The sequence below is a fragment of the Lissotriton vulgaris genome, chromosome 1_1 (genome assembly GCF_964263255.1).
Source record: "Lissotriton vulgaris chromosome 1_1, aLisVul1.2, whole genome shotgun sequence".
In the NCBI taxonomy this organism is placed as follows: Eukaryota; Metazoa; Chordata; class Amphibia; order Caudata; family Salamandridae; genus Lissotriton; species Lissotriton vulgaris.
This window is the reverse complement of record NC_141685.1, coordinates 368,006,475-368,150,653: the sequence shown is the minus strand read 5'-3', so window position 1 is coordinate 368,150,653 and position 144,179 is coordinate 368,006,475.

The window sequence follows — 144,179 nt, the reverse complement described above, 5'->3', positions numbered from 1 at the left end:
AGGCACTTGAGGGAAGGAGCCTTCCGCCCTATTAGAACAAGCCGCCTGAACCACAAGACTTTCCGGAGACGGATGCGTAGAAAGAAATGCAGGGTCATCAGGAGCCACCCTATAGCGCCTTGCAATAACCCTTGAAACTGCAGGAGCAGACAACGGCCTCTTCCAAATTTCCTTAATAGGATCTGACAAGGCATCAGTAAACGGCAAAGTTGGCTCCACAATTGAAGATGGAGAATGCAGGACTTCCGTGAGAATGTTGGGCTTGTACTCCACTGTGGGCAGCTTTAAGTTAAGAAGCTCAGCAGCCTTCCTAATAACCACGTGATAAGGAGCCACGTCCCTTGATGGTGCATCAGAAGTCGAAGGCAGACCCCACTCGGGAGAGAGTTCCAGACCACTAGCATCCCGAAGCTCTTCGAAGTCATCACCATGATCAGGAAGCTCGCCTTCTTCCACATCTGAACTCTCATCATCCTTTTGCTCGAGAAGACGCTGAGCTCTTCGCCTCGACCACTCCATTCGAATCGAAGTCGACGGATCCGGTAACGTCTCCGACGGAGCCGGTTCCGACGTCGCTCGAGGAACCGAAGCAGGAGGACGAGAGTCAAGAACAGGTGTGGCACCTCAATCTCGACTGCGAGGTCGATCCGGAGTCGGCGAAGCCGCATGCGGAGTCGAGGACCTCGGTGGAGCCGTACCGAGCCAAGGTGAAAGAGGCGCCGGCATGAAAGGCATAAATGGAGCAGGGGCATACGACTGAGGAATACCCAGGTTGTACGATAACGGACCCATGGGGCCACCAGGCGCTCCAGCGGGGTACATCGCCCTAGAATAAACTCCAAACATCGCATTGAGAAAATGCGAGGGATCCTGTCCAGGACCAGGAAAGGAAGGGTACGGACCTACCGGTTGTTGCAATGGAGGCCGCCCCGACACATCCTCACCCTGACCTTCTGGGTTCACAGGAGTCTCCGCTGAAGCCGGTTCTTGAGGAGTCACCTCTTCCTCTTCTTCATGCTCCGAGGAAACCGGCTCCGGGTCCGGCTCCGGCTCCGGCGCCGGAGAACCTTCTCTTGACAAAGCAGGCGAAGGAGAGACAAAGTCTTTACGATGTTTGTGAGACCTTCTCTTCGAGTCAGAGGATTCCTTCTCCGAATGATGTTTCGAACTGTGCTTCCTCCTCTTATGCTTTCTCCTCGAGGAGCTCGAAGCATGTCCGGAAGCCGACTTAGATCTAGACCTAGATCTTTCTCTGGACTTCGACTTCGCTTTAGACCTCGACTCCTCTCCAGACCTCGAACCCGCTCTGGATCTCGACGCCGATCCCGACTTCGACCGAGACCTTTGCTTCGACTTCGATCTTCGTGACGTCGATTTCGAATGCCGTCCAGAGTCCTGTTTCACTTTCGCCAAAAGCAATTTTGCTTCACGCTCTCGAAGCGCCTTTGGATTCATCTTAAAACAGGAATCGCAGTTCTTGACGTCGTGACTTGATCCAAGACACCACAAACAATCCTTATGTGGGTCAGTGATGGACATCATGCGGGCACAAGACCTACATGGCTTAAAGCCTGTTTTCCTCGACGACATCTCCGGAGAAGAACCAAGTCGTAAGAGAGAAACAGTGACAAATATCAAACAGAAAGATACTAGGTATCGCTGAAGATCCCGAAAACCGTTAGCGTCGGAGACGCGGAAAAAAGGGAACAGACGTCATCACGCCGGCGTGGGCCTGATATGGGGTCGGTGACGTCAGACGGAGTCGCGCGCGATGCCGTGCTCCTGTGACGTCGCCCACGTCGGCGTGCTACGAAGAAAATTTCCGAACGTTGCTGACGCAAGGGGGATATTCACAAGGTGGGGAATCCACACGGCAGATGTATCTATCAGAAAGTGGATTATGCCAAACCTCAAGTATCGGTTCCGTCAGGGCATCATTGAAGGACAAAAGAGGCTCAACCACGGAGGAAGGAGAATGAAGCACCTCTGTAAACAGATTTGGCCTATTATTCAGCCGTAGGGAGCTGTAAATCCAAAATTTCAGCTGCCTTCTTGATAACAACATGTTAAGGTGCGACATCCTTAGAAAGAGAAGCTTTCTGTGAAGCAAAATCCCCTTCCGGAGAAGTGTCCAGTCCACTTGCCTCACACAAGTCCTTGTCACCTTCCTCCATGTCACCAGCCTGGTATTGCTCTTCTTCAAGTAACCTCTGCGCTTCTCTCCTAGAGCGCATCTTCGGCTGCGACGTCAGTGACGCCATACGTTGCGTCAACAGCTCCGGTAGCGGTGTCAAAGGTGGATCCGTAACATCAACCTGCCTCAAATGAATCTGTGAAGAAGGCACGCCAGATGGAGCCTGGGACTGCCCATACGGCATCAACATCCTCGGCGCCAAAATATGCCATGACGGCGCCATTGGCATATATGGCATAAAGGGGGCCTGAGGGTAATGTTGAGGCACACCCAAATTAAACACCAATGGACCCATGAGACCTAAGGTGCACCAGAGGGGCATGAGGCTCTGGTGAAGGTTGGACCGAATAGGATTTACATGGAACATTGACGAAACATGCTTACAATACTTAGATGTAGAGATCACCAAACAAGCAAATACATTTTCCACCAATCTGTACCGCAAAAGCACGGATAGAAACAATTTATTACAATACAACAGTCACCATCCTCCAGCCCTCAAGAAACATCTGCCATATTCTCAAATGTTATGGGTCAAGAGAGTGGTTTCAGAGGCAACACAATGCACAGAACAACTAAACAACATGGCAAAGAGATTCAGTGAGAGAGGATACCCACAGGAGGTCACTCAAATGGCACTAACCCGAGCTCAATCAAAACCGAGGCAAGACCTCCTTAAAAGGAGCGAGAAAAAACCCAGTAACCGCATCACATGCGTGAGTAAATTCTCCACAGTTAGCACACAATTTAAACACATCATCAAAAAACACTGGCCGATGTTAAAGCTGGAACCTGATTTCAAAGGCATATTCGCACAGGAACCCATTTTTGCACACACTCGTGCAAAAAACGTCGCAGATTTCCTTAAACCAAGAAGCGAAGAAACCAGCAAAATCACCTTTCGAGGCACAGTGCCTTGTTATAACTGCAATACATGCAACAACATTATAAAAGGATCCACCATAACACATCCTCAAAAGGGGTATCCCATATCATTAAAAGTGAATGCGACATGTGACTCTACTAACTTAATCTACATGATAAAGTGCCCATGTGGAGATGTCTATGTAGGACACACCGAAAGAAAACTGAAAACACGTATAAATGAGCACAAAAGCAACATAAGGTTGAAATCCTTAAAGACCAGTATTGCAGAACATTTCACCCAGAAGCAGCATAACGTCAGCCAACTAAGAGTGTACGTTTTGGGAAAATTGCCCAAAAAAGAAGGAATTTCCAATAAAACCAGTCTACTAAAACAGGAAAATTATTGGATATATAATCTCTGCAGCCTGAAACCAGGCGGACTCAATGAACGGACTGAGTTTCTATGTTACTTATAAATACACATGTTCCAGTTTAAACTATTTATTTAAAAGTTTAATTTAACCATTGTGAATTGGGTACCTGCTTTAGGCAGTACCAATCATAGGTGGTAGCGGGCGCCAGGGGGGATCGAACAGGCAACCATTGCATTAACTTAGTGAACAATAAAGTTACATTGTAAGCAAAAAATTGCGGAGGCGATATCAGTGCGCAGGCGTGAACTTCTCTCAACGCTTACCGGAAGAGATGAGAGGTAGCGGGTCGTTTGAACTATCAAGCAGGGCATAACTCACGCCGAGGTGAGCGAATTGTATCTTAAAGACCAGGGGGCTCTAAATAGAGAGCGCGTAAGCCGCTTTGCAACCAAGATGCCAATATTGTTTGTAGATACGACGTTTGAGCAGTATCTCACCAGTTGTTTAATCAGAAAGGGCAGCGCGTACGAGCGAGGTTGAAATGCCATTATTAGATACGAGGGTAGAACATCAGCGGCGACTTAGTAGTAAGCATAGAGACGGCGGACACCCGCCAGAGAAGTTAATAGCAAAATTCCCGTGAAGTAAACGCTCAGTGAAAGCCATTCAATGTTATCTTTGATAGTCCAATTGTTTACACGGTTCAGTTATACACTTTTCAATGAGAGATGAACAACATGTAACGCGCACCAAATGAATTTAGAGCTTTATATAACCAAGCACTAATATAAATGAGTTAAGATGATTAATAACAGTATATGCAATGAGTTTGATGACATCACTGATGATGATTTTTTTGATTTTTTGATTATTGTAGAACTCATTTCCCTCATGAAGGCACTGCCGAAATGCATTGGATTTCATGAGGAATAAATGAAATTATGGATAACAAAACATGTTTTGAAGAAGCATCATTGTAATTAATTTGAACTTTCATTTCGGATTGAACATTCAGAGCTGGTTGCTCAGCACGAATCGGTGCCCAGGGTGACAGTAATACCCAGCTAGGTATCACTGCTACTTGTGGCTCTGGTGAAGACGCCATACATCGCATTAAAAAAATGCGATGGATCCGAACCTGGAGCCGGGAATGAAGGATAACTGCGTTGGTTCGACTTCCGTACGAGGAACCTCCGGAGTTGGAACCACCGGGGTCACAGGTGGAGCCACAGGAGCAGCAGGCGTCTCATCATCAACCGGATTCGATGTACCATCCGGAGCCGGAGAGGCTTCCTACGCTGGACACTGCGCCGGAGTACCCATATAAGGAGAACAGTCCGGAGTCGCCTGCGGAGATTCAGATGGTGAAGGTGAGACAAAGTCCTTTACACGACGCCGAGGAGCCAGAGAAGGCAACTCCGAAGCTCGAGGCTTCGTCAAGACCCATGTCTCTTCTTCTTCTTGTGTCTTCTCTTCAAGCCATGCGATGTCGACGACCTTTAGACATATAAAGTTTGGCTTCTCTTTCCTTCAAAGCTTTAAGGTTCATTTTCCTGCCAGAAGAACATCCCTCGACGTCATGATCTGATAATAGACACCAAAGACAGTCATCATGCGGGCCCGTGATTGACACATGACCTCCGCATTTCTTGCAGGGCTTGAATCCCAACTTCCTCTGAACAGACATGATAAAATCAGAAACAATGAAACACTCAAAACAAAGTATGAGGTAGAAAGATAGGAGAGCCTCAGAAAATCTGTTAGCGTCAACAGCGCAGAAAAAAGGGAACTGAGGTCATCACGCCGACGTGGTCTTCTTCTTATGGCTTCGGTGACGTCATGCGGAGAAGTGTGGCTCAGGGGTTAGAGGCGGCAGACCCGGAAGCTGAGATCAGCCCTGGACCAGGGTTCAATTCCCCGCCCCGACGGGGGTTGGGCTCAATAATTCCACGGACTCAATAATTCTCGCTCCGGTGCCTACTCGACTCACGGGTTCACACTCTGCGACTCTGGGCAATAGCTTGCTTAATCTCCACAACGGCCCCTCGCGGCGGGATGCCTGGCTTTCACCTTGTGGATACCCTGCTGGGGTATCTCACAGGGGAATACCAGGACGGGTCCCCTAAGCAAGCGCATAGATGCCTGCGATGTGGGTGATTTGCGCTATATAAATACATGTACATTTACATTTACATGCGGAGCCATGACGCTATGACAATCTCGTTGGCCCGGAGTGGTAGGAAAAATTTCCACGGAATGCTGGTGCAGAGGATATTCATAAGATGAGGAATCATAAGGTGACGAATAAGGGTGGGTGTTCCGCCCATGGAATGTGCAGAGATTTGCCCCTTCCGGCTTTCGCAAAGAAGGCGAGATACGAGGCAAATCTCCGCACACTCTGAGGCGGAACGGAAGTTGGCCGCCCGCCTCCCGCCGGGAATATTAATTAACATTAAAACCTAAAATAAGATTTAAATAACACTTACCTTATCGCCGGGTCATCTTCCTTGTCTATCAAGCCCTCTTTTTTAAACTGCGCATGCGCGGGAGCCCGTGCATGCGCATTCCTGGCAAGGAATGCGCATGCACAGGCTCCCGCGCATGCACAGTTCCAAGAAGACGGCTAGATGGACAAGGAAGATGACTCAGCGATAAGGTAAGTTTTTTAAATCTTATTTTAGGCTTTAATGTTGTTTAATATTGCGGGTGTGAGGCGTGCGGGCGGCGGGGGTACTCCGCAGTTGATCTGTGTGGGTTCGAAGACGAATGAAGAAAGTCTGATCCTCTGGGTTCTACCGGCGAGAAATGATTGGATCCAGGAGAGAACGGTTTCTCATATCCCAGCGTTGTGGAGTCTGGCTGCGAGAGTGCGAAGTGAGAAGTGTCGAAGGCCGCGGAGTGGTCCAGTAGGATGAGGGCCGTGGTTTGCCCCTGGTCTAGTAGCATGCGGATGTCGTTGGTGGCCACGAGGAGGACCGTCTCCGTGCTGTGGTTGCTGCAGAATCCGGACTGGGAGGCATCTTGGATGGAGTTCTCTTCGATGAAGGCGGTCAGCTGGGTGTTTATGAGTCTCTCTGTGACTTTGGGTGCAAAGGGTAGGAGAAATGGGCCGGTAGTTTTTCAGATCCATCAGGTCGGCCTTGGGCTTCTTGAGGAGAGCTTTGACCTCCGCCCGGTTCCCGTCTCCCGAAAAGATGCTGCATTTGAAAGAGGCATTCATGGTACATTCTGATGCGGGTGCGATGGCAGCAGCGGCCTTGTGGTAGATGTGCGGAGGGCAAGGGTCTGTGGGGACTACTGAGTGGGTGTTATTCATGGTCGCGGTGGTGTGCTCGACAGTGGCCGGATTCCAGCTCTGAGTTGGTGGTGGTGGCAAGAGGGGGGTGTCAGCGGTCTGTTCACTGAAATAGTCATAGAGGGCCTTGATCTTCAGATGGAAGTAGGAGCTGAGCTGGTTGCCGAGTTCCTAGGATGGTGTGATGTCCGTGGCTTCGCTGTATGATGTTGAAGAGTTCTTTAGAGTTGGTCGCATTGGTATGGATCTTGTTCTTGATGAAATTCCACTTGGTGTTTCTTAGGCGTTGTTGATATTCTTTCAGGGCATCCCGGTAGCTGTTTAGGTCTTCGGTGTGTTTCCGGTTTCGCCAGTTTTCTGCAGGAGCGCCTGGCTACTTGGAGTTCGGTGGTGAACCAGGCGACTTTCAGGGGTCGTTGTTTGCCAGGGCGGCAGAGGGGTGCAAGCTTGTCGGCGTAGCTGGACCTCCAGCAGTGAAATTCCTTTGCTGCAGAGTTGGAGTCGGTTATGGCGCAGGGTGGGTCCAGGAGGAGGGTGGTGTAAAGGTGCTCCTCTGTGATCTTGCTCCAGCTCCTAGAAGGCGGGAGTGGGGGGTTTGGGTCCGGTGGAAGTGATGAAGGTGAATTGCACGCAGTGGTGTTCCGTTCAGGGGGGCTGTGATGTATGGCTGAACTGGATGTTTGTCCCGCCTGGAAAGATGGGGTCAAGGGTGTGTCCTGCTCTGTGCATGGGGGTGGTGATGAACTACTTCAGTCCGAGGTTGGAGAGGTTGTCGAGGAGGGTGATGGAATTGGGGTTGCGGCGGGTGTTGAGGTGGAAATTGAGGTCTCCGAGTAGAATATAGTCCGTGGATGTGATGGCCTGGGGTGCAACCAGGTTGGCGATGGTGGTTGCAGACTAGGTGTGCGGTCCGGGGGGTCTGTAGGCGAGGGTGCCCCGTAGCGTACTCTTGGTCTGGATATGGAAGTGGAGGTGTTCTGTGTTGGAGTTGGGGATCGCTCATGTTGGAGGTGGAGAGTCGAAGGGGGGTCTTGTGCCCACAAGATGGAGAGTCATCCTCTATGGCGGTGGGGGCAGTCCCTTCTCTGGATCTTGTATCCCTCAGGGATGGCGGTGGCGATGTCGGGGCCAGAGGTGGCGCTTGTCCAGGTTTCAGTGAGGCAGGCGATGTCTGGCGAGAGGGTGTCGAGCAGGTCCCAGATCTCTAAGGCGTGTTTGTGTAGGGAGCATAAGCTGGGGAGAATGCATGTCAGGGCTCCGGCGGTGCAGGCGTTTGGTGACTTTTTGGCAGTGTTGGGGGCTCAGTCAATGGTGAAGGATCGTCAGCAGTGTATGCAGGAGAACTGTCCTTGGGTGGTGTTCGTTGTTGCATTGTGGCAGTCGTTGTGTCTTCCGAGGTTGAGTGTATGGAGGGCGGCAGAGATGTATCGGTGGGGTTCTGGAGATCCAGGGTTCCTCTAGCTGGCCATAGCTGGGTCACGGACAGGCGCAGACAGGCTTGCCTTAGGCATGCCTTCGGCATGCCAGCGGCACAGCTGCGCAGCGGTTGCCATTATGTGGGGGAGTGGGCGGGACTGGAGGTGGGAGTGGGATGTTTGTCCCTCCTGGAAAGATGGGGTCGAGGGTGTGTCCTGCTCTGTGCATGGGGGTGGTGATGAGCTACTTCAGTCCGAAGTTGGAGAGGATGTCGAGGAGGGTGATGGAGTAGGGGTCGGTGCGGTTGTCGAGGTGGAAATTGAGGTCTCCGAGTAGAGTATAGTCCGTGGATGTGATGGCGTGGGTGCAACACGGTTGGCGATGGTGCCCCGTAGCGTGGTCCTGGAGTTGGTCTGGATCTGGAAGGGGAGGGGTTCTGTGTTGGAGTGGGGGTCCCTCATGTTGGAGGTGGAGAGTCGAATGGGGGTCTTGTGCCCACAAAATGGCAAATCCTCCTCCAGGGTTGTGGGGGCGGTCCCTTCTCTGGATCTGTCGGGGATGGCAGTGGTGATGTCGGGGCTGGACGTGGCATTTGTCCAGGTTTCAGTGAGGAAGGCGACATCCAGCGAGAGGATGTTGAGCAGGTCCCAGATCTCCACGGCGTGTCTGTGTAGGGAGCAAACATTGAGGAGGATGCATGTCAGGCCTACGGCGGTGCGGATGTCTGGTGAGTTTTTGGCAGTCTTGGGGGCACAGTCGATGGTGAAGTATCGTTGGCAGTGTATTCAGGAGAATTGTCCTTGGGTGGGGTTCGGTGTTGCTCTGTGGCAGTCGTTGTGTCTTCCAGGGTTGAGTGCATGGAGGGCGGCGGAGATGTATCGGTGGGGTTCCGGAGATCCAGGGTTCCTGGAGCTGGCCATGGTCCGGTCGCGGATGTGTGCAAAAGGGCTTGCCTTAGGCATGCCTTCAATGCGCCAGAAGTACTGAAAAAGGTGTGAGAGAGGTGCAGAAACAGGCAGGAAAGGTACAGAAAGAGGGAACAGTGGTGTAGAAAGAGGCAAGACGAGTGCAGAAAGAAGCGAGTGAGGTGCAGAAAGAGACAGCAGAGGTGCAGAAACAAGCAAGAGAAGTGAAAAAAGAGGCAAGAGAATTGCTGAAAGAATTAACAGAAGTGTAAAAAGAAGCAATAGAACTGCAGACATAGCCAAGTGAAGTGTAGAAAGATGGAATAGAGGTGCAGGAAATGACAAGAGAACTGCAGAAAAAGGTAAGAGGGATGCAAAAAAAGGGAAAAAGGGTGCACAAAAAAGGAAGAGAGGTGCAGAGGGAAGATGAGTGTAAAAAGAAGCAACAGAGGTACAGAAGGAGGCAAGAGAACTGTAGAAAGAGGCAAAAAGTTGCAGAAACATGGAAAAAGAGATGCAAAAACAGGGAACAGGGGTGCAGACAGAGGTGAGAGTGGTGCAGAAAGTGGAAGAGGGGTGCAGATAAAGTCAAGAGGGGTTCAGAAAGAAGCAAGAGAAGTGCAGACAGATGCAAGAGAAGTATAGAAAGAAGTAACAGAGGAGCAGAAAGAGGCAGGAGGGGTTCAGAAAGAGGAAGGAGGGATGCAGAAAGAGGCAACAGAAGTGCAGAAAGAAGCAAGAGAGGTTGAGGAAATATAAATTTTTGGTCATGTTATGTTCCCTAGCGCGTACCCCACCGACTCCATGTACCAGCTTAAAGTGCATGTAACTTCCCTCCTGTGTCAGCTATGAAGACGCAAATACATTTGCGTCCAACGTTAACTTGTCCTCTTTTAGATCCACCCTGAATGGATTATATAGTCCGTTCCTAAGTATGCTATGCCACCGTCTTTTTGTAGTGTACTTTACATGTTTTCCTGCTCTGACAGAGTAGGCCCTGAATTTCTGCCATCGAGCCTCTTTTGGCTCCTGACTCTGACAGCCTCTGCCCAGGCTACCTCTGTACCCGTGAACTCTGACTTACTTCCAGCGCGGCCCCTCGCGCTCAGCTCAGCCTGCTTTCTGCCAAGACTGACTATAACCTTCGAGTTATCTGTTCCGCTCCTCGAGAATGCATTCCTGCCTACTAGCTTCAGTAAACATCCTCCCCAGCTGCAGAGCCAAAGGGCCGACCTGTCTCAGTGCAAGTAATTCATAGCCTCTGTTACCATGCTCCCATGGAAGGCCCCGTGCCCCACGCTTCTCATACAGACACTTAGGCGCTTATACACGCATCCACAGTTAGCATAGAATAGCTTCTGCCCTAGAGACCTTTCCGCCCAGATAGTATGGTTCCTAAACATCAGATATCAGATATGATAGAAGTACAAGTTGATCTGACATGCCAGACTTCTGTCTCTTTCCGTCAGTGTAAATGTCAAGTCCCCTGCACCCCTTCAATCACACGTCATGCAGCTGCGCGCGCATCCAAGCTTCCGATTTCTGCTGACATTGCAACAATTCTGTTAGCACCACCCCTTGGTGCCACCCACTTGCGTCACCTATCAGTGACGTTTCTAGCACACACCTCCAGTTCACGCCTCTTGATTACGTACTAGTAACACGTGTATACTGTTATCTTGTCTTCTCTCAGCTGTTACGCCTACTACACTACTTCCTATGGTATAAATCAAGTATATAAGCTATGTAATGTCAATAAAGTTTGCTCTATCCCTTCTGACACCCCTGTGGTGGTCAGAACATGATATCCTGGTCTTGACCATTCCTTTTATGAGGAATAAAACCCTTAGAAACTCTAACACCACGGACTCTGTCTTTTTTCATCCGATCTGAGTTATTATTGATTAAGTACTTACCTGCATAGAAATTAAGAGAGTAAATTAATTATTTACGTCATTTTGGCGCCCGAACAGGGACCCCTCCCCCACCTCACGCGCCGGTTGGCGCATTGCAAGCTCTGTCCCCTGCCGTCAGTTAGACGGAACCTACGCGTACCGGCAGGATTTCCGGCATCTCCCTCTGACCCAAGGAGGTGACGAAGACTGCGATCAGTGCCCAGACGAGGCGGTGAGGAGTGCGGAGGATCCCGACCAGAGCCTAGCCGAAAGAAGCAAGGTCCGAGGTGTCAAGAGGCCCACCAGGTTTCCGAAGTTTTCCGAGGTTTTCCGAAGTTTTCCGAAGTTTCCCGAAGTACCGAGTCGAGTCCAGTCGAGTTTTCCGAGGCCTTCTGTTTCCGTGCTTCCCGGTGAGTACCATTGCTGGGTCGTATCTAGACGGGTTTGGGTACACAAGTCCGGTCTGCACTGTTTTTAGGCAGTGTATCTGTACTGTTTAGCAGTATATCTAGTATTCCGAATTTCTGCACTGTTACACCAGTGTATCTGTACTGTTGAGCAGTACATCCAGTATAGGGGGGTAGTCATCTATGTCTTAAATGTCTTCTTATGTGATTAATGTCGTGGTATGAATGTGACCGTTTAATGTGCATTATTTTTTGTTGTTTCTTGTCAGTATTAAGTAGTAAGGATTGCGTATTCAGTAATAAGTAAACAAAATGCCGTTTTTCAACAAGTTAAAGCAGATAGGAACTAGGAAAGGGATACTGGAGGAAGAAATTCCTATTCCCCCTAGGGACACTCCAGGTAACTTTATGTACCACAAACATGGCATAGATGCCATATTATATCTAGATTTATGGGCCGATTACACCAAGCACCTAGACGAAAGACACAGATGGCCTGTTACCGGGACATGGGATGCCGAGTGCATCATGAAGGTAGAAGAAGCATTATGGAAAAAGAAAGCTAGACAATCCCAGAAAGACGCCATAGAATTCTGGCGTAAGGAATCACATAAGCGTGCTGAGAAAGCACTCCGTAGAGAGGACAGACTTAAAGAATCAGAAAAAGCCCAAGAAAATGAATTAGTTATTGAAGGGATCCGAGTAAAAACAGAACAAATAGACCGTGCCCGAAACAATCTTGTAAACGGAATGTATCTCGCGGCCGAAGGTACACCTGAGGCCCTATCAGAAATACCGAAAAACTTACCGCCACCATTAGTTCCAACTAAAGTAATGCATAAAACTACTAAAGACATATTCCTAAATTCATATTTAGAGGATGTAGCACCAGCTTACGCCAATCTGCCTGTTCGTGCCCTGCCCACTGACAGGGATGGGGGTGGCACTACACCCCCAGATCATGTTCCGCTGGTACCGCGACAGACCTCCCCTGTTCCGCCAGCTCCGCCACTTCCCGCACCCAAGATTGACCTACCGAAACAAGTCCTACCTGATCCTACTAAACGACAAATTCAAGTTCAGATCCAGACTCAGCAGGGAGATAATGCCCAAGCATCCGCTTCAGGAGGTGCGACTGCGGGTCTTCGGACTCCGCCATTGACACGCAGATTCAATTTTAGGGACACGCAGAGTCTCCCCACGTTCCAGTCTCCCCGCCTTGACGCATTAAAGGAAAACATTTCCGTTTGTAGATATGATCCAGTACCCGGAAAAAACGATCTAATGATATTGGCATCACTACGGTTAAGATCTGCCACTGATATCTTGTTATGCTATGTAGGAATGAAGGAACGGCTAGACAGAATATATGAGTTTGTTCAGACAGGGAAAGACCCTGACAGTATCAAGGATGCAATGGATAAACAGAAGGTTGATATTCAAGCACAAATACTACGATTTTTCATAAATTGTTTAATAAGAGAACGAGACAGGCCTGAGACAGATCAAAGTGAATTAGATGCACTAAACAAGTGGGGTCAAAATATAGCCGAAGGAAAACATGACAGGGGGGCTTGCATAGCCAGTATGTACCAGAAAATTAGAAAGGCAGTGATAACGGCACATCAGAAAGGGAATGAAAAGGTTTCCTCCGAGGAGGAAGAAGAACTTGCAGAACCAGGAAGGACTACAGATACTATAGCGTATGTAGGTAAGGGAAACTACCTTAGGAAAGGCATCCGCCCGGAAAACAAGAGAGTTTTTCTCTCTGCTTTAACAAACCCGAATTCTTCTGAACATCAGTTCCAGGAAACTGATAAAAGGCTTCGAGACCGAATGGGGTACCATGTACTCAATTCTATGGATGAACAGGAACTAGCCCGGTCAGCCGTGTTATGGGCCGAAAACCCAGACATATATCATGATGATACGTTAGCGCAGACATTCTTGAACCTTTCCCCAGACGAGCAGAAATTAGCAGGTGTATACATGATTCAGCACCTCCTCATCAAGTACAGAAACCACCATTCCGATCCAGGTCCCTTACACGAAACATTAGAAGCACTACTCATGGATAGATGGAGAGGTTTCAGTACCAAGTTAATACAAATAATTCTAGAACAACGACATAAATATAACACCTTCATAAGCTCTGAATATGTTCCCGCCCCGCCTCCAGAAAGAAAAATGTACCACATGCAATGCGGTAGTGGCATTGAAAGTCAGAACCCCTTACGAGAAGTACACCCAGTTATGGGTACGGATCACACCTTGAAACGTGTATATGTACACACGCCATTGACTAAGTTAGAACTATTAGAAATGAAGAAACTAGTCCCGTGTCATGATAAAGACCCTGCAGGTTTTCACAGAGAGCTTAAAGACATGTTACTCATGGGGGATTACACGTATGATGATATCATGAAAATGTTGAAGGTACTGTTGCCCACGGGCATTTACGAGAAATTAAAAGAAAAAGAATGGGAGGTGGGGGACACAAAGATTGCATGGGCAGAGATAGAAGACGAAGAAAGTAAACGGGTCCCAGGGTTAGGCCTTGGGGATAAGACTAAAGCATTACCCGGATTAATAGTACAGGTTCTGCCAAGATTATTGACAACTAGAAAGGAAGATTGGGACGCCATCTCGTCCTGTAAACAGAAACATGATGAGGATACTAGTGACTTCTATTCAAGATTCGAGAAATGTTTCATTATAAATAGTGGCCTACAACCAAGCAGCGAGTCATATCCACACCTTTTCGTATCAAAATTAGTCGAGAATTCCCTACCATTAGTTAAAAATAGAGTGTACAAAGTTGAAAGTACTTGGCAGGCAAATACGCCATCCCAGATGTTACAAATGTTACAATATCATCAGAACAGAATTAGAGAAGAACAAGATCAGGAACAGAAACGTATGAAAGACATGAAAATGAAAATGTTAGTAGCTCAGACGGTCCCAGCCGACGGTCAAAGGAGGGGTGGGACCCAGACAAATCACACTACAGCTCCCGTTAAAGGGACATGTAATTATTGTAAACAGCCAGGTCATTATGTACATGAATGCCCAGTTCTGAAACATAACATCTCAACAGGTAAAACTAAAGAAAGACCGCATCCGCCTAGACACGATCAGGTCCAGCAACAGACCTCACAAAATGTACAGCCAATGCAGAGTACACAGCCTATGCATGCTCCATCCCACACAGCGCAGACAGTAGCAGTACAACAGCCACAGCCCATTGCCGCGACTCAGCAAGTTTCACAACAGATGTACCAGTATGCCCAATCTGCATATCCAGATTACCCCCGATACACATGAAACAGCCTAGAGAGGGAAGGTGGTTTGCCTCTTATTGAAATTCCTCTAGATCAAGAAGGTCCTTATGTACACAGTCACGTATTGGGAAAAGACAGAAAGTTTTTAATTGACACAGGGGCAAGCCGCACTACAATCAGTCATAATGAAGTCCCAGGGGCACCCCTCTCAGGCTCACAGAATGTTTCCCTTGGTTTTTCAGGACAGCCTATTGTAAATGAAGTATCGGAACCGGTACCGTTGGCTGTGGGTCCATTATCCCGAGTTACAGATTTGTTACTTACGAAATCATGCCCAGAGAATCTGTTAGGAATTAAAACACTGAAGGCTCTAGGAGCTATAATATGCTGTTCCCCGGAGGGAGTTAGACTCTTTCTACGGGATTTCAAGGGTCATTATGTCTTACGAGAATTTGATGTCAGATTGAAAAATGTACCAAATCACCTATGGGCAAAAGGCCCAGCTGACGTAGGTTGTATGCATATCACTCCATATCGTGTTACACTCAAGACAGGAGTTGTTCTACCCAGAATCAGACAATACAAGTTACCACCCGATGCTGTAGTGGCTTTACTGAAAATCATTGAAGAGCTTATTGCCCAGGGAGTGGTCGTAGAGACTGACTCCAATATCTGTAATTCACCTATCATTCCAATTCTTAAACGTACCGACCCCAATGCACCGCCAGTATATCGGCTGGTGATTGATCTTCGAGAACTGAACAAATGCATTGTACCGCAGTACCCTGTGGTCCCCGATATCTCTTCCCTATTGACTGCTATTGATTCAGAAGCAACGTTCTTTACTGTAATTGATCTCAAGAACGCTTTCTTCAGTGTACCTATTGATCCGGAGAGCCAATATCTCTTCGGATTCAGTTTAAATGGACGAAGTTTCAAATTTTCCCGCGCACCTCAAGGATTCACAGAAAGCCCCAGCATCTATAGTCAAGCACTGAAAAGACAACTAGATTGTATTCAAATGCCAGTTAACACCGCTTTACTGCAATACGTCGATGATCTACTGATCACCGCACGAAGTGAGCCCGAATGTGAACAAGCATCATTGACAGTTTTACATTTCCTGGCCGACAAGGGACACAAGGTGTCTCCTTCGAAGCTACAATTCTGTGTTCAGCAAGTTGTATACTTGGGTCACTTGCTGTCCAAAGTGGGGAGACAGCTCACTCCCGATCGCATTCAGTTAATTGTAAACATGCCACGACCCCAGACACAAAAGGAAGTGCGGGCCTTTATAGGCCTCACCTCGTACTGCAGACAATGGATTCCTCAATATGCATTTCTAGCTAAACCACTCATCCAGTTAACGACGCAGGAGGCAGCAACTTCGATTGCCCTCCCTTGGACTCAGGAACATACACAAGCCTTTGAGGAATTAAAGAAAGCATTATGCCAAGCACCAGTTTTAGCGACACCATGTTACAGTAAACCGTTCACACTTTTTGTTACAGAACGTGACGGTACAGCATTGTCTGTCCTCACTCAAGACCAAGCAGGTTCACATAAGCCTTGTGCTTATTTTTCAAGTACATTGGACTCAGTAGCCCAGGCACTCCCTGCGTGCTTAAAGTCAGTAGCAGCAACAGCGCTAGCAATCAGACAGAGCGACTCAATTGTTCTAGGTCATCAGTTAACAGTACAAGTTCCACATTCCGTAGAGGTTCTTTTAAACAGAACCCAAACTCAACACTTGACTATAGCACTACTGACAGGTTACGAATTGACACTATTCCAGCCACACATAGAAATCAGACGCTGCAGTATCCTGAACCCAGCAACACTGTTACCTACAATTATGACAGATCCAGTTCCGCATGATTGCATAGAGATCATTAATGCAGTAACAAAGCCCCGACGAGACTTAACAGATGTTCCATTGACAAATCCAGACCTGACACTTTATGTGGATGGTTCATGTATGAGAACAAGTACAGGAGAATTAGTGGCCGCATATGCCGTGACCACTGAAACTGAAGTTAAAGAAACACATCGTATTGATACATTATCTGCACAAGCGGCAGAGCTCATCGCTCTGACCCGAGCCTGTATTCTAGCCAAGAACAGAAATGTCAACATATACACTGATTCCCGTTATGCGTTCGGAGTTGTACACGACTTCGGCATGCTATGGCAAGAACGAGGTTTCCTGACCTCTCATGGTGCCAAGATCCAACATCGTCCCCTCATTCAAGCATTGTTAGAAGCAATACATCTGCCTTCAGCCATATCCGTCATGAAGTGTAAAGCACATACTAAAGTCACAGATTCTGTTTCCCAGGGTAACGACCTGGCAGACCAGACAGCAAAACATACAGCACTGACTCACACTCAGACAACTGATACGACAAAGACAACAGAACCGACAAACTGTATGACAGTCAGGGATCCCACACTAGATGTTATCGACATTCAGACACATGCTACTCCAGAAGAAATAAAGAAATGGATTGAACAAGGAGGGATCCAAACAGATCAAGGTTGGGTGACGAAGGGAAAATCTACATGGTTTCTCCCTGACTCTATGGTTCAAGTCATGATAAATACAGCACATAGCCCAGCACACCTAGGAGAGAAAGCGATGTTAGACAGTTTACAAAATCTTTGGAACAATAAACACTTACGAGCAGCCGCAAAACAGAAAGTGCGTACTTGCATGATCTGTTGTCAGTTCAATCCAGGTAAAAGCGTCCCTGTAGAGCAAGGTGGATTTCATCCTCCCGATCACCCTTTTGAAGTCCTCCAGATGGATTATATCCAGATGGACCGTTGTCGAGGATTTAAATATGTTCTCGTAATTGTTTGTGCTCTGTCCCGCTGGACCGAAGCATACCCAGTCCCAGATTACACTGCTCCGACCACTGCCAAGCAGCTGGTTCGTGAATTCTTCCCACGATACGGCCTGCCTCGTGTCGTGTACTCAGATAACGGTCAGCCATTCTCATCTGCATTAATGAAAGAAGTTTCTTTATTACTGGGATACCAGTGGAAGTTCCATTGTGTCCGACATCCCGAAGCCGCAGGCCTTGTAGAAAGGCATAACCAGACACTAAAGATCCGCCTTGCCAAAATATGTCAGGAGAAAGGGGTCGACTGGATAGTCGCCCTGCCAGTGGCACTATTCTACATGAGAATGGTCGCCCATTCGAGATCAGGGCTATCCCCGTACGAGGTGGTCTTTGGCAGACCACCGAATATGTGGGGGACGCCCATTCCGAGAAAGATTACTGATGTTGATTGTAATATGTTGACAGATTACCTTGCCTCCTTGATGTCTGCACTCCAATCATGTCGTTCACAGGTTGCCGCAGCCTTCCCTGACAACACTGATGTAAAGCCGCACGACGTCCGTCCTGGCGACATTGTACTGGTGCGCAATTTTGATAGAAAGAGTCCGCTGGAGCCCCGCTGGAAGTCCCCGAAGACCGTCCTTCTCACCACGAGGACCGCCGTGAAGATCGAGGGGAGAAAGGGGTGGGTTCATACGAGTCATGTGAAAAAATTTTTTGGACTGAAACCTGATCGAGACTCGTCCACCCCCACCAAAGACTGTGTCGAGCCAAAAGACTTTACAGAATCTGAACGAGAAAAAACTCCCCAAGAAGAATATCGCATGAAACTCCGATCTAGCAAGTCAGACAGTTTAATTGTTTAAGTCCTCCCCTAGGTGAATCGGTTAAATAGTTTCTGACATGTGTCCCCTAGATCGAGATAGAGAGAGAGAGAGAGAAGCCAAGAAACGTACATATTGTAAATCACTTCGTAGTCACTGTATAGTGACCCTATTAATCATGTTTATTCTGAGTATTTTAATTATTATTACTAGCATCGTTTTACCCATCTATTACCCTATTTTCAAGCGTGAACAATCTACCTATAATGTATCTGCTGAACACACTTTTAGTGAGTTACCTCCACATGAACTTTCCTACAGACTTGCGCTGCGCAACAACACATTCATTAGTATGCTACACCATTCTCATCAAACTAACAATGCTACCGACTGCTGGATATGTGGCCGACTCCCTCCCTACCAGAATTACAAGGGAGCTCTGCCCCTCTTTCCGTACCCGTTCACCCACAATGGCTCCTGCGGTGCATGGTTTAAAATAATTAATTCCTTAGATCCTGATATTGCTGTTTTCGATGGGGGTTGGGTCTGGGGAAACCTGAACTTAGTCCTGCTAGACGTCTGTTACCCTGATAAGGAGGGACTCCCCACTAGAATAGGAACCGATCTAGAAAATGAAGTATATGGATTAGGTAATTATACAATTAGCCTTATGATTCTTACTGTCGAGTCCGAAGCTGCACCAGTTCTACCCATTATGTCAGAAAGAGGAAGGAGGGATGCAGAAAGAGGCAACAGAAGTGCAGAAAGAAGCAAGAGAGGTTGAGGAAATATAAATTTTTGGTCATGTTATGTTCCCTAGCGCGTACCCCACCGACTCCATGTACCAGCTTAAAGTGCATGTAACTTCCCTCCTGTGTCAGCTATGAAGACGCAAATACATTTGCGTCCAACGTTAACTTGTCCTCTTTTAGATCCACCCTGAATGGATTATATAGTCCGTTCCTAAGTATGCTATGCCACCGTCTTTTTGTAGTGTACTTGACATGTTTTCCTGCTCTGACAGAGTAGGCCCTGAATTTCTGCCATCGAGCCTCTTTTGGCTCCTGACTCTGACAGCCTCTGCCCAGGCTACCTCTGTACCCGTGAACTCTGACTTACTTCCAGCGCGGCCCCTCGCGCTCAGCTCAGCCTGCTTTCTGCCAAGACTGACTATAACCTTCGAGTTATCTGTTCCGCTCCTCGAGAATGCATTCCTGCCTACTAGCTTCAGTAAACATCCTCCCCAGCTGCAGAGCCAAAGGGCCGACCTGTCTCAGTGCAAGTAATTCATAGCCTCTGTTACCATGCTCCCATGGAAGGCCCCGTGCCCCACGCTTCTCATACAGACACTTAGGCGCTTATACACGCATCCACAGTTAGCATAGAATAGCTTCTGCCCTAGAGACCTTTCCGCCCAGATAGTATGGTTCCTAAACATCAGATATCAGATATGATAGAAGTACAAGTTGATCTGACATGCCAGACTTCTGTCTCTTTCCGTCAGTGTAAATGTCAAGTCCCCTGCACCCCTTCAATCACACGTCATGCAGCTGCGCGCGCATCCAAGCTTCCGATTTCTGCTGACATTGCAACAATTCTGTTAGCACCACCCCTTGGTGCCACCCACTTGCGTCACCTATCAGTGACGTTTCTAGCACACACCTCCAGTTCACGCCTCTTGATTACGTACTAGTAACACGTGTATACTGTTATCTTGTCTTCTCTCAGCTGTTACGCCTACTACACTACTTCCTATGGTATAAATCAAGTATATAAGCTATGTAATGTCAATAAAGTTTGCTCTATCCCTTCTGACACCCCTGTGGTGGTCAGAACATGATATCCTGGTCTTGACCATTCCTTTTATGAGGAATAAAACCCTTAGAAACTCTAACACCACGGACTCTGTCTTTTTTCATCCGATCTGAGTTATTATTGATTAAGTACTTACCTGCATAGAAATTAAGAGAGTAAATTAATTATTTACGTCAAGGTGCAGAAACAAGCAAGAGAAATGCTAAAAGAAGCAACAGAGGTGTGGAAAGAAGCAAGACAAATGCAGAAAGAGGCAAGTGAGGTACAGAAGATGGCAAGAGAATAGCAGAAAGAGGCAAGAGGGATACAAAAAAGGAAAAAGGGTGCAGAAAGAAGCAAGAGAGGTGCAGAAAGAAGCAAGAGAAGGACAGAAAGAAGCAAGACAGGTGCAGAAATCGGGAAACACAAGATGATGGACGGAATGTTGCACAATGGCAAAACACTCATCCCCAGTCACAGAGATGGGTTTAATCCATCGTTATTTTGCTCACCAAGCCACCCCAGTTCAGACATGACCATATGCAAATCAGTCTTGACCCTGTGCCTCATGGGAACATTCCAGCCAGAACTACCAAGCCATGTCTTCCCTGGACCGGAATCAAGAATCATAGGACCGGTTTCTGTCTGGCAGCTGTTTTCAACCACGATAGCTTGACTCCAGTGGCGTAGTGAGCACGGGGCCCACATCTGGGCATACCCTTCCCACATAGGGTGAACAGCAAAACATACAAGATGATGGACAGAATGTTGCACAATGGGAAAAGACTCACCCCCAGTCACAGATCTGGGTTTAATCCATCGTTATTTTGCTCGCCAAGCCACCCCAGTTCAGACATGGCCATATGCAAATCAGTCTTGACCCTGTGCCTCATGGGAACAGTCCAGCCCGATCTGCCAAGCCATGTCTTCCCTGGATCGGAATCAAGCATCCTAGGACCGGTTTCTGGCTATCAGCCATCTTCAGCCAGGATAGCTTGACTCCAATGGCGTAGTGAGCACAGGACCCACGTCTGGGCATACCCTTCCTACATAGGGTGAACAGCAAAACACACAAGATGATGGACGGAATGTTGCACAATGGCAAAACACTCACCCCCAGTCACAGATCTGGGTTTAATCCATCGTTATGTAGCTCAGCAAGCCAACCCAGTTCAGACATGGCCATATGCAAATCAGTCTTGACCCTGTGCCTCATGGGAACAATCCAGCCAGCACTGCCAAGCCATGTCTTCCCTGGACCGGAATCAAGATTCATAGGACCGGTTTCTGGCTATCAGCGGTCTTCAGCCAGGATAGCTCGACTCCAGTGGCGTAGTGAGCACGGGAACCACATCAGGGCATACCCTTCCCACATAGGGTGATCAGCAAAACACACAAGATGATGGACAGAATGTTGCACAATGGGAAATCACTCACCCCCAGTGACAGATCTGGGTTTAATCCATTGTTATTTTGCTCACCAAGCCACCCCAGTTCAGACATGGCCATATGCAAATCAGTCTTGACCCTGTGCCTCATGGGAACAGTCCAACCCGAACTGCTAAGCCATGTCTTCCCTGGACCGGAATCTAGCATCCTAGGGCCGGTTTTTGGCTATCAGCCGTCTTCAGCCAGGATAGCTTGACTCCTGAAATAGGGTGGCTTGGTGAGCAAAATAATAATGGATTAAACCCAGATCTGTGACTGGGGGTGAATGTTTTGCCATTGTGCAACATTCCGTCCATCATCTTGTGTGTTTTGCAGAAAGAGGGAAGACAAATGCAGAAAGAGACAACAGAGGTGCAGAAAGAGACAATAGGGGCTCAGAAAAAAGCAAGAGGGGTACAGAAAGAGGCAAGACAAGTACAGAAAGAAGCAAAAGAGGTGCAGAAAGAGGCAAGAGAACTTCCGGAAAAGGCAAGAGAGGTGCAGAAAGAGCAGGACAGGTACAAAACGGAGATAAAACCGGTGCAAAAAGAGGTGGAGAACGAAGCAAGAGAAGTGCAGAAAGAAGCGACAGAGGTGCTTAAAGCGTCAAGAGGGGTGTAGAAAGAGGCAAGAGAAGTGCAGAAAGAAGCAACAGAGGTGCGGAAGAGGCAAGAGAGGTGCCGAAACAGGCAAGAAAGGTACAGAAAGAGGGAACAGGGATGCAAAAAGAGGTAAGAGGGATACAAAAATGTACAAGAGAGGTGCTGAAAAAAGCATGAGCAGTGCAGAAAGAGGCAAGGGAAGTGCAGAAAGAAGCAAGAGGGGTGGAGAAAAAGGGAAGAGGGATACAGAAAGATGCATGAGACATCAGACATTTGAAAAAGAGGTGCTAAAAGAAGCAAAAGCAGTACAAAGAGAACCAACAGAGGAGCAAAAAGAGGCAAGAGGGGAGCAGAAAGAGGTAGAAGAGGTACACAAATAGGCAAGAGGGGTACAGAAAGAGGCAGGAGGGCTGCAGAAAGATGGAAGACAAGTGCAGAAAGAACTAACAGATACTGAAAGAGGCAAGGGAGGTACAGAAACAGGCAGGAAAGGTAAAAAAGGAGGGAACAGGGGTACAGAAAGAGGCAAGAGAGGTACAGAAAGAGGGGTGCAGAAAGAGGCAAGAGGGGTGCAGAAAGAAGCAAGTGAGGTGCAAAAAGAGGGAACAGAGGTACAGAAAGACGCAAAAGAGGTGCAGAAGCAAGCAAGGGAAGTATAGGAAGAGGCAAGAGAATTGCTGAAAGAAGCAACAGAGGTGTAGAAAGAAGAAAGAGAAGTGCAGAAATAGACAAGTGAGGTGAAGAAAGAAGCAAGAGCCGTGCAAAAACAGGTACAAAAAGAGGCAAGAGGGGTGCGGAAAGGGGTGGGAAAGGTGCAGAAAGAAGGAACAGTGGTGCAGAAAGAGGCAAGAGAGGTGCAGGAAGAAGAAAAAAGGGGGTAGAAAGAGGCCAGAGGGGTGCTGAAATGTGCAACAGATCTGCAAAAAGAAGCAAGAGCAGTGCAGAAAGAACCAACAGAGGTGCAGCAAGAGGGTTACAGAAAGAGGCAAGAAAAGTACAGAAAGAAGCAAAAGAGGTGCAGTAAGAGGCAAGAGAACTGCAGAAAAAAGCAAGAGAGGTACAGCAAGAGCAGGAGGGATGCATAAAAAGGCAAAAGGGATACAGAAAGAGGCGTGCAGAAAGAAGCAAGAGAAGTACCGAAAGAAGTGACAGAGGTACTTAAAGAGTCAAGAGGGGTGCAGAAAGAGGCAAGAGAAGAGCAGAAAGAAGCAACAGAGGTGAAGAAACAGGCAAGAGAGGTGCAGAAACAGGCAAGAAAGATACAGAAAGAGGGAACAGGGGTGCAGAAAGAGGTAAGAGTGATACAAGAGGTACAGAAAGAAGCAAGAGCAGTGCAGAAGGAAGCAAGAGAAGTGCAAAAAGAAGCAAGAGGGATGGAGAAATAGGGAAGAGGGATACAGAAAGATGCAGGAGGTATGCGGAAATTTGAAAAAAGAGGTGCAGAAAAAAGCAACAGAGGAGCAAAAAGAGGCAAGAGGGGTGCAGAGGAGGTAGAAGAGGTTCACAAAGAGGAAGAGGGGTACAGAAAGAAGCAGGAGGGGTGCATAAAGAAGGAGAAGTGCAGAAGGAGGCAACAGAGGTGGTGAAAGGTGCGAAGGGTGAAGAAAGAGGCAAGACAAGTGCAGAAAGAAGCAACAGAGATACTGAAAGAGGCAAGAGAGGTGCAGAAACAGGCAGGAAAGGTACAGAAAGAGGCAAGAGAGTTGCAGAAAGAGGGGTACAGAAAGAGGCAAGAGGGGTGCAGAAACAAGCAAGGGAAGTGCAAAAAATGGCAAGAGAATTGTTGAAAGAAGAAACAGAGGTGTAGAAAGAAGAAAGAGAAGAGCATAAAGAAGCAACATAGGTGCAAAAAGAGGCAAGAGTGGTGCAAAAAGTGGTAGGAGAGGTGCGCAAAGAGGCTAGATGGGTACAGAAAGAGGTAGGAAGGGTGCAGAAGGAAGGAAAAGAAGTGCAGAAAGAAGCAACACAGGTGCTGAAAGAGGCACTGAGAGTGCAGAAAGAGGCAAGAGAACTGCAGAAAAAGAGCACGAAAGGTACAAAAAGAGCAGGGGAGGTGCACAAATAGGTAAAAGGGATACAGAGAGAGGGGCGAGGGGTGCAGAAAGAATCAAGAGAAGTGCAGAAAGAAGTGACAGATGTGCTGAAAGAGTCAAGAGGGGTGCAGAAGAAGGCAAGAGAATTGCAGAGGAGCAACAGAGGTGCTTAAAGAGGCAAACAAAAGGTACAGAAACAGGCAAGAAAGGTACATAAAGATGGAACAGGGGTGCAGAAAGAGGTATGAGGCTAAACACATTTACAAGAGAGGTACAGAAAGAAGCAAAAGAAGTGCAGAAAGAAGCCAGAGAAGTGCAGAAATAAGCAAGAGGGGAGGATAAATAGGGAAGAGGTATGCAGAAAGAGGCATGAGGGATGCAGAAAAAGCAAGTGAGGTGCAGAAAGAGGCAACAGAGATGCAGAAATACACAGGAGAGGTACATAAAGAAGCAAGATAGGTGCATAAGGAGGCAGTGGAGGTACAGAAAGACGCAAGAGAGGTGTAGAAACAACCAAGGGAAGTGCAGAAAGAAGCAACAGCGGTGTAGAAAGAAGAAAGAGAAGTGCAGAAGGAGACAGGTGAGGTGCAGAAAGAAGCAAGAGCAATGCGGAAAGAACCAACAAAGGTGCAAAAAGAGGCACAAAGGGTACAGAAAGAGGCGAGAGAAGTGCAGAAACAGGCAGGAAGGGTAGAGAAAGAGGGAACAGTGGTGCAAAAAAAGGCAAGAGAGGTGCAGAAATAAGACAGAAGGGTGTAAAAAGAGGTAAGAGGGGTGCAGAAAGAAGCAAGTGAGGTGTAGAAAGAGACAACAGAGGTGCAGAAACAAGCAAGAGAAGTGAAGAAAGTGGCAAGAGAATTGCTGAAAGAATTCACAGAGGTGTACAAAGAAGCAAGGGAAGTGCAGAAAGAGGCAAGTGAGATGCAGAAAGAAGCAAGTGCAGTGTAGAAAGAACGAACAGAGGTGCAAAAAGAGGCAAGAGGAGTGCAGAAAGAGGTAGGAGAGGTTCACAAAGAGGCAAGAGCGGTACAGCAAGAGGTAGGAGGGATGCCGAAAAAATGAAGAGAAGTGTAGAAAGAAGCAATAGAGGTGCTAAAAGAGGCTCTAAGGGTGCAGAAAGAGGCAATAGAAGTGCAGAAAGAAGCAACAAGGTACAGAATGAGGCAAGAGAGGTACAGGACGATGCAAAAGAGATGCAGAAATAAGCAAGAGAAGTGCACCAAGAGGCAAGAGATTTGCTGAAAGAAGTAACAGAGGTAGAAAAAGAAGCAAGAGAAGTGCAGACAATGACAAGAGAACTGCAGAAAGAGGCAAGAGGGATGCAAAAAAGGAGGAAGGGTGCAGAAAGAAGCAAGAGAGGTGCATAAAGTTGGAAGACGAGTGCAGAAAGGAGCAACAGAGGTGCAGAAAGAGGCAAGAGGATGCAGAAAGAGGCAACAGAAGTGCAGAAAGAAGCAATAGAGGTGCAGAAAGAGGCAAGAGAAGTGCAGAAAAAATAAAGAGGTGCAGACACAGGCAGTAAATGTGCAGAAAGAGGGAACAGGGGTACAGAAAGAGGCAAAAGAGGTGTAGAAAGAAGGAAGAAGGGTGCAGAAAGAGGCAAGAGGGGTACAGAAGGAAGTAAATGAGGTGCAGAAGGAGGCAACAGGGATGCAGAAAAAGGCAATAGAGGTATATACAGTGGAAGAGATGAGCAGAAAGGGGAAAAAGAGGTGCAATCAATCAATCAATCAATCAATGACACTTATAGAGCGCGCTACATACCCGTAGGGTCTCAAGGCGCTGGGGGAGGGGGGGTGCCGCTACTGCTCGAACAGCCAGGTCTTCAGCTTCTTCCTGAAGGAGAGGTGGTCTTGGGTCAGGCGCAGGTCGGTCGGTCGGGAGTTCCAGGTCTTGGCGGCCAGGTAGGAGAAGGACCTTCCTCCTGTAGTCGCTCTTCGGATGCGGGGGACTGCGGCGAGGGCGTGGTTGGCTGATCGGAGGTGGCGTTTGGGAGCGTAGAAGTTGATCCGGCTGTTGAGGTAGCTCGGGCCTTGGTCGTGTAGGGCTTTGTGTGCGTGGGTGAGGAGGCGGAAGGTGATTCTTTTCTTGACGGGGAGCCAGTGAAGGTCTCTCAGATGTCCGGAGATGTGGCTGGTTCGTGGGATGTCGAGGATGAGTCTGGCTGAGGCGTTCTGGATCCGCTGGAGTCTCTTCTGGAGCTTGGCGGTAGTACCGGCGTAGAGGGCGTTGCCGTAGTCCAGTCGGCTAGTGACGAGGGCCTGGGTGATGGTCTTCCTGGTCTCGGTGGGGATCCACCAGAAGATCTTCCGTAGCATGCCTAGGATGTTGAAGCACGCCGAGGAGACGTTGTTGACTTGCCTGGTCATGGAGAGGGAGGAGTCCAGGATGAAGCCCAGGTTGCATGCATGGTCTGTCGGTTTGGGTGCGGTGCCCAGGGCGGGAGGCCACCAGGAGTCGTCCCAGGCGGAGGGTGAAGAGCCCAGGATGAGGACCTCCGTCTTGTCAGAGTTCAGTTTCAGGCGGCTGGTCGTCATCCACTCGGCTACCTCTTTCATCCCTTCGTGCAGGTTGGCTCTGGCGGTGGCGGGGTCGTTGGTCAGGGAGAGGATCAGCTGGGTGTCATCGGCGTAGGAGATTATGCTGAGGTTGTGTTGGCGTGCGATGGCCGCGAGGGGGCTCATGTAGACGTTGAAGAGGGTGGGGCTCAGAGAGGATCCTTGAGGGACGCCGCAGATGACTTCGGAGGCCTCTGACTTGTACGGTGGTAGGGGGACTCTCTGTGTTCTTCCGTCGAGGAAGGAGATGATCCATTCCAGCGCCTTGTCCTGGATTCCGACGTTGCTGAGGCGCTGTACTAGGGTGCGGTGGCAGACAGTGTTGAATGCCGCGGAGAGGTCTAGGAGGATGAGGGCCGCTGTTTCTCCGTTGTCCATCAGGGCTCGGATGTCATCGGTGGCGGCGATGAGGGTGGTCTCGGTGCTGTGATTGGCTCGGAAGCCGGACTGTGAGGGGTCGAGGGATCCATTCGTCTCGAGGAAGGCGGCCATCTGCTTGTTGACGGTCTTCTCGATGACTTTGGCTGGAAACGGGAGGAGCGAGATGGGGCGGTAGTTCTTGAGTTCGGTGGGGTCCGCTGTTGGTTTCTTGAGTAGAGCGCTGAGTTCGGCGTGCTTCCAGCTCTCAGGGAAGGTGGCGGTGTCGAAGGATGTGTTGATGATGTCTCGCAGGTGGGGTGCGATGACAGCGTCGGCCTTGTTGAAGACGTGGTGAGGGCAGGGGTCGGTCGGTGATCCGGAGTGGATGGAGTTCATCGTGCGGATGGTGTCTTCGGTGCTGATCGGGGTCCAGGCGTGGAGGGTGGTGGTGGGGGGTGGTTGTTCGGTCATGGTGTGTGAAAAAGAAAGGTCCAAAAAGAAGCAATAGAAATACAAAAAGAGGCAAGAGTGGTGCAGAAAGAAGCACGAGTGGTTTACACACCATTAGTATCAATTTAATATCCACATTTAGCAATAAGTAACAGGTGACCATTCTAGGTTTGCACAGGCCCTTCCACCACGCTGTAACACTTGCCCCTGCATTTGTGGTAACGTTTTAACCGTTTGAGCTAGAAATACGTTTTTTTTGTTCAAATCTGTAGATTGCGCAGCAGATGATGGATTATATGTGGCAAATGCAGAAAATTTATAATTGTGCAAAAGTCGGTGCAGCCAAACAGTCACATAATTCCAGTGGCTCTGCTCATACCACTGACTAGGTCCAGAGGTGCTCCTCAGTGGTTCCTTCTTTTTTGTCTCATTGAGTTTATAGTTTAGCTTCTATGGAAACGAGGAAGACTAAACCTGACATTACAACTTCACAACACAGACTATCATACCACATAATTACTCTCCATAACACATACTCCCACTCTACATTTTATGGGTATCAACATATACACCGGTTACCAATACTGTACAGAATTGCCACATCCTTGACCATGGGGAGAAACCTTGGGAACCCCCATTGTTTGCTTTCAAAAGAAGCAAGAACCTACGGAACGAGTTTGTACGTGCAAAAGACCCTCCTGCTAGAGGGGAGAATCAAGTAACCATCTGGAACACCCAAAGACCAACAGGACATTACGCCTGTGGTGGCTGTGTCGCATGTCCCCTGACTCTAACTACAAAAGAAGTTGACATTGGTACCATGCGCCTGTGGATATTGAACAACTTTAGCAATTGCAACACGGAAAACGTGATATATCTTCTAACATGCCCATGTAACCTCAAATATATGGGTATGACTACTAGAAAAGTTAAGATCCACATCAACGAACACCACAGCACTATACAACGTAAAAAAAACAATATAAAACTCACCAGACATTTCCTGGTACACAACCATAAAGACATTGATCTTAAGTGGGTGGTCTTGGAAGTCATGAAGAAACAAATGACCGACTTGACCAGGCCATTCCATATTAGGGAACAAAGATGGGTATACCGTCTTCGTACATGGAAAGAAGGTCTAAACGACAACATCCCTTGGCTACAACTAGTTCAAGTTCAAGTTCAGAAACTTGTATAGCGCACTACTCACCCAGAGGGTCTCAAGGTGCTTGAGGGAGGGTGGGTGCATTACTTATCAAATAGCCAGGTTTTTAGCTGCTTTCTGAAGGAGAGGTGGTTCTGTGTGAGGCGGAGGTGAGTGGGGAGAGAATTCCAGGTTTTGGCCGCTAAGTAGGAGAAGGATCTTCCTCCCATGGTGGATCTATGGATGCGCGGAATTGTGATGATCGTAGTTGGCGGGTGGGCGTGTAGAAGGACAGTCATGTGTTGAGGCATTCGGGTCCTAGGTTGTAGAGGGCCTTGTGCGCGTGGGTGAGGAGACGGAACGTTATTCTCTTGTTGACGGGGAGCCAGTGTAGGTCTTTCAGGTGACCGGAAATGTGAGCTTGACGGGTGATGTCCAGTATGAGTCTGGCTGAGGCGTTTTGGATGCGTTGGAGTTTTTTCTGTAGTTTGGCTGTGGTTCCGGCGTAAAGGGTATTTCCATAATCGAGTTGGCTAGTGACCAGTGCGTGGGTGACTGTCTTTCTTGTTTTGGTGGGGATCCAACTGAAGATTTTTTTGAGCATGTGTAGGATGTTGAAGCATGAAGATGAGACGGCGTTGACTTGTCTGATCATCGAGAGGGAGGAGTCTAGGATGAAGCCCAGGATACGTGCGTGGTCTGTGGGTATGGGTGCTGTACCCAGGGCCGATGGCCACCATGAGTCGTCCCAGGCAGAGGGGGATGATCCTAAGATGAGGACTTCCGTTTTGTCCGAGTTTAGTTTTAAACGGCTGTTCTTCATCCATTCGGCTACTTCTTTCATTCCTTGGTGTAGATTCGTTTTGGCGGTGTTTGGGTCTTTGGTGAGGGAGAGGATCAGCTGGGTGTCGTCTGCGTAGGAGATGATGTTGAGGTTGTGTTGTCGCGCGATGGATGCGAGGGGACTCATGTAAATGTTGAAGAGGGTGGGACTGAGTGATTATCCTTGTGGTACGCCGCAGATGACTTCGGTGGCCTCTGATTTGAATGGGGGGAGGCGGACTCTCTGGGTTCTTCCGGCGAGGAACGAGATGATCCAGTCCAAAGCTTTTCCTTGTATTCCGACGTTGCTGAGGCGTTGTATGAGGGTGCTATGACGGGGCGTGGTTTGGACGCTGATGGCGGTGGTCACCTGAAAGCTCGGCTCCGAGACCGAGCCCGCAATTATCCTGAATTCCGAGGGTCTTGAGTGCCCAAACCCCCCAAATTAAAGAGCGCGGGGGGGCCGACTCGAGGGGCACCTGAAGAACCCCGGAAAACAACTGGCCGAGAGAGAAATTGGAGCTGCGAAGTGAGCGGAGCGGAGCTCAAGATGGCGCCCGCTCCATCTCCATAGGCCCAGAGAGAACCTTGGAACCTGGGGAAATCGCCGTCTCCGAGCTCACCTTCTCTACTTTCGGAGGAGCGGCGCTGTGTCCGACTGCCCGGGGGGCTACAGACACCAGAGACCCCCCCGGACGATCGCTGGTCACTCTGTCGGCGCTGCGTAGGCCCTCGGTGCCGGAGGGCGTGGTTGAAGGCGCCGAGCTGCCCGAAGCGGAGTGGACTTACTCCATCTAGATCTTGAAGCTAACAGCGGGCGTGCTCGGCGCCATTGAGTCTGGACCCCCTCGGGTCCTGAGGACCATAGCGAGCAGCTGAACAGCAATCGGATAGTCTGCCGGAGGTTCGGCGAGATCGGTGATTGAGGAACGAGGCCTAACCCGAGTTCGGCGGGACAACATTACCTGGCGGTGATCGCTCCTTCTTCCCCCCCTCTGCTTGCTCCCGGAGACGAGGTCGCGGCTAACCCCTAGACGGCCGACTGGTGGGTGACACAGACCCACATCCGGCACCTAAAGACATTTTTGCTGAAACCCCTTCCTGACTGGACGCCTGTTGAGTTCCCCACCGCAGAGCACGACCGCCATGGGGAAACCAAAGGGAGCTAAAGGTGGCACACAAGCCGTCTCGGACACGGAGGCTCCTGACAAAGACGACCGGCAGGACCCTGAGAGATCCGAGGGCCCTTACCTACAACAACAATTTGATAGGATCCTGGAGGCGATCGCGGATACACGATCGCCTTACAACAAGACATTGCTCAGGTCGCGACAAGTTTGTGCCTGCTCAGAGCGGACCATGGTAAGCTCTTAGACAGGGTCAAGGAAGTGGAGAGCTCAGTCGGAATCCTGGAACCCGCGCAAAAGACCCTGGCCGCTACTATAAAAGATGCCCTAACCCGGATTGGGGACTTGGAGAGGCGAGCGGAGGACACGGAAGGGCGTAACAGGAGGAATAACATCCGTGTGGTGGGCCTACCGGAGAAGATTGAAAATGGCGACATGGTGGCCTATCTAGAGAATTGGCTCCGGACTGTGGTGGCGCCTGAGGGGCTCTCCTCCTTTTACACCTTGGAGCGGGCACACAGGGTGCCGGCCAGGCCTCCACAACAGGGCCGATCCCCGCGCCCAGTGGTGGCGCGACTACTGCACTTCCGGGACAGAGATCTCCTCCTCAACGCCACCAGGCACAATGGCCCGTACCAGGTGGAGAACAGTCAAGTGACCATTTTTCCAGATTACACCTACGAGACCCAGCGTAAGCGGGCCTCCTTCCTGGCGATCAAACGCAAGTTGCGGAGCAAGAGCATTCAGTACTCCCTGCTGTTTCCGGCGAAACTCCGCATCATCCTGGATGGCACGACCAAATTTTTCGAAAACCCGGAGGATGTCTGCAGTTGGCTTGAACAATACAGAGCTGGCAAAGATGGCTTTGGTTCTTCCTTCCAAACCACATCGGAGGCTGGGCGACAGCGGAGGTCTAAGAGACTTCGGAGCCGCCGTGGTAAGCCAGGCAGACCCTCGACGGTGGAGACTGCGGCCGAGCGACGAGGGGTGTTGGAGATGGTTTCCAACTTGTCTAGCTCCCAAGGCGGACCCATCACGGAAGAATCGGAACATGGCGGAGGTGGAGGCCAATCGGACACGGAGGACTCGGAAACTGACAGTGTGAACTTACCTGTGGTTACCCCTGACTCGGCGGAAGGCCTACTAGATGGGCAGGGATGAACTCGGGTGAGATGGTTTCATTTGGGTGAGGGGGCGCGGCGGAGGATGGGGGGACCTTGGAGGGAGTTGCTAGACCACTGATTACCGGGTGGGTTGGGGTAGCTCTATATTCCCGATCCCCATGATCTGGAGCTCGGTCATGTCTCGGCAGCACTGAGACACGGTGATCCCCTATCGGCGCTCGACCCCCACTCAGCCCTTAAGGCACACCCGCGGTGGCTACCGTCGGGTTAGTTGGGGGGGGGCGTTCTCTGAGGGTACGGTTTGGATGGGAACTGGATGGCACTATTTGGGACCTGTTCTGGGGAGGGTGGGGGGGAGTTTGAGACAGGGGGAAGTTCTGTTGTTATTGGGGGGGGAGACCGACATTGATGTGGAGCTAACTGTAAAACTGTTTGTAACTGAGCATTGCTGGGGGAAACTAGATGAGACACCATGGGACAATGGCTGATATCACTAATTTGAAATGTATCACTTGGAATGTGCGAGGTCTTCACACCATGTCCAGACGGCATAAGATCCATGCTTACCTAGTGCGCAGAGGGGTGGAGATTGCGCTGCTACAGGAGACATACCTTACTAAATCAGAAGGATCAGCGCTACAGCATAGGTGGAGAGGACAGGTATTCTGCACCACATACTCAGCTTATGCGAGAGGGGTGTTGATCTGGGTGTGAGCTGGGGTACCCCTACAGGTTACTAAATCCGTGGTGGATCCAGAGGGACGATACGTGGCAATCTCCGGCACATTGGGGGGTAGACCACTGAACATTTGCTGCATTTATGCGCCTAACGTGGACCAACTCGCTTTCTTGACCGCGCTATCGGGCTCCCCGGCCCATTTCCTATCGGGGTCCCTCTTGATGGGAGGAGACTTTAATTCAGTGGTGGACGTTGATCTCGACCGATCGCATCCCCCCCTCCCGGACTCACCAGTCCGATGGGTGGCTAAAGGTAGGAGGGAGTGGCAAGTCCAATGGGGGCTGACGGACATTTGGCGTGTGCAGCACCCATGTACCCGGGACTACTCCCACTTCTCTGGTATGCATGAGCTGCATGTGAGACTGGACGGGCTATTAGGATCGGCAGAACTAGTGTCCGCGACCGTGCGGTCTGAATACTTGACTAGGACCATCTCCGACCACAACCCCTTAATAGCAGATTTCCAATGGTTTCCGGGTGTCCCTAGTGTGCCCACTTGGAAGTTGTGCCCCGAGATATTGGAGGATCTGGTGTTCAGGACAGACCTAGAGGACAAAATCGCTGAGTACTTCGCGGTGAATGAGGGCACGGCTGGGACGAGGGCCTCAGAGTGGGATGCATTTAAAGTGGTCGTTAGAGGTTACTGCATAACCAAGAAGGTGGGAATGAGACGGGTCATCCTAGACGACCTGGCCAACGCTGACCGGAAACTCCGTGAAATGGAGCTTCTCCGTCCCGGCCACCCGGAACGTCAGGAACAAACCTCAGCAGCGAGGGAAGCGGTGGCTGTTGAAGTCGAACGACTGCGTAGCTTCGACTATAAGGCTTATGTAACCAGGTCACTGATGGAGGGGGATAAATCAGGGACACTCCTGGCTTAGCTGGCCAACCCTATGAGACGAACCACCCCAACGATGACAATGCGTACCGCGGAGGGCACCGACGTATGCACTCAACCAGAGATACTTGATTGATATCTGCGTTACTATGAAAAGTTGTACCGCTGTAGGCTAGCACAGGACACTGCCCAGATTGATGAATACTTGCAGGGCTTGCAGATCCCTGCACTGGAGCCTGAAGTAGCGAAAAAATTGGGTAAAGACGTAGAGCTAGGGGAAATCCGCAGTGCCATAAAGGGGATGGCGAGAAACAAGACTCCGGGCCTAGACGGTCTCCCGGTGGAGTTTTACGCCACCTACGTGGACCTCCTGGCTCCCCGATTATTGGTGGTGTACAGGGAAGCGAAGCGCCTGGGACGTCTCCCCGGCTCGATGTGCGAGGCCCTGGTGGTCCCTCTACTCAAGCCTGGCAGGGAGGCCGGTGACCCGGCGTCTTACCGACCGCTTTCGATGGTAACGGTAGATTACAAAATCCTGAGCAGCATACTAGCGTCGAGACTGCTGGGTCACATGAGCTCCTTGGTGCATGACGATCAGGCGGGATTCATCCCCAAACGCAATACGACAATGAATATTCGCCGCCTATTCCGCATACTAGAGGAACCTCACGTGGAGGCCCCATGCCCCTTAATCCTTTCGATTGACCTAGAAAAGGCCTTCGACAGCCTGGAGTGGGAGTACCTACGTAGAGTGCTGGTACACTTCGGTCTGGGAGAGGGGTTCATCCGGTGGACCATGGTACTATATACTTCGGCAATGGCCAGAGTGAGAGCGGGCCCCTTGATCTCCCAACAATACCCAGTGGAACGAGGCACGAGACAGGGATGCCGTTGTCCCCCCTACTCTTCGCGCTCGCGGTGGAACCACTGGCACTGTCGATTTGGACTGGGGCCTACTTCGGAGGGTTACGGACCTCGATGGGGCGGCAATACATCTCCCTTTATGCTGATGATCTGCTGCTCTTCCTTGAGGATTCGGGCGGAGCCCTGACCGGGGCTGATACGGCCCTCACGACCTTCGGAGAGCTCTCGGGCCTTAAAGTGAACTGGGCCAAAACTTGTTTGTTCCCGGTCCGAAAGGGGGAGCCCAGACCTGACACCACCAGAGAGATTAGATGGGAACCTAGCTGCCTCAAATACCTGGGAGTATATGTGTATCATGACCCCGCCGATATCCTAGACGGCAATATAGCCCGGTGTGTTCATGCACTACGGGGCAGTATGGGCTTTTGGGCCACTTTGCCACTTTGCCACTTTGCCACTATCGGTGGCTGGACGCATTGCACTGCTGAAAATGGTGGCGCTCCCTCGGCTGCTGTATTACTTTCGGACGCTCCCGGTCTGGATCCCGTCGGCCACCTTCCGGTCCCTGAACTCCATGTTGGTGGCGTTCCTTTGGGGATCGGGCCGCCGTAAAGTAGCACTCAAGACCCTGGTGAGGCCGAAATCGGAGGGGGGTCTAGCGGTGCCGGACTTCGAAAAGTATATTTGGCAGCCCAACTGCAGACTTTTACCCAGGAGGTAGTGAGTCCGAGGCCCAGAGGAGAGGAGGGGAAGTGGTATGCCCAGACATGTTATATCCTATATTGCACTGCGACAACGGTTGGCCCTGAGGGACCTCACGCACGAAGAACGCACCATACGTTTGTGCTGGAACCGTGTCCATGGCCGAGCGGAGCTGAAGAACAAGTTACTTACCTTCGGTAACGCTTTTTCTGGTAGATACTATATCTGCCTGTGGATTCCTCACCTTGTGAATATCCCCCTTGCGTCAGCAACGTTCGGAAATTTTCTTCGTAGCACGCCAACGTGGGCGACGTCACAGGAGCACGGCATCGCGCGCGACTCCGTCTTACGTCACCGACCCCATATCAGGCCCACGCCGGCGTGATGACGTCAGTTCCGCCCTTTTTTCCGTGCCTTCGAGGCACACGGACGAACCAACGATAGCAAACATGCAAATATACAATGTACACAGTACATAAAGAACTAAATCAATACAATAGTATTATAACCATATATACAGAAAGACCAGGTATAGCAGAGTGGACAACGGGGAGGCGGGTGGGTCAGTGAGGAATCCACAGGCAGATATAGTATCTACCAGAAAAAGCGTTACCGAAGGTAAGTAACTTGTTCTTCTGATAGATACTTCTGCCGTGTGGATTCCTCACCTTGTGAATAGATTCCCACAGCAGTCCCCACTCCCGGAGGAGGGTGTCCACTCTGCTACACCAGGAAGTCTTGGAGGACAGAGCGCGCGAAGTGGCCATCCCTCCTCACCTCGGTATCCAAGCAGTAATGCTTCGCGAAAGTGTGGAGGAAGGCCCAAGTCGCGGCCCTGCAAATATCCTCAACAGGTACACCCCTAGACAAAGCAGATGTTGCAGACTTTGCTCTAGTTGAATGAGCTCTAATACCCTCAGGAGGGTCCTTACCCGCAAGGGAGTAGCAGATCTTGATGCACAGGATTATCCACCTGGAAAGAGTGCGCTTGTGCACCGCTCTGCCCTTCTTGCAGCCAGCAAAGCCAACAAACAGCTGGTCGTCCATCCGGAAGTCCTTAGTCCTGTCCAGATAGAAAGACACCGCCCTCTTAGGGTCCAGGCGATGCAGCCTCTCTTCCTCCTTAGACGGGTGAGGGGGAGGATAGAAGGTAGGAAGGGTAATGGACTGCCCAAGATGGAAAGGAGTCACCACCTTAGGCAGAAAAGCAGCCCTGGTCCTAAGAACCATCCTTTCAGCATGAATGGTCAGGAATGGGGGTTTGGAACTTAGAGCTTGAAGCTCACTTACCCTCCTTGCCGAGGTGATTGCAACGAGGAAGATAGTTTTAAAAGAGAGAAGCCTCAATGGACACTTGTGCAAGGGTTCGAAGGGAGAACCCATTAAAAAGGTCAGCACAAGATTCAAATCCCAATGAGGGACAATAAAAGGAGTAGGAGGAAACATATTCATGAGACCCCTCAAGAATCTCAAAACCACCGGAGATTTAAAGAGAGAAGGCTGATCCGGCAAACATAGAAACGCCAATAAGGCCGAAAGATAACCCTTGACCGTGGCCACAGCCAAACCTTGCTGTGCCAGATAAAGGGCAAATTGTAAAATATTAGACAAATGAGCCTTCAAAGGGTCAATATCCCTCTCCCTGCACCAAGAAACAAATTTTGTCCACCTATAGGAGTAAATGGACTTAGTGGTGTCACGCCTGGCAGAGAGAATGACATCCACCACCTCGTGAGGGAGAGAAAAAGAACTCAAGTTGCCCCGTTCAATCTCCAGGCATGAAGGTGTAATGTCTGGAGGTGGGGGTGTAGAACCTGCCCCTCCATCTGAGAGAGGAGGTCTGCCCTGTGAGGGAGACGGAGCGGCGGGTGAGAGGATAGGTGGAGTAGGTCCGAATACCACACCCTTCTTGGCCAATCCGGAGCAACCAATATGACTTGGGCCCGGTCTTGACGAATCTTCCTCAGAACCCGAGGAATCAAAGGTATGGGAGGAAACGCGTAAAGGAGTCGATCTCCCCAACTCAACTGAAACGCGTCCCCCAATGCTCCTTGCATAGGATACTGGAGACTGCAGAATGAAGGGCAGTGAGCATTCTCGCGAGTGGCAAACAGATCCACCCGAGGAGTCCCCCACATCTGAAAGATGTCGTGAACAACCTCCGGGTGAAGCCTCCACTCGTGGTCGGCAGAGAACTGCCGACTGAGACTGTCTGCACGCACGTTCAGAACTCCGGCCAGATGATTTGCCACCAGACAAATCTGATGGTCCTGAACCCAGGACCAGAGATGCAGAGCCTCTCTGCAGAGACACTGCGACCCTACTCCTCCCTGCTTGTTGATGTACCACATCGCAGTCGTGTTGTCCGTTAGGACCTGTACCGAACGACCGCGTAGGGAAGGGAGGAAGGCCTTGAGCGCCAAACGTATCGCCCTTAATTCCAGAAGGTTGATGTGAAACAACCTTTCTTCCGGAGACCAAAGACCTTTGACCTCCAGGTCTCCAGGATGAGCACCCCACCCGAGAGTGGATGCATCCGTTATCACTGTGGCCACTGATGGAGGCAGTTGAAAAGGCTTTCCTTGCGACAGATTGCCTTCCACGCCCCACCAAGACAGATCCGCTGCAGCTTCCCTGGAGATCTTCACTGACTCCCTGAGATCTCCGTTGTGCTGATACCACTGCCTGCGGAGGCACCACTGGAGCGCCCTCATGTGCCAGCGTGCATGACTGACCAACAGAATGCAAGAAGCCATCAGACCGAGCAGGCGAAGGACCTTCAGGACTGGAACAACCTCTCCATTGTAGAATAAAGGAATCATTTCCTGAATGTCGTGAATCCTTTGAGGTGGAGGGAATGCACGACATACAGAAGTGTCCAGTACCGCACCTATGAACAGGTTGCGCTGGGAGGGCACCAGGTGAGATTTGGGTACGTTTATCGAAAAACCCAACCTGTGTAACAACTGAGTTGTCTCCTGCAGATGATGGAGCACCATCTCCGGTGACTCTGCTTTGATCAGCCAGTCGTCTAGATAAGGGAATACAGGAATCCCTGACCTTCTGAGATGCGCAGCCACCACTGACATACAATAGCCTAGGGAATAAGAACAAGATTAAGGTGTAAGTGTAAAGGGGACTAGTTCAGACTACCTCACCTATTAGAAGGAGGATTTCTCTCTGCCTCTGGTGGGATTAGGGCTCTCTCTGTCTCTCCCTCCTTCACCACATCACCACGCCTCTGGTTCAATTGCTCCAGCTGACAGCCTTCTTTGATGCTCTCTGCACTGCTCTCTCTCCTCATCTTCAGCAATCGTCTGCCTTCTTTCTCCATTCAAGAACTGCACTCTATTCTGCAGCTCCAGCAGACATCCTGTTCTCTCTCCAAGCTGAACTGAGCTCCAAGCTGAACTGAGCTCCAGGCTGAACTGCACACAAGCTGGAATGAACACTCCTCCTCTCCTGTAGCTCGCTAATATGGATTCCTCTCCCCTCATGGACATTTCCACCAGAGGGCTGCCTCCTACCGAATTCCTGTGCCAGCTCCCAGGCTTCCACGCAACCGCAGTGGCCATCTGCTTGTTACGTCTGGGCCCAAGAGAAAAACACATTCCTCGGATAAGAAGCAGTCCTAACCGGTCTTCCTCTAGCACACAAACAGCCTTACTGTAAACTTTACCTTTCCCCCTGAAGCCTCTCAGCTCAATCAAGATGGAGTCCCTCTAGTTCTAGGCCTGTAGGCCTGAAAGGGATGCAACACCCCTTAGCTCTGTCAGAATACCTACATAAACCATACCAATGTGTCTACTATAAGCAAGTATGTCAAAGCCAATAGGCAATAGACAGGTTAGAGTCAAGAATAAGGGATCTATCATCATATTAAGCAGCTATCCTCTTCTAGGTCTGGAAGAAAGGGCTTAAAAGGGCCAACACAAGCTAAGAATACCTATCCTAGATGTGAGCAAGATTAAAGTCTATATCACTGCTAAATAGAGCCATAAACCCTGCCATTACACCCACTAGGAACACAAAGTGCTTGTATGTGGTCACAGTTGACATGCATATCCTCGGACATACTCATGGACATGCTCAGTGTAGTATGCCGCTCTAGACATACTGCCATGTGTTTTTATGTGCCAAGCGTGTGCGCACAATTGTAATCTGTGCTGTAATGTAAACACAGGTGTGGTATCGCCATCAGCTGGCTGGTCATTGCTGGAGGCGTTAAGTATATTGCATGCATATATCTTGTTAACATACCCAGTGGTTTTGAGGTTGAAGACACAGTTATATCAATAAAATAAAGACATTACAGCCGTTGTGCTCGTGGCATTCCGAAGCCTTATCAAGTGTGAGTTGAGACTTTAACGGGTATCCCTGTATTTTGCCAGTAGTGGTGACGGTGGGAAGGAACGCTGTATCACATAAACACAGCACATCACACACAACACACGTAAGCACAATCTCTAGCATACCCTTCTTTTCAGAATGGTTGGCCTCGCTGGAGCTCACAGCGGTTATGAGGATGAGTCTAATCACTCTCCCCTGTGGTCACCAAATATCAGCCCATCCGCTCGTGAGTTGCCGGTGGTTAGAGAAGAGCCGGTATGCTACCTTTATGGATGCGGAATGGAGGTGGGTGGACAGGACGTCCCCGGGGGATGTGGTAGGTCAGGGGTCTGTGATTATAACCTGTAACTGCAGTGTGCACAACATTGGCGGCCATATTGGAGTAGCATAGGGCTGATGGAAACAGCGTGGTGACAAATGGTGTAGTTCCTAAAGAGTGTGTGGTACAAGATTTGGAGTACCACACTCTGTGCCATGCAAATGTCCATGTAATTATCAACTTAAGGTTGTAATGTTGTAGTTTCACCCCACAATGAGGACAAGGAGACGTTGAGTGCATGAACAGGTTTCTTTATTAAGTTCTAGAAACCGCTATTACAAAAGAGCGCCGAGCGTCTAACTAGGACCAGCTCCGGTCGCTTCTGCCTAAATCTAGCTTCGCGCGCATTTGCTGCTGTGTCTGCGCATGCGTGAGTGTTCCGCTTGGCTCCGGCTTACCGCGTCATCACGCTGGCCCGTCGGAGACTAGAGCGCAACACTACATATCTCCTCTTTTTTCCAACAAAATAAACAACATTTCAAGTCCCAAGTTCAACAGTCATTCACTTCATAGTCTTTGAATCGAGAGGGCCAGATCACAGCCCTCCCCACGCGGGTGCGTCTTACAGGGGTGAACTCTTCCCTGGTTCTTTCACGTGCAGGACTCTTTGCCATCCTCGGTGTTTCCGGCCGCCCTTCCTTCTGCACTGACTTCCTCGCACCCTTCATTATCTATTTGAACTTGTCCTTCCTCCTGACTCTCTCTTCCTACGGTCGTCTCTTCTGCCCCGCTGGCTTGTCTCTGATCCTTGGTGTTTTCTTCCTTGCTGGCGGGACATTGCATGATCCGGTTGATTTTTGCCATGCGGTCTTGGGACCACACTCTACCATCACTAAGTAACGCCGCTCTTCCATGCACTTCCTCCACCTGCAAGGGTTTGCTGTACTTGCTTTCACCTTTTCTTTTGAGTGTGGCAAGTTTGACTCTAACCCATTCCCCTTTTTCCAGATCATTGTCTTTTGTGTTGTGCCTCCTGTTGTAATGATCAGTGTACACCTTTTGAGCTCTTTCCAGGTTGTGCTGTACCACAGTAGGCAACCACTTGCTCGTTACTGTTTTCTCTCTCCAGACAACATTGTCCCTCGTAAAGGGGAGTCTGCCCCTCAAAATCTGGAAGGGGCTATAGCCTAGCCCAGTCGGGGTGATCCTGTAGGCCCATAGCATGCTCTGAATCTCTGTTTCCCAATCTTTTCCTTGCATTATTGCGGCTTGTATGGATCCCATCAGGACGCGGTTGAACCGTTCCACTTGTCCGCTGCATGCGGGATGGTATACTGCTGTGTGCTTGGACTTGATCCCGTTTCTCTCCATGTACTTAGTCCATTTCTCCGAAGTAAATTGTGGCCCGTTATCACTTAGGATCATCCTCGGTATTCCTTCACGTAGAAACACTGAGGTGAGAAATTTCAACACTGTGTCAGAGTCCATGACTTCCTGCACATCTACCTCTGGCCATTTTGAATATTTGTCTACAACGATGCACAGGTATTTGGCCGTTCCTCTGGAGTCGAGCACAGGACCCAATATGTCCACTGCTATGTCTTCCCATGGGTTGTGGGGTTGCTCAAACGTACCCAAGGCGGGCCTTAGTGGTCTCAAGATCTTGTCCGCTCCCTGGCACTGGACACATTCTCTCACTTATCTCTCTATCTGATTGTCCATGCCAGGCCACCAGTATATTTGTTTCACACGCATCTTCGTCTTTACGATGCCTAGGTGCCCTTCATGAAGTTGTTTCAACAGTAGTGGGATCAATGTCGCTGGGGGGACTTCCTTATCTCCTCAGTACATGAAGATCCCTGAATCACTCATTGATAACTCCTCGCGCACTTCGTAGTATTTCCTCAGGGTTTCTTTGAGATGTTTTTTTTCTGGCCACCCTGTAATCAGAAAGTGTTTGACTTCCTTCATTTCGCAGTCTCCTTCATAGGCTTGGGCCCATTCTTGCCTGCTGATAGTCTTTTCCGAGTCAGCCATTTCTGCTACCATTTCACCTGTGCCCGGCGGGACTACCGGTGCTTCCACCATGGCTGAGGGCCGGCTCAAATAGTCTGCTACTTTATTGCGCGTCCCTGGCAAGTACTCAACATCATAGGTGTAGTCTAGCAACTTGAGTGTCATTTTTGCAATGCGAGGAGTTGCTGTGTCATGCCCGCTGGAGGTTAGCACCTTGACCAGTGGTTTGTGGTCCGTTTGCAGTTTGAAGCAGGTAGCCCATAGGAACTGTCTGAATTTACCCATGGCCCATGTGACCGCCAGCATCTCCTTCTCAATGACACTATATTTCTGTTCGTTGGGGGACAGAGCCCGGGAGGCGAAGCTAAGTGTTTCCACTGTGTTATCATCTCTCTCTAGCACTGCTCCTAAACCTCTTTCACTGGCATCAGTTGTCAAGATTGTGTGACCCAAAGGATCGTATCCATGCAGGGGCACTGCCTGGCTTATGTTGCTTTTCAGTTCTTCGAATTCACTCTGGGCTTCCCCGTCCCATTGGAACGTCGTCTTGTCTCTGATCAGTTGTCTCAGCCTATGAGTCTTGGTGGCAAAATGTCTAACAAATTTGCTATAATACTTGCCATTCCTAGAAATGACCTCACCTCTTCTTTGTTGACTGGGGCTCTAGCGTCACAAATGGCTTTCACATTTTGCCTCTTGGGAGTGATCCCTTGACTCCCTATCTCATGTCCAAGATAGGTGACTGCTGACATGCCCAGCTTACACTTGCTCCACTCGGCGGTGAGGCCCCTCTATTGGAGCACTGTCAAAACCTTGGTCAGTTTCTTATCGTGGTCTTTTCGGCTTGTCCCCATTATCAGGATGTCGTCCTGAAAGTACTGGACGCCTTGTATGTCTTTGAACAGGCGGTGCATCAGCTTTTGGAACACTGCAGCCGCAGATGCCAATCCGAACGGCATTCGGCGAAACTGATAACACCCGAAGGGCGTGAGGAAGGAGGTGAGCCTTCTGCTCGCAGGGTGCAAGTCTATTTGGTGGTACGCTGAGGTGAGGTCGATGGTGGAAAACCATGTCACCCCTCTCGTTTTTGCCAACATTTCCTCAATTCTTGGTAATAGAAACTTTTCAACTATCAGGCATTTGTTGAGTTCGCGCAGGTCCATGCATAGTCGTACCTTGCCATTTGGTTTCCTGGCCACGACTAAGGGGGCCAACCATTCCGACCTGTCGATTGGTTCGATTATACCTTTCTCCTCCAGTCTTTGTAGTTCCTGTTGGACAGCATCCTTAACGGCAATTGGAATGTTCCTGACTTTGTGGGACACAGTGCGAGCATCCTCTTTGAGAAGTATTTTGTGCACGAATTTGTCTAGTTTTCCGACCGTGCCTCCAAACACCTTGGGGAAGACTTGCTTCAATTTCTCCAGGTCTGGCCAACGGCTATCTTCCGTCAGAAGTATTTGTTCTTGCCTCCTGGGTCTAATTTTATCCCAAGGTCACCTTGGTCTCTCCGGCCCAGCACAGAGGGCCCTCATTCCGCTACATATAGCTTGCATAGCGCTGACCTTCCTCTGAATTCGAATTTCAGGATGGGGAACCCTACCATGGGGATTGCGTTGCTGGTGTACGAAATCGGTCGTATGTCAGGCGGGTTTAACTGCGGGCCGAGGGTGGGCACAAAGTCCTCCTCCCATACTGATCTTTGCACAATGGAGTACGGTGACCCCGAGTCTATCGCTATGTGAATTTTCACCCCTCCGATCAGCACGTCTGTTCGCGGTTTGTCTGAACGTTTACCCGTTACCTCCAGCACCTGTTCCTCGACACATAAGACCATGTCATCTTCTTCTAGGTCGTCTTCTGTTTGGTCCGCTGACTGAGGCTGCTCAATGCATTTCACTATGGATTTCTTCCCCTTCTTGCGTCACACTTTCTCATAATGGCCAACCAACCCGCAGAACGAGCATCTGGCGCAAAATGCTGGGCACCGCTTATCCTGCGCTGTGTGTGCTGTGCTCCCGCACCTGTAGCATGAGAACCTGTTGTCCGTGGACTGTTTTCCTGATAGTCCAGGTTTCCCTGCCCACCTGGACTCGTGTCTACCCTCTCCTGTGGGCCTCCTTTGCCTGTTTGAGTATTGAGCTTCGTCTATTTTGTTGACCATCTGTCTCTGGGGGTTCTCCTTTATCGCCGCTTCTGCGCAGCGTTTTGAAAGTTCAGCCTTCTTGACCATTGCAATCACGTCCCTTAGGGTCGCTTCTCCTTGTGCCCACAACTTGTCCTGGACAGACTTGTTTGTGGTGTGCATGACTATCTGGTCCTTGATGTACTCATCCTGGAGCTGTCCATATTTGCACATGATAGCTAGTCGTCTCAGTGCTGCTACATAATCGTCTATGGATTCACCTTATTCCTGCTTCCTTTGTTGGAAGTTGTACCTGTCAATAGATACACATACAGCCGGGCGATAGTGATTGTCTAGGTCCTCAAGGGCATGTTTGAAGACGTTGTCGTCCGCAGCTTGTCTCGTCGCTGGTACAATGTTTGCAAATACTCTTACGCCTTCCAGACCCAGGTTATGCAGTAGTAATTGTTTCTTCCTGGCACTAGGAAATGGCTCCCCATTTTCATCTTCCAAGGCCTCCAGATAGTTTTTGAAGTATTCCCTCCAGTCCTCCCACTTCATCAGGGGCTCTCCTGGTCTGGGTAGAAAGGGTACGGGTGCGGTGAGGGATGTCATTTGGTTACTCATCCTGGGCACTATTCCTGGTCCTTGGCCTCGGTTCCCGGGGCTGCCTGGTGTGCTGAGGTTTGAGTCGTCTCCCTGGCTTTTAGGGCTGCCGGGTGCACCGGTGTTCCCGCCTCGTGAGTTGCTGGGGCGGCATTCCTTTTCGTCCCCCGTGTCACTATCTCTGTTTTCTGCCAGGGTCTCAGCTGCGTGCTCCCGCCGCTCTCTAATCGTCTTGGGGATGTGGGCGTTTGGCCTCGGGCCATGTGGCTCCTAGGCTTGTGAGGTCATGCGCTGCTGCCACGCTCTCTTGTGAATAGTGTGCTTGCTCCTAGATGTGCTCTCTTTATTGGTGCCCCCACAACGATTTCTGACCTTCTCGCGTCGCTGGTGTCGCCGTGCCGCCGATCCGATCGTTGTTCTGCTGGGGTGGAGTTGGTGGGGAGATCCCACTCCTCGTCGCCACTGTAATGTTGTAGTTTCATCCCACAATGAGGACAAGGAGACGTTGAGTGCATGAGCAGGTTTCTTTATTAAGTTCTAGAAACCGCTATTACAAAAGAGCACGGAGCGTCTAACTAGGACCAGCTCCGGTCGCTTCTGCCTAAATCTAGCTTCGCGCGCATTTGCCGCTGTGTCTGCGCATGCGTGAGTGTTCCGCTCTGGCTCCGGCGTACCGCGTCATCACGGTGGCCTGTCGGAGACTAGAGCGCAACACTACAAAGGTCTACTCGGGGATCGATGATGGTAGGATCGGGGTATTAATGTGAGTGGTTCTGTAATTATCTATTGCAGTGGGCAGGATGGTGGAAGTATTATCATCACTTTTAGGATGATATAGTCACTGATTATTTGGATTCTGTGGTAAATATTGTACTAGGGGAGATCATAGGCTGTGTAGGGTGCTCTGTGTCGCAGGTCCCTTGTTTTTTGATAGCCCTTATGTGCTGGATTACCCTCTTGTGGCCTTGGAGCTTGGTACTTCCCGAATACCATAGCCCACAAGGGCACTCCAGCACATAGATGACATGATCTGTCTTACATGTTAAGGCTTTGCTGATGACTCGTTCCTGGTTGCCAAATGGTGTCATATATGATGTTTTGCTTATGCCATATTTGCATGCATTGCATAAATTGCATCTGTAGAATCCTTTTCGCTGTGCTAGCCACGTGACCCCAGTCTGACTGCCAGGGTTGTTCTTAACAAGGATATCTTTCATTAAGGGTGTTCTGCTGTAGGTTATGGCACATTTGTTTGTTAGCATGTGGACTATAACAGGATCGTTGAGGACTAACGGCCAGTTTCTTCTGATAATTTTCTTAATGGCTTTTTCCTGCTTGCTGTAACTTAAAATCATTCTAAAGGCATCCCCTCTCTCTCCTGGTGCCATACCTGTGCTAATGGCTGCTTGTTTGAGTTTTGAGGGTTTAGGGTTCCTGAGTAGGTCCTGCCTTGCTCTTATTTATGGCTGCATTGATACATTTGATGGAGTACCCTCTCGCTAGGAACCTAGTTTTACTTGATAGTTGTGCTGCCTTTAGATCATTCACATTGCTGCAGATCCTTTCGAGCCTGAGCATTTCCCCATAGGGAATGCTTTGAATTGAATGTTGTGGATGGGAGCTGGTTGCGTTGAAACACTAAATTACCGGCAATCAGCTGCCGATGTAATTTTGTTTCTATCTTGCACTCATTGATGTATATATCTGGACGTCCAGGAAATGGACTGATTCGGCACTGATGGTTGCCATAAACTGCAGAATTAAATCATTTTTGTTGAGACCCTCAATAAAGATTTCAGCTTCTGCTCCCAGCCACATTATAAAAAGGGCATCTATAAACCACAGCCACAATTTGACATTATTGTAAAAATATACCTCATTTGCTTTTTGTAGAACCATCTCCTCCTACCATACCATATGAAGACAGGCATAACTGGGGGAGAAGTTGGTTCCCATTGCTACACCTTGTAGCTGCTGAAAGAGTGCACTCTCGAACATAAAGACGTTATTGTGTAGAAAAAACTCAACCATGCTGACTAGCATCTTACTGTGTTGTATACACTGGGTTGGTCTTCTTTCTAGATAAAAGTGTAAGTCCCTCAAACCATCCTGGTGATTAATACTCATATAGATTGATGTCACATCTAAGGTTATTAGTAGGAAATTCTCCTGCCACCCAAAATCATGTATTTTAGACAAAAAGTCCCCAGTGTCCCTGATGTAAGAAGGGAGCTATTGCACATGTTCTTGCAGAAAATAGTCCACATACTGGGATGACTTTTCCGGTAGACTGTTGGGAACAGATATTATGGGTCGTCCTGGGTGCTTCAATGGGTTTTTGTGAATCTTTGGGATGAAGTAAATAATGGGTGTCGTGGGGTTATCATTTCTCAAAAATGTATATTCTTGCATCGTTATTAGTCCTGCACTTTTTCACGCTAATAGTTTTGTGTAGTAATCATTATACGCAGCTTTGAGAGATAGTATGTAACTTTTCCTATCAGATAACTGACCCATTGCTTCTTCAACATAGGAGGTGCGGCCTTAGGCATGTGCAAGCTGTGCACCTGCACAGGACCACCAAACCCCAGGGGCCACCACGCTAATATATATCCTTAATATAACAATCCTCTGAGGGTGGATACATATTTGCATGGTGGTCCCTGGCAGGGATTTGGCGGCCTCCAGCTCTGTTCCACTTCCAAACACCCTGACCCCCCCCCCCCCCCCCCTCTTCACTGGCCTTCCTGCTCCGCCCCGCCTGGACCCCCTCTTCCGGGGCCCCCTACCTACGCTCCCGGGGCCGCCATGAGCCTAGAGCTGCCCCTGAACATAGCTCTCTTTTCCCCAGATTACTAAATTGCCACCTTTATCCTAATTACGTAGGACAATCTGGGTGTTGTTCCTTAGTTACATTAGAAGATGGTACTGAAGCTCTTGTTTATTGATTTTATCTCTTTTGGTTCTTTGCACTCTGCGGTTCAGTTGTTTGATACCAGCCACTGTTTGCTCGTGGAATATATCAATGGCATCCCTAGGTGTTATAGGGTTAAAGGTTGACCGGGGTTTGAAGGCTGCGATGATGACCAAGCCCTGCTTGATACTCATAGAAGTAGGCTCAATTTTCTGGTTGCTGTGTGTATATTGTATTTTCTTCCATTAATTCCTGTAAGTCCCGCAATATTGGTTGGTCAGATGCTGTGAAATTGAGCGGAGGGGATGTTTGTTCACTATACTGGCTGGTCTGAGAGCTGCTCGTTGTTTGATTTTGTAAAAGATGATATTTTATCAATTTGAGCTTGCTCACACTTTTAAAGATATCCATTCTTGTTGAGGCATAATTGATGGTGCTCTGCGGGCAATATGACAGGCCGAGGAATATAAGTTGTTCCTCAGCTTTGTTTAAGTCCACATTTGCCAGATTTATTATGGTGCGGTTAGTGATTTGGTTGGTGTTTTGCTTGCATTTCCACTTGAGCACTATTTTTCTCCTGGGTTCTCCTTCGTTTCACTTTTCGCCTCTCCCAGCGCCTGATGTATCTGTTTTTCCCTGTTTGTTTGCCTGAGTTCTTGGACGTAAAGTCTGTCTCCGCTCTAGACATAAAAAATCTAATTCTTCTGTTAGCGAATGTTTAGATGGTATGTGCATTGCTTTGGGATTGCGCAGGTCCAATTTAGTCTCTCTCTTAATCGCTGAGTTCAGGTCCAAGTTCGATGTATTTGCTGGTCTTGCCCTATTGCATGCTGAGCTAGATTTTGAAGCGTTTGGTCTTCTAAATTTAGAAACCTTGAGCGAGTCGTATTTTTGGCAAATGTGAATATCAGTCCACACTCATAGTCCACCTTGTCTCAGTGGAATTTGAAAGTCTTTCGCTCTCTGATTTTTTCCTCCTCCTTGCGGAGTCTCTTAGTCATTTCCTCTCTTAATTTAGCCAATTCCTCATTTTGCTCCACCTGGCTCAACTCTTTGTTAATTGACTCTATTTGTTCTTGCAGCTTCGTTCTGTCTTTTCCAGCATATTTAACCAACATGGTGACCAGTTTCCTTGATGAGTCTAAATTCGTTTTGGCCCACTCTTCCATCATCTTTGGGTCTGTATTTTAATAGCTGGGAGCTATAAGTATTCTCTGTCCCCATGGGATTCTTCCCATATCTAGATATCTTTGTAGGGATTCGCCTTCCCACCATTTACTTTGGTCTTGTTTCATAAGCTTCTCCAAAGGCTTGAGTTTATCTTTCAGGCTGATTTTTTTTTCACCTGATGCAGGATTATAGGTAAGTGGGTTCACTTTTGGCACATGTGTATCATCAAACATTTCAGCCGCCGCCACCTCCAAGTCTCTCAGCGCGTCAGCTGACATTTTGTTTACTTGTGCGGAAATATTTGCTGATACTTCTGGACGTAGAATTGCCAAATGCAGTCACTCCATGCGCATCCAAGCACGCCTCTCTACCCAGTTAAACAAAAGCAGCCCTCCTTCCACTTGTCGTAGGCGTTCCTCCCGTCCTCCAACCTGTGTTCGCCTACCTTGAGATGGATGAGGATCGCAGATGTCGCTCCTGGAGGGCTTGTGTACCGATAATCCTACCAGATTTTGAGTATATATATATATATATATATATATATATATATATATATATATATATATATATATATATATATATATATATATAATATATATGTATATATATAGAGGTGCTGCTCAAGCATATCCTGCCCGCTCCAGAACGAAAGTTGCGTCGTCGTGGGAGGACTCCTTGGGCCAAGTCCTGTATATTAAATAAAGAATTTACGACGCTTGTGGGATTATAAAAGTTTCTTTAATCCGCCGCCGCCAAATGCGTTTCGACTGCCAAGCAGTCTTGCTCTCTGGACTCCAGTGAGCAAGACTGCTTGGCAGTCGAAACGCGTTTGGCGGCGGCGGATTAAAGAAACTTTTATAATCCCACAAGCGTCGTAAATTGTTTATTTTATATATATATATATTCACTGAAAAAACCATAGGTTATAGACCATATATAGTTAGGGATTAGCATTTAAAAAAACCTTATTTTATTTGCACAAAACCATTGAAATTCCATATATAGTTAGTTGCACTAACTATATATCGCGGACCCGCAATCCACTGCTAATGATGTCACATATTACATCATTCATGACATGGTCAGTGACATCACTGATGACATCACTGATGACATCTCAAATGACATCACTGATGACATCACTGATGACAACACCCAGTGACTGTATGTTTCTGTAAAGTTAAAATATGTCTTACATATTGAAGAATGAGTGGATGTATAAGTGTCTGGATGAAGGATTTAGTAGGTGCATGACTGACTGTATGAGAGAATGATTAAATGTGTCTCACTGAGTGCATGGGTTAGTGATTAAAGTGTCTTAATTTGGCAATCATTATTTATGTTCTTCTGTAAACTGCTGCATGTTTAAATCAGTAGCTATATCAGTAACTATGTGGGTTATTGAATGGTTGCCCAAGTATTTGTATGGGAGACTGAGTATGTGTGTGGGTGGCTGGGAGGTGTATAACTCTGTGCATAGATGTGTGAGCAGTTGATTCCCTAGGTGTATGGCTTCAAAAGTGCATGTAGAAACAGCTGTATGGACAGTTGACTGTGTGCATGAGTATATTGGTGAGTGAATGGATATCTCAGTTCTACATGTCAAAGTAAGTACATATGTAAAACACACTCCATGTGAGAGTTGACATATATAAATAACTGAACATAAGAGCCAGTGAATGTGAGAGTGGCTGTATGAATCATTGTGAACTTGTATCAGTGATTGTATAGGAGAGTAAATATGTGTTAGTATATGTTTGAATAAGTAAGGTGTGTATAACTGTATAGTTGAGGAAATGGAGGTGTGATTGATTCTTTGCATGACTGACTAGGTGTGTGAGTAACTCCATGGATGTGTGACAGTCTGTGAGTGCCTGTTTACACTGAGTGTATCTAAGGTTATATTAGAGTCTGAAGATGTATTATCACATAAATGATATCATCAGTGATGTAATCAGTAATGTCAAATGAGATGTCAGTGATGTCATCAGTGATGTCATTTGAGATCTCATCAGTGATGTCATCAGTGATGTCATTTGAGATGTCATCAGTGATGTCACTGACCATGTCATGAATGATGTAATATGTGACATCATTAGCAGTGGATTGCGGGTCCGCGATATATAGTTAGTGCAACTAACTATATATGGAATTTCAATGGTTTTGTGCAAATAAAATAAGGTTTTTTAAATGCTAATCCCTAACTATATATGGTCTATAACCTATGGTTTTTTCAGTGAATTTTCAAGGTTTTGTAAATGCAAATTCCTAACTATATATGGCCTATAACCTATGGTTTTTTCTGTGAATTTCATTGGTTTTTTAAAAGCTAATATCTATAGCTGTAAAATATATTCTTTATTAAGTGACGTATCACGTAGCCCGTGAGACGCCTCATGATGCATCGCATAACCGTGACGTATCGTCTCTGCAGCGCAAACCAAACCCAAAACGTAAGCGCGCCAAAACACGCTTAAAGATATATATATATTTTTTTAACCTTAATTAGGCAAAATCCACACGTGCACATATCACAAACGTTCAAAAAACACAATATGTCGGACTCCCGTTACGCTGCCGGTTAGCTGCCCGGTTAACGTACCAGGAAGCACCTTTACCGCGAAAAATCACATTTTTTTTTTCACCCCCCAGGGAACTTTAATAGCCCCCTCATCAATCCTAGGGGTTCAGGAGGGGTCTGCCTTACCCCTTTCATTCATTTACACCTTTTTTCCACCTCTTGTCTCTCGATCCCACAGAGAGACAAGATGGCGGCCGCTCCAGACTGTTTACAAAGATAACAGCCAATCAGCTTCTCCTCAGACTCCCGTTACACTGCCGGTTAGCTGCCCGGTTCGCGTACCAAGACGCGTCTCTACGGCGAAAAAATCGGAATTTTTTTTTTTTTTTTTTTTTTGGGCCCAGCGTGGCTCTATAATATCCCCTCATCAATCCTAGGGGGTCAGAAGGGGTCTACCTTGCCCCTTTCCTTTATTTCCCCCTTTGTTTTGGCCTCCTCTTGTCTCTCGATCCTACCGAGAGACAAGATGGCGGCCGCTCCGAACTGTTTACAATGTTGACAGCCAATCAGCTACTCGTCAGACTCCCGTTACACTGCCGGTTAGCTTCCCGGTTAGCTGCCCGGTTCGCGTACCAAGACGCATCTCTACGGCGAAAAAAACGGAATTTTTTTTTTTTTTTTTTGGGCCCAGCGTGGCTCTATAATATCCCCTCATCAATCCTAGGGGGTCAGAAGGGGTCTACCTTGCCCCCTTTCCTTCATTTCCTCCTTTGTTTTGGCCTCCTCTTGTCTCTCGATCCTACCGAGAGACAAGATGGCGGCCGCACCGGACTGTTTAGAATGTTGACAGACACCGGAGAGCCAATCAGCTTCGCTTCGCAAAGTTCCGATAAGCGAAAAGTACGCGAACCGGATCGCTGCCCGGAGCGCTGTTACAGATATATATCTTGATTTAAACGTTAATTTCTCAAAATCCACTGAAGCACATATATTGAGACCTAGCAAAGGCACATCGGGCTAACAGTCCCTACAATTTTGCCACGTTTCGTGCAAATCCATTCAGCCGTTCGAGCTAAAAGTGAGTCCAACCGCCCTATGGAAAACTCAATGTTAAAAACGCGTTTTGGGACCCCCCTTTTTTCTCAGCCCTCCCTTGACGAAACCCCCCCAAATTTCCAGGAGCTGCTCAGAAACAAAATGTGCCATTTTCCTGAAAATTTCAGCCGATTCCGTCCACAAACGCCAAAGTTATTAGACATAGAATTTTCAGAAATCCCATAGGGAAAAAATCCTAACTATATATACCTACTGGCGACCGCCAGTAGGTAATATATATATATATATATATATATATATATATATATATATATATATATATATATATAAAATATATATATATATATATATATATATATATATATATATATATATATATATTACCTACTGGCGATAGTTAGGATTTTTTTCAATGCAAAATCTCAAAATTCTATTGTGAATAACTTTGGCGTCGGTTGACGAATCTGCCTCGCGGAGCTCCGGTCCTTCCCTGAAAAGTTTGGGGGAGATTTGTCAAGCGGGGGCCGAGATAAAAGGGGGGTCCCAAAACATGTTTTCCCAATGTTAATTTCCATAGGGCGGTCAAACTCACTTTTAGCCCGAACGGCTGAATGGATTTGCACCAAACTTGGCAAAATTGTAGGGACTGGTAGCCCGATGTGCCTTTGCTATGTCTCAAGATATGTGCTCCAGTGGTTTTTACGAAAATTAACTTTGAAAAAATATATATTGGCCTACATTGGACTATATATATGTTAGAGCCCAAATGTAGCCCAATGTAGCCCAAAGATGGCCACCAGAGACAAAAAAAAACAAATGTAGCCCAAATGTCAGCCTGATGTAGCCCAACTATAGCCCAATGACAGAATGTCCCAGAGTGTTCTAAAGAACAACTAGAGCGCTAACAGTCTTACTTATGACAAATGTATGGCACACCTGAAGTCATCTTGATTGGAATAAAGTGTTAACACTTAAAACATTTAATTTGCAAAGGAACAAAATGAGGGGTTTCATTTTGCCATAGATTTTGTATATATATATATATATTCAATGAAAAAACCATTGGTTTTAGGCCATATATAGTTAGGGATTTGCATTTACAAAACCTTATTTTACTCGCATAAAACCATTGAAATTCCATATATAGTTATAAGCGCTAACTATATATCGCGCACCCGCAATCCACTGCTGATGATGTCACATATTACATCATTCATGACATGGTTAGTGACATCACTGATGACATCACTGATGACATCTCAAATGACATCACTGATGACATCACTGAAAACATCTCATTTGACATGACTGATAACATCACTGATGATATCATTCATGTGATAATACCATGAACCTCTTCAGACTCTAATATAACCTTAGATACAATCAGTGTAAACAGACAGTCACAGACTGTCACTCATCCATGGAGTTACTCACACACCTAGTCAGTTATGCCAAAAATCAATCACACCTCCATTTTCTCAACTATACAGTTATACACACCTTACTTATTCAAACATATACTAACACATATTTACTTTACTCGCTTATACAATCTCTGATACATGTTCACAATGATCCATACAGCCACTCACACATTCACTGGCTCTTATGCACAGTTATTTATAGATGTCAACTCTCACATGTACTGTGTTTTACATATGTACTTAATTTGACATGTAGCACTGAGATATCCATTCACTCACTAATACACTCATGCACAGTCAACCGCCCATACAGCTGTTTGCACATGCACTTTTGAATCTATACATATAGTGAATCAACTACTCACACATCTATGTACAGAGTCACACACCTTCCAGCCACCCATACACACACACTCAGTTTCCCATACAAATACTTGGACAACCAATCAATAACCCATACAGTTACTCATATAGCTACTGATCAACATATGCAGCAGTTTGTAGAACAACAGATATAATGATGCACAAATTAAAACAGTTTAGTCACTAACCCATGCACTCAGTGAGACACATTTAATCACTCACTCAATCAGTCAGTCATGCACCTAGTAAATCCTTCATCCAGACACTTATATATCCACTCATTCTTCAATATGTAAAACATATTTTAACTTTACAGAAACATACAGTCACTGGATGTTGTAATCAGTGATGTCATCAGTGATGTCATTTGAGATGTCATCAGTGATGTCATCAGTGATGTCACTAACCATGTCATGAATGATGTAATATGTGACATCATCAGCAGTGGATTGCGGGTGCGCGATATATAGTTAGCGCTTATAACTATATATGGAATTTCAATGGTTTTATGCGAGTAAAATAAGGTTTTGTAAATGCAAATCCCTAACTATATATGGCCTAAAACCAATGGTTTTTTCATTGAATTTTCAAGGTTTTGTAAATGCAAATTCCTAACTATATATCCACTATAACCTATGGTTTTTTCTGTGAATTTCATTGGTTTTTTAATAGCAAATATGAAAAGCTTTAAAATGTCAAGTACGTGATAGATAAAAACATTTTCGTATTTATGCACGCTGATGTGCTTTGAACGCTGCCCCCCTCCCCTCTTTTCTCTTAGTAGTACTCTCTCTTTGCAGATAGTGAAGAGTAGTTAACGCAGGCCTTTACCCCCGTTGTAATCCGTCCTGCCTGCTTGTCTCTCCATTTGATTGATTATTATCCAAGCATTTACTGTTTTTCAATTGATTCTCTTTGGTTCATTCTCTATTTACAAACAAGCACAAAGTCGCAATACTCTGTTTATTCTTTGCAGATCGTGAAAAATCGTGTAAAAAAATAAAAGTAATCGAGCAAAATCAGTAGGCCACTAATCGGATCTCTTTTTGACCTCGCTAAAATAGAAATATTATAAACAACCCTTCATGAGAAATACGAAAATAGTGAGATGAACTGAGCTCCACACCATGAGGGCTGCAAGACAGCTCGGCTCCGTCACCCACCCCGCCCAAAATAACGACAAACCCTATGCAAATATTAAAAATATAGACAACACACCAGCAAAGAAACAGGGTAAAACATTTTATTAAATAACTATTTACATAACGTTGGTTTATAAGATGATGTCAGTAGTGGACCGATGTGTGAATAGGTCGGAAGCAGCACAAGGCGCCAAGATCCGGATGGAAAGTCCTGGATGTTGGGTGCCATAGTTCAGAGTTCTGAGTTTGAGCCTTTTTCAATGCCTGTGCTTTGTTGTTTCCCCTCCATCAAAAACAAAAAAAAAATATAAAACTGTGCAAAAATACAAAAAAATCAAAAAATGTTTACAAAAGCAGTGCTTGTAAGACTGTCTGAAGCTTATTTCCACCTACTGCAGCTTCACTATTCTCAAAGTAAGTGAGGGTCGTTTGTGGACCTGACTGCATTTGAAAACAATGTTATATGGTACCTCCCTAAACCGCTTGACGGAGGCCCCCGAGGGGCGGTGTGATGGCACGGACTCGGAGAAGACGCTTGGCTCCGACCCCCTCCCTAAGTCTTATAGCACTGGTGTAGCCTGAGATCGCCCCCGACATAGGCGGCCGGCTCCCGGGGTCCGGCGGAACTTTTTGCCTTTTGATGACTCTTCTATTCTGGACTTTGTCCCACAATCCGTTTGACCTGAAGACACGCTGTAGTGGGGCGCCCCTTTACCGTTTTAGTTGCCATTCCGCCCACTTTTGCTACACTGTGCCTCTTCCGCCATTCAGCTGTTTACCGCCCGCTCTTGCGACTACAGCGTCTCGCTCACCATGTAGTTAAGTTGCTCCCGCTCTTGCGGTGCAGCGATAGGCGGCTGCCACAGGACTCTCAAAATGGCGGCCGGCTCTTCGGTTTTGGGCCTGGTCCACTAAAATGGCCCTGGGACACCTTGGAACTCGGACGCTTCCCTGATAGGGCTTGGGTCCCATTCTCGAAAGCGTCCCCTCAGCCGTGAAGATTCTACAAAAGTCTTGGGGGCCCCCGACTCCCGCAGGCTTCTGGTGGGGAGCGGCTGCCATGTCTGCTCGTGGAATGGCCACGACGGAGCTACGAGATGGTAGTGCTCTCATGATGACGCCAGCTTTAGTCTGAAACATCCAGAAACACTGTAGACTACCAATTCGATCAGTTCCGGTAGCGCCCCAACATGACCCGGAAGAGAAGAACTTGCCCTCCCCTCTTTGACTGATGGTTCTTGTTGCCTGTCCCCTCTGTTGTCATTTAACAGAACTTTTTGGACTGCTGAAAGGGGTTGTGTTCCGAACGCTGGTTGGTGGAGACATTTTGACTATATTCTTGACCTACTTTGTCGCGTAATGCGTTATATGACACGCCGCGTTAGCGCACCCGGAAGTGATCCGGGGCGCGGCGCGCAGCGCGTAACGTAAGCATAACAGGTCATGTGACTTGTTAATAAAACTTTTCATTGGTTCATTTTACTTTTGTTATTTTAATGATGAAAAGCTTGGTCATATGACCTAAAAATTACGCTTTTTATTGTTTTCGAACATTATTTTTTCTAAAACATATATGTTATAATATTCCAGGCTAATGTACTTTCCCGGAAAATTTACAACTGTCCTGCAAGTAAAATATATTCCTTTTTCGAGAAAAAGGGCGTTTCTTCGTTCCATGACGGAGCCGTTGAGTAAAAGAGACTCGGCCTGCTGTCTTAGTCGCCGATACGCCTGATTATCAGATTCTTATCGATCACTTTATGTTGCAGGAGTGGAAAACACAACTGCCCTTGACCATTTATCTTTACTACGTTCCTACATATTATACCTTTTATCCGTCATGTAATTGGACTGCTTTATTTCACTTGCCTTTTACTGATTCGAAAACAGTGACTAAAAGTAAAAACTTTACCAATGTAAATACTACTACCGTGTTTTGTTTTAAAAACCTTTATTGTGAAAATGTCAGTATACAAATACGGGCCTATAACCACCTGGGCCGGCCACGGAGCAAACTGAAATCGTATATGATGAGGAGACATTTACACTGTAGAGGAACGTAACGAGCGGGCCATTAGGTTGCAAGAACTAAGGTGTCTAACAGTTGCGGAATCGGTGGACGTACATTTTGTAATTAAAATAAGACAGGGCCACTTACAATAAAATTTTCTAGATATACATTTGCGGGCAAGGAGTTACGAGTCCCATTTATACCGGCGCCATTTTGGGCGAGGCCGGGCAAGTCCAAGATATAGTCAAAATGTCTCCACCAACAATCGGCCAGACCAGAACCCCTTTCGGCCCTTTATGCTACAAGATGGTGTCTTCCATTCAGAAAATATTGTTGGCAGCATTTTGAAAGGAAAGATAAACAGCCGTTCTCCTAGTGAGTCTCACATTGTTACATTTAGGAAGAATGTTGAAGAGTAATATGTGGAAAATCTGAAGCCATTTTTCTACAAACTCTCAATCAGCCTAAGTCATGGGCGATCTTTGTCCACACCAGGGCAATAGTGAAGCTGCAGCAGGTGCAAAAGAGCTTCAGACAGTCTTACAAGCACTGCTTTTCTAAACATTTTTTTGTATTTTTGCACAGTTTTATATATTTTTTTGTTTTTGATGGAGGGGAAACAACAAAAAACAGGCATTGAAAAAAGCTCAACAGTGCAGGGCGCCTTGTGCTGGTTCCGACCTATTCACACATCGGTCCACTACTGACATCACCTCATAAGCCAACGGGGCACCCCACACTGACTTTCGGCGCAGCATTGTAGGATGGCCACACCAGTGCGGCAACTTGCTGGACACCACCTCAGTGCCATCCGGATCTCGGAGCGTTCGAGTCACTGTACCGCAAGAGTGACCGGAACTCAGCTGGTCACGCCGTCTTTCGGCGCAGCATTGTAGGATGGCCATACCAGTGCGCCAACTTGCTGGACACCACCTCGGTGCCATCCGGATCTCGGCGCGTTCGAGTCACTGTACCGCAAGAGTGACCGGAACTCAGCTGAACACGCCGTCTTTCGGCGCAGCATTGTAGGATGGCCACACCAGTAGAGCAATTTGCTGGACACCACCTTGGGCAACAGTGAAGCTGCAGCAGGTGCAAATAAGCTTCAGATAGTCTTACAAGCACTGCTCAGAACTCTCAACTATGGCACTCAACATCCAGGACTTGCCATTCGGATCTTGGCGCCTTGTGCTGGTTCCGACCTATTCACACATCGGTCCACTACTGACATCACCTCATAAGCCAACGGGGCACCCCACGCCGACTTTCGGCACAGCATTGTAGGATGGCCACACCAGTGCGGCAACTTGCTGGACACAACCTCGGTGCCATCCGGATCTCGGCGCGTTCGAGTCACTGTACCGCAAGAGTGACCGGAACTCAGCTGGACACGCCGTCTTTCGGCGCAGCATTGTAGGATGGCCACACCAGTGCGGCAATTTGCTGGACACCACCTCGGTGCCATCCGGATCTCGACGCGTTGTGCTGCCTTCGGCCTATTCGCACATCGGTCCGCTACTGACGCCGCCTCACGTGCCAACGGATTTTCTACGCTTTTTGTAGCCCTATGCCGCATAACAGGTCATGTGACTTGTTTATAAAACTTTTCATTGGATCATTTTACTTTTGGTTTCCTAAAGATGGAAGGCTTGGTCATATGACCTAAAAATAACACTTTTCATTGGTTTAGAACATTTTTTTTTCCCAAACGATGAAAGCCCCACCTTGTTTCTGGATCATTCAGACTGAAGCTGGCGTCAGCATGAGAGCACCACCATCTCGTGGCTCCGTCGTGGTCATTCCGCGAGCAATCATGGCAGCCGCTCCCCACCGGAAGCCTGCGGGAGTCGGGGGCCCCCAAGACTTTTGTAGAATCTTCACGGCTGAGGGGACGCTTTTCAAGAATGGAGCCCAAGCCCTAGCAGGCAAGCGTCCGAGTTCCAAGGTGTCCCAGGGCCATTTCAGTGGACCAGGCCCAAAACCGAAGAGCCGTCCGCCATTTTAAGAGTCATGTTGCAGGCGCCTATCGCTGCACTGCAAGAGTGGGAGCAACTCAACAACATGGTGAGCGAGACGCTGTAGCCGCAAGAGCGGGCGCAACTCAGCTGGATGGCCGCCACCTGGGGAGGCCCGTTCACGCCGCCTCCCCCACGCCCCCCCCCCCCCCCCGGGCCGCCGCACGCAAATTTTCGGAGCAGCATTGTAGGATACCAAAACCAGTGCAGCAGTTTACTGGACATCACCTGGGTGCCATCAACATCTCAGCGCGTTCTGCTGCCTTGGGACTATTCGCACAACAGACCGCTACTGACGAGGCCTCCCCCCGCCCCACCCGGGACGCCCCACGCCAATTTTCGGAGCAGCATTGTAGGATCCCAAAACCAGTGCGGCACCCAGGCGACATCACCTGGGTGCCGTCCAGAACTCTGCACGTTGTGCTGCCTTGGGACTATTCGCACAAAAGACAGCTTCTGACCATTGTTGCTTTTTTGGGTGAAAAATGTTTAAATGTTTTTACAGTTTTTGTTCCGTTCATTATAGTTAAAAGTTAATAAAGTTTTAAAATCTAACTTTGTTGGAGTGCTATATATGTTTAAAAAATCGGGTGAATGGGGCCTTGAATCGGGTTATTGTCATGTGTGGGCTTTGCAAGTGTACTGCTACAAGATCGGACATTTCAAACTCAAATGCACGTTCTTTTTCTTACCTTTCCGAAGCATGGAGCGCAATAGCAGGCAGAGAAAGGGTGATGCACGTGTTGAACACTGCCTGGCCTGGCAAGTTGCTGGCAGTGCCCCCCCGCCCGCTCCTGAAAGAGGGCACACACACACCGCCGCCCCGAGTACTTCACAAATCTTTAAAAGACCATGCGCTTGTTCATGAGGCTTAAATGGTTTATCACCCCTTCTAGAACCCCTGCATCGACCCTCTGACGTTTCCTGGAAGAATTAGCACGTAACACAATACCAAGCCCTGTCAGCTGAAACCCCCGAGAAATCATGGGGCATATTATCAAGGGGGTTTATTTCCGCTTTTTTGGCTTTAAAAGCCAAAAAAAAAAGAGATACAATTATCTCCCTATTACCAAGCTGTCGCTAACACCAGTTAGTGACAGCTAAAAGGAGATAGCGACCATCTTGGGCCCCGCTTTGCATATCAGTGATATTTATCACTAATGACATGCAAAGTGGGCGTGCCAAGATTTTAGCGACTGGAAACAGTCCCTAACCATCGCTATCTCCTATTACCAACTTTTGGAGATATTCGCGCTAAGCGCGAATATCTCCAAAACCTAACACCTGCCCTGAGCAGTTTTAGCCATGTTATCCAATGGGAAGTGGATAACATGGCTAAGAGCATTTGCTGGATAATGCATGAATATCGCTGACTTTTCAACGATATTCATGCATTGCGGCCGTTTTTTATCGCATTTGCGATAAACCTTGCTAATAGCAAGGTTTATGTGCGATAAAATTCGCCGATGTGCGGCAATAATTTTTGTCTCTAAACAAGTTAGAGACAAAAATTATCGCTAGTTGTTGGTAATATGCCCCCGGGTTTTTGCTTGCAGGAATCGGGAGGCGGGAGACTAGCACTGAAATCAGTAGTCTCACGCCTGAATCGGGAGGGTTGGCATGTCTGGATACTCTACAGCTGGGGCCATAAACTACATCCGCAGGGCTAGGTGATAGCCTAGGTCCGGCCTGGACAATCGGACACAGAGGAAGAGGAGTGTCAGAGGGTGCGGTAGTGAATAGGGTGAAAGGGAGGTGTCGGGCGGGCACAGGGTGTGATTCTCAGAGAAGAGCAGCGCAGATGGGGGGAAGTATATGGCCCATGCATGAGAGAAAGAGCGGGGGTGACCAGTGCGTGGGGGAGATGCTTGCGAGGGTGGGGAGCCATGCTGAGGATCGGCGGCGTGCAGAGAGTGGCCCTGGTCAAGGCATCTAAAATGGCTGCCGTGCACGACAAAATTGTGGCATTGGACAAAAACGCAAGATGGCGCAGACAATGTTTATCAATAAGGATTCATTTATAACAAAATATTTACTCGCAGTGACAAAATGGTGGTCAACACTTCCTGATTTCCATCGAATCGAACGTTAACAAACGTCACGCAGCAAAAAAAAAACAAAAAAAAGCTCACGCACAGAGCAGTTTTTAGCCATGTTATCCAATGGAAGGTGGATAACATGGCTAAGAGCATTTGCTGGATAATGCATGAATATCGCTGACTTTTCAGCGATATTCATGCATTGTGGCCGATGTGCGGCGATAATTTTTGTCTCTAAACAATTAAAACGAAGCACAAAATGGCGAATTCCCGTTTCGCTACCAGTTTGCGGCCCAGTTCGCGGCCCGTGAAGCGCTTCTACCGTGAAAAATCATTTTTTTTTTTTTTCCCCACGGGACCCTTTAATAACCCCAACAACATTCCTAGGGGGTCAAGAGGGGTATACCTTGCCCCCTTTCAATAAATTCCCCCTTCGTTTTTCACCTCTTCTTCTCTCTCGATCCTACCGAGAGATAAGATGGCGGCCGCTCCGGACTGTTTAGAATGTTGACAGACACCGGAGAGCCAATCAGCTTTCTGCGCGCAAAGTTCCGTTTCGCGAAAAGTAAGCGGACCGGATCGCTGCCCGGAGCGCTGTTACAGATATATATCTTGTTTTGAACGTTAATTTCTCAAAAACTACTGGAGCACATATATTGAGACCTAGCAAAGGCACATCGGGCTAACAGTCCCTACAATTTTGCCAAGTTTCGTGCAAATCCATTCAGCCGTTCGAGCTAAAAGTGAGTCCAACCGCCCTATGGAAATTAACATGGGAAAAACGCGTTTTGGGACCCCCCTTTTTTCTCGGCCCCCCCTCGACAAAACCCAGCCAAAGGGCTGCTCAGAAACAAAATGTGCCATTTTCCTGAAAATTTCAGCCGATTCCGTCCACAAACGCCAAAGTTATTAGACATAGAATTTTCAAAAATCCCATAGGGAAAAAATCCTAACTATATATACCGTATTTTCCGGCGTATAAGACGACCCGGCGTATAAGACGACCCCCTACTTTGCTTAATAAAATGTAGGTTTCATGCTATACTCGCCGTATAAGACTACCCCCACTTCCAGTGCAGTCCAACACAGTCCTGCATAGCCATTTTGAGAATGTATTATTTTGGCTCGTACTTTGTATGCTTTGTATGCTTTTGTAACCTGCACACTTATCACTTTTTCTCCAGGAATGTACCGATTGCTACCTCATGTATTTTGGCTGCTCGCTATTGTCACTTTTGATCCATGTAACTTAATGTTTGCTTTTGTAATTTGTCCATTGTTATTGTTGCTCACATCAGCCCATTTTTATATAATGCAGAAGCAGTCTGACACCTTCGGGTGTAGTCCGCGCTATGTAAAAACGCATGAAAACATTACTTCAAATTTAGTATCCGGCGTATAAGACAACCCCTGACTTTCCAGAACATTTTAAGGGGTTAAAAAGTCGTCTTATACGCCGGAAAATACGGTACCTACTGGCGATAGCCAGTAGGTAATATATATATATATATATATATTCACTGAAAAACCATAGATTTCACACCAGTTATAGTTAGGAATTAGCATTTAAAAAAACCTATTAAATTCACTGAAAAAAGCATAGGTTTCACACCAGTTATAGTTAGGTGGAAAGTTTACTCGCATAAAACCATTGAAATTCCCACGTTATAGTTAGTTGGACTCACTATAAATTGCGCGTGCAATGCACTGCTGATGATGTCACATATTACATCATGACATGGTCAGTGACATCACTCATGACATCACTGATGACATCTCACATGAGATCACTGATGACATCATCCAGTGAATGTGTACCTTTCTGAAAAATAAATATTTTTTATATATGTATATCTAAAGGTTGATGGAAGAATAAATGGGTAAATAAATGTCTAAATGGATGTTTTTTTGTGTAAAATCGATTGGTTAACTGACTTATTAAATCTATCTTAGTGAATACATATATTAGCGAGTAATGTTTAAATATTTAAATATCTGTGTCTGTGTCTCACTTTGTGTATAAGTGTCTGCATGGGTTGGTGAGTAGCTACATGAGTGTGTATATGGGTTATTAGTTGTTTTTTTGAGTATCAGTATCAGTGTCTGTATGGTTCGGTGGGGGATATTACTTAGAGCACAGATGCATGAATGAGTGACTCACTATTTGTATGTATTTTGAAGACAGCATGTGTGCAAGACTGTATGGGTGGATGATTGTGTGTATGGGTGGGTTAGTGAGTATGTGTTTTTATAATTGATTGTTTAAGAGAGTAAATATGTTTCCGTTTCTGTAGAGTAGTGGTGTGTATATAGCAGTATAATCAAGTAAATGGTTTTTTGATAGTTTATTTGCATGTGTGAATTTGTGTGTGAGTAACTATATGGATGAGTATTAGTATGTTACAGGATGTATAGGTGTATGAGTACATATGATGAGTAAGTACATGCATGAGTGACTATATAGAACTGTTGGTGAATGAGTGGATGTGTATGTAGATGTAGATGTTGGAATTACCTAATAAGTTGTTGTAATTGGTATTGGTTTCTCCTTTTTTAAGAAAATGTTAGTTTCTATTTTTGAATGTGTGAGTCAAAGGTTATTTTATGCTGATAGGAGGTCTGCCACTTTGTCACAAGGATGTTGTCATCAGTGATGTCATTTGAGATGTCATCAGTGATGTCATGAGTGATGTCACTGACCATGTCATGAGTGATGTAATATGTGACGTCATCAGCAGTGCATTGCACGCGCAAGTTATAGTGAGTCCAACTAACTATAACGTAGGAATTGCAATGGTTTTATGTGAGTAAAATTTCCACCTAACTATAACTGGTGTGAAACCTATGGTTTTTTCAGTGAATATATATATATATATATATATATATATATATATATATATATATATATATATATATATATATATATATATATATATATATATATTCACTATAAAACCATAGGTTTCAGGGACGTTATAGTTAGTTGGACATTTAACTCATATAAAACCAGAGAAATTTGCCCGTTATATTTAGCTGAGCTAACTATAACTCGTGCGCCCGCAATGCACTGCTGATGACATCATATATTACATCACTCATGACATGGTCAGCGACATCACTGATGACATTATCCAGTGAATGTGTGCTTCTGTAAAGTTTAAATATTTTTCACATATATCTATGCCAAGGTGTATTGAAGAACGAGTGAATTTAAAAGTGCCTGAACAGATTATTTAGTAGGCGCATGACTGACTGTATAAGTGAGTGATTTAATGTGTCTTACTGAATGCATGGGTTAGTGACTAAACTGTGTGAATGTCTGTATTAGTCTCTCAATTGATTTGTAAGTGGCTGCATGGGTTGGTGAGTAGCTACATGAGTGTCAATATGGGTTATTGATTTATTGTCTAAGTTTCTGCATGGGTGCCTGAGTGTCTGTGTAGGTGGGTGGGGGGATGTGACTCTGTGCATAGATGTCTGAGTGAGTGATTCACTGGTTTTATGGATTCAAAAGTGCATCTGAGAAGGGCTGTATGAGTGAGTTAGTGTGTGTATGGGTGTGTTGGTGAGTGAATGAATGTCTCAGTGGTATACGTGTGAGTAACTACATATGTTTAAAGGCAGTATATGTGAGTGTTGGAGAATATAAATGACTATACATGAGAGTAAGTTTTTTAAAGAGTGGGTGTCTAAATGAGGGTCTACTTGTATCAGTGATTGTATAAGACAGTAAGTATGTGTTAGTATCTGCATAAATAAGTGATGTGTGTGTATAAATAACTGAGTTAGTGTATATAACTGTATACATGAGTAAATGGATATGTGGAGGAGTTCTGTTCATAAATTCAGCGTTTGTCAGGGACGCTCTACAGAGGCCTCCACTTCCCAAAAAGACTCGGAGAAAAAACTGACACGGCTGTGCCTTCGTCTTACTTCCATGGTAATGGAATTTCCGAGTCTGCCTTGAAGCACGGAACTAAAGAGGGCAGGAGTGCTGAGGTATTCAGACCTCATCCAGGACGGTGCGCAACGGCAAGCTGTCCCCTCTACACATGTCCGGACTGAAAGGTTGAAGTGGCAAACGGGGACCGGAGGAAGCGCATTCCAAAAGAACTTTGTAGCGGGACATTGGTTCTTTTGTGCGGATATTTAGACCGTGCACCTCCGTGCAATACCAAGATTCAAATTGCAACATAACCCTCACGTCACCTACCTGGTAACAAGATGTTGGATTCTGGGTAATGCAGTCCACAAGGATACCGGAATCACACCAGGTGAGCTGACACTCAAAGGGGCGGAGTGAACCTGTGACTATAACTAAGGAGGCAGGACTTACCAGCAGCTTGCCAAGAACCTCCTGCTATTGGGCGCTGAGGAAGGCTGTTTCAGCAGCCGAAATGCATTCGCCATTTGAAGAGAAAAAGAGAAAATAAAGCTGCTTCCAAAGGTTTTCCCTGTTGTGGCCTCTGCTCTCTGCTCAGGAGGGGTTCTGTTCATAAATTCAGCGTTTGTCAGGGACGCTCTACAGAGGCCTCCACTTCCCAAAAAGACTCGGAGAAAAAACTGACACGGCTGTGCCTTCGTCTTACTTCCATGGTAATGGAATTTCCGAGTCTGCCTTGAAGCACGGAACTAAAGAGGGCAGGAGTGCTGAGGTATTCAGACCTCATCCAGGACGGTGCGCAACGGCAAGCTGTCCCCTCTACACATGTCCGGACTGAAAGGTTGAAGTGGCAAACGGGGACCGGAGGAAGCGCATTCCAAAAGAACTTTGTAGCGGGACATTGGTTCTTTTGTGCGGATATTTAGACCGTGCACCTCCGTGCAATACCAAGATTCAAATTGCGACATAACCCTCACGTCACCTACCTGGTAACAAGATGTTGGATTCTGGGTAATGCAGTCCACAAGGATACCGGAATCACACCAGGTGATGTTGTCATCAGTGATGTCATTTGAGATGTCATCAGTGATGTCATGAGTGATGTCACTGACCATGTCATGAGTGATGTAATATGTGACGTCATCAGCAGTGCATTGCACGCGCAAGTTATAGTGAGTCCAACTAACTATAACGTAGGAATTGCAATGGTTTTATGTGAGTAAAATTTCCACCTAACTATAACTGGTGTGAAACCTATGGTTTTTTCAGTGAATATATATATATATATATATATATATATATATATATATATATATATATATATATATATATATATATATATATATATATATTCACTATAAAACCATAGGTTTCAGGGACGTTATAGTTAGTTGGACATTTAACTCATATAAAACCAGAGAAATTTGCCCGTTATATTTAGCTGAGCTAACTATAACTCGTGCGCCCGCAATGCACTGCTGATGACATCATATATTACATCACTCATGACATGGTCAGCGACATCACTGATGACATTATCCAGTGAATGTGTGCTTCTGTAAAGTTTAAATATTTTTCACATATATCTATGCCAAGGTGTATTGAAGAACGAGTGAATTTAAAAGTGCCTGAACAGATTATTTAGTAGGCGCATGACTGACTGTATAAGTGAGTGATTTAATGTGTCTTACTGAATGCATGGGTTAGTGACTAAACTGTGTGAATGTCTGTATTAGTCTCTCAATTGATTTGTAAGTGGCTGCATGGGTTGGTGAGTAGCTACATGAGTGTCAATATGGGTTATTGATTTATTGTCTAAGTTTCTGCATGGGTGCCTGAGTGTCTGTGTAGGTGGGTGGGGGGATGTGACTCTGTGCATAGATGTCTGAGTGAGTGATTCACTGGTTTTATGGATTCAAAAGTGCATCTGAGAAGGGCTGTATGAGTGAGTTAGTGTGTGTATGGGTGTGTTGGTGAGTGAATGAATGTCTCAGTGGTATATGTGTGAGTAACTACATATGTTTAAAGGCAGTATATGTGAGTGTTGGAGAATATAAATGACTATACATGAGAGTAAGTTTTTTAAAGAGTGGGTGTCTAAATGAGTGTCTACTTGTATCAGTGATTGTATAAGACAGTAAGTATGTGTTAGTATCTGCATAAATAAGTGATGTGTGTGTATAAATAACTGAGTTAGTGTATATAACTGTATACATGAGTAAATGGATATGTGATTGATTCTTTGCATGATTGACTAGGTGTGTGAGTAACCATATGGATGAATGGCGGAGTGTGACTGTATGTATAGGTGTATGACTGCATGTTATAGTACGGTATTGATGAGTAACTGCATGTATAAGAGACTGGATTTGTGTGTTGAATTGGAAATAGTGGGTGGTATGTAGTATCTGGCATTGTTGGGTGTATGGTTTCAAAAATAGTAGTCTGTATTTTAGAGTGGGTGTATCAAACTTTATATTAGGGCATCAGTATGTGCATCAGATTATCACGTGCATGATGTCATCAGTGATGTCATCAGTGATGTCACTGACAATGTCATGAGTGATGTAATATGTGACGTCATCAGCAGTGCATTGCGGGTGTATGAGTTATAGTTAGCTCAACTAACTATAACAGGCAAATTTCTCTGGTTTTATATGAGTCAAATGGCCAACTAATTATAACGTCCCTCAAACCTATGGTTTTTTAGTGAATTTCAAAGGTTTTTTTGAATGCTAATTCCTAACTATAATGTCTGTAAAACCTATGTTTTTTATAGTGAATTTCGAAAGTTTTTTAAATGTTAATTTAATTTTGTAATATTTATTAAACCTATATTTTTTCTATTTTTTTTTATATTTTGGAACTCTATTATCCTTTTCATTAACTTTCAAAATGATGTAATGTTTTATATCTAAAAAAAATGTATATATAAATATATATTTTTTTTTTAGTAAACTGGAGTCCCGTACCGGTAGTGTACCAAGCTCCATCAGTACGCAAATCCTATCCGCCATATTGCTAAACTCGTAAATGATGCGCATTTCATATCCAACAGGTTTGTGGCACTGCGTCCCGCATAACATCATATACGTATGTGGTTGTGGTAGCTGCTACTTTGGTATGCGACGGATACGCAGTACCAAGCCGTGCGCCACATCATGTACGTATGGGGTCGCACCCGCTGTGCATTGCGTATGTGACAAGTGCACGCTGCGAGGCCCTGTGTTACATCATAGATGTATAGTGTTGCGCCGGGTACGCAATTCCCTCTTTTTTTTGTCTCAAAACTACATCTAAATAATTTTAAAATGTATATGAGAGCAAGAGATATTCTAAAATATTTTAAATATTTATATATTTCTAACTGTGATAAACTTATATTTTAGTAAATATATTTTCTCAAAATCGCGTTGTGTGCGGTCTCCTTGCGTGCTGGGTGCGCGATTGCCATGTGACCTTAAAAAAACATTTGATTAGTTCATAACATTTCTCATTGTAGCAGTTGGAGAACGCCACCCATTTTAGTCATTCTCTCTACAGCATTTTATTAGACACACCTCTTCTGCTTAGAGAGCTTTTTTGAAAACGTTTTGCTATGTACACATATCCTACACTACACGCAACATGCAGCCATCATCTTCATCAATATTCATGGTCTGTAAAGTAGCCATCCACCTGTGAGAACCATGCACCTAAAAGTTACATAACCGAAGTTTTCCCCACTGCCAGAGGTAACATGATTGCATACGCTGTCCACAGCACAATGTAATGTGGTACAGCCCAGGGGCAGTATCATGCATAGATAATGAACACACGGACACAGATAGATAGTGGAAGTGGGTACGGACATGTGCGCTTCACTCCTTTTTATTACCACGGTCACATATCCAGTGAGGTCTGTGCTGGATGCGTGTGGGATGAGTGTAAACTAGCCCTCAGGGAATAGTTGCTGGTAGCATCAACTATAACAGTAATCATTGGATCACACACAGATATTCAATAATAAAAGGGTCATTAGTTTGTGCTGCAGTAAGGTGGGGACAGTAGATGTAAAATAATACACTAAACATTCTATCGTAAAAAAAAAACATGACTTGTGGTATACTGAGACACAGGCAGTAGATCTGAAATAATACACAAAAAGATTGTATCATAAAGGGTCCATTAGTTCTAGTGAACTCAGATAGTCACATCAAAAGCATTCAGCATGTGCACAGCCAACGGTCATGCATGCTGCAGGCGGGCCGTACTAGGACCAATGTCTGTTGCCTACAGGACTGTCTCATCTGCAATAACGACTCAATTTAAATGGTGAACACTGCTGCCTGCAGTGTAGGCCAGAGAGAGCGGTCAGCAAGGGCTCACAGTCACGTGACATTGACTTGAGCTGCCCAGTTTGTAATACAAGAAGCAACAAAAAGTGTGTGTGGAGCCTGCGATGATGCGTATGCGTGGTGAGGACAGAGCACACTGGAGCAATGTCTTTTGTCTACAGGACTGCGTCACCACAGACATCCATGAATACTTATTCTCACTTCCTCTTCACAAAATACAACGCCATAAATTACCAAAAAATCTGCAATAAATAAATCGAAACAATTCGAATTGCGATCTCTGCTGTCCACAGTGTAGACTGTTACTCAGAGTTCTTTTCCACTAACAAGAAGAATTTGGTCATTGTACTAAACCTATAACTCATCTATAAAAGTTCTTCAAGCAAGTATACTAAAAGGATATTGTGTATATTTCAATAGACATTGTAGTTAGTAGCCTACTGGATTCTGTAATTAAACAATTACCACTCCATGTGAATTGTGAGCCCTGCTGACCGCAGTGTAGACCACAGGCAGTGGTCATTAACGTCTCACAGCCACGTGCAATTGGATTCAGAAGCACAGAGTTGGTTGCACCTGATCAGAGGGGGTACACAGAAATCATCACAGACTTAAACTTCTGACATCCTCAATCATAGAATCAAGACCCTGTTTCACTGTTCGGACCAGCTGTACCGCGGTGTAGTCCAGCCACTGAAGTCGGCCAAGCCCAATAATCATGTGCAACAGTTAGCTACGGAAGCACAGAGTGTGATGCAACTCAACAGAGGGACTTGTATGAAAACCAAGCAGCAGGTAACATCGGACATTGTCCATTGTGGGATCAAGACATAGTTCCACTGTTCGGACCTAGAGTTGGTTGCACCTGGTCGAAGGGAGTACCTTCATCTCCACTCTCAGATGCAGTTCTAACATCATCCATTGTGGGATCAAAACACTGTTCCACTGTTGGGACCTAGAGTTGGTTGACCTGGTCGAAGGGAGTACCTTCATCTCCACCCTCAGGTGCAGTTCTAACATCGTCCATTCTGGGATCAAGACACCGTTCCACTGTGGGTACCTGTTGGACTACGTTGTTAGTAGTATACAGAGCACTCCATGGTGCTGGGCCTCAGGCTGTGCGCTATGTGCCTTTGTCGTGGTAGCAGCGTTGATCTCAGGAGCCTTCCGAGCTCGCAGACTTCGGCCCGGGGCTTTCCGCCGGCACGGGTGGGCCCTCTTTCACATACGGCGCTGTCTAAAGGTGAACAGTGGGGCATATGTGAGGCTGACAGCATTGTTCACGCAGCCACCTTCGCTCACGGCGTCAGCCTCATGGCAGACCTGCGCAGACCTGGCAGACCTGGCAGACACGTTCGCCATTCTGGAAGAGAACCACACCCAGAGAAACTGGCCTTTTATTCATACTCCTACGCTAGCCTTGAGTACGCCAAGCCAGCCCATAATGGTAAAGATTTTGGGGAAAGGGGGCACGTATGCACTATGTTTTCTGACTGTACTATCATGGTTGCGTCCACTGTCCACTTCACCCAATAAATCTTCAGCGTATGTTGACATGTACATGTCTGTGCTCTGCATACTCAAGTCTGTCCGGCACATCCCCTCAACACTTTGCATTGTATACTTTTATAATCGAGGATAACTTGCCACGTTCGCACATACTTTGCTCCTCCCATCTCCCCATATTCTGCACTGTGTGGCAGTGGTGCCATGCCATGTTTGGTTTGTGCACATGGCTAGCCACGGTTCCCAAAGTACGTAGTGTTGTTGTGTCTGCTAGGTGTACATGTTATTTGTCAAGTTGTATGTGATTATATAAGGTAGCACATTTATTCACGAGCATTGGTTTCAACCATTTACATACCGTAGTCTTAAAGAGGATACAGAAGTTTTTCTCACAGGTGAAAAGTGCAACCACAATGGCAGTCATTCATTACTATGCAAGAATGTCCAACTGCACCACGCTTCTAAGCTTACAGACCCCAATCGTGCGTGCTTTCTTAAAAGCATGCCAACTCCCACAATCAGACCAACATTCACACAGCTTTTCAACGGCAGTTATCTGCTTCTTAATAACATGAACTGCTACGGAATGTGAGCTGGCATACCGTATGTCTTTACTGTTTCAAACCGAGTAACTTCCTATGGCAATGTCTATTCCCACCAAAACAAAGTAACTCCCAAAGTTCAACTTGGCCTTCTTCACCTACTTTAAAAACAGATTTCATTAAACTGAGCAAACTAAAAGCGCTTTTGTTTGAAACAGAATTGTCCCTCACTTCTGCAAAATAAATTTATTGACTGCAGATACCATGAACTTCAAGTAAAATGCTGTCCCTTTTAAATACAAACCTCCCATTACACTTTGTGAATTGTTACGCAATTTTCAACACATCTGACACTGAGGCTCTGGCACAATTTTTTAACACTGTCTCCTCCGACCTTGTCACAGGCTTTCAAACTGTTTTTTGTATAATACCAGATTTCATTCATTCGATCATCTCTGGAATACCAGGAACAGTGCCCATAATTCTCGCTCTCTTTGCGGCCATCCTACTACTATTTTTGTTTGTAAAAAATGGCTGTGCTCCCTGTTGTAACAAGCATTTCCCACTGAATACACCTCTACCCGAAGCTAGATTAATACTGTGAAAACATAAAACAACTTTTTGGCTGCCTGCCTCTATCTATTATCAGAGCCAGCTACAACATAACATTTATTTACACATATGCAATCTGCGTGCAACCATCTTTTTATTGCAAAACTTGCCCATTCAACTGGCGAATGGATCTATGCCCTGTCGACATCACAATAATCGCTCCCGATATCCAGCAGGTAATGGAGTATCTTGAAAACCATGAACTCGATTGTTTGGGCAGTGGAGAAATGGCAGATGCAATGCAATAAGCTATTGTGGCGGAATGGGATTCCTGCGCAGCCACGAAAGATCTCCTGCAACATGCAACCTTTGACAACATTGCAGATTGTCTGCTTATTCAAAGTGCCGCTCCAACATTCGTGGAGCATTACAGTCCCTTCGAGGATATGAATTGGTTCGCTTCGATTTTCTCATACAATGGCAACAATCGCCTCTTGGAAAATTACGCATCTCAGGCCGATGAAGAACTTCCGGACAGCAAACTCCAAGACTTGTAAGAAATTCACGTTATTCTTGGATTGATTTTTTTCCAACTTTTGTGACTTTTTCCTATAAAATGTTTTAATACACTTCAATGGATCTATTTTCATACAATAACTTTCTAAGTATGCTCAGGCATTTGAACTCTGTTTTCATTATTGCCCCTTACGTCTCCAGCCTAACCAGGCATGGGTCATGTATGGCCTATGCAAACACGCTATTTACTTGCTAAATTAGCCTAAACCCGACATCCGTTTTGAAACCATGTCTATTCTTTGTGCACACATCTCGCTGCCTGCCTGATATCCACGAAGCCCTTTCACACAAATTAGCTCATCCTGAGCCTCTGCTCACAAGCTGGTGATCAAGATAAAAAACATGACATTGTTTAAGAACTGGTTGGCACAGTGTGGTAATCGTATCCTACCTTTATTTTCATTATAGAATTTAGTCATTCATGTATAATAGCTATTGTTTAAGTCACATGGAACTGTAACATGTAATGTGGAATTCACTGATGCAGTAGCTTAGGTTTGAATATAGCAGAAGCGGTTGGACTTGGCCTCAGCTCGATGCCTTAGCTCTTGCACAATAATGTTTTTTTTGAAAGGGCTGAAGACAATAATGTATGGTTTGACGAGAAGGGTACCGAATGTGCTTCTGAGAAGCGCAATGTTTGTGTTCCTCCTCAAAGTTCCAATGTGGGTAAAACTATTACCAATTCTAATACGCACCAGATTGAATCTACTGTAGAGGAGATTGCTGACTGTTCTACTGTTGATAATTTTGTGTTTCAAAAAAGAAGTACCAGGGTACCTAAGATGTTTGATGGGTATGCAACCGTTACAACGCAACTTTTACAACGCATACTGTTACAACGCACACCATTACAACGCAGGATCCTTTACAACGCATGCCTTTACAACGCATGTCATTACATAGCAGATGCTATTACAACGCATGCCATTACAACGTTAGTATAGGTAAGTATATCATTTTATTTAACCTTTTTTTTAATTACCAAAATATTTAAAAAAAAATAATTTAATTAATTCAAATAATTTTATATATAGTTTGGGTTTTGGGGTACAGGGGTATTTTTAGGGTTCAGGGCTTGGTTTGAGTTTTGGGGTAGAGGGGTATTTTTAGGGTTCAGGGCTGGGTTTGGGTTTTGGGATACAGGGGTATTTTTAGGGTTCAGGGCTGGGTTTGGGTTATGGGGTACAGGGGTATTTTAAGGGTTCAGTTTTATAAAAATACATTAATTAAATTAAATACATTTATTTTAGTAATTTTAATATTTATTAAAACAGTATATATATATAATTTTAAAATTACAATGACATTAATAAAAAATTAATTTAATAAATAAAATTAATTAAATATTTATTAATTACATTTTTAAAAAAAATAATATACTTACCTATACTTACGTTGTAATGGCATGCGTTGTAATAGTATCTGCGATGTAATGTCATGCGTTGTAAAGGCATTCGTTGTAAAGGATCCTGCGTTGTAAAAATTGCCTTGTAATGGTATGCGTTGTTAAAGTATGCGTTGTAACGTCATACATCCGTTTTATGATTACATTTTGCAATATATATATATATATTTTTTTTTTTTAAAGGCTACTTGTGGTAATCATATCCTACCTTTATTTTCATTATAGAATTTAAAGTCATTCATATCTAATACGTATTGTTTATGTCACATGGAACTGTAACATATAATGTGGAATTCACTGATGCAGGAGCTTACGTTAAAAAACAGCAGAAGCGGTTGGAGTTTGCCTCAGCTTGATGTCTTAGCCCTTACACCAGTGGGTCCATTTATGGCACTTAAATAAAGACACTTTCTATATAACTTGCAGTCTCCATCGCTTTATTACACACAGCCACTTTCTTAGACACACCTGATTTCACCATTTGTCTTCTGTGGCATTGCAACATTCTGCATTATATTCTTCATGATTATTTCTTTATTCGTTCTTGCTAAAACACTGCATTCAAGTCTTCAGACCGGTAGGGGTGAGTAGTTCGCTTCCCACTCCCTGTATAGTATAAACGCATACTAACACTACTTACACAGGTATGCTACAGCGGCCAGTATCTTACAGCGCCCACAGCACATCACTTTACAGCAATCAGCTCACAGCTTAGGCTCACAGTTTCATCCCCGAGTCTTCGGACCAGTAGTAGTGAGTAGTTTGCTTCCCAAACCAACTATAGTCTAAACGCATACTAACACCACCTGCACAGCTATGTAACATCGTCCAATATGCTACAGAGCCCAGAGCACATCAGTTTACAGCACTCAGCTCATGGTTTAGGCACACAGATTCATCCCAGAGTGTTCCGGCACCTCACCAGGGCCGGACTGGGAACTGAAAGCAGCCCTGGCAAATTTTCCCAGACCAGCCCCCATCCAGCGCGTAGCGAGCGAAAGCAACGTGCGAACCTGACGACTACAAGGGGGTTTGAGGGTTTTCTCCTCCCAAGAAAATTTTGGAAAAAGACAGACCAAAATGGCCAATTTTACAGCACATTTTCCATTACATATTCAATTGTATGAACTTTCAAAGCACAGTAAATAGTAGAGGATGACCTTAAAGAGCACCAGGTTATACATCCAGTCACATTATCCACCTGAAGCACCCATGCTGTTTCCAAGAGTTTTCACATTAAAGCTAGGCCTGCTGACTTTATCAATGCTTGTTGTCAAAAATGTGTTGTAAAGGAATTGAGAAAACTCATCTTAACTGTATATTTTCATACCTTGCTGCCAGAACCAGAATACCACCAGAAATAACAGTTTGATTCCACAAGCTAGCTGACAGACAAGCCAATATGAAAGTGTTCTCCTTTTCCAAGCTCTTTAAAGAGACAAATGATTTCTAAAGAAATGTACATAAAGATGGTTCTGAAAAAAGGATAGACATAGGCAGTGCAGCTCCTAAAAGATAAGTGGTTGGAGGTGGGAGTAGAATAGAAATGCTTTGAAGAAACCAGGGATTCCAACTGTGCCCTCTGCACATCTGACTGTCTCTTGCTTGATCCATGTGACCTGTCTGCACACCTCTTTCCTGTGCAGTCCTAAAATCTTTAGATGTCTCTGTTGACAACACAGCTCTTTCTCAGGGGTGGTTCGGGGCAGGTGTCTTGAAAGTGGCATTGTCTTGCCAATAAACGTGTGTGGTGTGACCTGAGGATCCAGTTGGGGTGAACCAAGGTATCACGGCAGCTGGGACAGTGCACAGTGATGAAAGGCACAGTTTCTTCTGATCCTGCTGTTTTCCAGTATAACAATGTGTGTGTGTTTTGAACAAACCTGAGACCGGCAGGTAAAGGGGAACACAGACAGAGACACAGATAACAGACAAAGATGGCAGACTGACATAGAGGAACGACCAAAAGACAAATATACAGGACAGATACAGAGGAATACTGACACAATCTCAGATTATAGACAGGTCACAAAGGTTAGACCAATCTTTTATTCACAACCTAGGGGGAGGTGACACTTCAGCATAGAGACAGGCGACTCATTGAGGAAGCGGCAATTTACTTTAATACACATCATATGTCTTTGAAGTTTAAACAGATCTTGATCCCAGCCATCCACATCCAGGTGGCAGCTAGGCAAGAAGGGGCGCTGTGCTAACCGCTGTGGGGTAAGTGACTGCCCTAACCCTGCCTTTTGTGTTTATGACATGAAGCGGGGTTAGGACTAGTATAGGCGGGCTCTTGGAGTGGCTTAATCATTCTGTGCTTGTCTGTGTGTGTCACTGTCTCGGCTCCGGGAGTCAGGGCCGGCAAGACCCAGGCAACGCGCCATATACAACTAGTCAAGCCCAGACCATCCCACTCCAATCTACCCTAACCCTCTCCACCTCAAACTAACCTACTCCAATCTATATTGAGAGGAGTTTACAATAATAACATATAATTGACAAACACTGCCGTCATCTCCTTATTGGGCATGTGGATCTGGATATGGCACTGCCATGGATACCTTGCGTTATCTGTATTGCCTTATTATGCCTTGATTTCGTACCAATTGCAATAAAAACATGCTTTAAAAAAACCTACTCCACAGTCCAGTCTACTGCATCTAATTCCACCCACTTCAATCTACACCACTCCAATTTACACAAATGTACTCCACTCCAATATACTCCTTCCCAATCTACCCCACCCTAACCCAATCTTATCAACTTCACTCCAATCTACCCCATTCCCATCTACCTCACCCCATCCACCACACGCCTCTCTATCCAACTCCACTGCAATACAATCTACCCCACTCCATCCCAATCTATCCTACAATATACCCGACTCCAATCTACCCCCTCCACTTTACTCCAGTTGACCCAACTCCACTCCAGTATACCCCACTCCACTCCCATCTACCCCAAACGACCCCAATCTACCCCAGTCTTCCCAATCCACCCCACTCTTCCCAATCTACCCTACTTCATCCCAATCCAATCTACCCCACTCCAATCTACCAAGCAGATCTTCCTAACTACCTAATGCCTCCCCATTACAATCTACCCCAATCCACCCCACTCCCTTCTACCTCACTCTACCCTCACTACACTCGACGCCAATCTTTCCCACTCCACTCTACCACAATCCACCCTATTCCACCACCCCAATTTACCCCACTCCAATCTACCTTACGCTACTCCACACCACTAACTTAGCGTAGTGTGGCCGGTGAACTTGCAGCACAGTGGCTACAAAACTGGAATTGGATCAGTTGGATATTAAAGCTAGAGTTATTTTATGAGACTCTATTTTAGCGGTACCTATTCCCTTTAAATTGGTACACATCTGTCAATGTTACTAAGACAGCCAGGTGTTAACTGAATCTGGTATTTGTAGGTAAGTTGGGCTTCCTTTTTAACTGTTGAGCTTAACAAACATCTGAAAGAATAGGGAAAACCTATCCCAATTAACTGCCAGCTGGACGTTGCCTTTTTTTATTTTGAAAATAGGGTGACAGAGCTCAGTTTGAAAGGGTATAGTGGTCCTAGGCTGAATCTGGAGCCTCACTTATGCATGCCAAGGTTTTGGCCACACCAGGAACAACTCTCTTGGACCCTTAGGGCCTGTGTTTAGGGTCTATCGAGCCTGCAGTGAGGATACCGCAGACCTCATCAAAGGCCCTGCCATGGTCAGTAAGGAAACATGGAATAACACCTGCCGAAGACCCAACAAGGAATCTGTAGGTACGGTTCCATTTGTCAATCCCCAAGTCAGTATACACATAAAGGCCTGAATCTATAGTTATTTATTATGCACAAGCCTGGCGAAAAAAATATGCAGCATGACTATAGCAACAGTATTTCAACTTCTATGTGGTGGACAGCCCCTTTATAGTAGCCACCCAGTAGTGATTGTTGGTGAAACATAAGCTCATTGCCTTGACTTTCTCAAACTGTCACCTCTTGTACAGTATTTTCTTTACGTTATGGCTAAAAATATCCCAGAACACACTATTCCAAAAAGACAAAGGGGAGGTTCGAGCCTCTCTGTGCTAGGTAATTTTAAACAAGTTTGTAAATAATAATCTGGTCCTACCATCTGATCATGACAGAGAAGAGAACCCCTCTCAAACTGTCCTTTTATCTGCTGTCCCACTGCTACGAGCAACAAGTCAGCATGTCTATGGGAAGGCTTGCATCATAGGCCTTTCACAGCCGTGTGTTATTTGAAATGTCAGTGAGGAGGCCAAGTGTTTCTAAATTCCTTTTTGTGAGGGTGCTTTCGCAAGATTTCCCTCTTCCCCCAACGACTACCTGATAAATACAGCACTGAGCTCCTGCGATCATGGGGGCATATTATCAAGGACAGGCAATACATTATCGCCGCTTTTATCGGCAGGAAACTGCCGATAAAGCGGCGATAATGGCCTTGATAATATTATCTATGAATTCCAATCGAAGCCCATGTTAGATGTGTTCACATTTAACATGGGATTCGATTGGAATTCATAGAGCATATTATCAATTCCATTATCGCCGCTTTATCGGCAGTTTCCTGCCGATAAAAGCGGCGATAATGTATCGCCTGTCCTTGATAATATGCCCCATATTTCCTTATCTTAGCCCATAGCAGAGACTGCTGCACCAAAAAGCCGGGCCTGGCGTCGCCATTTATCCAGCATTCCCAGGCACACGCTGGGCGTGCTCAGAGATGTGTGTGTGGGGGGGGGAGGGGGGGGTCCGTATTTAGCTCACATCTCTATTCACGATTATTCACTTGGTATGCAATTAAGATTCAGAAAAGAAAAGAACACATAAGATACGGAATCAGAAAAAAGGGCCTGCACCCGTTCGTACTCATTTTAAAAGTTGTGCCCGCTACAGAACAGGGAGAATGGGCATTTGACATCTGCACACTCTTATACAATCTCCACCCCCTACCTGCTCGGATCATTAATTCAAATGGCATCGGCACCTCTCTTCCCAAAGTGAGTTCATGATCTTAGTCCATGTGTCATATATGTACGCAACATACGTTGTCATTGTAACAGAACCCCAAATGCAGCTAAGTGTATCTGTTGCAGCAAAGAGGCCAAACTCTGAATGGCACGTAAACAGGTGTATTGCATTAGACCGCAATAGGTGTGACGCACATTGGCTCACAGTGTGACAGAAGGATGAAGAACGAAGAACTGATCCTGCCCATGTAATGCCTGTATCTCTTTGGTTAGGAGACGTCACACAACTGCCACTGGTGTAAGCGGAAGCAGTCTTCTCCACCACCAACATGGGCCCATATTTTCAAAATGTTTAACTGGTGGCACAAATTCCTAATCCCCTGAAATTGTGGGTCATTTGAAATTCACACTAACATACCGTACACGGAGAGAAGACATTAAGGGCCATGTCGTATGTTATAAGGGAAGGTAGGGTCAGGTGAGTCATTATTCCCAGGGCCCAGGGGCATATTTCTTCGGGGCCCCATGCCCGTGCTACATTTGTTTATAGATTGTAAAGTAAGCCAACTTACTCTATTTATCCATAACAACTCAACTAACATGGAGAATACCAGTAGACAGTGCCAGATATTCCGAGTTTCTTGACTCGGGCTCCACAAAAACTACTAACATCACATGTCAGAAGTCATATCTGAGAGTCCACTTTAGACCTAGAAATTTGAACCACTATTGCGGAGTATTAAATAACTCTGTTTTGGTGGAGTTCAGTTTCGCAATGATGGCGAGCCCCCAGGCCTGTATTAGGAAGAGCTGTGGTCTCAGACAATAAAACTCCTTGGCAGACAAGAGCTCGACGGCAGTCACTGTTGGGGCAGGAATATCACGTGCATGGTAAAATGATCATGTGCTTCCCTGCTCTAAATATTCCAATTGCATATGAAACTAGCATCTTGATTTTGTATTGACCCTAGCAGGTGTGAAATCTTGCATGCACACAAACAAAACTCATCCTCCTCACAGCAATGCACTTGACTGCAGTACTTCCAAAGTGGCTGCAGGCCGCCTCTATAGCTTTTGTTTTAATCCCGGCCCACAGACTAGTGCCAATGCCATGATGAAAATGCAATTTGCAAAAATGCACTCACCTGCGGGCGGCGGGCCGGCGGCAGCCTCAGCCTGCACACAGTCAGCAGCAGCAGCAAGCAGCAGGGACGGACAGTGGGACACGCAGGCGGGGGCTACAACAGATAATTAAATTATGGGGTGCGTGCGGTCCTCAGCTCGCCTAAATCTCTGGCTGGTTTAGTTGTTCTGGAATGCTCGGACTCGGGTCATGCGCGCGAACCCTAATGCGCATGTCATGTTACCACCAATGCCGCCCCTCCCCACCTTAAGGTAGGTGAACTGAGACCGCGCAGGCGCGGCGGCGGAGACATCTGCGCCGCGCGCAACTCACCCCATATTTTAAATAATGATTGATATTGTTTACATTTGCAGTAGTAGAGAAAAAGAAAGTCTAGATTTATTGATGGTGTGCTGTTTTTTTGCCCCCGTACGGAGCGCTGAGCAGCGAGGAGAGATGCAGACTACTCCTAGTAGGTCTCTAGTCTGTACTAAGCTTGAACTGCTCTATTTATTGACTAACGCAGCATGCACGCCGGCCCAAAAACCGGCCCAACAACAAAACCGGCCCCCTGCCAAGAAACCGGCCCCCACCTCTGGCAGCCTACCGGGGAATTGCCCGGTGCCCGGCATTGCCAGTCCGGGCCTGCACCTCACCTCAACACCGTCTCACTCTGGACAAAACAGCACTATCACACCAGTAGGGGTGAACACTGTGCTTCACACTCTCTGTATAGCACACCCTAACCACCCCACAGATCTCACAGCGCTCCTACCCTCCTCTTTCCTACTTTTTTTGCCCTTTTTTACCCTTACTCGCTTCAACTGAATCACAAAATGGCTGCCAACACTTCCTAGTTGCAACCGTTCACAGCCAATAACCAGCAAGCTTGTGCTTGTAATGCCTCAGCCAATCAGATGGCAGACATCCCAAATATCGATATCTGTAAATGTTGATATTTCTCCAAAACTACTAGATTGGGGCGTGGCCTGCAGCCAGAGAAGATGGCAGCACACTAGTCTTGCTGCGGTAGCAGAGACATAAACTACACCTACCATCCGGCATAATCCGTCTTTGTGAAGGGAATCAATGGTTTGCTGAAACTGCAGAGAGGCGGCAGGCAGCGTATCGGATCCGCAGCTGATCCGATTGGCAGTATCTCCAGACAGCTGCTATGATGCTCGGGCTGCGAGTCCAGCTATTGTGAAATGGCGCCCGTTGCTGCCTGGCCCCATCGCTGATGTCTGGTGTCCGTGGGGGGCCTGGCGGAGCGGCTGCCAGGCGACGACAGATGCAGTGTGCCAGCTTAGGACCCCTGAGGATTTATACCGGGGAAGAGAGTATCCTGCGGGGCGGAAGCTCCCCGTCCCGCACCAAGTGTGCCCACGACTGATAGTGGAGGCGGCGGGTCTGGCCGCGCCCCTGGGAGACTGGCCACATCGTGGTGCGGCCGTTGTGACAGCCACGGCCGGGCTTGCAGGAGGTGTAGAGCGGCGGCTCTTGGAGGTGCCCGGGGGCGCGGCTGGTGAGTGACTGGCACGACTAACACAGCGCAGCTGGCAAGTGAGGCCTGGGTGGGAGAAGCCTAGCGGGCCGGGAGAGCACCAGGAGCGGCACTCGGGCTGGCAGGGAGCAGGAGGAGGCCCGCCGCAGAGTGAACCATCAATAGCGGGGCAAGCTTGGGTGCAGTGAGGAGGCGTGGGGGCAGTGCCGAGACAGGACCAGCGTTGGGCACTTGGAAGAGGGTGAGGCGGCAGCGGTGTGGCAAAATGGCAGGAACAGCTTTCAGGGGCACTGGAGCATGGTGCCTGCAGTGATAGTGATACTTGGTCAGACCCTCACTGACATAGTGACATAGTGTCAGCGGCAGAGTGGACCACGGTGCACTTGATCATCACAGCAACTTCGGAGTCTGGCTTGGTGCAAAGTGGCCAGGCGGAGCACCAAAGGACATTTGGCCTGGCATGACGGGTGGGGATGTCGCTACCAGATCCCGGTTGGGTGGCAGGGGGACGTGGGCGGCTCCACGGTTACTGAGACGCTCTTAAGTGGGAATTAGCCTGAAATCCGGTTGGAACTTGGTGGTCAAACAGCAACACGAGGAGGGGGCTCCACTGCCGCACAAAAGTTCTTCCCTCTGTCATTACTTGGCCTGACCCGGGGTGGAACCAGTGCGCAGGCTTCTGCCGGTGACAACCAGCTTCTCTCTCGGCGTGCGGCCCAGTAGAGTGGTGGGACAGATCATGAGGGGACGGACTGCAGCGGAGGGGCGCAACGTCCTGCAGGCACCGCATTGTGTCTTGCGGCTGTGACCGCGCCTGGGTGAGAGTCCGGAGGCCCGCCAGGGGAAGTGGAAGAGCGGGCTGCAGCTTGGATCAGGGTGGAGTCCAGGACCATGGGCCGCAAGAGACCCCTGACGCAGGGGCAAATAGACAGATACACAGTCAGTGTGGGGAAGAAAGACGACCCTCCTGGAGGGGGCCAGCAGAGCGTGGGGGCAATGGACAGGGCAGACCCTTCGCTAAAAGACATTATGGCGGCCATCATGGAGATGCGGGGTGCCATCAAGGAGATGAGGGGCACCATGGAGCCCAAGCTTGACTCGGTGACGGAGGAGGTCAACCTTATTCGGGCGGACCTGGATAAAATGTCAGACAAGGTCGCGGAGGTGGAGAGTGGAGTAGGCATTTTGCAGTCCAAGACAAAGAGGCTTGAGGAGCAAGTGGCCAAGCTCACGAAGAACCAAAATGACATAGCTGCCGGCCTGGAGGATCAGGAAGTCCGGGCGCAGCGCAATACCACTTGAATCGACGGATTGGTTAGTGGAGGAACTTATGGTTATGGAACTCAAGCCTAAGCGCCTGTCAAATTTCTTCTCGGTGGAGAGAGCGCACCGCGCGCTGGAGGGCAGGCCAAGGCTGGGGCCCCTCCGCGCACCATCATTGCATATTGAACTACAGAGACCGGGACGCTATCCTGCAGGTCTCAAGGGTGTCGGGGGACCTTCATTTGGACAATGCCACAATTCGTTTCTTCCCGAACCTTTCGCTTAACGTCCAGCAGCAGCACCGTTCCTTTGAGGGGGTCAAGAGAGCTCTCAGAGAAAAAGGTATAAAATACATGATGCTGCATTCGGCGTGTCTCAAACTCCTCGACCGGGATAAGGTCCTTTCTTTGACTCACCAACAGAGGCAAGCGACTGGCTGGAGGGGTGGCGGACCGTGGGCAGCCAGAATGGGTTTGCAGGGCCCTTCGCAAGGCCGTGGAGGTCTGGGGACCCGGATCATGACAATCATGCGAGAGAGCCTGAGCAAGGGGGACAGACACCGATCAAGTGATGGCGGGGTGAGGTGGTTATGAGTCACTGTGCTGGAAGAAAGTATGGTAGTCGGTGGACTGTATAGTCTCTGGGTTTTGATGAAGGGCGGACGGGAGGCCCAGGGTTTGCTGTTTCCCAGTTGGGGGGATGATCTGGGCCTTAATGGAGTTCCTGGGTTTACACATATGGCCTATTGGGTCGCTACAGTGGGTCGGGGGGAAGGGCAAGGGGAAGGGGGTATTGTTACGAGGTTTTCTCATGGGGTGTGAACTCCGTCATCCCAATATGACTTCTTCTGTGGATGCAGGCATATGTTCCTCCGATTTGTTGGTATGGGGTTGAAGGGGCGACAGGCACTCTGCATGGTTCAGCGGTGGAAGGTTGGGGGCCCACCTAGCAGGGAGACAGGGAGGGGGTGAGGATTGGGGGGGAATGGGTGTTATGGGATGGTTTTTTGCTTGATTCAGAGTGTTTTAACCTCGCAGGTATATGGCTCTGTACGTAGCAACAAGCAGTGGTGTGAGGGTGATCCAGCATACTCTAGGATGTTGTACTTCAATGGGTGATCAGTCACGGTTGAGGATCCGATCGTGGAATGTAAATGGGTTGGGCAATAATGTAATACAAGACAGGGGACCCTAGTTATTTAGGATCATTTGAAAGAATTGAGATATACTAAATAGTATATAGCCTCTGTCCAGCCGGACAGGAATTTATTAATTCGGATTCTTATAATAGTTCATTATTTCACATTAATACAAAAAGTGGGCACGACCTGTGACCCACAGAAAACAAGACAAAACAAGTGACAAGAATTCATGTAGAAAACGCATCAGGTGGTCTGCACTATTATTCAGTAATACAGACTAGATTCATTTCTAGCAACCCATTGTTGGCAACATTATTGTCACCGCCAGAACCCCAGTCGGCCAGCCATCGAGCAGGACCTGCTAAACGATCGATCTCTTGAAAACCCGGCAGCACCACGTTGGAAAACGAGCCACGCAAGTTACCAATTGCAGTTAACTCCTTGTGCTGACCGACCCTAAATGCCATGTAAAACTCCCGAGCCCATTCACGCTCACTTGTAATCAACCCAGTGCAGCCCAACCAGGGCTGCCTTAGCCGACCAAGAGGTTATGTACTATGTGTAAATTAACTCTAAGACAAACATGACTTAAATAGTTTTGTCCTGAAGATGATGCATGTATCTTTGAATCAGGATTCAAGCAAGCCGGGCCGAAGAAGGCTGAAATGCCAGAAACCGGTCCCCGGTAGCTTGTCTCCTTTCTGGTGAAGAATTGGCTTGGTAGTTTAGTCTGCCCTGTTCCCATGATGCACTGGGCCAGGGACAGACTGATTTGCATATAGCCAGGTTCTGAGCTGGGATGGGGCAGTGAGATAAATAACGGTGATGGATCAAGCCCTGATCTTTGGACTGGGTAAGAGTGGTCTGTTTAACTCAGACACTCTGTTCATCACCACCCCCTTTTCTAAATCGTTTTTGGCCACTATAGGTGTGGCAGGGTATACTCAGACATGAGTCCCTTTCTCACTGCTCCATCAGGATTCAAGCAAGCCGGGCCGAAGAAGGCTGAAATGCCAGAAACCGGTCCCCGGTAGCTTGTCTCCTTTCTGGTGAAGAATTGGCTTGGTAGTTTAGTCTGCCCTGTTCCCATGATGCACTGGGCCAGGGACAGACTGATTTGCATATAGCCAGGTTCTGAGCTGGGATGGGGCAGTGAGATAAATAACGGTGATGGATCAAGCCCTGATCTTTGGACTGGGTAAGAGTGGTCTGTTTAACTCAGACACTCTGTTCATCACCACCCCCTTTTCTAAATCGTTTTTGGCCACTATAGGTGTGGCAGGGTATACTCAGACATGAGTCCCTTTCTCACTGCTCCATCAGGATTCAAGCAAGCCGGGCCGAAGAAGGCTGAAATGCCAGAAACCGGTCCCCGGTAGCTTGTCTCCTTTCTGGTGAAGAATTGGCTTGGTAGTTTAGTCTGCCCTGTTCCCATGATGCACTGGGCCAGGGACAGACTGATTTGCATATAGCCAGGTTCTGAGCTGGGATGGGGCAGTGAGATAAATAACGGTGATGGATCAAGCCCTGATCTTTGGACTGGGTAAGAGTGGTCTGTTTAACTCAGACACTCTGTTCATCACCACCCCCTTTTCTAAATCGTTTTTGGCCACTATAGGTGTGGCAGGGTTTACTCAGACATGAGTCCCTTTCTCACTGCTCCATCAGGATTCAAGCAAGCCGGGCCGAAGAAGGCTGAAATGCCAGAAACCGGTCCCCGGTAGCTTGTCTCCTTTCTGGTGAAGAATTGGCTTGGTAGTTTAGTCTGCCCTGTTCCCATGATGCACTGGGCCAGGGACAGACTGATTTGCATATAGCCAGGTTCTGAGCTGGGATGGGGCAGTGAGATAAATAACGGTGATGGACCAAGCCCTGATCTTTGGACTGGGTAAGAGTGGTCTGTTTAACTCAGACACTCTGTTCATCACCACCCCCTTTTCTAAATCGTTTTTGGCCACTATAGGTGTGGCAGGGTATACTCAGACATGAGTCCCTTTCTCACTGCTCCATCAGGATTCAAGCAAGCCGGGCCGAAGAAGGCTGAAATGCCAGAAACCGGTCCCCGGTAGCTTGTCTCCTTTCTGGTGAAGAATTGGCTTGGTAGTTTAGTCTGCCCTGTTCCCATGATGCACTGGGCCAGGGACAGACTGATTTGCATATAGCCAGGTTCTGAGCTGGGATGGGGCAGTGAGATAAATAACGGTGATGGATCAAGCCCTGATCTTTGGACTGGGTAAGAGTGGTCTGTTTAACTCAGACACTCTGTTCATCACCACCCCCTTTTCTAAATCACATCCCATTAGAGACATCGATTCCGGAGTACTCACCCATGGAGGACAGGCTCCTGCTGGACCCCATCTTAGAGAAGCCCACATCTACCGTAAATTGATTAATGACATGCCTGACCCACTGCTGTCTCTGCGGGCGAAATGGGAGAGTGACATAGGCAGCCTGGAAGACCATTGAATGGCAGGACGCCCTGCAGAGCCCGTGGGAGATTGCAGTGCGGGTTCGGTTCCGACTGAATCAATTTAAAATCTTGCACCGGGTGTACTACCCGCGCACACAACTGTTCTCATGGGGCAGGACCCTTTCCCCTCTGTGTGCGAGGGGCTGCCAGGAGGAGGTAACGTTTTTTCATATTCTTTGGGACTGTCCTAATGTGGTTCCGTTCTGGGCTAGGGTGGCTCGCACTTTGGAGCTAGTTGTGGGTTTGCTGGTCTCGGTGGAGCTACAATGGTTTCTATTATTGATCAAAGGCCCGACGGACTGGTCAAGATAAAACGAAATTTGACTGGCCTTGGCAGCCGGGGTGGCAAAAAGAAAAGTAGCCAGGAATTGGGGGGCGCAGAAGGCGCCGCAATGGGTCCAGTGGTGTAGAGATTTGGATTGGTGTCAGAGGGCGGAGGAGACAGTTTACAAGGCCAGGGGGTGCGTGAAGAAATGAAGGAAGATCTGGGGCCCATGGCGGACGTATAGAGGAGCAGGTGGGGGGGGCGGGGGAGGAGTGATATGGGTTGATAACGCTCCGTTGATGTTTGATCTGCCCTTGATTGTGCAATGTATTGCTAAAGGTTTTTTTAGATGTCTAAACACTGCGATGTATGTTGCGAATCTGTGATCAATGTTAATAAAAAGAGTTATCAAAAAAAGCCTACTAAATGGATTTACACCAAATAAACCAAAGCGTTCTTTCTAGACCAAGACCCTTCTCACTGCCAAATTTGGGGTAATTCCGTTCACCCGTTCGACCTGTAATCTTGACTAAAGTTTCCTATGGAAATTGCATGGAGAAAACACGTTTTGAGACCCCCCCTTTTTTCTTGGCCCCTCCTTGACGAATCACACCCACACTTTCAACATAGGAGCTATGAACAAAGAATTTGTTTGGAAAATTTCATGAAGATTAAGATCAAACGACGCTAAAGTTATAAGCAAAATAAAAAATGCTCTTCCTATGGCAACTTGGTCCTGACTATAACTACCTAGGTTATATATATGTAATATATATATAATACCTACTGGCGATCGCCAGTAGGTAGTTGCAGTTAGGATTATTTTGCATAGGGAATCCGCAACATTCTATTGGGAATAACTTTGGCGCCGGTTGAGGGATCTGCCTGAAAGTTTCCTCAAATTCGCCTCGTGGCTCTCTGCTCCTTCCCTGAAAGTTTGGGGGGGATTCGTCAAGCGGGGGCCGAGATAAAATGGGGGTCCCAAAACGTGTTTTCCCTATGTTAATTTCCATAGGGCGGTTGGACTCACTTTTAGCCCGAACGGCTGAATGGATTTCCATCAAACTTGGCAAAATTGTAGGGACTGGTAGCCTGATGCCTTTGCTATGTCTCAAGATATGTGCTCCAGTGGATTTTGAGTAATTTAGGTTCAAAAAAATATATATATCTATAAGCGTGCCCCGGTACGCGCACCAGGGCGCGTACCAGCGCGCTACGCGAGTTCGCGCGCGGAAAGCTGATTGGCTCTCGGGTGTCTGTCAATATTCCAAACAGTCCGGAGCGGCCGCCATCTTGTGTCTATGTAGGATCGAGACACAAGAGGTGGCAAAAAAAAAGAGGGAAATGACCAAAAGGGTGCAGAGTAGACCCCCCCTGACCCCCTAGGTTTGATGTGGGGGCCATAAAAGGGCCGCGCAAATCGAAAAAAATATATATATTTTTTTTGCCCCGCGGAACCAGTGATGTCATTAGTGATGTCACTGACCATGTCATGAGTGATGTAATATGTGACGTCATCAGCAGTGCATTGCAGGCGCGCAAGTTATAGTGAGTCCAACTACCTATAACGTGGGAATTTCAATGGTTTTATGTCAGTAAAATTTTCAGCTAACTATAACTGGTGTGAAACCTATGGTTTTTTCAGTGAATATATATATATATATATATATATATATATATATATATATATATATATATATATATATATATATATATATATATATATATATATATCTCCACATCACCACACCAGTCCCACTACACAAATGGGTGTGACACATGCTCAGTGGCTCAAGTACAAAATCTATTGCTTTTCAGGCAAAATAAGGTGAAACGCCGGGCAGACGCGTTTCAGCCTGATGGCTTTCCTCAGTGCCAGCTTCACATATAATGATGTTTCACTTCGGGGCTCAATTGATGTTCACTCATTGGAGCAAACATTATGGCCCACCCTCCACAACTTCCAGCTTTGTCGGTCCTGCTTTGGTCAATGCCGGAATTTCCATGCTTCCCGCTGGTGAATGCTGGTACAGTGATCAGCCTCTTCATACACCATGTGGTGTCCCAACCTCAGCTGGCCACGAAACACACTTATTTTTTGGGGATCAGCACAGGGAGCAAAGATGACAGGTCCCACTTGAGCCTCCTCAAGCAGCATGCATCTGCTTCCTTTCTCCCCATGTGGCCTCGAACTATCGTGAGTATCTTGGATCATCCAGGGACAGAGGCGCTGTGTTTTCCACCACTAGACCACTCTGCACAAGCAATGCACGGTCCTCCAAACTGAAAGGGCGTGCTGGAAAGCGGTACTTGTAACCGCTCAAATATCCACACCAGTCCCACAACACAAATGGGTCCGACACATGCTCGGAGGTCGCGTCCTCCGACCTGTGTCCGCCTACCTTGAGATGGATGAGGATCACAGAAGTCGCTGCTGGGGGGCTTGCTCACCGATAATCCTCCCAGATTTTGAATATATATGTATATATATATTAACATATATATATTACGTTCTCCGTAGATCCTACCAAACTGTCTTTTTTCATTATTGAACAGGTTAATCTGAATCAAAGAGGAGGTAATCGTACCTTGAGACTCAGGCAGAAAGAATCCAAATATATCATCGGCATGTGCACACGCTACCCCAAAGGTCACAATATGGATGAAGATCTGAGTGTACATCTACAGGAAGAGTAGGGGATGCTATAGCACTTCCGTTTAGATAGTAAAGTATTTAAGTGTAGCCCATATTTCATTATGTCATATGAAGCAATGCGTATTTTAAAATGGATATTGTACTCTTCTTACCTATGTGTTTCAATTTTCTTTTTTTCTCTTTTCTCTCACAGGAAGAAAGGGAGGGACACTGTCTCAGGTTTGCGGCACCTGTACCCTAATCCTTTCTCTGTGGTTCATCTTCTATTTTCTCCATCTATGTAATGTAAATTACTAATTTGGATTTTAATTCACGTATACACATGTGCACCAGTAGAAATTTAGATTTGCGATTTGCACTTTAGGAGAATGAGGTCAACTCCCTCCCCACTTTTTCCTTTTGTCTCTACATATATATTAGAGTAAGTATCAACCCACTTGGGTTTTATCAATATCAAGCATGTACAAGATTTCTCCCACTAACCAGAGAATACATGCATCATTATTTTATTTTATTTTATGTTATTCTCCATCTCATCTGGACCGTCTCACAACCCATTAGTCACATCACAAGTGGCCTCTCTTCGGGTATCACAACATCCCGAATTTCGAGGGGTCCTCTAATGCACTAACTAGCAATTCATAGATCATTACATGTGGGGACACTATTATTTTCAACATAGATATTACAAGGATAAATCATAAAGAATGCTGCAAATGCAATTGAAAAAGGCTGTGCCACAGGCTTGGAGCCGTAAAGGACTCCATTATGATGTTGACCCCATTAGTTTACCACACTGACGGGATATCGGGGCAGAGCCGAGAGTGTTCTCATTGCGGTCAACAGTATTTCCGTTGACTACAACAGATACTGTATTTGCAGCATCTATGTTGGTTCCGATAGATTAACATTCACCAGTACGCAAATGTGGATTAGCAAGTTTGATACAGCCTACGGATTACATATTCCACACTACACCGGTATTTTACGCATGTGTGAAGTACGCAGCACACCACATTAATTCCTGCTGAAACTTCAAACAGAGATACTATCAATGGGTTAGACATTCCCGACTACTCACATGGGCACTGCACAGTTAATATTTGATATTGACGGTACAAATGTTGAGATTTGATTGTAACTTTGATGATTTTACCACGCCAATATGGCTCTGATGCAATGTTGTAGACAGAGTCCTCTTTCTAGTACCATGTATTACCATAGTAACTGACACTTAAAAGAGACAAACTTTATTGATTCCGTTGTGTGATCAAACGCTCTTCGGAGTGAGAAACGCGTCACGGAAGGTTTATGGTGTGAATAAACCTATTTATTTTGGTTAACAACAGCGGACCCTGTGTGTTCATTTCAAACCGAGTGCTCGCTGCAGCTTTTGGGGATTTTCTTGTGACCAAGAACAATTAGTTGTTCGAAACGCGTTATCCAGTGACTGCTTGCATTTCCATTAAAATCGCTGCTGCAGAATTACAGGCTTGTGTGGATTTCTTACTTGGATTCCAGATTTGCATATATATATATATATATATATTCCACAACTCCCTTCTTCAAAGAGAATAAGTCAGCACTCACAAGAGATTCCTTTCCCAATCCTTTATTTCCTTGTCAATACTCCAGCATCACAAAGTACAAACCAACGCGTTTCGCAACCCGCAGTTGCTTGTTCACGGTCAGTGTGATAGTGTTCATACTCCTCCTATATTTCGAAGGACCCGCCAGAAATTATGATCTCACTTCCTGTTGAGTTACAGGAAGTTAGATGGGAAATGTAGTTCTTAGTAAATTTTCACAGATATGTGTTTGTTTGTTTTTTTTCCCCCGTGAATGTAGTTTCTAGACACAAAGTAGCTGGTGTGGACAGGCGGTAATTATGTTTCTACAATGTTATCTCGCATATCATACGCCCTCAATTAAATACGATATTTCGACATAATTATGCAATTTATGTATCATTTACGTCATAAAATTATTTACAATACACAATATAGCCCTCCAGTGGGCTAATTTTGCTATTCGACCGTATAGAGAAACATAGCATGGCTTACATGATAGGAGCGAAATTCTCATATTGATGCCCTTTCTATTACTACTATTGTCTCTTTTTGTGATCCAAAGGAACAAAACACAAAAAGAGACAATAGTAGTAATAGAAAATATGAGATGTTAAATGTAGACACAATGATAAACTGTTTTAGGATGTTATGTTGGACACAGTGAACTTTGTGTGGAAGGGGCGGCTGTACATACATAGAAATTGATGCATTATTCTAGCCCAAAATGCGTAAAACAATTACCAAAAGTTGGTTAAGAGATGTCACAAGTGGCCGTGGAAACGTAGGCGCTATTAAAGGGCTGTAATTTTGATGCACAAGTTACTACTTGTGTAACGATATATCTGTAAGAGACATTAGTTAGTGATAGATTCCTTACCTTAGAATATCCCCAGGCGTCAGACTGGACCCGGAAACTTTTGCGTAGCAGTACCCTTGCGCGTCGGTAGGTGTCGTCTGCGGCTCCGCGTCCGTCGTCGGCGTCGTGGGCGCCGTGATGACGTCGTCGGAGTATATAGACGCCGCCTCCGCGTGCTGACGTCAGTTCTTAGCCACAGCTTTTCCGCGTCAGAAGCGCAGAGCCATGACAAAAACCAACACTGGTGCCAAGAAACTAGGGCCCTGAAAGGGGATGACCTTAACCCTAGATATCGGTTCGCAGAACGGGGAGGATGGGTGGGTCGGTAAGGAATATATCACTAACTAATGTCTCTTACAGATATATCGTTACACAAGTAGTAACTTGTGCATCTGAAAGAGACACGTTAGTGATAGATTCCTTACCTTAGAATAGATACCCCAGCAATACCAACCCCGTGGTGGTGGGTCTGCGAACCAATATTACACCAGAAAGTCCTGGAGGACGGAACGGCCAAAGCAGCCATCCCTACGGACTTGACTGTCCAGGCAATAATGTCTTGCAAACGTGTGCAGCGAGGCCCACGTAGCTGACTGGCAAATGTCCTGCAAGGGCACACCTCGGCCCAAAGCAATCGTAGTGGTTGTAGCTCAAGTGGAATGACCTCTTAGCCCAACAGGGGATTCCTTCTTAGCCAAGGAGTAACACGCCTGGATACACAAGATGATCCACCGAGAGATGGTTCTCTTGTGCACCGCTTTTCCTTTCTTAGCGCCCGCGTATCCAACAAAGAGTTGATCATCCACCCAGAACTGCTGTGTGCGATTCAAATAGAATGATAGCGCACGTTTGGGTCCAGACGGTAGAGCCTCTCCTCCTCTCTCGAGGGGTGCGGAGGCGGAAAGAAAGTGGGCAAGGTGATAGATTGCCCAATGTGGAAGGCCATGACTACCTTGGATAGGAAGGAGGGCCTTGTCCGTATCACTACCTTGTCCGGATGAACTGAAAGGAAGGGAGGTTTACAAGACAGAGCCTGGAGCTCACTCACTCTCCTGGCAGAGGTGATGGCTACCAGGAAGGCAGTCTTCAAAGAAAGAAGGTGAAGGGGACAGTTGTGAAGTGGCTCAAAGGGAGCGCACATCAGAAATGTAAGAACCAGGTTCAAGTCCCACTGAGGCATCACGAAGGGAACAGGAGGAAACGTATGAGTGATGCCCTTCAGGAATCGATTAACGATAGGGGACTTGAACAAAGAAGGTTGGTCAGGCAGCCTCAGAAAGGCTGAAAGAGCTGAAAGGTAGCCCTTGATAGTGCCCGGAGCAGAGCTCTGCTGGGCAAGAGAGAGAAGAAAGAGGAGAATTTCTGAAAGAGGGGCATTAAGGGGATCCACCGCCTTTGCTGTGCACCATGCCACAAATCTGTTCCACCTGCAGGCGTATACCGACTTTGTGGAGGGACGCCTGGCTGCCAGAATGATGTTGCAAACTTCAGGAGGCAAGTCAAATGGCCTCAACTGTCGCCGCTCAATCTCCAAGCATGGAGGTGGAGACTGGACAGGTTCGGGTGGAGGACCGTCCCCTGCTGCTGCGACAGAAGGTCCTCCTGAAGAGGCAGACGAACCGGGGGATCGACTGACATACTGAGTAGCTCGGGATACCAGTACCTTCGTGCCCAGTCCAGAGCCACAAGGATGACTTGTGCCCGGTCGCGCTTGATCTTCTTCAGCACTCTGGGCAGAAGTGGTATAGGCGGAAAGGCGTACAACAGACCGCAACTCCACTCGCGACGAAAAGCGTCTCCGAGCGAGTGCCGCCTTGGAAATTCCAACGTGCAGAACTGATGACATTGCGCGTTCTCTTCGGTGGCGAATAGATCTAACCAAGGCTCTCCCCACTGCAGAAAGAGACCTTGCGCCATGTCCGAGTTCAGACGCCATTTGTGGTCCATCATGCACCGACGGCTGAGTTTGTCCGCCCTGGCATTCAGAGAGCCTGCCAGGTGTTGAACCACCAGGGTCACGCCTTGATGTTGCAGCCACTGCCAGAGGCGCAGAGCCTCCTGGCATAGGGTCCACGACCCCACCCCGCCCTGTTTGTTGCAGTACCACATGGCGGTGGTGTTGTCCGTGAACACCTGCACTACACTCCCCTGAACAGAGGGGAGGAATGCCTTCAGTGCTAGACGAATCGCCTGCAGCTCCAAAAGGTTGATATGGAGCCAGGACTCCGCCGGAGACCAGAGGCCTCTGATCTCCGCCTCTCCCAAGTGGCCTCTCCAGCCCTGGAGGGACGCGTCCGTCACAACTACGTGCTCCGGTTGGGGAAGGGAGAGGGATCTGCCGTTGACCCAATCGCGGTCCGTGAGCTACCATTGCAGCTGCCTCGCAGTGCCCTCCGAGATCAGGACATGGTCGGACAGGTTGCCCTGATGCTGGGCCCACTGAAACTTCAGGTCCCACTGCAGAGCCCGCATCCGCCACCTTGCGTGATGCACCAGAAGGATGCAGGAGGCCATCAGCCCCAGAAGCCGCAGCGTCAACCTGACCGAAACTCGGGATAAAGGCCACAAGATCGGAATCAAAGCCTGTATATCCCGAAACCGCTGTTCGGGCGGGTAAACCCGAAACTGCGCCGAGTCGAGAACTGCTCCGATGAAAAGGAGCTTCTGGGAGGGGCACAGGTGTGACTTTGGCACATTGATGGAAAATCCCAGCTGGTGCAGGAGATCCGCCGTAGTCTGGAGGTGGCTGACGACTGTCTGGGGCGAGCCCGCCTTCAACAACCAGTCGTCGAGGTAGGGGAAGACTGAGACCCCTAACCTGCGTAGATGAGCTGCGGCCACCGCCATCACCTTCGTGAACACCCGTGGGGCGCTGGTAAGGCCGAAGGGGAGCACGGTAAACTGAAAGTGCTCGTGGCCTACCGTGAACCGCAGGTAACGCAGGTGGGCCGGCAGGATGGGGATGTGGAAATATGCGTCCTGCAAGTCCAACACTACCATCCAGTCTCCTGGGTCCAGGGCAGCTAAGACCTGAGCCAGAGTCAGCATTTTGAACTTCTCCTTCCGGAGGAAGCCGTTGACGTTCCTCAGATCCAAGATAGGGCGTAGGCCCCCTTTGCCCTTCGTGGGTACCAGAAAGTAGTGGGAGTAGCAACCACGTCCTACTTCTGGCCCAGGAACGCGCTCAATGGGCCACTTGGCCAAGAGGGCCGAAACTTCCTCTGCAGGAGCCGCAAGTGATCCCCCGATACGCGGTGGTGTTGCGGTGGCATGGCTTGAGGAGTCATCTCGAAGGGGAGGGAGTAGCCCCATCGGACGATCTGCAGCACCCACCTGTCCGAAGTGACGGTGCACCAGTGAGAGTGGTGATGGCGAACCCTGCCTCTCACTGGCGTCTCATGGGCCGAAGAGCACGGACTAGGAGGGTTTAGAGGCGGATGCTGCGGGGGAAGGTGTGGACTCACCTCGCCTGTTTCCCCGACCACCGCCGCAGCGGTTTCCACGGCCGCCGCCGCGCTGAAGCGCGTGGTCCGCTTTGTCGCCAAAGAGGCGACGGCCATCGAACGGCATGTCCATCAGAGTGTTCTGGACATCTGCCGAAAAATTGGCGGATCTCAGCCAGGCGTGGCGTCTCACCGCCACTGTCGTAGCCATCGCTCTGCCTAGCGAATCTGTGGTATCCAGCCCACACCTAATGGAATATTTGGCTGCATCTCAGCCTTCCACAAGGGCTTGGCCGAGTTTGGCCCGTACCTCCAACGGGCACTCTGGCAGCACTTCCGCTACCGTCTCCCACAGAGAGTGGGTGTAGCGGCCCAAGAGGCATGCGGTGTTACAAGACCGCAGTCCCAAACTTAGGGAGGAGAACATCTTCTTGTCATAGTTCTCATACCTCTTGGATTCCCGATCCGGCGGTGCCGTCGGGAATGCGGTCTGGGAATTAGAGGCCTGGATGACCAGGCTCTTGGGGGTGGGGTGGGTGGACAGGAAACATGGGTCTCCCGGAGCCGGGCGGTGGCGTCTGGCCACGTTCCTATCTACGGGCGAACCCGTAGCGGGCCTGGACCAAGTGCCCAGAAGAACGTCGGACAAGGCCTCATTAAAAGGCAGCAGAGGCTCAGCCGAGCATGACTGTAGTTTAAGGACCTCTGTGAGGAGGTTAGTCCTCACGGTCGCGACGGGGAGCTGAAGGCCCAAGGCCTTAGCCGCCCTCGTCAACACCACACCATACGTAGCTCCCTCCTCCGAAGCCACGGTAGGAGGAGAGACAAATCCAGTGTCTGGAGAGGTGTCCAGGCCACTGGCTTCCCCAAGGTCTCCTGTCCAGTCCATATTAGACTAACACTCTCTGGTCATAGGGTCCTCAGACCTCTCCCAATCCTCCCCTTCACCCATCTCCTGAGACTCAGGGTCGTAAAACGATGGGGTAGGTTCATAGAAGACGAAATCTCCAACCGGTGTCGGATGCGACGCCTAGCGGGGCCGCTCCGACGTCGGAACCGAAGTAAAGGAGGCATCAGGGACGGCGCCGCCCGAGGACGGCGCCGACCCTGCAGACCGACGCCTGGGGGGTCGTAAGGTCCACCGGAGACGATCCATTGCCCGAAGGCACCGGCGGCGCCGGAGCCGCTGAAACCTGCGGCGCCGGGCCCGAGGGCACCGGCGGTGTCGGGATCGTGGGGCCTTGCTGTGCCGAGCCCGAAGGCATCGACGGCATCAGGGCCGAAGCACCCAACGGCGCCGGGGTCGAAGCCCCCGACCCACTAGGGCCCCCAGATGGATCCGCTGGGCCCGAAGGCACCGTGGAGTCCGTGGGAGGAGAAAGGGACCTCATTGACATGAGGAAACGCTCAATCTCCTCCGGCGTCGCGTGCAGCCCAGGGACCACCGGGTATGGGGCCGGACGCGACGCCCACGACTCCCGAGGAGCCGCGTGGGCGGTGTCACCCGAACTCCCGGCCGCATCGTGCCAGCGTCGGGGGGAGTCGGAAGAGTGATGATGTCTCTTCGACTTCTTGTGCTTCTTACCTGATAACTTGGACCCGGAGGAGTGGTGCCGACTCCCGGAGCTGTGACGGCTCCGTCCCCGCGACCTGTCCCTCGACCTCCCGTGGGACCGGGACCTCACTTGGCGCGGGCCGACTGCCGTATTTCGAGATGCCTGCGAGACCGCTCTCGCCTGGCTTTCTTCGAAAGGGCCCGACAGTCGGGGCAGGCCTCGCCGTCGTGGTCGATGCCCAAACACGTCAGACACTGGCGGTGTGGATCCGTAACCGACATGGTGGGGTCGCAATCTACACAATGTTTCAATCCGGGCATCCCTACGGCACCGTCGACTTCGAAAAGGATCAAAAAGATCTCCAAAACTTAGTCAAAAATTGACTAGAGTACTGCTCTTTCCAGATCTGCGCTGGCTGGCGCGGAAAAAAGAAGAACTGATGTCAGCACGCGGAGACGGCGTCTATAAACTCCGACGACGTCATCACGGCGCCCACGACGCCGACGACGGACGCGGAGCCGCAGACGACGCCTACCGACGCGCAAGGGTACTGCTACGCAAAAGTTTCCGGATCCAGTCTCACGCCTGGGGATATTCTAAGGTAAGGAATCTATCACTAACGTGTCTCTCTCAACAGTATTTTATGCCCACCAGAGGGCATCAATATGAGAATTTTGCTCCTATCATGTAAGCCATGCTATGTTCCTCTATACGGTCGAATAGCAAAATTAGCCCACTGGAGGGCTATATTGTGTTTTTTAAATAATTTTGTGACGTAAATGATACATAAATTGCATAATTATGTCGAAATATCGTATTTAATTGAGGGCGTATGATATGCGAGATAACATTGCAGAAACATAATTACCGCCTGTCCACACCAGCTACTTTGTGTCTAGAAACTACATTCACCGGGGAAAAAAACAAAACACATATCTGTGAAAATTTACTAAAAACTACATTTCCCATCTAACTTCCTGTAACTCAACAGGAAGTGAGATCATAATTTCTGGCGGGTCCTTCGAAATATAGGAGGAGTATGAACACTATCACACTGACCATGAACAAGCAACTGCGGGTTGCGAAATGCGTTGGTTTGTACTTTGTGATGCTGGAGTATTGACAACGAAATAAAGGATTGGGAAAGGAATCTCTTGTGAGTGCTGACTTATTCTCTTTGAAGAAGGGAGTTGTGGAATATATGCAAGCGGGGCTCTGCTTGGAAGTCAAAGCACCGGTGGTGAGAGCGCCATTGGACCGCAGAATCGAGCCAAGGCTGTGGATATATATATATATATATATATATATATATATATATATATATATATATATATTGCACCAACCTTCGTGTATTTTTCGAAAGAACCGAGCCCAAACTTCATATGCGTGTAAGTTTTTAAATTAGTTTCCATCATCAGCAAATCCTTGCCCGACGCGTTTCGGGGCCCTGCTCCTTTGTCACGGGTCTCGTGACAAATATATATGCTTGTTGGAACTCCGTGCTTTTGATTAAGGGTGGGCGTAGTTCCCGAAGTAGAGCTATGCGAAACTACGCGAAGTGCACTTCGCACTACGCAAACTTCACGTAGCACTACGCGAGCTGCGTAGTAGCATGTTCACACTGTGCAAGAAGTGTTTTCAATGATTGCACAGTGCGGACAAGCTTTCGGCCCTGTGCAATCATTGAAAACGGCATCTTGCACAGTGCGAGCTGTAATTTTCTGCTGCTCGAGTAGATTATTACTTGAGCTGCAGCTTTCTCAACGCAAACTGGTAGTTTCTCATTGAGAGCGGTCGCGAGCATGCGCAACTACTCCCAATGAGAAATCTTACCTCCCCACGTTGAGAATCTCGCCGGGATGTCATTTTGCTTGCTCGCGGTCGCGAACATGACGTTCAGGACCGCGAACAAGCAAAAAATGAGCTCTGCACTACGCTACGCTGCACTACGCGTGTTTGCACTGTGCTACGTGCAGCTCACGTAGTGCGAAGTCGCGCAAACTTCACAAACTCCGTGAGCGTAGCGTAGTGCTTCGCCCAGGCCTACTTTTGATGATATATATATATATTTATATATATATCTGGTACACAGCGTCTCCACCCAGTGGCAAGATTCCACCACCGCTATAGAAACTGTAAGTGCTGAATACCTTTATTCGTGCAAATTCAGCTGCATGACGTTTCGGCTCCGAGGAGCCTTGCTCACATGACAACATTCAAATGTTGAGGACGCCCATTTAAAGTGCTAGCCATAGGTTTGAATTGCGTCACATGGTCGGGCTGATAGTAAACATGGACAAAATACTAGAGGCATACTAACAATACAGAGAAACAATTTCTATCGTTTACAGAGACAAATACATTGTAAACTCTCAATTGATCAATTCTTGTTGTCATTTTATCTGCTTCACAAGCAACAAATATTATGGATAATAACAACATAATATGGCTCATATTTAAACTCCAAAAAGAATCATGGTAAAATACCTGTTTTTCAAAAAGAATCACAGTTGAATACCTGTGCTCAAATCAGTCTTATAAATACTATTCGATGTGTATGATTATTTTTCATCCTAATTCAATCGAGAATAAATCAGTGCAAATTTGTTGCTACATATTAAACTACTTGTGCAAATCACGCATTAGTGCAAAATATTCCAACTTCAGTTCATTGTCTAGTTGGATTCCTGTGCAAAATATGCAGTTGTACAATATGGTTTGTTATCTTGGTTGATAGCAAATAAAGTGCAGATAATAATAAATATGTGCAAATGGTAGCAAACTCACTAGATCTATATTCTCAAATTTATGAAAAAGGAATACATAATAGTAAAAATAGGGGGTCATCAGAAATCTATTGAATATTAAAACTTATTAGTCAAGTTCTAATATTAAAAATAGATAAAAAAGCCCATGTTAAAATCCATAATTCTGTCGTATGGTGTGCCTCATTAAATGTCCAAAAAGTGCTTATTGCTCATAGTGTGGTTAAAATAATTTAGTAAAATCATCTGAAAAGGACCATTCGGGTATAAGGGCCCATCTGGTCTTTTAGATGACTTTATCCCATCATTAAAAGCAACCTAATTCTTTTAGACAGCAGCCATATCAATACTCAATAGATCAGGTAAGTTTCTATTTAGCTTCCTTAACGTACTAAGATAATAAATAGTTCGTAAGTCGTCCGACTCCGAACCAACAATATTGTGTCCCAGCCGGAACGCATCTCGATACTTTGTGCTCACCATACTCATGAGGTACCAAGGTTTCGTGTAACACCTGAGGATATTGCAACTACGGGAGACATGTGTACAGATATTCAGTGACATTTAATCCTCTAGGGGCCTTGGTATCGAGCAGAAGAATATAACGGGTCTCCAATTTGCCCAACAACGCTTCCCTGTCTCCACCCCTTCTAGTAGGCTTGACCGCATCAATGACATAATATTTTAAAGCGGTATTGACACTTTGGTGATGTTCGCGGAAGTGCCGAGCTACCGGATACGTATTGTCTCCATTCGTAATGGCCCTCAGATGTTGGAGGATGTGTTTATGCATCGGTAGCTTGGTGCTTCCTACGTACCTGAGTGTGCAGGGACATTGCAATACATATATTACAAATTCAGTTTTGCATGTTAAAACTTGTGATATAGGGTGTAGTGAGCCACTGAACCCATCGGCAAATGTCTTGACATTTGTGCCATGGGTACAAGCTTTGCAGGTCTTGCATCTATAAAATCCCTCATTATTCTGCCACCAAGTTGTTTTTTCAATGGGCTCAGGGTTGGTATCAACTAGTTGGTCTTTGAGAGAGGGTGCCTTGCTGAATGTTAGAGACACCCTCTTCGGTAAGCTTGCTCCAATAATTGGATCACTTTTTACGATAGCCCAATTTTTGTTTACAATCCTGTAAATATCTTTGTGCTGCCTGTTGTAGCCTGTGATGATTCTAAAAGTTTTTTCTTTTTCAGTAGGCTCATTCCTTTCAACCTGCATAACAGTTGTCGTGGTCTCTTTGATCTTTCTAGTTAAAAGCTCCTCTCTAGTTTTTGTCATAGATTTAATTCTGGCTCTCTCAATACACTGTTCTGTATAGACCTAGTTTAAAAAGCGGTCTTTGCTCTCCTGACATAGGTCAAAAACACAGGTAATATTTAACCATAGACAGAAAAACATATGCGGAAACATTGTTGGAGAATAAGAAGAATACCTTCTTATTCCAAAAACAACTCCTACTATGTAGTGCACACTGAAAACAGCCTTAATCATTTCAGACAGTACTTCTCAGACAGCTCAAGGCAATGAGCTTATAACACCGTGTTCAAAGATTGAAATAAGGAATGACCTATTCCTCCCAAGAAAGGAGGGATCTACAAACCTTTGTATTCCAAGAATACAATCATGGTTGTTCAAAATGGAAACAATCATAGTACGTATGCATTCTGCTTCAAGTTAAGAAAACAGACATAAAAAGCCCTGCTTAGAAAAAAATCAGACAAGAATGAAAGGTAGCATTGAAGAAAAATAATGGCTATGAGCCCACCTAATGGCCCTTGAAGGCATATAATATAGTCCAAGAAGGACAAATCTAATAGCAAACGTGTAGACTGCGTAAGTAGTACACATATAAGCTATACAATAGCAGTGAGAAGCTGGCTTCGTATGTGCTGTACACATATGTAAGTGGGCACCCTGCACCAACCCATACAACCCTTATGGTGATTTTAGTGGTCTTATGCAAGCTTAGAAAGCTCTCTAAGTGGCAGCTGTGGAAAGCTTAGTCCAGAAGGAGTGTAACACAGCTTGTTTCACCAGAACATAATTTTATAGGTGTAGATTAAATGAAAAAAGTACCACACAGTGTATTTATAAAAATGTGTTTTTATTAAAAGACACTCACTAACACATACAGTGGAGAATCGTGGCTCAATGATTAGAGCGGCAGACCCTGATGCAGAGATCTAGCCCGGGACCAGGGTTCAATTCCCCGCCTCGGCTGGTCTTGGGCTCAAAATTCCACTGACCTGATAATTCTTGCCTCGGTGCCTATTCCAATCATGGAGTCCCACTCTGCAACTCTGGGCGATAACTTGCTTAATCAAAAAGAACAGAAAAGATGATGGACCCTTACTAGGCTAAGCACCTGACTAACTATCCCCTGAACGGTATGTACATCCCTCAGATCAAACAAGGGGACTGTGTGCACACTGCATGGCACCCATCAACACTGTGCCTTTTCCCTTGGGAATTTTTTTACAGTACATACAACCGCAAAGGTGCACCACATAAGTTGTTACAGTTGTAATGAAAATGATATATCTTGGAGATGTAGTTGTTCTTCTTCAAATCCTTTATTTTCAAAAACATTCAGTCAAACATAAACAGCCGACGCGTTTCGTCCCAACCTGGGACTTCTTCAGGGCTTTAAGTTAATCAGACGTCGCATGCGTGGGAGAAGTGCCGTGGCGTGGTCTTGAGCTCTACTTGCCAGCAACAGTAAGTCTTATTGTTACGGTACTTCCCGCTGTTAGTGATTATATTATCAGAATACTGGCGAGAAACAGCAAGGCCGATATCTTAGTAAATTCTTCCAATAAATCCTGGATGGATACCAGCTTGCTATATGAATTGATTCAGTACGTATGCTGTATTGCGTGTATCAACGGTGTTGGGCTGGAGGTTCTGAACGTCCTATGGAGTAGGGTCGTGGGCACTGTATCCCAGCAGGCCGTTGTAGTCAAAGACGGCCGGCGCCCATCCACAACCCTCTTCCTGACCTCCACCTGCAGCGACGTCGCTGCAGGTGGAGGTCAGGAAGAGGGTTGTGGATGGGCGCCGGCCGTCTTTGACTACAACGGCCTGCTGGGATACAGTGCCCACGACCCTACTCCATAGGACGTTCAGAACCTCCAGCCCAACACCGTTGATACACGCAATACAGCATACGTACTGAATCAATTCATATAGCAAGCTGGTATCCATCCAGGATTTATTGGAAGAATTTACTAAGATATCGGCCTTGCTGTTTCTCGCCAGTATTCTGATAATATAATCACTAACAGCGGGAAGTACCGTAACAATAAGACTTACTGTTGCTGGCAAGTAGAGCTCAAGACCACGCCACGGCACTTCTCCCACGCATGCGACGTCTGATTAACTTAAAGCCCTGAAGAAGTCCCAGGTTGGGACGAAACGCGTCGGCTGTTTATGTTTGACTGAATGTTTTTGAAAATAAAGGATTTGAAGAAGAACAACTACATCTCCAAGATATATCATTTTCATTACAACTGTAACAACTTATGTGGTGCACCTTTGCGGATAACTTGCTTAATCTCCACAATGGCCTCCACAACGCTAAAGATGCCTGGCCTCCACCTTGGGGGTGCCCATGAGTGGACGCCTCACAGGGAAAGCCAGGATGGGTTCCACAGTGGTATTCGTACAAGCGCCTTGAGACCCTTGCGGGTGAGTAGCGCGCTATACAAGTATCAATTTACAATTTTTACAATTTATACAGATATCTCCTAGCCCGAGATATAAACAATGCACACAAGCCTTTTCAATAGACTAAGGATACTGGCCTCAATCTTGATAAGAGGACAGGACAGGCCTCGAGGGATGTGAAGAACCTCGAGGGATGTGAAGAACCACCAACTGTGTTGCTGAGTCTTTCGGGGTCCGTGGGAGCCCAGGATCTGCAGACCGATCAGCTTAGTTGGGGTGCCTGCAAATGCAGGGAAGTGACTCCTTCCCTTCAAGGGAGATTCCTTCAGGTGTCTTGGATGTCTACAGGCCTTGGAAGGTTCCTGTATGGTGCACAGGCATGGACGTTGCAGGAGACGAGCAGGGCAACGAGATTAGGAGCCTCCCAGTTGCAGCCTTGATGCCCAGAGCGAAGTCCAGAGTGAACAGACGGTTGAAGAAGTGGTATCTTGAATTTAATCTTTTCCCACGATGAATCTAGGGACTCAAGTAAGCCCTTAAGTACCATAAGGAAAGGGTAGGGAGATTTCAGGGTTTCCTCAGAGGGGAGGAGCAAACAGTAGGGAGGATTTTCCCATGTCAATTGTCGAGTTTGTGCCAGAGTGGGAGCCAACGGCTCCCTGAGCTGGTCTGAACTGGATAATGCACGGAGGGCACCAAGTGTGCCCTTCAAGCAGACTGAGTGGTGCTGGCAAGTGCTCCCACCCGGCCCCAATTCACTAAACCCTGTCTGGGAGGTGGTCACACCTCCCTGTGACAGGATACCTATTGTTCCGTCTTCCCCTGCTCGAGCCTGGCTCAGCGGCAGGAGGGAAGAATCGTATCTCTGGTCAGCAGCAGCCATGTTGTGCTGTCCGGGTCTAGAAGACTGGTACCGGGACCACTGAGGGCCTTCCGGAGGAGCTTTACAGTGCATAGAATCATACCTCCCACACTGTTTACGTTGTGGGTGTATCCATCCACCATGTTTGCTACCCATCATGATAGGGTACATTACAGTCAGTTTTTATATGGTCATTGCGTAATGACGCGGTGCCCCTCTATATGTTATATCATATGGCTGTCTCACTTACAAACTTGGAGAATGGGCTCCGTAGGCTATAGGGATATCCTGCTTATGCAGGGGCACCCTCACACATAGAACCGAGCACGCAGCCTTCAGAGTTGAAAGGCCTGCTTCAGGGGTAACTTATAGGTTTTAAGTGCAGTGATCCTAGATATAGGCAAACCTATATCTTTTTTTTAAACTATTTATAATTTTTTGAACAATGCAAAAGGTAAGTATGATTCATTAATATGCAGGTACATTTCTCACAGGTCCAGAAACATAACATAACAGGCACATGTGAATGGATAGACATTCTTCTCCGTTATAGCTGGTGAGCATTTACATTGTATGTTTGTCTCCCTGCTCCTCTGCCCCTGTGCCCTATCTCTGGCTGTTAGTACCCATCTTCCCGTGAATGTTTTCATCCCCTCTAAAGATCTGCAGCTCTTCCCCAATAACTATACACCTTGGCTTGCTTCCTGCCTCTCTTGACTGGGTTGTATGCAAGACTCATTTTCAGTGAAATTGCTCTCCCCCCTCGCAGCTCCACCATCAAGTGAGGCCTTACCCCAAGGCCCTGCGTTCTCGAGTGCTGGTGTGCGAGGCCCTCCTCAACCGCAGGTTTTACCTGCGCCTCATCCCTGGTGGTCCTGTGGACCTCTGTCTCCTTTCTCTCGGTCTGCTCTTTCTCTCCGTTTTCACTTGTTTTTCACTGATTTCAGTCTCCCCCTTTTTTTTTTTTTTTTTAAATATATTTTTATTTTAAACTTCACAAAGAGCACACATTGAAAGAAAAAACAAATTATCGCTTACATTTGTTCAACTCACACTATAAAAGAGAATCATAAATCAAAAACAAGATAAACTCAAGAGAAGAAAGCCAATACATCAACCCATCATGTTATAATATTTTGAAAACAAATACATAAATCATCAGTCATGTCCTATCAGCCTATTCCTGTTCTCCACTTCTCCAAGGGACCCCATATTTTGATACCTCGAGCCCTCACCATCCTACCTTTTCTTGCATATATATGCTTCTCTAGATTATGTATAGCAATAAGATTTGATAACCATATTTGCATGGATGGGGGATTTTTATCTAGCCACACTCTCGCTAACATTAATCTAAAAACAGCAGCTACCATAAACAAAAACATTGTGTCACCCGAATCCATTTGGGCATTTCCCTCATCGACTCCCAACATGATTAAACTTACTGTGAAAGTTATATTTATCCTTAGTGAATTAACTAAAAAGTGCTCAATATCCTTAATTAATGTATGTAGCTGGGGACATGTAGCAAACATGTGAACAATATCTGCCTCAGTAGAGCTACATCTGGGACAAGTAATACCCTCTGTACCGCCCCATTTCGCAATCCTAGCTGGAGTGTAATACAGCGAGAATAAAGTTTTGTAATGTTGGGATTGCAAGGGGGCAGAGCATAGCATAGACCGACCCAGTTCCAGGGATTCGTTAAAAGAGTCAGGAGTAGCCTCTATTCTCTCCTCCCATTTAACCCTATGCTTATCCAGGTCGTCTGGTCTATTTTTTGCCAAGGCAGCATATATTGACCTAATAGAATATTCCTCCCCCGTAGTTATTCCTTCCATCAAATCATTAGGTTGAAAACCCAGCGGCCCCCCTTGCTTGTTTCTTAAAAAGCTCCTAATCTGAAGGTATTTAAAAAAATCCCTTCTATTTATTTTATATACATTCACCAAATCCTCAAATTGTACCATGGCCTCTGAATTTATTAAATCCCCAATTTGATGTATCCCTTTGACTTCCCAGCCCGCCATTACAGAATCAGCAAAAATATCTTCGGGGAAGGATTTATTTTTATAGACTTTAGTGTATCTATTGAATCTGCCCATACCTGTCTTTTTCAAAAAGGAGCTCCAGATTTTAAGTGCCGCCCTAAGTGTCTTGTACGTCTTTCTTCTAAGATAGCCCAAGTCCGTAAAATACAGAAAACAGTTCTCTCCATTCTGACCTAGTACCGCTGTGTAAGCTTCGATTGACATATTAATAGACTTTGATGACCCTCCACCTCCTCCTATTAGTCCCTGCATGTACTGGAGAGCAGCAGCCAAATAATACGATCTGAAGTCTGGTGCACCCCAGCCCCCTCTATCCCTTGGCAAAGTGATAAATTTATAAGCCCTACGAGTTTTTCCTTGGGCCCAGATAAATCTGTTACCTACTCTCTCCAACATATTGAACCATTTATTCTCAAAAGTTAAAGGTATTGCACTAAATAGATACAAAAATTTGGGCAAAACCAACATTTTCAACACATTCGTGCATCCAACTAGAGAAAGGTGCAAGTTATTTATCCTTTCCAGGTCGCTTTTTACCTTCGTTATCAATGGTTCCATATTACGCTCGACTAACTCCTCGAAGTTTGCGGAAATATCGATCCCTAAATATATTGCACTATTAACCACTCTGTTATCCAGACTAGTTGCAAACCTATTCATGATTATTTGGGTTTTTGTTTTGTTAAGGCTGTATCCTGAGACCAGCCCAAAGCCCTGTTCCTCTGCTTCTACTCCCGCCATAGCTATATACGGGTTCGGAGTCAGTATAGCCACGTCATCTGCATAGGCGAGAGTTTTCACAGAACAGCTGTTTAATGATATAGCCTGAATTTCAGAGTTTTCCTCAAGTTTGCGGAGTAGTGGCTCTATGTATAGGGCAAAAAGCAATGGAGAAGACGGACAACCCTGTCAAGTCCCTCTTTGTATATTCACTAGATCTGAGTGCCCACCATTTACTCTGATTTTTGCTACCGGGTTTTTATATAAAGCTTGTATTGCCAGTATAAATCCAGGCCCGATACCACACCACTTCATAACTTCCCATAGATATTCCCAGGCGACCCTATCAAAGGCCTTCTCGGCGTCTAAAAAGAGAGCTGAAATAGGAACACCTGCGACCTCTGCCGCATCAAACATAGTAATAACTGTCCTAGTATGCTGCGTAGTACCCTTCCCGGGTATAAAACCATGTTGAAAAGGGCTCACCAGGTGTTCAATACAGCCTGCTAGTCTTTTTGCCAACATCTTTGAATATACCTTAACATCTGCATTTATCAGTGTGATTGGCCTGTAAGATCCGGGGAGTGTTAGGGGCTTCCCTTTTTTAGCAATAACAATTATATCGGCCCTTGCCCATGATTCCGGTGCCTGCCCCCCTTTTTGTACATACAACATAACCTCAAACATATAAATCAACAAACAATCACGAAATTCTTTATAAAACTCAACCGGAATTTGATCAGGACCAGATGCCTTTCCTGATGGTAGGCTGCTTAATGCATCAGTAAGTTCCTCCAGACCTAGAGTAGATTCTAACATTTCTCCTTCTTCTTTTGAGATAGATAAGGGGACTATATCTTTAAGATAGTTGCTAATTTCCACTATTCCCCCTGTGTCTTCCTGTGTATACAATTTTTCATAAAATGATCTAAATACATCTCTTATCCTGTCCGGATCTGCAACAATGACACCCAGTGGATCCATTATCTCTTTTTTCTCTGCAGCTGCCCTCTGCTGTCTAACTTTAACCGCTAAGATATGACCCACTTTCTCACTACACTCATAGGCCTCTTCTTTTTTAGCCATGTATTTTTCAGCAAGCTTTCTGGAAAAGCTTTCTACAGCTTCTGCCTTTAATGCTACCAATTTTAGTAATACATGTTCCAAACTGGATTTAGATGCTACAGCAGCTGCTAACTTTCCTTCCTCTATATTCAACTTCAGCCTAATAGCTTCGATCTTTAACCTCTCTTTCCTGCGTCTTGTCACTACATAGCACAATGTTTCTCCTCTAACTCCAGCTTTGAAGCAATCCCAGGTTTGACCTATAGAGGAAGTACCATGGTTAATCTCCCAAAAGGACCTGATACACCCCTCCATGTGCTTCCTATATTCGGTGTTTTGGAGGAGGCTCCTCTCAAAAGTCCATGTTGACCTCTTATACTCTGATTGCGGAACCTTCACTGTTAGTATTAAAGGGCTATGATCGGAAATAATCCTTGGTTGTTTTTCAATCAATGTCTCCGACACTAAAGACCTTGAAACTAAAAAATAGTCTAATCTTACCAACACCTGGTGTGGTGCCGAGAAAAAAGTACTGCTATCTAGCAGTGGATGTTGCATCACCCATGGGTCTACCAAGAGATTATTGTAAACCATGTTGGCAATAGCCCTATTTACCTTTCTCTTTCTACCACTGTACACCGCTCCTGTATTCATAAATGAACTTGAAGGGTCATGTAAATTAAAATCGCCACAACATATTACTGGTTCAGGCCACTGTGCTAGTTCTGTATCTATAAACTGCCATATCTCCGGGTCATCCTCAGTGGAACCGTATATGGTTACTAATGTTAACCTGAACCCTTTAAAGCATAGTTCCGCTATGACCCATCTCCCCCATTGGTCCTCTTTCTTTCTTTTAACTATCACCTCTCTTCTTCTCCCCAAAATTGCAACTCCTCTTGTCCTAGATCCTTGCCTACTAGCTGCGAGAACATCAAAGCCCAATTGATTCATCAAATATATCTGTTTTTCCTCTATAAGCGTTTCTTGTAAGCATATCAGGTCTACTTGTAAAGTTCTAATATAGGCTGCTACGTTTGCCCTTTTCCTTGAATCGTTTAATCCACATACATTTATAGAGACTACCTTACATGACATTGCGCTTTGTAGAAAAAAAACCTTCTTCGTATCCCAACTATTTCTTTGGTCATCTTTCCCTCCATTCCCATCTTTCTCCTCACTTCTCTACTTAAAAAAAATATAGACAACAAACTATATATGCAATCAATGTGTGCAAAAGAACATAACCAAACTATACACATCCGCTGGTTTTTTGACACCCACCCCTCCCATTCCCCCTCCCCTCCCCTTCCCTCCCTACCCCCCTCCCTACAGGCAAATAGGTCAGCAATGACCTATGTGTGGCCGCTTCCTGGATGTGTTAGTCGCACCCCTCTCCCATCTTTTTCAGTGTCTCTCCTATACTACCATCTAAGCATTTTCTCACAAGACCCTGATATTCCAACAATTTAATTGGATCAATCTCTTATTTCTTCTCCTTTCCCAACTCCTGAAAAAACTCTTGTGCTTTCACTTCCGACATAAACATCCTGACTCTGCCCTTTGTGATCACTTTCAGTCTAGCTGGGAATAGCAAGTATGCCTCAGATCCTAAGGCCTGAAACTGTGGGATCATTTTCCTGAGCCTCCACCTCCTCTCAACTGTCACATGACAAAAATCCGGTCTTGAGAAGAAGGTGACACCCTCCCAGTTCTTTTACCCTCCGGTCTGGCTTTCTGAATAATTTCTTCCCGGAGCAGAAAGTTCCCAACATAGACTAATATTGCTCTGGGGAGTGATGCTTTAGAGCCTCCTTCGGCTCCGTATGTTTTACGCTGGACAAAGGGGAACCTATGCGCCCTCTGAATCTCTGCCTCCCATTGCCACTGGGATTCAGGAAAAGCACCCTTTAGTAGTTTGACCACAAATCCCCTAGGGTCCTGCCCTTCAAGCCCTTCTGCCACCCCCAAAATGCGAACATTATTGCGTCTTTGATGATTTTCGAAATCTTCCATCTTCCAAAGAAAATCATCTGCCTTCTTTTCCTGTTGTGTTTTAAATTCACTGAAGCTGCGGAAGTCATCCTCCATCTTGCCTGTTCTTTCCTCAACTTCAGCTACTCTCCCCGCCAGTCCTTCATACAGTTTGTTTGTTTTCCGGAGCGTAGTTTGAATCTTCTTAAAGTCTTGTCTTGTTTTACGACTTGTAGATCTTGCTTCAGTTTGTATTTGTTTCAGCATATCGAAAACCATTCCTAGTGCATCATCTCGTCTTGGGTCTGTTTCTTGCTCTTCCTGATATGTCTGCGAGGTTGCCGAATAGTCCCAATCCAGTTTCCTCTCCGTACCTCTTGTGGGCGATCTTTCATGCCTGCAATGTCTTAGCTGTTTCTTTTTTTGTGTAGAATCCTTGCCTATATCCGTTCCTGAGGAGGTAAAGGCTGACCATGAATCCTCTTCATCTTCGTCTTCATCCTCCTCCTTTTCCTCCTCTTCTTCTGTTATCTCCCCTTCTTGTTGCACAGAGTCAGAATCCTCATTAACTGAGAAAAAGTGTTCCCCCTCCAATGAGCATACATCTTCCTTCTCCCTGGGATAACCGACATCTGCTTTCTCAGCCACCAGGTTAACAGAACTCCCCCATGAGGGGTTAGGGGTTTTAGCCAGTATTTCTGCTTCCACCTGCATGATTGCGTGTAACATATCTGCATTTTCATTTTCATTTTCTTTTTCTTGCCCCCTTGACTCCCCCTTACCGTTTTCTGTTTCCCCATCCACAATAGTTCCATCTGCGAGCACCATCTTCTGCAGAGTCCCCTTCTCTCCTTTCTTACCGGCACTTTGCACAACCCTCTGTCCCGCATTCTCAACTGCTTTCTCCTCTGTGCCACTTTCAGCGTTCTGCTCGAGATTTGCAGAGAGCGGTTGCCTAGCAACAGTCGGCTCGGCGTCTGTCACGTCTCCAGCTCCGATCATCGCTGCTGCCGCTGCGTCCTCGAGGACGCTCCGTTGGCTGACAGGCTCTGAATCTGCATTGCCGGGGGCTCCTGCTGCCAAGACCGCTGTCTCTGAGCTGGCTGGTCGAATAAACGATTCCGGTAAGGTGGGCTGTCTAAGGGGGGTTCCTTTATTCTTCCCACTCACAGGTTTTTCAAACACTTTAATGCGCCCTTTCGCCGTAGCGCTCTCCTCGCCGCCCAGCGGTTTCCCTTTTTGATCCAACTTCTTTTTTACAGGAGGCACCACCACTTTCCTTATGGCGCCTGGGTTCTTCACCGATAGCTGTGTCCTCAGCGCGGCGGGAGTCTCTGGTTCCATGGGGGCTGATTTACTGCTCTCGCTGAGGTTCCGTGACGATTTGAACCCGTGTTTTCAACATTGTCGTAAATACATAATTTTGGTATCAGTGAACCGCAAACGATCCATTTAGCATATCCTGGTGTTTTCGCTATGCTACGAGCAAGAGCACTCCAGTTATGAACACATTTCTGATCTACCCATGGCATCCATCTTAGATTACGACAGCCATTTTGTATTTCTTGCCCTCACATAGTCAATGGACACGCACTGACCTCCTTCACTTAAGGACACGTAAGCTTTAGCCGGAGATTCACCTTGCTAGTGACACGTGCACCTTAGGACAGAACACGCCATGGCTGCATGACTCGACAGAAGCTGCCTCCTCTGCCTGAGGCCAGTCCTGCTATACTGGTTCTCGTGTTCGTTGGCCCGATCATGATTAGGCGGCCGAAGCTGGTAGCCTTGCCCATTTACGACCCACAAACATCTCTTATCCTGCTTTTCTATCTTCTGCACCTGGCTCTGCTCCTTTCCTTCTGGGCCTTTATTAGGGGGAGGTAACGAAATTTACGATGAGGCGGTCCGGCTCTTGAATGAAAAGTTGACATGAGATTATGATGGAACAGTGGGAACCCCTCGTTCGTAATGTTTTGACATCAGATATTGTTGACGATTCCTGTGCAGCGCCAAATATTTATTGTTTAGGACACAAAGGTTTAGGAATGTACTAACATGTAAAGAATTTGCCCGAAGCCTAATATTTAGTATATAAGGAGCAACCCTCTTTGTACAAATCGAACAGGCTCCTAGATACTGCCCGTGTGTAGTTTCTGTGACTTCTGTGTCCCTGCAGTAATAAACCTTTGGTCTTTGACGCCACCATCGAGAAGCCCGTGTTTCTGTTTATTTGTGCACCGAGACAGGTAGAACTCCGGGGTCTTTGGGTGTTATCCCTGACACCTCTGGACGGAACCAAAAAGTCCAGAACTCCAATTGGCGCCCAACGTAGGGCGACGTCATTCGGTACCGGTCCAAAAGCCTGAAGAGTTCGAGAAGCTTCGTGTGAAGATTCCTGAGGGAGGCGCCCCACTTCATCGATCCCGGCATATCGCAAAAGTGGCCCGACGTTCTCTTCCACGAGGGATCCCGTTCGGACGGCTGCAGTGGTCCGTTGCCTTGACCGTCGCCCTGTCTTGGACCCGAGGTGCAGTCCTTAGTACGGCGAGACATGAGGGTTTCTCCTTGGTGACGTCTTCAGTGCCTCAGTTAAGTATTAAGTGGTTGATAGTTGGTTACTTCGTAAGGGTTGTTCCTGTTTGGATAATCCTTTTTAGTTCTTGGTTTGGTTTGGTTTCGTAAGATTATCACTGGTTGTTCTGGTTACGATAATCATTTGGTTTAGTTTGGGTATCGATACATTTGTTCGCTTTGGTAGGCCTAAGTTCTTGGTTCGAGTGCGCACCTTTGTTTGTGTTTTTGTCTGTCCTGTGTTCCGGGTTCTAAAATGGTAAGTCGGAAAAATTGTATGTTGTCGTGTTTTGGTTGCAACAGTGATTCCCGGTTGGAGGACTCATGTCTGGTTCCTCCGATTGGAACTCCTCTTTATGATCTGTATTGTAAGTTTGGAGTGGGTCCTATATCTTATAACGAGGTGTGGGTCCGATATACGGAGAAAGACGGTGTCCTTAGTTGGCCACTGCATGGTAGTTTTGAACCCAAAGTTCTTGATAATTTAGAAATGAAATTGTTCAAGAAGAAAGCCCGGCCGGCAATGTTTGATTCTCTCCGCTATTGGCGAAAAGAATCTAAACAGAGAGAAATTAAAAAGTTGAAGAAAGAACAGAAAGAGCAAGAGTTGACTTTAGAACAGTCTGCTAAGCAGCTGCAACTCAACGAGTCTGAGAAAGCAATGGAGGTGGCCAATAGAGAGCGTAGTTTAGCAATAGACAAGTGCTATCCTGCCTTGCCATCGAGTACAGCTAAGATAGTAGAGGACCCCGAAAATGATCCTCTGTTGTCTTACTTGTTACGGTCACCCCCACCGTATGCACAGGGTGCTACGGCTCCACCTTTACCGGTTGCTGGACAGCCTGGTATTCTTGCTCCTGCTCCCCTGAATCAAGCTCCTGTACCTCCTGTGGTCAATGTTAATGTTCCTTTGGCACCCCCTCTTCCAGGGTTGCCGGCTTCTTTACCTATACCTGCATCACTTGTACCTGTTGTTTCACAAGCTACTTTGCCTGCTACTCCTACTGCTCCTGTTTTATCTGTTCCAACTGCTACTTTACTTACTGCTTCTGCTAGCATCATGACTCCGCTTTCTGTTCGTCGGAGAATTACTGATTCTGTCTCTAATATTCTATCTCCCTTCTATAAAACTTTGATTAAGACTCCTGCCTCTGACTCTGTGCAGAGACGTAGTCAGCTTCCCAGTACTGAAGAACGGGGAATATTAGATTCCACAGCTCTTAGATGGATTTCGAAAAGTGGAAGATATAGTACTAGAGATGTATTAGATACATTTATGCAATGGAATGAACCGACACAGCGATATGTGTTCGATGAAATGTGCTCCCTTTTGCGTGAGGAATTGGAAGAGGATGATACTGAATCAAATATAGAAGAATTGATTAATATTCAGAAAGAATTTGCTGCAGGTATGATAGTTGGTCAAAATATAAAAGAAGCGATGGAACTGATTTTAAGTTATAGGAATGATCCATCCCTTCGTTCACCGAGGGAGCTAGAAAAACGTAGTACGAAGCAGAATCGCCAATATCCAATGAGGGAGGTTCCTCCAATTTGGCGCGAAGCTGTACAAGCTGATGCGGTCCTTGGTATTGCAGCCGCTCCGGCCCAATTCCAGAGAGTGTGGATACACATTCCATGGAAGCGAGCTGAAGTGTTAGCAGTGAAACAGGCCTTGCCTGATCCACGTAAGAATCCAGCCGGATATTACAAAGAGTTAGCACAGACAGTTGAAGCTTGTGTGATGAATTTAGCGGACATCGACATGTTATTTGGGAATGTAGTTCCGCAACCAATTTGGGCTAAAATTCGTAAAGAAAATCATCCAGTTGCCCTAGGTGGTGATTGGGCAGCTATAATTGCAGCGGATGGTCAACAAATAGGTGGTTCCAAACCCGAACCTCTAATTGCAAATTTACCAGGTAGAATAATTGACTTAATGAAGACTCTGATGCCAGCATTGCGCGTTAACTGGGACAAGTTATCCGCATGCAGGAAAAAGAAGGACGAAAGTGTTTCCGACTTTTTCACAAGGTTTGAAGAGACTTTCGTAGATCATAGTGGTCAGGATATGAGCACGGAAGGAGGACAGAGACTATTTGTTGATAAATTTGTGCACAATCTGTTGCCAGAGCTTAGTAATAAATTGAAAGATTCCGAGAGTGCGTGGGCTGTCTCTACGACTGCGCAAATACTTGCAACTGCCCAGTACTATGAAAATAGGGATAAGGAAGAGAAGGAAAAGTCAGAAAAGAAGACAAAAGATTTAAAAACTAAAGTTCTTCTGCAGCAAGCGTATCCGCCTCGCACGAATCAGACTAATACACAGCAAGGGTCTTATCAAAGGACGGATTATGGTTCTCAAAGACCGCAATACCAGTGGAATCAGTGTGCTTACTGCAAAAAGGAAGGTCATTATAAAAATGAGTGTCCAGTATTAGCACAAAATAATGCTGCAGCAGCTCAGAGAGGTCGTGGTGGTTCTATGCAAAATTCTAGAGGTCGAGGACGAGGTGCTATGCCTCCACAAACGAATGATCGCCCTTCTAATCATGTTGATCAACGAAATGGACAGTCTGCTCAACAAAATAGATCCCAACAGTATCATGTTGAAGACTACTGTGAAGTTAATGAGGGATTTCAGCAAAGTGAGTACTAGGACAGCCATGGACAAAGAGAGGGAGTAGTATCAGTTCCAGTAGATCAGAGTGGGCCTTATGTCGCAGTAGCAACATCAGGTGTAGTTGAACCGTTTCTGTTGGATACTGGTGCAGCAAGAAGTTCTATCATTCATGCGAAACTCCCTGGCGCACCTTTGTCTGGCTTAACAAATGTTTCTGTAGGTTTTTCAGGCGCCCCTGTTTACAACCCCGTATCTGGCCCTTTGTCTATTTCTGTTGGACCGTGTCAATTGAAAGCACCATTGATTTTGACGACAAGTTGTAATGAAAATCTGCTTGGTTTAGACTTGTTAAAACGCCTATATGCGACATTGTACTGTTCTCCTTCAGGAGTACAGCTTACGTTGGGTAGAAGAATCATCTCCCCGATGTACTTGTCGATGGATGCGCTCCCACCAGAGCTGCGTTCTCTCCCTGATACTCTTTGGGCGACTGGTCCTAACGATGTAGGTCTTTTAGAAATTCCACCATATGTAGTCACTTTGAAAGCGAATGTCAAATTTCCACGAATCCCACAATACAAGATCTCTAGTGAAGGTGAACGTGCGCTTTTATTGATTGTGCAAGATTTGATCAAGAAAGACGTAGTAGAAGAAACTAGAGGAAATGTCTGTAACAGTCCTGTATTACCAATTCTGAAACGTACTGATCCTTCAAAACCTCCAGTCTATAGGTTTGTAATTGATCTTAGAGAGGTTAACAAAATTGTGATCCCACAGTTTCCTGTGGTTCCAGACATAACTGCATTGTTAACGTTGATTCCTGCTACAGCCACATGGTTTTCAGTTATCGACTTGAAGAATGCCTTTTTCAGCATTCCGATAGCCGAGGAAAGCAGAGATATTTTCGGCTTCTCTCTAGGAGGTCGAAGCTTTAGGTTTAAACGCGCTCCACAAGGGTATTGTGAGAGTCCGTCCATTTACAGCCAGGCATTAAAAAGTCAGTTAGATTTCTTTGTACCTCCTCCTGGTTCTGCTTTAGTGCAATATGTAGATGATCTTCTAGTGGCTGCCGATGACAAGGAAACTTGCAAAGCAGCTACAATTTCCTTATTGCATCATTTGTCCAGTCTGAATCACAAAGTGTCACCTTCGAAAATGCAATATTGTTGCCAAGAAGTGACCTACCTAGGTCATCTCTTGTCAAAGGAGGGAAGAAAGTTGACCCCAGAGAGAATAAAAGCAATTACGCAGATGAATGTTCCTAGCACGCAGAGAGAAGTACGTGCCTTTTTAGGTATTACCTCATACTGTAGGCAGTGGATCCCAAATTTTTCTCTTTTGGCAAAACCATTGGTAGCTTTGACTGGGAAAAATGTTCCAAGTCCGGTGCCATGGTCTGCCGAATGTCAGGAGAGTTTTTCTGAGTTACGAAATGCACTGTGTTCAGCTCCTGTGTTGGGTACACCTGACTACAGTAAGCCATTCACGCTCTATGTTCACGAGAGAGAAGGTTGTGCGTTGAGTGTTCTGACACAGAGATTTGGTGATAAACAACGCCCTTGTGCGTATTTTTCATCAACATTAGATCCGGTAGCTAGAGCGTTGCCTAGTTGTTTGAGAGCTACAGCAGCAGCTGCGGCTTCCATTCGACAATCTGCTGGTTTGGTGATGAACAACATGCTAGTGGTCATGGTTCCTCATGCTGTGGACACACTCATGAACCGAACTAAGACGCAACACCTTACCAGTGCTAGATTATCTGGCTATGAGCTGACATTGCTAGCGAGTCATATTCAGATCAAAAGATGCAATGTATTGAATCCAGCAACATTGTTGCCGACTAGTCAAGAGTCGAGTGATTCCGAACCACATGACTGTTGCTTCAGAACCGAGGAAGAGACAAAAGGACGAATTGATCTTAAAGACACTCCGTTGTCAGATCCAGATGGCACGTTGTATGTTGATGGGTCTTGCTTTAAATTGGAGAATGGAGATGTGACTGCTGCTTACGCAGTAACGACTTTGAGTACGATTGTGGAGACTGCGAGAGTGAGTCAGAATTCTGCCCAAGCTGCGGAATTAATCGCACTAACAAGAGCGTGTGTTTTAGCTAAGGGAAAGAGAGTGAATGTGTTCACAGATAGTCAGTACGCGTTCGGCGTGGCCCATAGTTTTGGCCGTTTGTGGAAAGAGAGAGGTTTCATTACGTCCCATGGGACTAAGATTCAACATGGTCAGCTAGTTAACGACTTGTTGGAATCTCTAACCTTGCCGACTGAAGTGGCGATTGTGAAGTGCAGTGCTCATAAAGCAATCACGGATGATGTTGGTCGTGGAAATGCTTTTGCTGATGAGACCGCTAAACAGACAGCTAGGAATATGATGAGTAGAATGTATGTTGCAACGTCTGCAAGATGGAATTCTGAGTCTGGAATGTGTGAGGACACAGTGGAAAGTGTGAAAGAAATTCAGAAAGAGGCGACTGAGGAGGTAAAGCTTGCATGGAAAGAGAGTACGGGTAAATTGGACTCGAGTGGGTGTTGGATTGATTTGTCGGAACAACAGCGTTGGATGTTGCCTGATGCGTATGTGCTTGCAGTAGTAACGATGGCGCATGGAGCAGCGCATATCAGTTCTAAAGGGATTTGTAAGATGTTGGCTCCAGTCTGGAAGAATGATGGGATTAGTAAGTGTGCAGAGAGAGTGGTGAGAAATTGCATGGTATGCCTGATGCATAATCCTGGCAAGGGAATCCCCACACCCGCTGGTCATTGCGCTCCTCCTTCTTGCCCCTTTGAAGTGATTCAGTTAGACTTCATTCACATGGATCGTTGCAACAATCTAAAGTACGTCCTAGTAGTAGTTTGTGCGTTTTCCAGATGGATCGAAGCATATCCACTGAAGGACAATACTGCCTTGTCCACTGCCAAAATTCTTCTCAAAGAATATTTCCCCAGGTATGGCATGCCACGGATTGTATGGTCAGATAACGGAAGTGAGTTTGTAGGGAAAGTTATGCAGAGTGTGTGTGCCGGTTTAGGGATCAAACAGAAGTTCCACAGGGCGAATCATCCCCAGTCTGCTGGTTTAGTTGAGGGTTACAATGGCACCCTCAAACTGAAACTTGCTAAAATACAAGCATCCACGTGTTTGCCCTGGCCAGATGCACTACCTTTGGCTCTGTTATCCACAAGAGCGACTGTGCATTCTAGAGTAGGGCTTAGTCCTTATGAAATAATTTTTGGCCGTCCTGCAAACGTTTGGGGGGTACCTAGACCAAAGGAATTTAAACAGCTGGAATATCCAATGTTAATTGATTACCTTTTCGACTTGACTGCTAAATTGAGTCTTATTCACCAACAGGTTTTCGATGCATTGCCAAAGCCACCGGACAGTCCAGGTCATCAGCTGAAACCAGGTGATCAAGTGGTCATCCGTAATTTTGCAAGGACGAAGAATCTCCAACCCAGATTCGTTGGCCCATTCCAAGTGTTGTTGGCAACGAGGACTGCTATTCGTGTGGCTGGCCGAAAAAACTGGATTCATACAACGCACGTCAAGCGTGTGCCTCTGCCGCTTCCTTACGATAACTGGGTGAAGAAAGGAATCGGTGCCTCTGAAACTGAGCAAATACCCAGGTTTATCCCTTTCAGCGATGCAGAACTAATCACTGACACATCGAACTTTGACTCCCCTTCTGAAACTGCTCTTTTGAACTCTGAACATTTGTCATCTGCATCAAGAGAACATTTGCCATCTGCGAACTTGAACATTGCAACACCTGCTGAAAATTCACTGTTTCCAGATCAAACAGCTCCTGCAAAATTGAGATACAATTTACGATCTCGCAATATGGACAAATAAAGCAGGAAACTGCCTATTTTTCACATTTGAATTTTGATACATTGCCTCCAGCCAGGAAGTTTGCTAATACTTTGTATTGTTTTGTTGTTTTAAAATTGCCTTGCCGTCTGGGTAGCCGTAGGGTCGTGGCTGTGTGCCTAGTTGAATATGCGGGGGTCAGACACAAGGTCGATCTTTCTGTTAGTTCTGGGAACTCCCAGGATTGATAGAGGCATTTTCATCTACGTACACATCATCAGTGGTCGCGAGCGGATTGTAGAAGATGGAGCTTCCTGAGCTGCAACGAGAAAATGTAATTTGTGTTCGCAGAAATAGACTTTACAAAATTCTTCACAGCAAATGCTTTCTAATGCAATGTGCAGTTACGTTTTTGATTGTTTTAATAACGTTGGTGGGTGGAATCGTCTTTGGTGTGCATTTAATTTTTACACCGGTAACAACTACAGTACCTCCCCTTAATCCTGCTACTTCTACTGTTTCTTCTATGCATTCTTTTCACTCGTTTCCTGAACACGAGCAAGCTCGACGCTCAGAATTCATTAATAACACTTTTGTACAGCTCTTGCATCAACACCAACTGGTAGTTAACACTACAGACTGCTGGGTGTGTGGCTTGATACCCCACACTATGGATAAAGGCATTCCCTATCTAGTCTTGCCTTTTAGCTATAATGGATCATTTCAGGCCTTTCAGACCATTTTTGCCTATGCCCTTGAGACCTATCCTCCGCGTCCACCACGTTCCACTAAATACAACTCTGCCAACAAAGCTTTAGTTCAGGGAATTATTGACATGATTAAAGACGTCAATAATACTCCATCCTACCCTAGAGATGAATTACGGGTATATTTGAGTAGGAATTCTACAGAGTATCGCCTTAGTTTGGGAGAAAGCAAGCGTAAAAGCTCCACTCCAGTCTGGGTCGTGCCTCACAGAGGTCAAGTCTGTTTGCAAGGAAATGGGAGAAATCCGAGAGCTCAGCTAGGGAGGAGTGAGTGCGTTGAGACTTATGTGTTTCCGTCTAACTCTTCCCCTGCCTTTCTGACTGCTAGGGGTACCTACTTCATCTGTCAAGACAGAGCGTATACATGGCTGCCTGCTGACTTTTCAGGTTCATGTTATATTGCTCGACTGTTGCCTCCAACGTACACTGCTTCTTCAGATTATCATAAGACCAGAGTAGCAAGAGGTGTTTTCAGCAAGGAAGATACCGCTGGTCAGGAAGCTGGAGACTTCTTCAAAGGTTTCCTTCCGTTTTGGGGGCCTATGGCCAATAGTAGAAATCTACGTCAGCTAACACGGGTAGTTGAATCTACTATTACAGAAACTGCTGGTGCCCTTAGTAACCTAACAGCTGAGCTTCAGGCGGATCGTCTCATGACGTTGCAGAACCGTATGGTTCTAGACGTAATACTTGCAGATCGAGGTGGGGTATGTAGAATGATCCAATCGAGCTGCTGTGTTTTTATTCCCAATAATGCTCCGACTGTCTATGAAGCGATCTCTAAGCTACATAAGATTTCCGACTCTATACACGTAGACAAGGGAAACTGGTCCTTCATGGAGTGGTTTTGGACTCTGCTATCAGCGTGGGGATGGAAGGTTCTGATGGTCATTGGTGTCATCCTAGTATTCCTGTTCTCCTGCTGCCTTATTATCCAATGTGGTCCCGCTTTGTGTAGTCTCTGTATTGCAACCTGCTTCAGAAAACCACCTGCATTTGGAGAAAAGGTGCGAGAAAGAATGATGATGCAACAACATGTCACTGACCTGATGAGCATAGAGATAGACTCGGACATAGAGTAATTGCCTATGTAAGGGCAAAAGGAGGGTCTGAGGTTCCGTGACGATTTGAACCCGTGTTTTCAACATTGTCGTAAATACATAATTTTGGTATCAGTGAACCGCAAACGATCCATTTAGCATATCCTGGTGTTTTCGCTATGCTACGAGCAAGAGCACTCCAGTTATGAACACATTTCTGATCTACCCATGGCATCCATCTTAGATTACGACAGCCATTTTGTATTTCTTGCCCTCACATAGTCAATGGACACGCAGTGACCTCCTTCACTTAAGGACACGTAAGCTTTAGCCGGAGATTCACCTTGCTAGTGACACGTGCACCTTAGGACAGAACACGCCATGGCTGCATGACTCGACAGAAGCTGCCTCTTCTGCCTGAGGCCGTCCTGCTATACTGGTTCTCGTGTTCGTTGGCCCGATCATGATTAGGCGGCCGAAGCTGGTAGCCTTGCCCATTTACGACCCACAAACATCTCTTATCCTGCTTTTCTATCTTCTGCACCTGGCTCTGCTCCTTTCCTTCTGGGCCTTTATTAGGGGGAGGTAACGAAATTTACGATGAGGCGGTCCGGCTCTTGAATGAAAAGTTGACATGAGATTATGATGGAACAGTGGGAACCCCTCGTTCGTAATGTTTTGACATCAGATATTGTTGACGATTCCTGTGCAACGCCAAATATTTATTGTTTAGGACACAAAGGTTTAGGAATGTACTAACATGTAAAGATTTTGCCCGAAGCCTAATATTTAGTATATAAGGAGCAACCCTCTTTGTACAAATCGAACAGGCTCCTAGATACTGCCCGTGTGTAGTTTCTGTGACTTCTGTGTCCCTGCAGTAATAAACCTTTGGTCTTTGACGCCACCATCGAGAAGCCCGTGTTTCTGTTTATTTGTGCACCGAGACAGGTAGAACTCCGGGGTCTTCGGGTGTTATCCCTGACACCTCTGGACGGAACCAAAAAGTCCAGAACTCCATCGCTCCCCTCTTTGGATTTCGATTTATCAGCTTTTGTAGATCTTGGTGGCATTGTTGATCTCAGCATGTAGCTTAACTCCTGAATTCCAAGTACTGATAAGCTTTTAACTTGCCACAGCAGGCTGCTTGTAAGCCTTCTCAGTCTCTTTGTAAATCTGCTGAAATCAGCCACTACCTTGTTTGTAGGCTGATTAATAGTTGGCTGTACGGAGTTACGAACAATACACTTCCCGGCGCCGAGTCCAATTATCATACGATCAAGGTCAGTAGCCATCCGGAGGGTCTGGCACTATCATTATATATCCAGCTCCTTCATGATGTAGCAACCAGATGGGAGAGAGGTTCAGTGCGACTGCTCACCACACCCCACCCGCGGCCATCTTCCAGTCTCCCCCTTTTACTCTCCTTCTGTGTCTTTCCTCTGTTTTCTCTCATTTTCTTTACTGATTTCAATCTCCCCCTTTTATTCCCTCTCTGTGTCTCTCTGTTTTTCACTGATTTAATCTTACCCTCTACCTCTCCTTCTGTCTTCCCCCCACTTTTTTTGCCCCTTTCACTACCTCATTTCCACTCTTTCCCTCTTTTGCCTTTTCTGCCTTTTATTCTCTGCCGCTGCTGCCCCACGGCCCCTCCTCTCCAGCACGCTCAGCACGAAAAGGCCCAATCCAGCTCCCTTCCCCGCTCCCGCATCCCAGTTGTCCAGCCCTTCCCGACCCCTACTTAATGGCGGCAGTGGGCGCACCACTGGCATGCCAAGGGTAAGCCCGTCTGTGCCCGTTCGCGATCCGACCGCGACCCGCATCAGGAACCCTCGACCTACTCAACGTCAACGCTATGACCCAGCGGTACTCCACGCTCTCAACCCAGGAAGCAACAACAACTGCAAGCTAGCATCACCAGCTGACACCCACGGACCCTTCAGCTGTCACCGCTGCCAGCACACCTGCAGCACCGCCAGGACCACAGACCCGGAGCAACCCGCCGGCAAGACCACAACCCAACGAAGACCCTGCAATGCATCCTCCTCAACGTCCGATCCCTCCACAAGCATGCCACTGGAATCTGGGATCTCCTCGACAGCACCACCCCGGATGTAGCGTTCTTCACCAAAACATGGAACAACACCACCTAGGGACCGGACATCGCCATTGCCATTCCCCAAGGATACAAGATCTCCCGGAAGGACCACCCCACCAGCTTGGGAGGAGGAATCACCATTGTCCACAAATCCAACCTTTGCCTGAGCACACTCCCTGATGAGCCCACAGACCTGATGGAACACCTTCACTTCAAGATACTGGCCAGCCCTACCACCACCCTCCGAGGAACCCTCATCTACCGCCCCCTGGACCCCGCGGACTTTTCACCAACTCCATCACGGACATCATCATCTCCCCGCATGCCATCGCGTCCACCAACTACAACCTACTGGGAGACCTCAACTTCCACCTCCACAACCAACAGGACCCCAGCACTACATGCCTCCTGGACAACCTTCACAACATTGGACTCCGCCAGATCGTGACCAAACCCACACACTCAGCAGACACACCCTCGACCCCCTCTTCACAACAGGTAACTCCATCTCCTTCAGCCACAACACCAAATTCACATTGACTGACCATTGATGCATCCACTTCACCCTCAGAACACCCAACATCCCCACACACCTGCACCTGCTCCCACAGAGAAACTGGACCAGAATCACTGACAACCAGCTAACCTCATCACTCAGCAACTACACCCCAACCATCACAGAAAACGGTGACCCCAAGATGGATCTCGGATAGTGCCAACATCATGGCCCCCTCAAGAAAAACAAAAACACCCACACCAAGAAAGCCAGATGGTATACCACTGAACTTCCAGAGTCCAGATGCACTTGCCACCGCCTCGAAAAGGTATGGAGGAACACAAAATCCACAGAAGCCTACAACAACTTTAGAGCCACCACCAATGCCCACCACCAATTCATCAGAAAAACGAGGAAAAAAGCAATTGAAGACAGAATCTCCACTCACGCACACAACAGCAAAGAATTCTTCAACATCATCAAAGAGTTCGCCCAACCCACCAGCGAGTCCACGACATCCCTCCCTCACAAGACCTCTGCGACAAAGTCAGCACCTTTTTCCACCACAAAATCAAGAGCATCTACGACAACTTCGACAAAGACAACCAATACACTGAACCCTCACCAACCAGCCCGACACCCTGAAGCCAGCGATCGACAACTGGACAGCCCTCACCACCGAAGACACACTGAAGACGATGAAGTCAATCCACTCCAGGGCACCCACCGACCCCTGCCCCCACCACATTTTCAACAGAGTCGCCGACACCATCGCACCCATGCTCTGCCACACCATCAACCGCTCCCTGGCAACTGCCGCATTCCCAGACGACTGGAAAAACAATGAGGTCAACCCCCTCCTGAAGAAACCCTTGGCAGACCCCACCGACCTTAAACTACAGACCCATCTCCCTGCTCCCGTTCCCAGCGAGTCATCAACAGCCAACTCACCACATTCATCGAAGAGCACAACATTCTCCACTCCTCCCAATTCGGCTTCAGAAAAAAACACAGTACGGAAACCGCCCTCCTCGCTGCAACAGACGATATACGCACCCTACTTGACAAAGGAGAAACAGCAGCCCTCATCCTCCTTGACCTCTCAGCAGCGTTCAACATAGTCTCTCACCGCACCCTAATATGCAGACTTCATGACGCAGGGATCCAAGACAAGGCGCTCAACTGGATCTGCCCCTTCCTCTCCAGCAGAATGCAGCGGGTCAGTCTCCCCCCTTTCCTCTCGGACCCTACATCTACCACCTGTGGAGTCCCCCTGGGGTCCTCCCTCAGCCCTAGACTCTTCAACATCTACATGGCTCCGCTCGCCCCATCATTAGAACCTATGGTCTCAATATTGTGTCATACGCAGACGACGCCCAACTCATCCTCTCCCTAGCCAATGAACCCAATACTGCCAGACACAATTTTTGAGAAGGCATGTAAGCCGTTGTCAAATGGATGAAAAAGAGCTGCCTATAACTAAACACCAACAAAACAGAAGTACTCATCATGGGCCCAAACCCCGACTAATGGAACGACACCTGATGGCCCCCACCCTCAGAAGCCCGCCCAACACTACGGACCACGCACGCAACCTGGGAATCATCCTGGACTCTGAGCTCAAAATGGACCGCCAGATCAAATGCGTCTCGTCCTCCTGCTTCCACACCCTCCTACGTAAGACCTTCAAATGGATCCCCCTCGAACACAGAAAGACCGTCACTCACACCCTGGTCACCAGCAGACTCGACTACAGCAATGCACTCTATGCTGGAATAAACAATACCTCACCTACAAGCTACAGAACATCCAGAACACCGCCGCAAGACTGGTCCTCGGCCTGCCAAGACACTGCCACATCTCCTAGCACCTGCGCACTCTCCACTGGCTCCCAATCGAAGCTAGAGTCACCTTCAAGATGCTCACCATGCCCACAAGGCCCTCCACGACATCAGACCAGCATACCTGAACAGCTGACTCAAATTCCACCCAACCCAGAGGACCGTGCGATCTGCCCAGCTCTCCTACACTGCAGTCCCCCGCACCAGAAAGACCAGATCGGGAGGCCGCTCCTTCCCCTTCCTCGTGGCCCAAGCCTGGAACGCCCTGCTGCTCCACCTCAGACAGACATCGCTCCCCATCTTTGCAAGAAACCTCAAAACCTGGCTCTTCGCCCCCACCCCCCTTGATGGACAGGAGCCTGATAAACCCCCCCAGCACCTTGAGACCCTTACGGATGAGTAGTCACACTCAACAAACGCCTGATTGATTGATTGTGTTTCCGTGAATGTTTCCTCCCCCTTTAACCCCTTCGCTGCGGCGGCAATTCCGCCGTATCGCTAAGGGGGTGGGGGGGCCGCGCGGTGCTCCCATGCTCGTGACGGACCCGCTCCGTCACGAGCCTCGGGTGCGCTGTGCTGATGACGGAGCGGTTCCGTCACAGCCATGCCCGCTCAACAGAACGGCCAGCACAGGCGCGGAATCCACGCGATGCAGGCGCGCCGAGCGGGCCGTGACGGAACCGCTCCGTCATCAGCACAGCGCGTCCGTGGCTGGTGACGGAGCGGTTCCGTCACCAGCATGGGAGGGGTTAAAGATCTGCAGCTCATCCCCATTAATTGTACACCTTGGCTTGCTTCCTACCTCTCTTGACTGGGTTGTGTGTCCCATTCCTCTTGAATTCGGAGGTATTCCCTTAGGGGCTCCCATATTTCCTTAGGTTGGGATGTAGGTTGTTGTAGTTTCGCGTATAATTAGATCGTGGTGTCATAATATGACATGCTCTTAAGCCAGCTTTTAACATTGGGCGTTTGTCTAGTGCCTCAGGGGATAACTATTTTGTACTTCACCAGAAGCTTTGATATTGCTATGAATCTGCATGTGCTTTTGGGCAGCGAGTCCACATAGCCCATCAACGCTATCAATGGGCAGATTGTCAGCTGCGTCCCAACCATTTGCAGCACTAGGCTGTATATATCTTGCCAATAGGCGTTTATTATACTGCACAACCAGGTCATGTGTATAAATGATGCCAACAAGTCGCATTTGGGGCAATGCGTAAAGTTGGTAATATTTATCCTGACCATCTGCTGTAGCGTGACATAATCCCTCCTAAGTATCTTAAAGTGGAGTAGTTTGTGTCTATGGTTGCACCAAACTACCTTGGTTTGTTTACAGCACCCTTCCCATACCTTATCTTTGAGCGGTTGCTTTATATCGGCTTCTCTAACCCTTGCGTTGTGTTGTGGCATAAGTGCAAGGCATGCTTTGCATAGTCTAGAGGTAATATGTTCCCCACTATTGTCTGTGATGACTAGTGTGAGTGGGCCAAACCCCTCGGGCTCTATGGGATAGGTTGCACTTATGTCTCTCAGAGTCTCAATGCACTTTGCAGTCGAGTCAGTTCAAAGTGATCCACAAATGTGATTGTCGAAAAACGCGGGTCTTCTGTGAGAGAAAATGCATGACCCCCATGTAATACGTCTCCAATGGATTCTAACCAAATGGCAAGAGAGAGCCTGCGCCAAGCCCAAGCTTCCAGTGTTGTGGGGGAGTCAAGGGTTCGCTGATAGTGGCAGTGCTGATGAGTATATTGTCGCCCCCTCCTGTTTTCATAAGTAATTTTTTCCATGCCCAACAGGTGGTAGAGGGTGGTTATATATCGTGCGGGTCACGTGGGATCCTGGTACGGAGTACCGCGTTCAATGGCGTAGGGTCTGCTAGATCCCTTTCAGGGTTAGTGTAGAGTATTCATGCGTCAGGGTATAACCAATGGTGTGAATATCCACACTGTACTACCAGAAAGTAGAGCTGCATATCTGGCACCCCAAAGCCCCCTCTGTCTTAAGGAAGGGTTAGTGTGTCCCAACTAATTTTTGGCTGCTTCCCTCCCCACACCAGTTTTATGCGTGTGTGCGGATCTGCGCCAAAAAACGCATTTGTTAATGAGATGGGTATTTTAGTGAATAAATAGAGCAAGCATGGCAGTATCACCATTTTAATAATGGCTATCCGCCCGGCCATTAACAATGGCAGCTTAACCAATTGCTCCACTTGTGCTTGTAAGCGATCTAATGCAGGCCCATAGTTTAGGCGCCATACCTGCTCTCTGTGTCTATGTACGTGCATTCCTAGGTACTTTCACCTCGCACCATTTCAAATGAAAACCTCAGCTCTCGAGGTGTTGTACTTCCATCAGAGGGAAATGCTCAGATTTACTCCAGGTGATATGGAGGCCGGACAATGCTCCAAATCGTTCTATTTCTATTAATAATGGTTGTAAATTGTCTTCTGGTTTTCTAACATACAGCGCTACCTCGTCCGGGTATAATGTCACTAGCACAGGGCCATGCTTAAACATGAGGCCTCTGTGTAAATGGTCTTTCTGGAAGTATCGTATGAGTGGGTCCATTACAATTATAAAATGTAAGGGGGATAGAGGACATCCCTGCCTAGTGCCTCTGGTTATTGCGAACGGTTGTTATTGTGCTGTTAAATCAAATGCGGGCTGAGGGGCTTGTGCATAGCAACTTTACCAGGTCTGCAAACCCCTTTGGGATGCCAATCTTAGCCAGTATGGCTTGTAGAAAGGGCCATTCCACAGAGTTGACCGCTTTTTCTGCGTCTAAAAAAGCTGCCATCGCAGGTGTATTGGGGTTTATTCTGTTGGCTACCAAGAAGAAGGTCCGAAGATTGAGAGCAGTGGCCCTGTGCCTAATGAACCCAGTTTGCGTAGGCGCTATGATTTGTTCCATTAAGAGGGACAGCCTGGTCGCCATAATTTTAAGTAGGATTTTATAGTCAAAGTTAAGTAGCAAGAGCGGTCGGTGCGATCAGCACTGTTCGGGGTCCTTATCAGGCTTGGGGAGTGCTACTAGGACCGCCACTCTGCATAAGGGAGGGAGTATACCTCCTTCTAATGCTTCAGCGTGTTCCTCTAAGAGGTGTGGGGCTTCCTGTGTGTGTCAGGAATCCAAACCATTGCGATCTCACCCAAATATTCCTGGATGTCATCCATGCTAACTGCTGACTTGGTGGTATATAGATCAGTGTAATATTGCAGGAGGGCTTGCTCAATGGCAATCGTTCCCACTATTATCTGTCCTTTTGCATCTCGCAATTTGGTGATGTTCCTCTGCGTATAACATGGCCTAATTAATCTTTCTAAGGTGCGACCCGGTAGTTCCCTCTTATCCGTACCTGCAAGCTGAAGTGTATTTCCCTAGATAGAGCACTTCACGGTTGGCTTCCTCCATATGTTATGTTATGTTAATAAGGCATTTGTTAAGCGCACTATCACCGATTGGTTTCTTGGCGCTGAGATCAACAGTAACATAATTGTAGATGTGGGATGGAGAGTTATTGGTATGCTTGTCTGTAAAGCCAGGTCTTCAAAGCTTTCCGAAATGAGAGGAGGACCTGGCAGGTCCGAATCTCGAGAGGGAAGGTGTTCCACAGACAAGGAGCCAATGTTGCAAACCTGCGACCGCCAGAGCGCTTGAGTTTAAAAGGGGGCATCTGAAGGAGGCCGAGATGGGATGAGCGGAGGTTGCGAGATGGTACGTACTTTGTAATAAGTTGGTCAATGAATTTGGGACTTTTACAATGTAAGGATTTAAAAATCATACATCCTGTTTTAAAAGCACAACGTTGGGTCACTGGAAGCCAATGGAGTTTCAAGAGTAAAGGAGTGGCTGCGTGCCACCTAGGTTGATTCAAAATCAGTCTAGCGGCATAGTTCTGTACCATCTGGAGATGTTTTGACAAGTAAAGGGGGAGACCTAAATAAATGGAGTTTGCGAAGTCCAGATGGGACAGAACAGTGGCGATCACTACCTGGGTAACTGCCTCCAAGGTTAGAAGATGCCGAACCTTCCGGATTTTTTTTAATTGGAAAAAGCACTTAGAGAACACCTGGCCCACTTGTGCTTTTAGCAAAAGATCGCAGTCCACGGTGACCCCAAGCGTTTTTGCCGATGGTGAGGGGGTCGGGGCTTGACCCAAATCCGATGGCCAATAGTGGGGGCCCCAGTGTTTGGCGCAATCTCCAGTGAGGACTAACTTGGTTTTTCCCAGGTTTAATTTCAGCTGGTTTTGGTCCATCCATGCTTTGATGTACCTCATGGTCGATTGAAAGTGCAAGATGTAGGTTTCAAAGTTATCAATCGTAAATAACAGCTGTAAATCGTCCGCATAGTTAAAAACCTTCACCTGCTCATCTCTAAGGGCCTGAATCAATGGGAGGATGTAGATTGAACAGGTGGGGTGACAAGGAGGAGCCCTGTGGAACTCCGCATGTAATGGACTGTTTTGAGCCAGCTAGATCTCCAAGCCGTACTGCTTGAGAGCGGTTCTCCAAAAAGGACATCAGCCAGCATGCCGCTGTCCAACACGGTCGATCAAGATGTTGTGATCGACCGTGTCAAACGCGGCCGACAAGTCCAGGAGCACCAGAGCCTGAGGAGAACGCCTGTAAGCACAGTCCCGGACAGTATCCAGGACTGTGGTTACCACTGCCTCTGTTGAGTGTGCCGGCCGGAACCCTGCTTGGTGGGGTTCAAAGCAGCCAGATTCCTCTAAGAAGTTAGAGAGGCATTTAGCTACGTGAGCCTCCAACACCTTTTCAGATAGGGTAATAAGGAGATGGGCCGGTAGTTTGCCTTACAAGATGGATCAGCCCCAGGTTTTTTCAAGAGCGGTATGACCGTGGCTTCCTTAAAGGCCAGAGGGACTAGTCTGGAAGTCAGAGAATCATTCAAGAGGGTAAGGGCAGGGGCCGGGAGGACGGAAAAACACTCTTTCAGGATGTAAGGGGGCAGCTGTCTGAGGGGGCACTGGATTTAACTCTTGTTAGTAGTTCCTGAAATTGATCCTGGGTGATAGATGGGAAACTACTGAGAGTGCCAGGGCTGTTCTTGATTGCCATACCGGTAGTAATTGGAGTCACAGACTGGGGGATGCTGGCTTTAATGTCTACAATTTTCTCACTGAAGTAAGTATTAAGTGAGTCACAGAGAGACTGGGTAGAAATTATCCTGGGGCGGACATTATCCAAGTTCGTTAATTCATTAAGAATGGTGAAAATATCCTTGGATCTATTTGAGGATTTAAGGACTCAAGAAGAGAAATAAGCCACCTTCGCAGCGGAAAAGGCATTCATATATTCCTTCCTGGCCCTTGTATATTTGATCTTTAACTCAGGGTCATAGTCGCAACGCCATTGACGTTCCAACTGCCGCAAGGCTGATTTCCTGGATATTAAATCAAAGGAAAACCATCTTTGGGCATCAGCACGCCGTGCCAGTCTGACTTTTTGTAGGGGGCATGTAAATCACTAGCAGCTTGTAGCCAGCCTGAAAGATTGGATTCTGAGGTATTAATATCACAATGAAGGGTGGGAGTGGTGTTGGCTAGTGATTGTAAAAATGCTGCTCTATCCATAGCATTCCAATTCCTAGCTAGACCACCTGTGGCCGGTGTGGTAGTCCTAGAGAGGGTGAAACATAAATTAAATTTAAGGATTAGGTGATCTGACCAAAGACATGGCAGGATTGTCGGGGTTGTTACACATGTGGTGTTGGTCCACACCTGGTCTAAAATGTGGCCCTTGCAGTGAGTAGGAGAGAGCACTAATTGGGAGAAGTTTAAATTAGACATAAGTTCAGTCAATTCGGCCGATTGAGGGCTTTCCATAGGATCATTGAACCAGTAGTTTAGTTCACCTACTAAGAAAATCCTGGCATGATCCAGTGCAAGATTAGCAACTTGATCACTCAATGCCATGGGAAATATTGGCATCGAGTTAGGAGGTCTATACCTGAGGACAAATGCCATCGTCATATGGGAAAACTCTGCTAACAACTCCGTCCTGCGATGCATATATTGTGCATTGTCTCGGGGTTGTCCTGCCATCAAGCGCAGTCAGTTCCCCCTCTAATCTAGCCAGGGGGCACCACAGGTCCCTTAGGACTCCAGTGTGGAAATGCATACTCCCCTGATTTAAAAGCCTCTCAGAAGACTTTCTGTGTAGTGACTGACCCTGTGTCGTTAGCGAAGTAATCCACTATTGCTGAGCGCAGTACTTTGTGTCTTTCAGTGCCATGGAAGTGAACCTCCACTGCTTTTCAAATCCACCCTCTGCCGGTAAGTGTAGTGAGAGAGACACTGGGGAGTGGTCAGATAGTGTGCGGGGTAAGTGTCTTATTTTTTTAACCCATGGGATCATCGATCTTGTTATCAACCAGTAATCTAGTCTCGTTCACGTGTTATGTTGCTGTGCGTAGTGTGTGTATTCAGTGCTAGAGGGGTTAAGATATTGCCAAGCCCGGCACATTTCCGTTAATACCATGCAGGATTAGGGTTTGTTAACTGGGGCCTCCGCCGTGCTGTCTAACTGGGGCTCCAGCAGGATATTTAAATCTCCTCCCAGCAAGACGGTGAACATTCATAATATCGAGAAAAAAAAATATCGGCTGGACAGAATATTGAGTTTTTTATATAGAATGGACAGATTATCGAATTGCAAAAATATAGTGTTGCAGAATATCGAAATTCAGGTAAGAAATATTGATTTCATAATATCGAAGTTATTAATATCGACAGTAATAATATAGTTGTTAAAAATTTCGATTTTTTTTATAGTGTTTTAATTGTTAGTATATGTGTTAAAAGTATGTATCATTTTGTAACGTATGTTTCAATTTGATTAAAGTAATTAATTTTATGTTATTCAATTTTTGCGTAATTGAATTTCGTAGCGGGTGTGGGTTTATAGGGGAATAGGGTGGGAAGTAATTTAATTATAGTAAATTAAATATACATTTTTAGGAATTATACATTATTTTAAATTTAATTTTGCATTTTAGTTCTGTAGCGGGTTGTGGGTTTATAGGGGAATAGGGTGGGAACTCATTTAATTGTTATTAAGTAATTATTTCTTTTTATTAAGTAATATTGATAATGAATTAATTGTTAATTAAATATTAATTGGTAATTCATTTTTATTAATTGGTAATTATTTTTATTAATTGGCAATGAACAAGTTACTTACCGTCGGTAACGCTTTTTCTGGTGGCTACAGTATCTGCCTGTGGATTCCTCACCTTGTGAATAACCCCTTGCGTCAGCAACATTCGGAAATTTTTTTTGTAGGTTCGCTCCGACGTGGACGATGTCACAGTAGCACGGCAATGCGCGCGGCTCCGCTGACGTCACCGACTCCATAATAGGCCCACGTCGGCGTGATGACATCAGTTCCGCACTTTTTTCCGTGCCTTCGAGGCACACGGACGGACCGATAACAGTAGATATATACACAGTATACACAGTACACAATTGTCAAGATAACACACACAGTGTGAAGACAATGAAGCTAACCAAGTAGATTAACACACTACTTTTGAAAGCAACACATATGCATTAAAACATTGCCAATAACTTTGGGTCAGTGAGGAATCCACAGGCAGATACTGAAAAAGCGTTACCGAAGGTAAGTAACTTGTTCTTCTGATGGATACATCTGCCAGTGGATTCCTCACCTTGTGAATAGAGACCCACAGCAGTCCCCCCTCCTGGAGGAGGGTGTCCACTCTACTATACCAAGAAATCCTGTAGGGCAGAGCGCGCAAAGTGACCATCCCTCCTCACTTCGGAATCTAAGCAGTAATGCTTCGCGAAAGTGTGGAGGGAGGCCCAAGTTGCCGCTCTACAAATGTCCTCCACAGGTACACCCCTAGACAAAGCAGAAGTAGCAGATCTTGCTCTAGTTGAATGAGCTCTTAAACCTTCAGGAGGTTCATTACCCACCAGAGAGTAGCATATCTTGATGCACAAGACAATCCATCTTGAAAGTGTGCGCTTGTGCACCGCCTTGCCTCTTCTGGCTCCAACACAACCCACAAAGAGCTGGTCATCCACTCTGAACTCTCTGGTTCTGTCCAGGTAGAAGCTCACCTCCCTCTTTGGGTCCAAGTGGTGAAGTCTCTTCTCCTCCTTGGAAGGGTGAGGGGGAGGATAGAAGGTAGGAATGGTAATGGACTGCCCCATATGAAAAGGAGTTACCACCTTAGGCAGAAAAGCAGCCCTTTCAGCATGAATGGTCAAGAATGGGGGCTTTGAACTAAGAGCTTGAAGCTCACTTACCCTCCTTGCCGAGGTAATTGGAACCAGAAAAACCGTCTTAAAAAACAACAGTCTCAAGGGACACTTGTGTAAAGGTTCAAAAGGTGAACCCATTAAGAATGTAAGAACAAGGTTCAAGTCCCATTGAGTTACAATAAAGGGAGTAGGAGGAAATGTATTTATAAGAGCCTTTAAAAATCTTAAAATAACGGGAGATTTAAATAAAGACGGCTGATCCGGCAAACAGAGCAATGCAGACAATGCCGAAAGATAACCTTTCACTGTAGCCACAGCAAACCCTTGCTGAGCCAAAGAAAGTGCAAACTGAAGTATGTCTGACAAACGAGCCCTCAAAGGTTCGATAGATTTCTCTCCACACCAAGAAACAAATTTAGACTACCTATAAGAGTAGATAGACTTGGTGGAGTCACGCCTGGATGATAAAATGACATCCACCACATCATGTGGAAGAGAAAAGGAATTCAGATTGCCCCGTTCAATCTCCAGGCATGAAGGTCTAAGGTCTGGAGGTGGGGGTATAGAACCTGCCCCTCCATTTGAGAGAGGAGATCTGCCCTGAGAGGGAGACGGAGCGGCGGGCACGAGGAGAGGTGGAGAAGATCTGTGTACCACACCCTTCTTGGCCAATCCGGAGTGACCAATATGAATTGGGCCTGGTCTTGGTGAATCTTCCTCAGAACCCGAGGAATCAAGGGTATGGGAGGAAAGGCTTAAAGGAGTCGTGAGTACCAATTCAACTGAAACACATCCCCCAACGCGCCCTGCATCGGATACTGGAGGCTGCAGAATAACGGGCAGTGAGCATTCTTGTGAGTGGCAAACAGGTCCACCTGAGGAGTCCCCCACGTCCGAAAGACGTGACAAACTACCTCTGGATGAAGCCTCCACTCGTTGTCGGCTGAGAACTGCCGGCTGAGACTGTCTGCACGTACGTTCATAACTCCCACCAGATGATTTGCCATCAGACAAATCTGATGATCCCGAACCCTGGACCAGAGATGCAGAGCCTCTCTGCAGAGACACTGCGACCCTACTCCTCCCTGCTTGTTGACATACCACATCGCGGTCGTGTTGTCCGTTAGGACCTGAACCGACTGACCGCGAACGGAAGGGAGGAAGGCCTTGAGCGCCAGATTTATCGCCCGTAACTCTAAAAGGTTGATGTGAAGCAACCTTTCCTCTGAAGACCAAAGACCCTTGATCTCCAGATCCTCCAGATGAGCACCCCACCCTAGAGTGGATGCTTCCGTTATCACTGTTGCAACTGATGGAGGAAGATGGAAGGGCTTTCCTTGAGACCGATTGTCCTCCAAGCTCCACCAAGACAGATCCGCCGCAACTTCTCTGGCGATCCTCACAGACTCCCTGAGATCTCGGTTGTGCTGATACCACTGCCTGCGGAGGCACCACTGGAGTGCCCTCATGTGCCAGCGTGCATGGTTGACCAACAGAATACAGGAAACCATCAGACCGAGCAGACGAAAGACCTTCAGGACTGGAACGACCGCTCCATTGTAAAATAAAGGAATCATTTCCTGTATGTCGAGAATCCTTTGAGGAGGAGGGAATGCTCGACATACAGTTGTGTCCAGTACCTCACCTATGAACAGATTGCGCAGGGAGGGCACCAGTTGAAATTTGGGTACATTTATCGCAAAACCCAACCTGTACAACAACTGATTTGTGACTTGCAGATGATGGAGCACTTTCTCTGGAGATTCCGCTGTGATCAGCCAATCGTCCAGATAAGGGAATACTGAAATCCATGACCTTCTGAGATGTGCAGCCACCACTGCCATCACCTTGGTGAAGACTCGAGGCTCAGAAGTAAGACCAAACGGAAGGACCGCAAACTGGTAGTGTTGCGAACCCCCCGTAAAATGGAGATACTTCCTGTGCGACTTCAGGATTGGGATGTGAAAATAAGCATCCTGCAAGTCAATCAACACCATCCAGTCTTCTTCCAGCAGCGCTTGAAGAACCTGTGTAAGGGTGAGCATCTTGAACTTTTCCTGTTTCAGATACAAGTTCAAGATCCTGAGATCCAGGATTGGACGAAGTCTGCCATCCGTCTTGGGAATCAGGAAATACAGGAGTAACATCCACGACCCCTTTCCTGCTCCGGAACCACCTCTATTGCGCCTTTTCTTAACAATGCCAGGACTTCCTCCTGCAGAAGAAGCAGGTGGTCCTCTGAGCAAAACCCTTGACAAGGAGGGTAATTCGGAGGGAATTCCCGAAAGGGAGGAGCATACCCATTCTCCACGAGATTGAGAACCCAAAGGTCCGAAGTGACCGATTCCCAATCCCGTAGAAAATAGGTAAGCCGACCCCCTACAGTAACCACATGATCCGGAATCGTGGATCTAGGGCTGCTTTGCTGATGTTGGAGGTGGTTGGGATGAGGAGGAGGAAGAGGAGGAGGAGGAGGAGACCTGACGTCCTTGAGGACGAGCTTTCTGCCTTCCCAAGCATTACTTATACAGTGGATTTTGTTGCTGTTGTTGCTGCTGCTGCTGCTGTTGAGACTGTCTATAGGGACGAAAGGAGGACCTTCCAAAACCCCCATATCGGTTGTTCACAGTTCCTCTGGACTGTAGACCCAAAGATATGGCTGCAGCCCTGCTGTCCTTAAACGTCTCCAAAGCTGCATCAGCCTTTTTTCCAAAAAGGCCTGAGCCATCAAAGGGCAGATCTAATAATGCAACTTGGACGTCCACAGAGAATTCAGATGAGTTTAACCAGGCTGCTCTTCTCGTAGCAATTGAAGTCCCCATAACTCTAGCCACCGAGTCAGCAGTGTCTAGTCCACTTTGTATGACTTGCCTTGCAGCAGCTTGAGTGTCAACCAAAACGTTTTTAAAACAGATTTTATTACATTTTTTGTTTACAACCCATCAACTATGGCATGTTGCAGATACTTAATGTCATAGTACATCGCCATCATCAGACAGTATACTTGCCTCATCATATACAGTGCATATGTAACATATAAATACAACATACCCAACCCTCCCTCCCTCCCCCAACTTCGTCTGGCACCAACCACACATAGCACATGGTATAGAGACAAAATATCGACTCCAAAATATCGACTGGACATAATATCAAGTTTAAAATATAGACTGGACAAAATATCGACTGGACATAATATCGACTACAAAAATATCGTTTTTCAGGTAAGTGAAGTAATATCGACTGTATAAAATATAGATAGCAAAAATATCGATTTTTTAATAATATATAATATTTTATAGTGTATTTTTATGTAATAATATGTGTGAATAGTGTGTATTAATGTTATTAAATATTTTATTACATGAATTTTGTTTTGATAATAATTGCGTAATGTAATTCTGTAGCGGGTTGTGGGTTTATAGGGGAATAGGGTGGGAAGTAATTTAATAATAATTAATTAATTAATATATGTTTGTTATTATTTTTAATTAATAATTAATTGATAATTAATTAATATTAATTAGTTAATTAATTAATATACTTTTGAATATATTTTGTATTAGTAAATAATTGTTAATTAATTAATTGTAATTAGTTAATTACATTAATTAGAGTACATTTTTTATATATATAATTTTGTGTTATTTTTAAGTAATTAATTTTGATAAAATAATATTAATTATTAAAATAATTACACCTAATGTTCTAATATATTTACTTTATTGTTATTGTTAATTAATAATTAATTGGTAATTAAATAATATTGATAAATTTTGGGTAAAGGAGCATTTTTAGGGTTCAGGGTCAGTTTTCAGGTCATGGGTAAAGGGGTATTTTTAGGGTTCAGGGTCAGTTTTCAGTTCATGGGTAAAGGGGTATTTTTAGGGTTCAGGGTCAGTTTTCAGGTCATGGGTAAAGGGGTATTTTTAGGGTTCAGGGTCAGTTTTCAGTTCATGGGTAAAGGGGTATTTTTAGGGTTCAGGGTCAGTTTTCAGGTCATGGGTAAAGGGGTATTTTTAGGGTTTAGGGTCAGTTTTCAGGTCATGGGTAAAGGGGTATTTTTAGGGTTCAGGGTCAGTTTTCAGGTCATGGGTAAAGGGGTATTTTTAGGGTTCAGGGTCAGTTTTCAGTTCATGGGTAAAGGGGTATTTTTAGGGTTCAGGGTCAGTTTTCAGGTCATGGGTAAAGGGGTATTTTTAGGGTTCAGGGTCAGTTTTCAGGTCATGGGTAAAGGGGTATTTTTAGGGTTCAGGGTCAGTTTTGGGTTTTTGGGTAAAGGGGTATTTTTAGGGTTCAGGGTCAGTTTTGGGTTTTTGGGTAAAGGGGTATTTTTAGGGTTCAGGGTCAACAAATAAGATGTTAAAAAATTATTTTTATTATTTTTATTTATTATTTTATTATTATAATTTTATTTAAGTCGTTTTAAGTATATTTTAGTAATTAAAATTTAATATTAATTTAATTTAACACTGTTTTTAATAAAGTCGATATTTTTTACATCTATATTTTTGTTAACGATATTTTGTACTCGATATTTTTGTACTTACCTGTTTGTAGATACAAACTCGATATTTTGACTGTCGATATTTTGTCCACGATATTTTGGCAAGTCGATATTTTGGCAGTCGATATTATTTCAGTGATCCATAGCACATATGGCAAGGTGTATAGATATATGCTCCCTGTAGCGCAGGGTCCAAAAACAATGGAATGTCATCCTCATGGGGCCTGGAGGACTGGAGCCAGGCAATTCAACAAACATTAAGTCCGGGCTACCAGCACAGGTGGCGGTGCCGCGGCCCTGAATGCTTCCAGAATGCTGTCCCAATCTAAAGAGATGACTCTTTTGCGCAACCCCGAGCTTCCTCCTGGCGTATGGCAGCACTCTCCGCTCCGCCCCATCTCACCACCTCCCCATGCCAGCCAGCCATAAAGCTGTTTTGCTGTGGCCGACTTCCACTGCATTGTAATGGAGCGCTTAGCCAGGAGAAACGACAAATCTACGATGCAAAGTTGTACTTTCTGTGCTTTGGGGCGCCGTATCAGACCCAGAAGACACATCACAGGCGTGTCTGGGACGGGAATCCCAACCGCAGCCGTAAGTAGGTTTAATACCTCTGACCAATAAGGGGGCAATCACGGGGCAATGCCACAGCATATGTAGCAAGTCAGCATCCTCCAATTTGCATCTAGGGCAGCAGTGTTGTCTGACCGGATAGATACATTGCAATCGGTGCAGGGTAAGATACGCTCAGTGTAAAACCATGTATTTGATGAATTTAAATTTAGCGTTCTGTGGAATTTTTCTAGGATATGCCAGTGCTCTGTCCCAGTCCCTATCTGCCAGGTCTGTCCTCAGGTCTGCGGACCATTTATTACGTAGGTCCGTAAGCGGGATTCTGGTGTGGGTGGTAATGCCTTTGTAAAGCCACTTGGTAAGGTGGCGGCCGTTACCCATCAGGTAGGTCATAAAGACCATTTTGTGGCGTGGAGGTTCCTCCCTGCTCGGGGCCCAGTGTTTCTTCACATATTGCACGAGAGCAGCATGCAGTAAGTGCTGGCCATCCATGACTCCCTGACGCCGTACAAAGTAACCATGGTCCATGAGCACGGCGACATCAAATAAGTCACCCACTGCGGACACACACCCCTCCGCCCAGGGAAGCAGTTGTCTTTTGGCGAGTAGGTCAGTGGGAGTAGGGAATCCAAGTGGTACACATTCAAAATATCGAGTTTTAAATTTCGACCTACCAAAATATCGTGTTTGAAATTTCGAAGGTGCAGAATATCGATGTCAAGAATATCATTGGACAGAATATCGACCCTAAGGTAAGTAATATCGAAATTCTTTGTATCGATGTAAGTAATATCGAAGTTAGTAATATCGATAGCATATATATCGATGTAACTCATTTCGATGACACTAATATCGATATTTGTATTTTTTTTTTTTTATTATGTATGTGTTATATGTTTCAGTTAAGTATTTAAAATAATTTATATTATATGTGTATTACTTTTATATATTAATACATTTATTTATAAGTAAATTATATGTTTTAGTACCGGAGCGGGTTGTGGGTTTATAGGGGAATAGGGTGGGAAGTAATTTAATTGTAATTAATAAAATATTTTTCTATGTATAATTTATTTTGTAATTAATTATTAATTGGCAATTAATTATTTTAATTGATAAAATAATTATATAATTGGTAATTAATGTTAATTTTAATTAAATGCTATGTTTTAGTACCGGAGCGGGTTGTGGGTTTATAGGGAAATAGGGTGGGAAGTAATTTAATAGTAATTATTATAAAATTTATTTATGTATAATTTATTTTTTAATTAATTAATAATTGGCAATTAAATATTTTAATTGATAAATTAAATATTTATTTGGTAATTAATGTTAATTTTAATCAAATGTTATGTTTTAGTACCGGAGCGAGTTGTGGGTTTATAGGGGAATAGGGTGGGAAGTAATTTAATTGTAATTAATAAAATATTTTTTTTAGGTATAATTTATTTTGTAATTAATTATTAACTGGCAATTAATTATTTTAATTGATAAATTAATTATATAATTGGTAATTAATGTTAATTTTAATTAAATGTTATGTTTTAGTACCGGAGCGGGTTGTGGGTTTATCGGGGAATAGGGTGGAAAGTAATTTATTTGTAATTAATAAAATATTTATTTATGTATAATTTATTTTGTAATTAATAATTAATTGGCAATTAATTATTTTAATTGATAAATTAATTATTTAATTGGTAATTAATGTTAATTTTAATTAAATGTAATGTTTTAGTACCGGAGCATGTTGTGGGTTTATAGGGGTATTGGGTGGAAAGTAATTTTATTGTAAATATTTAAATATTTATACATTTTTAGTTATGGATAATTAATGTATTAAATAATTATAAATTGGTAATTAATTATTTTAATAGATAAATATTTTTTAAATTGTCAATTAATATTTGTAATTTGTAAATATTTTTTAATAACTCGAAAAATTAAATAATTGATTGTTAAACATTTTTTTAAAATATATATTAATTTGTATAATGTATTTTAATTTTTAATATTGATTTACATTTTAATAATATTTTATTGTTATGATAAATATTTATTCTTTAATATTTATTATTTGGTGAGTAATCTTTAATAATTATTATTTATTGGTGTTTGTTGTTAATTTATTGTCAATTAATTATTCAAATGTAATTGGTTTTATTAATTATTATTTGTTTTTTATTGATGTTGATGTATTTTGAAAATTAAATATACATTATTTCAAATATAAACATTATTTAGAAGTATGTTAAAATAGAAATCTATGTTAATAAACGCTTTCCCTACTGTTGCACACTTTGGAGTTGGAATAGTAATTTTTCCCCGTACACTATCCAAAGCTTTCCCTACTGTTGCACCCTTTGGAGTTTAAATAGTAGTTTTCCCCCTACACTATCCAAAGCTTTCCCTACTGTTGCACCCACTGGAGTGGGAATAGTCATTTTTACTCGTACACTATCCAACGCTTTCCCTACTGTTGCACTCACTGGAGTGGGAATAGTAATTTTTACCCACCCGCTATCCAACGCTTTCCCTACTGTTGCACTCTTTGGAGTGGGAATAGTAATTTTACCCTCTACACTATCCAACGCTTTCCCTACTGTTGCACCCTTTGGAGTTGGAATAGTAATTTTTACCCTTTCGCTATCCAACGCTTTCCCTACTGGTGCACTCATTTGAGTTGGAATAGTAATTTATACTCTTACGCTATCCAATGCTTTCCCTACTGTTGCACTCATTGGAGTGGGAATAGTAATTTTTACCCAGCTGCTATCCAATGTTTTCTCTACTGTTGCACTCTCTGGAGTGTGAATAGTAATTATTCTCCCTATGCTATCCAATGCTTTCCCTACTGTTGCACCCTTTGGAGTTGGAATATTAATTTTTACCCTTACGCTATCCAATACTTTCCCTAATGTTGCACTCATTGGAGTGGGAATAGTCATTTTTACCAACCAGCTATCCAACACTTTTCCTACTGTTGCACCCACTGGAGTGGGAATAGTAATTTTTACCCGTACACTATCCAATGCTCTCCCTACTGTTTCACTCGCTGGAGTGGGAATAGTGATTTTTACCCACCCGCTATTCAACGCTTTCCCTACTGTTGCACTTGCTGGAGTGGGAATAGTAATTTTACCCCCTACACTATCCAACGCTTTCCCTATTGTTGCACCCTTTGGAGTTGGAATAGTAATTTTTACCCTTACGCTATCTAACGCTTTCCCTACTGTTGCACTCATTTGAGTTGGAATAGTAATTTATACTCTTACGCTATCAAATCCTTTCCCTACTGTTGCACTCACTGGAGTGGGAATAGTAATGTTTACCCAGCTGCTATCCAACGCTTTCCCTACTGTTGCACTCTCTGGAGTGGGAATAGTTATTTTTACGCACCCGCTATCCAATGTTTTCTCTACTGTTGCACTCTCTGGAGTGTGAATAGTAATTATTCTCCCTACGCTATCCAATGCTTTCCCTACTGTTGCACCCTTTGGAGTTAGAATATTAATTTTTACCCTTACGCTATCCAATGCTTTTCCTAATATTGCACTCATTGGAGTGGGAATAGTCATTTTTACCTACCCGCTATCCAACACTTTTCCTACTGTTGCACCCACTGGAGTGGCAATAGTAATTGTTACCCATACGCTATCCAACGCTTTCCCTACTGTTGCACTCACTGGAGTGGGAATAGTAATTTTTACCCACCCGCTATCCAACGCTTTCCCTACTGTTGCAATCTCTGGAGTGGGAATAGTAATTTTTACTCCCTACACTATCCAACGCTGTCCCTACTGTTGTACCCTTTGGAGTTGGAATAGTAATTTATTCTCTTACGCTATCCAGTGCTTTCCCTACTGTTGCACTCACTGGAGTGGGAATAGTAATTTTTACCCAGCTGCTATCCAACGCTTTCCCCACTGTTGCACTCTCTGGAGTGGGAATAGTTATTTTTACCCACCCGCTATCCAATGTTTTCTCTACTGTTGTACTGTCTGGAGTGTGAATAGTAATTATTCTCCCTACGCTATCCAATGCTTTCCCTACTGTTGCACCCTTTGGAGTTGGAATAGTAATTTTTACCCATACGCTATCCAACGCTTTCCCTAATGTTGCACTCATTGGAGTGGGAACACATTTTTTTACCTACCCGCTATCCAACACTTTCCCTACTGTTGCACCCACTGGAGTGGGAATAGTAATTTTTACCCGTACGCTATCCAACGCTTTCCCAGCTGTTGCACTCACTGGAGTGGGAATAGTAATTTTTACCCACCCGCTATCCAACGATTTCCCTACTGTTGCACTCTCTGGAGTGGGAATAGTAATTTTACCCCCTACACTATCCAACGCTTTCCCTACCGTTGCACTCATTGGAGTTGGAATATAAATTTTTACCCTTACACTATCCAATGCTCTCCCTACTGTTGCACTCGCTGGAGTGGGAATAGTGATTTTTACCCACCCGCTATTCAACGCTTTCCCTACTGTTGCACTTGCTGGAGTGGGAATAGTAATTTTACCCCCTACACTATCCAACGCTTTCCCTATTGTTGCACCCTTTGGAGTTGGAATAGTAATTTTTACCCTTACGCTATCCAACGCTTTCCCTACTGTTGCACTCATTTGAGTTGGAATAGTAATTTATACTCTTACGCTATCAAATCCTTTCCCTACTGTTGCACTCACTGGAGTGGGAATAGTAATGTTTACCCAGCTGCTATCCAACGCTTTCCCTACTGTTGCACTCTCTGGAGTGGGAATAGTTATTTTTACGCACCCGGTATCCAATGTTTTCTCTACTGTTGCACTCTCTGGAGTGTGAATAGTAATTATTCTCCCTACGCTATCCAATGCTTTCCCTACTGTTGCACCCTTTGGAGTTGGAATATTAATTTTTACCCTTACGCTATCCAATGCTTTTTCTAATATTGCACTCATTGGAGTGGGAATAGTCATTTTTACCTACCCGCTATCCAACACTTTTCCTACTGTTGCACCCGCTGGAGTGGGAATAGTAATTTTTACCCATACGCTATCCAACGCTTTCCCTACTGTTGCACTCACTGGAGTGGGAATAGTAATTTTTACCCACCCGCTATCCAACGCTTTCCCTACTGTTGCACTCTCTGGAGTGGGAATAGTAATTTTACTCCCTACACTATCCAACGCTGTCCCTACTGTTGCACCCTTTGGAGTTGGAATAGTTATTTATACTCTTACGCTATCCAGTGCTTTCACTACTGTTGCACTCACTGGAGTGGGAATAGTAATTTTTACCCAGCTGCTATCCAACGCTTTCCCTACTGTTGCACTCTCTGGAGTGGGAATAGTTATTTTTACCCACCCGCTATCCAATGTTTTCTCTACTGTTGTACTGTCTGGAGTGTGAATAGTAATTATTCTCCCTACGCTATCCAACACTTTCCCTAATGTTGCACTCATTGGGGTGGGAATAATTTTTTTTACCTACCCGCTATCCAACACTTTCCCTACTGTTGCACCCACTGGAGTGGGAATAGTAATTTTTACCCGTACGCTATCCAACGCTTTCCCAGCTGTTGCACTCACTGGAGTGGGAATAGTAATTTTACCCACCCGCTATCCAACGATTTCCCTACAGTTGCACTCTCTGGAGTGGGAATAGTAATTTTACCCCCTACACTATCCAACGCTTTCCCTACTGTTGCACTCATTGGAGTCGGAATACATTTTTTTACCTACCCACTATCCAACACTTTCCCTACTGTTGCACCCACTGGAGTTGGAATAGTCATGTTTACCCTTACGCTATCCAACGCTTTCTCTAATGTTGCACTCATTGGAGTGGGAATAGTAATTTTTACCTATCTGCTATGAAACACTTTCCCTACTATTGCACCCTAATTATTCTCCCTACGCTAT